The sequence below is a fragment of the Perca fluviatilis genome, chromosome 8, assembly GCF_010015445.1.
Source record: "Perca fluviatilis chromosome 8, GENO_Pfluv_1.0, whole genome shotgun sequence".
Lineage (NCBI taxonomy): Eukaryota > Metazoa > Chordata > Actinopteri > Perciformes > Percidae > Perca > Perca fluviatilis.
Genome location: NC_053119.1, coordinates 9,243,993 through 9,388,171, shown reverse-complemented (window position 1 = coordinate 9,388,171; position 144,179 = coordinate 9,243,993). Strand labels below are relative to the sequence as shown.

At 39.5% G+C, this 144,179-nt stretch overlaps 5 protein-coding genes, 1 long non-coding RNA gene and 1 pseudogene across 8 annotated transcripts; 1 reads left to right on the top strand and 6 right to left on the bottom strand.

Annotated features, from left to right (window-relative positions):
• The first annotated feature begins 982 nt into the window (after positions 1 to 982).
• Positions 983 to 23,508, top strand: ampd3b (adenosine monophosphate deaminase 3b). Of its 2 annotated transcripts, XM_039807675.1 has the most exons (16): positions 983 to 1,217; positions 6,120 to 6,183; positions 8,975 to 9,197; positions 9,363 to 9,540; positions 10,394 to 10,559; positions 11,313 to 11,532; positions 11,762 to 11,891; positions 12,125 to 12,319; positions 12,719 to 12,850; positions 14,018 to 14,181; positions 14,629 to 14,755; positions 14,984 to 15,147; positions 16,731 to 16,851; positions 17,398 to 17,571; positions 20,449 to 20,559; positions 22,570 to 23,508. In XM_039807675.1, the coding sequence occupies exons 2-16, from the start codon at positions 6,126 to 6,128 to the stop codon at positions 22,744 to 22,746; spliced, it is 2,340 nt and encodes a 779-aa protein (XP_039663609.1). In that variant the 5' UTR covers positions 983 to 1,217; positions 6,120 to 6,125; the 3' UTR covers positions 22,747 to 23,508. The 2 variants fall into 2 exon arrangements, with proteins under 2 accessions (XP_039663609.1, XP_039663610.1); XM_039807676.1 differs by lacking the exons at positions 983 to 1,217; positions 6,120 to 6,183 and adding an exon at positions 6,391 to 6,709.
• On the bottom strand, positions 12,197 to 24,901 carry LOC120563494. Its single transcript, XR_005639968.1, has 2 exons — positions 24,787 to 24,901; positions 12,197 to 12,317 (listed from the first exon to the last, which is right to left on the bottom strand). It is a non-coding gene; the product is annotated as an uncharacterized LOC120563494 (long non-coding RNA).
• Positions 24,902 to 25,913: 1,012 nt separating this feature from the next.
• Positions 25,914 to 39,322, bottom strand: rnf141 (ring finger protein 141). Its single transcript, XM_039809284.1, has 6 exons — positions 39,211 to 39,322; positions 32,494 to 32,697; positions 30,522 to 30,630; positions 29,375 to 29,556; positions 28,535 to 28,642; positions 25,914 to 28,385 (listed from the first exon to the last, which is right to left on the bottom strand). Exons 2-6 carry the CDS (start codon positions 32,628 to 32,630, stop codon positions 28,235 to 28,237), a joined length of 687 nt encoding a protein of 228 aa, XP_039665218.1. The 5' UTR covers positions 32,631 to 32,697; positions 39,211 to 39,322; the 3' UTR covers positions 25,914 to 28,234.
• A 5,743-nt stretch (positions 39,323 to 45,065) lies between these two features.
• Positions 45,066 to 90,541, bottom strand: LOC120563406 (annotated as a pseudogene).
• An 8,523-nt stretch (positions 90,542 to 99,064) lies between these two features.
• Positions 99,065 to 104,581, bottom strand: borcs5 (BLOC-1 related complex subunit 5). Of its 2 annotated transcripts, none has more exons than XM_039807566.1 (4): positions 104,067 to 104,581; positions 103,453 to 103,665; positions 102,434 to 102,591; positions 99,065 to 101,979 (listed from the first exon to the last, which is right to left on the bottom strand). In XM_039807566.1, exons 1-4 carry the CDS (start codon positions 104,122 to 104,124, stop codon positions 101,746 to 101,748), a joined length of 663 nt encoding a protein of 220 aa, XP_039663500.1. In that variant the 5' UTR covers positions 104,125 to 104,581; the 3' UTR covers positions 99,065 to 101,745. The 2 variants fall into 2 exon arrangements, with proteins under 2 accessions (XP_039663500.1, XP_039663501.1); XM_039807567.1 differs by having other exon boundaries at positions 103,522 to 103,665; positions 104,067 to 104,578.
• Positions 104,582 to 105,284: 703 nt separating this feature from the next.
• smc1b (structural maintenance of chromosomes 1B) lies at positions 105,285 to 124,980 on the bottom strand. The gene is made up of 25 exons (XM_039807565.1): positions 124,640 to 124,980; positions 124,067 to 124,255; positions 123,482 to 123,594; positions 122,969 to 123,172; positions 120,550 to 120,788; positions 120,025 to 120,283; positions 119,293 to 119,433; positions 119,067 to 119,149; positions 118,673 to 118,880; positions 116,797 to 116,982; positions 116,463 to 116,654; positions 115,973 to 116,119; positions 115,576 to 115,713; positions 115,230 to 115,346; positions 114,787 to 114,893; positions 114,029 to 114,170; positions 113,715 to 113,860; positions 112,191 to 112,344; positions 109,725 to 109,823; positions 108,941 to 109,097; positions 108,581 to 108,735; positions 108,196 to 108,347; positions 107,366 to 107,435; positions 105,778 to 105,888; positions 105,285 to 105,694 (listed from the first exon to the last, which is right to left on the bottom strand). Exons 1-25 carry the CDS (start codon positions 124,746 to 124,748, stop codon positions 105,602 to 105,604), a joined length of 3,711 nt encoding a protein of 1,236 aa, XP_039663499.1. The 5' UTR covers positions 124,749 to 124,980; the 3' UTR covers positions 105,285 to 105,601.
• Positions 124,981 to 127,344: 2,364 nt separating this feature from the next.
• Positions 127,345 to 134,666, bottom strand: cpa4 (carboxypeptidase A4). The gene is made up of 11 exons (XM_039807564.1): positions 134,522 to 134,666; positions 133,318 to 133,399; positions 132,351 to 132,485; positions 132,112 to 132,210; positions 131,105 to 131,206; positions 130,898 to 130,999; positions 130,101 to 130,211; positions 129,779 to 129,869; positions 129,090 to 129,289; positions 128,316 to 128,400; positions 127,345 to 127,672 (listed from the first exon to the last, which is right to left on the bottom strand). The coding sequence occupies exons 1-11, from the start codon at positions 134,584 to 134,586 to the stop codon at positions 127,485 to 127,487; spliced, it is 1,260 nt and encodes a 419-aa protein (XP_039663498.1). The 5' UTR covers positions 134,587 to 134,666; the 3' UTR covers positions 127,345 to 127,484.
• Between the last annotated feature and the right edge of the window lie 9,513 nt (positions 134,667 to 144,179).

The following is a 144,179-nucleotide window of genomic DNA, read 5'->3' as shown; positions in this document are numbered from 1 at the left end:
TGATCTATCCAAACACATGAAGCGCATTTTCAGTAATATTTTCCTTTGTAATTATGTATGGTTTTCAAAAATGGGAACTGCTGTAGATGAGAGAAGTGTATGCGCGTTGTGCACACGCTACATTATGGCCAAGCATGCGCCCCTAAAATAGCATCTGAATAACGCGCTACTGACTTTAGACTAGCGCCACTGACTTTAGACCAGGTTTTTCCTGGTCAGTGGCGGAATTGTTTTCTGAAACTGCAGAATAGCACAAAGTAACGTTTGCGCCGGAACACGCCTCCTCTTTTCGCTGAACCGCCCCCGGGAGCGCAAATACATTCCCTAATTTACCGACGTGCGTCTGTGGAGGGAAAAGTCCGCTGTGCGTCGGGTGCAAAATAGGAATGATACATGCGTCGGTGTACAAAGGCAATTGCGCTGAGTGCAAGATAGGGCCCTAAGTAGATGAGAATTCAAAAGGTAATTGAGAGTGAGGTCGGATTTACCTTCTCAACACTGCTGTACAGTTTTGATAAGGTAAGGTAACTAGACAATGAAGTAGATATGACAGTTAATCACAAGTTGTTTATCATCAGTGATGTAACTAGGCACCACTGGGTCTTTCAGCATCAGATATCTTTGCGCAGGCAACCATGTCAGGGTGAAACGGACCCTGACCTGTGTCACAAGAGCACTAAAGTTAAGGCAAACTTTAATGAATTCAACTTCCTCTCCTGTGATTGGCAACACTTACTTCTCTTTTTACGTGTGTAGGGAAAACCCTGACCATTAGCTCAGCCTAAAATTGAGATAAAAATTACTATTATTATATCTGTAAATAGTATCAGACACAGGTCCTTTATGCACATTATTGTGCAATCTAGAGATTTTGCCTGCACAAAGAACATCCTGAATAGACAAAGAGGGGTGTGGCCTGTAGAGTACATAGTTTCAATGCGTTTGAAAAAAGTGGTGCAAATACAAGCTTCCTCCAGCACTTCCTCTACTGCACTGAGCAACATCGATATAGATCATTTCCTGAAACTCCTTTTGAGCGCTGGAACTTGATGCATTTAAATTGTGTTTTTAAATTGTTCAGACTGGCAGTAAAAGAGTCAACCGACTGTGTCTGCATGCTAGAAGAGGCTGCTCTGAAAAGACTTTGATCCTGTAAAGCCTAATAAGGGTCTCTACAGTCCCAAGAGGTGCCAACATTGTGCACAACCCTCCAAACAGTAAGTACAATGCTGCCAAGACTATTATCTGAGCTCTCCTATCTATAGTCGCATCTCATAATTTCTTATCACTCTCTTGCCCTACTTTGTATGGTGGCATCTTGTTCCTGAAATAGCTTTGTTGTACTTTGCCTTGGCAAATTTTCTAAGTAAATAACTAAGTAAATATGCACATTTACACAGTTATATCACTTGTTTTCCAGATCAGAATAGGGGTGCTAATTTAGAGCTTTTTTGCACGATATAACCTAAAATCAAAATCACAATTAATTGCAGATTTTACCTTACGATAAATCAACATTAATTAAATTTTTTTGTGATTCGATGACAGACACTGCGTTTTTTATTTTTTTTTGTGTAAAGTTTAAAAAAATGTCTTTTGCATGATAAAAATGTAAATAGGCTATACAATCTATTTCCTAACTGCTTATTAACTTATTAGTCCTAACTTTAAACCAGCAAGTTGCGTTTTAAGCTGCTCATTTTTCTGCTTGTGGAGAGCTACATGACACATGAAAATTGATGAGGACCGGCGAGTTAAATCGGCCGTCCGAGAGAATACCAGGCAGACACACAGCTGACAACCTGCAGGTGGAGGCGCTGGAGACAGGCTCGGACATGCACGCCGCGGGCGTGGGTTTCAGTAAAGTGGCTGCATGTGTCCGACACGGAGTGCGGAAAGTGTGTCAGAGCCTCCCGGACAGGTGAACTGAGACTCAGTCTCCTGCTTCGGTCAACGGTTAATGATCGGTTAACATTTAATTTCATTGTGCTTTCTTTTGGAAGGTTGTTTGTGACAACTCTTCAACTTCAACTCTGTTTATAATATACAATACAATTGTTAATAAAACAAATACACTCAGTCATGATTCAGGTATCCGTATACTATGTTTAGTTATTTGTCACATTTTACAGTATATTGTGTATGGCCAAGATGCCACACAGCAACATTCCATTATCAGAACAGAACGTGCTATGTAGGTAGTTCCCATGAAATATAAAACCCCTCATCACACATTTTTAGAGGTAGATTAGTCTGCATTACTGGGGGAAGAAGTCATCATAGAAACTGCTCGCAGTCGTGTTGCCTGCATGTTTTTTTGTGGCTCAGAATGGGCTTTTGGGCAGACACATTAAGCGTGGGGTCTGGGGGAATTCAAGCAGTAGGTGACAGTTCAAAATATAATGCAGTCAGGCTCTCATGCATTCTGTAATGCTTTAAAATATTCTTATCTCTGCTGAGTCAACACACGTAGGCATTATTTACTTCTCCCTCTTCTTTTGTGTCTTGTTTGGGGAAGTAACCTCTTTAAATGTTCAAATGTTACCTGTTCACATCAATTAATTTACCTTTAATAAAAATGATTATTAATGCTCTGCTGATAAGGTAGTATCCCCTTCATAACGTCTGACCAACACAGAACCCTGTTTGAGACTCTCTCTGGATGAGACTAAGTTTAAGCGACTGTACGTTGCTCTTCTTCGGAGGTTAAACACTGAAACTAACTAAAAAGACTTTTTATCAGGCATACATCCTACCATTGTGTGGCTTATTGTCAGCACAAAAGTTAGTTTCACCAACTCCGATAAAGTGCAGCTTACAGCCACTTCCACAAGCTTATCAATGGAAAGCACATGCAGCGACACAGCGCTGAAGGTCAGAGGAAAGATGCCACACTGCAGTGCAAACATTTTACAAGTCAAAATAACTGAAGGCGCAAATGCAATTAATATCAAATCAGTGGTAGGGACAAATTTAAGGGAAATCTAAAAAGTGGTAGGGACATATCCCCACTGTTTCTACCATAACTTACGCAGTGTACTACTGTTCCACTAGCTACAGCTGAAGCTGTGTAAAATACAGTGGCTGTGGATAAGAGAGGAGTTGACTGCTGGAAGACATTTTGGCACTGGCAATTTTCCTTTGTGGGGAGGCAAGGAATTCCTCTATGCAGGAAAAACCTGTTCATGTTTACATTTCATGTCTGACAGAAGTGACATGAAAATCCCCACATAAGGGAGGAAAGCTGCTCAGACTACCTCAGCTGCCAATGTAGCAAGTACATTTTAGGAACATTTAAATATCTAAAATACACAAAGCTGTTCACATTGATGTAGTTAGTACAGTTACTGCATGTCACTACCTCAGCTGCCACTGTAGCATGTACATTTTAGGAACATTTAAATATCTAAAATACACAAAGCTGTTCACATTGATGTAGTTAGTACAGTTACTGCATGTCACTGCAGAGCCTTCAGATAGCAAAACTGTAACAGTGTTGTGGCTCAATGTTGGCCCAATGTGGCTCAAAATTAGCCCTCAGACAGAAAAGAAAACAGGAAGTTCCAAAATCAACAGAGCATCTAATGTGAAACCAACTGCCACCCTGGATTTCTCTTTTGTACTTCTTTTACACAAATGTTGGTCACCTCAAAATGGTACACTTCAGACAACTTACAACCGCCAATGTTTAGTCATAATTTAAAGTTTAAAAAAAGTTAAATGCAAAGCTTAAATTACATATGTAGGTCAACCCATTTGCGTGTTTAGCAGAACACTGGTTCCTTGTCCTATAAAGGCGTAACTGTGTTGTTTTTTGTGGCTGTTGTTCAGAAAGTGGGTACCTATAATGCTATTCTCCATATTCCAGTTTTTTTTTTACATTACAGTATTAAAACAATGGGGGGAATATTGGGTAATTTCCTGAAGCAAAATCTGCAGCAACAAGAGAGATATGACAGTGGGACAGCCCTGATCCATCGGGGTCTTAATAGGAATGGGCTTCAAAAGTCTATAGGTGGACAATGCGAGTGGGTCAAACTTAAAAGTTTTTTGAAAAGTCCAAATTAGTTTCTTAAAATCACAAAACAAGAGAAACCATTGTATTTCAAACAAAGAGTCATTAGTTCAAAACTCACTTCATAAACTGTTATTGTGTTAGTCTTTTACAGTGTAGAAGCCTGAACATATTAACATTTTATAAAATGGACACAAGATGTACATTGGTTGCAGTTTTGGTACTATATTTTCACCTTGTGTCCTAAGATAAAATAAAATTCACCTTGAGTCTTAATTTCCTTAATTTTTACATTAAAAGGATTTGCCCAACACTAAGATCATTTTCTGTTTCCAGTGAAAAAAAACTGCTTTCTTGGTTTAAATAGATTTTTCTTGATACAATAAAAATTACATTTTTATTATCTAATTGTCTTCTGCTCAAAAATTCTTTAGACAAAAGCCATTATATAATTACATTATTGTATAAAATTGTAAAAAAAATCCAAGTTCCAATATGAATCAAAATGTTCAAACTCAATATGAGTAGATGGATAAATGATTTGGTAAAATAAACACCTTTGTGTGTAATGTGTGTAATATAGATGCAGTAATTTCATGCAAAAAAAAGTATTTCTGCTCCTGATTTTGATTTACTGAGAATGGCGTGTGTCGTGAGGAGACCTGAACTGCACTTTATTCTCCTTTAACTCCACTGATCCCCACCTAGCAGGTCTATCATTACAAACACATGTTGCATGTGCAAGTGCTGTGTAAAGCCTCAGAATCGTGGCAGTTAAGTTAGTATTTTGGCAACTTAACACCACTGCAACACCAACATTTCTCACTTGCACTTAAGACCTGCACGGAATAAATCTGTTCTTACAACACTTGGCTCATTCTGCTCCCGTTTTATTTATTTTATTTTTACTTCTCACGACTTCAGCACCAGCCAAACTTGACCTACATAAGGAGCGGAGGACTCAACACCTTTTTGAAGTTCAAACCTCGGAGAGACCATGTCTTGTTCCATTGGTGGTTTCTTTTAGTGCATTTCCTGAGAAGCTAAAATATAGAACTGCAGTTTTCTGTGAATATTCTTTGTTTAGTGTTTAATATTGCAAAAGGTAATATAATCTGACAACCTCATAATTGTAGCAAAGATGATGCAAATATTATTTTATTAGCATTCAACAACTAACAGCTAACATCAATCTTGGCCATAGGCACACTATCAAAACATAAATGGAGCAGCAGCTGTTTGATGCTAACAAAATAATTGTCTTGACTATGAGGTTCTAAGATTTTATCCAGTATTATGTTTTAGTTTTTCAGAAAAGGTGAATACATTGACAAACAACAGGGAAATGGAAGTTAACCCTGAAGTGGTGCAGGAATGTCAAGTCGACATAGGGTGTTTTTCCATTACATGGTACCTGCTCGACTCGCCTCTACTTGCCTTTTTTTGTTTTTCCATTATGAAAAAAAGTACCCGGCACTAGCTAACAGGTACTTTTTTTTAGTATGACCTCAAATACCAAAAGGTGACGTGAAAACCTGCAGACTGCTGATTGGTCGGAGAGAATCATCCCTAATCACTGCGTCATCATTGCTAGCGACAGACGGGGGTGTCCTGAACAAACCCGCCATTTTTAAATAGTTTAGCCAGCGGTGTTTTTTTTGCTGCCTCCAGCTTCTTTTGAAACAAACAAAATAATAATTGGTCTTCTGGCTGTGGCAACTAGCCACATGCCGAGAATCAAAAACACACCTTCGACGTTCTGTGTGTGTGTCGCGTTAGGTCATGGCAGTTTTCTGCGGCGTCGCTATGACGACCAGCCACGCTCGCAACACGCATGAGGCGGTACTAAATCTGCAATGGAAAATGGAGGACGGGGCACAGCGGCCGAGTCGAGTCGAGTCGGGCCGAGCCGAGCAGAGCTGGTACTAACAGTGGGTAAGCGCCAATACTCTACCCCTTTTGAGCCACTTATGTACTACATTACTTTGAGCTGGTAGAGATTGAAATCTACGTAACCAGCCAGCATTTACCTCCAAGTTACTACTCCACCACTAAACTGTGGATTACTCCAATGTTAATTCAAGCTTGCTTTCTCTCAATACAGATCAAAATGAGGAGAAGGGATACACCCCTTTGCAAACAGCAGTCTACACCCTGCTTTGGGAAAGGTGAGTAAATACTACAGTGTATGTGGGCTTTCAAATCTACTTTCCCAGGGCTGTATTATCATCTTTGAGCCATAGCATTACATTCCCTCCTCATTGCCCCATCTCACATGTTAGCAGCCAGTTGTGACATATCAGCTTGGATTAGCAGCCCCTGTTGACATGACGTTCTCGACACCCTAAAATAGAGATAGAGAGGGACACGCAACTCAACGAGCAGCTGCATAATATATGCACAGGCACTGGACCACATAAACAGCCGAGCAAAGCCTAACTGTGGCAGTCGGAGTGAAACCTCAGAAGGGAAGAATTGTAGATCTGGGAAACATACAGACAAAAGACCTGAGGAGATACTTGACAGTGTCCAGAGTGCTGAGACTAAACAACGAGTGGCATTTGAAAAATAGTGGAGCTAAAAGGTAAGAGCTAGGGAGTCTAAAAGAGACAGAAGCAGACACATGAAAGCTGAAATACTTGACTCAACAGACAGAGGCTGAACAGCCAAACATGGCCATAAACACAGCAGAAGGTAAGAGACAGATGGAGCGTCCTCTACTGATAATTGAGCTGTCATGACACTGAGATGCAATGTGATGTAATTACCGGTTATTAAGAGGTTAATTCATTGTCTACGGTCTGAGATTTGATGGACGATTCACTTTCTGTAGACAAGTACAGCAGCTGTTAGAAAAGTGCCAGCTGAAACAAAGGGGTAAATACACTATAAAAATTGAGTATGGCGAATTACTAAAGCATTTTATTGAGGTAAGCATTTTATATTTTAAAAACACAGATCAGCATATTAATGGAAATTTTACTACGCATGTTAAAAGACCGACATATCCAGACTGCTTTTGTGGATCAGGTTTCTAGAATAAGTGGATGAAGGTCAAGGAAGCAGCAGCTGTTCCAGTAGAGCGTACACATGCTGAAAGGCTCGTCAGGAATGCAGCTAGGAACAGGCAGAAGAAGTTGTGCCAATGTGAGGCCAACTGTTAATGGTGTCATCTGTGAAGGCGCCAAGATCGCTCAAAGTTTTCAAGACAGATAGAGTTGCATGTGAACCACTTAGGACGGTGAGTATGCTGCAGAGAAGTTTGGTATTTGATACAATAGTACAGCATATCCTGTCATGCACTTGTTGATTCAAATACCTCCACGGTGTGACTGATGCTGCAACTGGTCAAGTGATCTACTTTGGCTGCAACTTTAATATTAATAGCAACAGTGATGACATGGTGATCAGAATAGCAAAACATCTCCACTACAGATGGGATGTTGGATAGCAACAGCAGTTTTCACACCAGAGGGAAGCAGGCAAAGCCAAACAACTCTGCTGTCCTGATGAAAATATGAATTCACAGGGTCTCAGGTTTAAAAATAGGATTCTAGTCCCTGCATTTGGTATGTAAGAGAACCAGGTCAATATAAGTAAATATTGCCTTTTCCCAACCAAAAGGTCAAGAGAACCAAAATGCTGGTATGCTAATAACTGCCGCTCTAACAACAAAGGGCCAGACATTCCATTTCCATTTACAGATTCTTTTCTGCAGATTCTTTGGGAATGTTTACTAAGTTTGCTGTTCCAAAGCTGATCTGGTTTAGATTTTCTGCAAACACACAACCTTATAAACTGAGATGTAGATAAATAATTTTTACTGACTTACTATGAATATGGCAAAATGCAGCAACAACGAAAAGCATGAAAACTTAATGAAACTTAATATAAACTGGCAATCAATTGTGAACCAAACTTGCGGCCCCAAATATAGCAATCATCAGTGCAGATACATTACAAACTCATAACCTTATATAGCACCTAAACTGCATGACAATGACATGCTATTGGATTCAAAGCAACTAGACTGACTTAACAATCGATGCACTGTTTCATTTCAAACAAACTAAAAGCAGTGATGCATAAGCAGACAAATAACACAGAATGTGTAATCAAGATCTTTTCATGCTTTTACTTTTCTTTATCTGTAAAGTGTCCTGAGATAACTTCTGTTGTGGTTTGACACTATAAATAAAATGGAATTATTTCCAAGCAAGGGTGACCCGTAGTCGGGGTTGCGAGGTCACACTGCCAGACTAAGACACCTGGGACAGTGATTAACTGTGTTTACTGTAACTTACCTGACACGTTGGCAGAACATGTAGCTACTCAAGACGTGTTTACTGTTGAGTTATGATGAGGCATTGCAAAACGTGCCAAGTTTATTTCTTAACCCCCCGCCAACCCCAACCTCAGATTCATATCCGTAGGTATCATGTTTATCTTGCTGGTATTTGTATTTACTGTCATCACTAAGTTAATGTTATTTCACCCTCAAGTGCCATATTTCATCAAATTTATGAGATGAAATATAACATGTTAGCAAGTTGCTCGGATTCATGTTATGGGAAGAGTAATCTCAGTTTCATGTACACAAACTGTAACATAAAACTACTTAAGTAACTACCGCATGAGTTATGATTCCTTACCAAGCTCAGGCTCAGGGACAGCTTCATCTGGTAGGCTTAAGACTTTTGAACTCTTAAGCTCATCACACTGTCACTTTATATAGCTTTACTATATATATATATATATATATACACACACACACATATATATATATTCTGTAATTGTTGACTTGCATGAACTATGCAGTGTTTTATGTACTGTTTTATGCAGTTCTCAACATTGCAAAAAATGAATTAATATTAACTTTCTTCAGAGATACATTTTTAAGCCTAACCTTTATTGACAAGAAAAAAAGCCTTCACTTAGTATTTTTCTCGACTCCCTCAGAAATGCCACGGCTTTTCAAAAAAATGTCAATGAGTGATGTGGATGAGAAGGTACGCCTGCGAGCAGAGAAGGTCTATGCCTCCGCCCTGCAAGAGGAAGACACCAAGGATGCTCTGGCACTGTTCAACGTGCCAGAGGACTGTCCCATCGGTCTGCATGAGGACAGAGAGAGGTCGATGCAGAAGGAACTGGCTGCGCAGCAGTCTCAGGAGTCTGCTAAGAAGTAGGAAATGGAAATGTTTGATAAAATATGCCTCTCATTCTGCACAGCCCTTGAGTCCTAAATTTCCGGGCAACAACAGAAAATATTCCCAATGTTTTGCCATGGACCTTAGGCAGATGTAAGCTTTTAGTTAGAGAGTAATCTAGTCCTCCTGTGTGTTACTAGGAAGAAGATGTTCATGTTGAAGCGTTCGCAATCAGTATCTTTGCAGATACCTGTCGGTGGTGACTGGGCCCGGTCTGTGGTTTCCCCAATGCTCTCCGAAACCACACCAGAACCTTTTCCCCAAGAGGACTTTCCAGACTTCCAGAGAGTAACCATCAGTGGAGATTACTGTGCAGGGGTAAACAGGATTAACACTCCAGCCCGTTGACGCAAACAAACACATTAAACACGTAACTGTAGCTACACACATCTCACTACACTCAAAAAATGGGTACCATCAAAAAAAAAAAGTACTTAAAAAACATTTAGACATGCAGCAACCAGACAAGAGAGACCAAGACTAGTGCAGTGCCCCTTTGTGCCTGCTTTCTTAAGGACCAATCATCCAAACAACCTCGCACTTGACACTGCACTTCCTTGGGTCCTGAGCAAAACACCTGCCATGACATGGACTATGTCAAACTGCAGGCAAAAGTGGCCCAAATCTGAGTCCATATGTTAACACTAGAAAGAGCATGCATTTAGCTGTGTACCATAGTTGTAATGAATTATCAGTTGTCTTAAAGGTCCCATGACATGGTGCTCTTTGGAAGCTTTTATATAGACCTTAGTGGTCCCCTAATACTGTATCTGAAGTCTCTTTTATATAGACCTTAGTGGTCCCCTAATACTATATCTGAAGTCTCTTTTATATAGACCTTAGTGGTCCCCTAATACTGTATCTGAAGTCTCTTTTATATAGACCTTAGTGGTCCCCTAATACTGTATCTGAAGTCTCTTTCCCGAAATTCAGCCTTGGTGCAGAATTACAGCCACTAGAGCCAGTCCCACAAAGAGTTTTCCTTAGTATGTGCCATTTCTGTGTCTGTAGCTATTGAGGAGGAGAAAAGGGGACTCATATTAATGTTAAAAAAAAATGTCATGCCATGGGACATTTAAAGGAAATTAAAAGACAGATTTTGTCTTTCAAATTATTTCTTGGTGAATAAAAATACCAAACTTTAACTGAAACTTTTCCATGACCTTCACAGATCACAGTAGAGGATTATGAGCAGGCAGCCAAAAGTCTGCTTGGGGCACTGTTCATAAGAGAGAAATACAGCAGGCTGGCCTACCATCACTTTCCCAGGACCACTGCCCGATTCCTCCGCAACGCCCAAAATGAGAAGTGGAGGGAGGATGATGAGATTATGCCAGGTAGGGGTATTTATAGAACCAATTTTCCTCATTGGAAAAACATAATTAAGTTAATACTCCTGCTTTTTGTCCCGTATTTTACTCTTGCACACTTAATACAGTTACGAGAGGGGATAATCTATTTTGGGAGCCCGATTCCAGAAGCTAAGAGTCCCATTCATTTTCCCCATTGACAATGTTACGTGACTAACAGTTGAAGCACTTCTATGGCTTTCAATCATTCAGCAACAGCCAAAATCTGTAAGATTAGTGGTAAAATCTTGGTTGGATTAGGCTAAAGATTGTGATGTCTTAAAATGTAATAACTAAATGTAGCAAGTTTATTAAGCTCAAAAGAGGAAAAAAATAGTTTTCAAGAATATTATTTTAGAGTTGGGATTTACAGACAAAGTGATACTAAACACTCTGGAAAGCCAACTGCATTTTGAACAGAGAATATAGAGGAACTGCTTTGTTCCTCAATTCTTACCATGACTTGTAAATAGTGTAGTTTGTTTAGAATAAACAGATGACCGAATAGTTATCATAAGCAACAGAGAAGAAACTTCAACAACTAAATGAACAAAGCCTACGGATACTCAACGTGGTATTTTACTGGCAGGAGATCTCAGGAACACCACCATAACCTTGTCTCAGTGGCAAAGATGTCAACAAGAATGAGTTAAAATTGGCAAAACTAGTTTCATGTAATAATGATATGACTATGATTATTCCTCATTTGCCATTTTGTTTATTCCCTCCCATCGTCTGTAGACATATGGCCTTTCCCCCATGAAGGGGAGGACCCATACTCCATGGAGTGTATTCCAGAGAACCTGAATTACGAGCTGCAGATGAAGGATGGCATAGTTCATGTTTACGACAATACCGAGGCCCTGAAACAACAGCAGCCTCACAGCCTCCCTTATCCCGACCTCGAGACCTTTGCTATAGACCTGAGCCATGTCCTTGCAATGATATGCGACGGCCCAACGTGAGTACACAAACATTTTAAATATTCTTAACATCAATAGGTCTACACAGATTGTAATTGATATTTCACAAAATAGTGTGAATAGTTTTCCCTTCCTGAACTGTGGGGGCAGCATGCCTGGAGCAGAGGATTAGTAAGCAGCGTGGTGCTAAAGATACATTATTATTTAAATCACTAATTTAACATTTTCCAACATGAAATGTTTCGCTGATATTATGTTGCTTTACAGGAAAACCTACTGTCACAGACGCTTGAACTTCTTGGCTTCTAAATTCTACCTTCATGAAATGATGAATGAAATGGCAGAGCTAAAAGAGCTAAAATGTGTTCCACACAGAGACTTCTACAATGTCAGAAAGGTTGGTTACAATTAATAACTTACTAGAAACTCTGTACTAAAAGTGGTGTAATACAATTCATCTGGCCAACATTGCTTCGGCGTGTTGTGCTTTTACTCTGAAGGGCTGTCTTACCACTGCAGAATTTATTTCTAACTTTAGTGCCATCAGTCTAAATAAGCAAGTTTATAGATCCACTGTAACATGTCCAATAGTTATGCACATTGTCACTGTCTGCTCTATGTCAAACACAGGTGGACACACATATACACGCTGCTGCTTGCATGAACCAGAAGCATCTGCTGAAATTTATAAAGACCACATACCAGACAGAGGCAGATCGCGTCATCTTGGAGAAGGGCAGCCAACAGCTCACACTCAAGGAAGTCTTCAACAAGCTTAAAATGGACCCCTACGACCTCACCGTAGACTCTCTGGATGTGCACGCTGTAAGAACAAATTATACATAACTGTCAAAGATCTTATAAACAAACAATTCCAGTAACATTTCCGCTATACAGTCATAAATCAGGTTTGCCTTTTATAATTTATCTAAAAAGACGTGTCCTCGAGGCAAATAGAACAGGTAATCACTCCATGTGCCTGCCAAGAATTAATTTGTTCTTTTCAAACAACTACAGAAGATTGCACTAACCTGTGCTTACTGACACAAGGATGCAATTATGGGTGTTCATGCATTTCATATGGTGTTATGCAATAATTTTTATGTTCCATGCAAGGTCCTCTTAATGTGTAATCTGAAAATAATCAATATAGTCACTTTGTTGGAATGAGAATGTGATCATCAGTGCATAAGATTAACCCTCTCTCACGAATTACTCTCCTAGGGAAGACAAACATTTCATCGTTTTGACAAGTTCAACTCCAAATACAACCCTGTTGGAGCCAGCGAACTGCGAGAGATTTACTTGAAATCAGACAACTACATCAAAGGAGAATACTTTGCACGTCTCATCAAGGTGTAGTATGAGTTTAAGTACTAACATCACTTAAAGGCCCTGTATAACAGTGTTTTCATTTATCTGGTCTTAGATTACTGCTCAGGTTGAAGTGGGACAAAGCTAAACTGTAATTATGAAAAGTCAACGAAGAACAATAATGAGGGTCAGTGAGATATCAATTAAGTACCGTCTGGCATGCCATGGCTTACTGGGACAGAGCTATTGTGCTTTTCCTTTCAAAATGTCTGCAGTGAAAAAGGCCTATTGGACAAAATATGTAAAAATACCTCTATGGGTGAACCAAGTTGAAGTTCCACTTTAATTCAACTGTTATTTAACCATTTTAAAAAAACGTACAGCTGAGATTAAATATTTTTACAGGATGAGAGCACACAAAGAAACATCAAGAAAATCAAAATCAAAAGGGCATGGGTGCATAATACATTTTGTGGTTTATTTAAGGTAGAATTTCTCTTTCTCCTCCAAACATATGTGTATGCTAGTGTAAATGTGGTTCATATTTAGTATATTTTGTAGAGATATACCAAGGAATTGAACCATCTGTCATAATTGCTTTGGGATAGGTTGTAGTTATCTTTCACCCACTGGTGGCGAACTACTAGCCTGGGAAAACCCTGACGAACTCCCGGCAAATTTGTGACAAGAGCCCATTTAAGCCCATTTCTAATTTTTCCAAATCGAGGCACCAATCACAACCGCTGAGGCGGGCTTTACACCAATCACAACTGTTGAGGCGGGCTTTACACGAAGACGATAGCGCAGCGACGGCGAGCAGCTTTTTGTTTACATTCAACATGGCGGCTACCGAAGCGCAGCAACCCATTGATCTGATTGGTTGAAGGACTATCCAATTGCGTCCAGAGGCATTTGAGCGGTGTCCTTTGGAAATGAGCTGCAAATGAACCTTGCTCAGACCCACTCTCAGTTACAACTGAGAAGGGTCTGGTGTCAACCAGGCTAGGGAACTACTGAAAAGTTACTGGAGTACATCACGTTTCTATAATGTTTCTTTGGAGCATTAAGTACACTTCCTCTGTTGGTATTTCGAAATAACCCTGATGGGACAGAATTAACTTGTTATCTGTCCATTGTGCCATTACCAGTTGTTACTTCTGCTTTATCAAGAAACATTTCCAAAGACCTGTGGTTTGATGTCTGTTTCAGGAAGTGGCCAGAGAGCTGGAGGAGAGCAAGTACCAGCATGCTGAGCCTCGTCTGTCGATTTACGGCCGCTCTGCCAGCGAGTGGGAGAGCCTGGCAACCTGGTTCATCCAGCATAAGGTCCACTCACCAAACATGAGATGGATGATCCAAATCCCCAGGATCTAGTAAGTCCTCAATGAAAACTAAGAGATAGCAGGCACATTCCTTACAATAAAACAAACATGGTTCTAAAAACACAAAAGGGTCTAGGTCCACTTACATTTGACAATAAGCCATATATAAAGGTTACTAATAAAACCAATGTTTCATCTTCCCGATTGTTATATTGTTTCCTCTTTAAAATGAGTGATGAAGCTCAGATAGTTACATAGTTAGTAACATTTTTTAATTTAAACCAAAATATCTGTGTTCATTTAGCATTTTTCCAAGTCATAGTTTAAGAAATCCGGAGTAGATCAATTCTAATGTCACGGTTGCCAAAATGTTGGCTCTAAACTTGTAAACTCACAAGTAAGGAATAATCACATTACTCAATAGGCTGTTCTGCATTTAACAAATGATAACATGTTTATATGGGAAGATAAGTTGATAAGATTCCTTTTGTCTTGCAGTGACATTTTTAAGTCAAAGAAATTGATACCACACTACGCCAAGATGCTGGAGAATGTTTTCCTCCCCCTCTTTGAGGCTACAGTCAATCCGCAAAAGCACAAAGTACTATATGTATTCTTGAAATACGTAAGTACTTTCATGAAGCGTGAAATCTGTGACAAACATAAAATTTTGAAAGTGAAATAGCAGCCATATCTGTTAGTTTTGCCCTGATGATTCAGTGATATTTAGTGACACTTCTTTGGGAACAGCCTGAGCACACAAAAGTTAAACTACATCTTTTTTGCACTGATGAACAAACATGCATGGTTGTGTAATATCTGTTCCTCAAATGTGTTGACATTATCTATGCAGGTGACAGGATTTGACAGTGTGGATGACGAGTCCAAACACAGTGACCACATGTTCTCTTACAAAAGCCCAAAGCCTGAGGAATGGACCACAGACGACAATCCTCCCTACACCTACTACCTGTTCTACATGTATGCCAACATCATGGTGCTCAACAACCTGCGGAAGTAAGACCTGTTTGTGTATGCATCAATCGTGCAAAAGATTCCCAGAGTGGTTTTATGACATAAAATGCTAATCCATTTAACACATCAGAGTTGTGTTACTTGCCAGGGTACAAGAAAGTCTTCCTGGTAATGTACATGATTTTAATGGGCCAGAATTTAGCCATCTTATGCCTTTTCCAGTCACACATGGGCGGGGGAATAGGTCGTGTGGTGTAAGGCATGGATACCCGACCCGAGGCCGACGGGTGCCGACGGGTCCCGACGGTACCTGACGGGCCAAGCCGGGTTCGGACAGATATTTAGAAATTATGGTCGGGGTCGGGTCGGGCTCGGTCACATCAGTGCGATAAGGCATTTGTTGTTTAATGGTGCTGCGGCTCCTTTTAAGAGAGCTCAGTGCGTGCGTGCGTGCGTGCGTGCGTGACGTAAGTGGGCAGAAGAGAGATAGCCTAGAGAAAGAGGAAGCACGCGTGTTGTAGATCATGCAACCGGAGCAGAGTTAGTGGTTATTCATGTTATAACGTCGGCCCTGGAGGTAACCAGTCTCTCCTGGTTTTCTGATCACGGTCGGAAACGAAGCGATCAGGAAAGGTTAACCCATTGAACATTTTAACAGCTGATTAACGTGCGCTTGTTGCCCCGTGTGTGCTGATGCGCTCATCTGTTGACATTTCCGAATGCCTTCCTACAGTTGCTTAATAAAAGCTTTCCACAAACGTAGCCTACATGTGTCATTAGTATGAGGAAAAACAAATGAGATTTTAACTGTGTCGGGCTCGGACACAAATTTCTTAATGCATGTCGGGCTCGGGCCGGGTTCGGACACGGATCTGTCGGACATGGGCCGGCCTTGGACAGAAAAATTCAGCCCGATCCGGACTCTAGTGTGGTGACCTGGACAGGCTGCAAGTTAGGCGAAATTCAAACTAGATCAGGCGCTGCAGCGAAAACAGCAGTCGTCACATTAATTTGATTGTGGGTAATCCTTTTAGGCTGCGGCGGTGGGGGCCACAGCGGGTTCTAAAAAAAAACACAGCAGTCTGCGGCAAAAAGTTAAAGTAGGTTCACCTTGGAGAAACCGATGTCATGGTGCAGTGGCCAATCACGTAACCAGCGATAAGACCAGACACAACACAACGGACTGGAGTGTTAGCCATGTTTCACGTGTAGTCACCTAATTTGGTATGTGCAACAGTTTAAAATCGTTTTGATGGACCCCTGCATCCTGGTTAATTATTAAAAGTAAATTTGTTTTTTAATCTGACCGAAAAGACCGAAAGTAACTCATAAGACTAGAAGCATGGCTAAATGCTAGCACCATGGGGATCACAATGGAAACACAAACAGGCAACACACCAACGCACAACCCTGCGGCTAATCGCCCCGTCTGATCCTATGTGAATTCCACCTTTAGCAGAGGCCTGACAAAAATTCATAGTTTCCAGCCTGATCTGCATGTTTTGCATCTGTAATAAAGCAAGAATGTAAACACCAGTATTGTTAAAAACTGCTATTTATTGTTGAAAGGTTTTTGGCTCAGGTGACAAAAGTACACACTGCCAGTATCATTTGTCCCTCCCCAGGGAGCGAGGACTGAACACCTTCCAGTTTCGTCCCCATTGTGGTGAGGCCGGCTCCATCACCCACCTGGTTTCCGCCTTCCTTACGGCTGACAACATCTCTCATGGACTCAACCTCAAAAAGGTGCAGTCCTGAATTCATACAAGGGTTTAAACTCAAGGTCTCTTGAATGCTGGCAGCTCAACATGCTGAACATGTTTTAATCAATATGCCTACTATAATAGTAAGTATAATAATTAGAGTGCTATCTTAAGGGTTTGCTTGTTCAGAAGCAAGCATTGCTTCGGCATCTCACAAAGAATGCAGTCGCTGGCCGAAAATAATGATCACTCCATAGGAGAAGGGACCTCATCTTGAAATACTTTTGATGTTTTTATGAGAAAGACAATGTTCACTCAATTCTGATCTTGGAAAAAGTCACTTTGATTTATGAACACGCTTAAATGTGATCTGCATTTCTGTAGGTGGCACTCTTCTTTGTTCAGACATGGTGGCCAACACTGTTCATACTTGCAACAAAGTACTGCTGTTTATTATGTAATTATTATCCATGGAAAATTAGCATATTATTCCTTTAACGTCAGATAGTGAATTTTCTCCAGTAACCCAATTAGATGATGCATAGCATTACTCATTACTTTGTTGTCTTCACCCCATCCTCCTCCCCAGAGTCCAGTGTTGCAGTACCTGTACTACCTGGCCCAGGTCCCAATCGCCATGTCCCCACTGAGCAACAACAGCCTGTTCCTGCAGTACTCCAAAAACCCTCTACGAGAGTTCCTACAGAAGGGCCTGTGTGTTTCGCTGTCCACTGACGACCCCTTGCAGTTCCACTACACAAAGGTCAGAACCACTGAAACGACAATAGATCATTTAACTATTTTGCTCACCACCAGGATCCCTTTAATCACCAATTACAGCAGATAAAAGCATGTCTTGGTGACACTAGTCCAGAGACATCTGGGCAACTAAACAAGTAGTCAGTAGGGGTGGAAATTACCAGAGGCCCCACGATATACAGTGCCTTGCGAAAGTATTCGGCCCCCTTGAACTTTTCGACCTTTTGCCACATTTCAGGCCTCAAACATAAAGATATAAAACTGTAATTTTTTGTGAAGAATCAACAACAAGTGAGACACAATCATGAAGTGGAACGAAATTTATTGGATATTTCAAACCTTTTAAACAAATAAAACTGAAATATTGGGCATGCAAAATTATTCAGCCCCCTTAAGTTAATACTTTGTAGCGCCACCTTTTGCTGCGATTACAGCTCTATAAGTCGCGGTATGTGTCTCTATCAGTTTTGCACATCGAGAGACTGACATTTTTGCCCATTCCTCCTTGCAAAACAGCTCGAGCTCAGTGAGGTTGGATGGAGAGCGTTTGTGAACAGCAGTTTTCAGTTCTTTCCACAGATTCTCGATTGGATTCAGGTCTGGACTTTGACTTGGCCATTCTAACCCCCCGGTATTTTTTTTTTTTTTAAACATTTCAATTTTTTTTTTTGCTTTATGTTTTGGATCATTGTCTTGTTGGAAGACAAATCTCCGTCCCAGTCTCAGGTCTTTTGCGGACTCCATCAGGTTTTCTTCCAGAATGGTCCTGTATTTGGCTCCATCCATCTTCCCATCAATTTTAACCATCTTCCCTGTCCCTGCTGAAGAAAAGCAGGCCCAAACCATGATGCTGCCACCACCATGTTTGACAGTGGGGATGGTGTGTTCAGGGTGATGAGCTGTGTTGCTTTTACGCCAAACATAACGTTTTGCATTGTTGCCAAAAAGTTTGATTTTGGTTTCATCTGACCACAGCACCTTCTTCCACATGTTTGGTGTGTCTCCCAGGTGGCTTTTGGCAAACTTTAACGACACTTTTTATGGATATCTTTAAGAAATGGCTTTCTTCTTGCCACTCTTCCATAAAGGCCAGATTTGTGCAGTATACGACTGATTGTTGTCCTATGGACAGAGTCTCCCAGCTCAGCTGTAGATCTCTGCAGTTCATCCAGAGTGATCATGGGCCTCTTGGCTGCATCTCTGATCAGTCTTCTCCTTGTATGAGCTGAAAGTTTAGAGGGACGGCCGGGTCGTAGATTTGTAGTGGTCTGATACTCCTTCCATTTCAATATTATCGCTTGCACAGTGCTCCTTGGGATGTTTAAAGCTTGGGAAATCTTTTTGTATCCAAATCCGGCTTTAAACTTCTCCACAACAGTATCTCGGACCTGCCTGGTGTGTTCCTTGTTCTTCATGATGCTCTCTGCGCTTTACACGGACCTCTGAGACTATCACAGAGCAGGTGCATTTATACGGAGACTTGATTACACACAGCTGGATCCTATTTATCATCATTAGTCATTTAGGTCAACATTGGATCATTCAGAGATCCTCACTGAACTTCTGGAGAGAGTTCAGAGTAAAGGGGCTGAATAATTTTGCACGCCCACTTTTTCAGTTTTTTATTTGTTAAAAAAGTTTGAAATAGCCAATGAATTTCGTTCCACTTCATAATTGGGACCCACTTGTTGTTGATTCTTCACAAAGAATTACAGTTTTATATCTTTATGTTTGAGGCCTGAAATGTGGCAAAAGGTCGAAACGTTCAAGGGGGCCGAATACTTTCGCAAGGCACTGTATTATCACAATACTTATGTCATGATACGATATTATTGCGATTTTATACATATTGCGATCTTCTGCGATATATTGCAATTTATTACCTTTTTTCCTCAACTTCAAATTGTGTCCCTAAATGAAAACTTTGTCAACATCTGTTTAATCTGTGCACCATCTAGTGGACTGAAAAATCTATTGATTGTATTATTCTAGTACCAAAAAGTTAAATTCTCATCTGCAATTTATAAAATAAAAGATAAGTGTATCGATACAATATTGCCATGGAAAATATCACGATACTATGCTGCATGTATTCCCCCCGCCCCCCCACCACCCACCGCTGTAGTCAGTTTTTGTATTATGCACAATATGTGTTGCAGGGGTAATAGGACCTCACTTAATAAAACATGATTTAATATGTAGTACGTAGGGCTGCAACAATGATTATTTATCAATTAATCTGCCGATTTAGCAATTTATCGTTTTGTGTCGATGAAATGTCAAAAAAAGTGAACAAATAGCAATGACAATTTCCCACAACCCAGACAAGTCAGACAAAACTTCAAATGTAGTTTTGTCTGACCAAATATTCAAAACCCAATACAGACCACGACACAGAGAAGCAGCAAATTATCCCATTTGAGCAGCTTAAACCTGAGAAATCTTATAATTTGTTTTCACTATTTTTGCTTAAATAAATGACTAGGGGTGAATAGGGGTGTGTCGAGACACTCAGCTCACCAGACAAGGCGATACACGATATTCGGTTCACGAAAAGGGGACGAGATTTTAACATTATTTCAAAGAAAACGTATAGTCTTTTATTCAATCAAAGTCAGTCTCGTGGGACGAGATGTCGTCCCACCTCTAGAAATAAATAATCAATTATCAAAATAAGTGCTGGTTATTTTTCTGTCTGTCGATCGACTAATCATTTCAGCTCTAATAGTAGGGCATACACAAACAAATTACTCTCATACAAATGGCCATACATATCCACTTTTAAAAGTGAAACAAATGTTACACCAGATCCTCAAATATACTTTATCTGTAAATGTTCTTGGTAACAATTTATCACAAATGTTCCTTCTGACCCTTTCAGGAGGCCCTGATGGAGGAGTATGCCATTGCAGCCCAGCTGTGGAAGCTGAGCACCTGTGATTTGTGTGAGATAGCCAGAAACAGTGTGTTACAGAGCGGACTCTCACATGAGGTAAGGTCTAACTTTTTTTAGCTCAATCAGTTTTTGGGGGCATTTCTGTCTTTAATGGTTAGGAAAGCTGAGATAAGGGAGAGAGAGGTGGGGGGGGAAGACATGCAGGAAAGTGTCACATGTCGGACTCACCCTGGACCTTCTGCGTCGAGGAATAAACCTCTGCATATGTGCATCCGCTCCACCAACTGAGCTAACCCGGCCACAAACTGGACTAACTTTGGACTGGAGAAATTGTTAAACTCCTTTTCTACATTCCTCCTATTTTACAGTTTAAACATAAACTCATCAGTGCTCTCTGGTGGACAAACTACGTAATGACACTGTTTCTAAATAGCCTCAAATATATTTCTGCCATTGCCACAGTTTCTTCTCTTGTCAATATACACTCACCTAAAGGATTATTAAATTTCTTCTTAATGCAATTATCTAATCAACCAATCACATGGAAACTGCTTCAATGCATTTAGGGGTGTGGTCCAGGTCTAGACAATCTCCTGAACTCCAAACTTAATGTCAGAATGGGAAAGAAAGGTGATCTAAGCAACTCTGAGCCTGGCATGGTTGTTGGTGCCAGACGGGCTGGTCTGAGTATTTCACAATCTGCTCAGTTACTGAGATTTCCACGCACAACCATTTCTAGGGTTTACAAAGAATGGTCCCTGGGCCTTGTTGATGCTAGAGGTCAGAGGAGAATGGGCCGACTGATTCCAACTGATAGAAGATCAACTTTGACTCAAATAACCACTCGTTACAACCGAGGTATGCAGCAAAGCATTGAGGCGGATAGGCTACACCAGCAGAAGAACCCATCGAGTACCACTCATCTCCACTAAAAATAGGAAAATGAGGCTACAATTTGCACGAGCTCACCAAAATTGGACATTTGAAGACTGGAAAAATGTTGCCTGGTCTGATGAGTCTCGATTTCTGTTGAGACATTCAGATGGTAGAGTCAGAATTTGGCGTAAACATGGATCCGTCATGCCTTGTTACCACTGGGCTGGCTGCTGGTGGTGGTGTAATGGTGTGGGGAATGTTTTCTTGGCACACTTTAGGCCCCTTAGTACCAACTGGGCATCGTTTAAATGCCACAGCCTACCTGAGCATTGTTTCTGACCATGTCCATCCCTTTATGACCACCATGTACCCATCATCTCATGGCTACTTCCAGCAGGATAATGCACCATGTCACAAAGCTTGAATCATTTCAAATTGGTTTCTTGAACATGACAATGAGTTCACTGTACTAAAATGGCCCCCACAGTCACCTGATCTCAACCCAATAGAACATCTTTGGGATGTGGTGGAACGGGAGCTTCGTGCCCTGGATGTGCATCCCACAAATCTCCATCAACTGCAAGATGCTATCCTATCAATATGGGCCCACATTTCTAGAGAATGCTTCCAGCACCTTGTTGAATCAATGCCACGAAGAATTAAGGCAGTTCTGAAGGCGAAAGGGGGTCAAACATGGTCTTAGTAGGGTGTTCCTAATAATCCTTTAGGTGAGTGTAAATATATCGGTGATAAGCTAATATTGCTAATATTTTTTTTTACAAACCCAGCCTCGGTTATCCAACGGTCCATAAAATCTTTAAAAAGCTATGTCACTATAATAAATCTAACTGTTAATAGTATATAATATAATAACGGATAAAATGAAATCTTGTCCCCGAGCTCATGGAATAGAATAGAATACACTTTACTGTCCCCGAAGGAAAATTTGTCTTGGGCATAGTGCTACAATCTGTTGCTTTACACAACCATGTAGCAACGAAACCATTCTAAAATCGACATAAAAACAACATAAGATCAACAAAACATCTTAGGACACGAAGCAAGGACACATACTGTATGACTGTATAGACGATGCTACTGTGTCCTCCACCTACTGAAAACATTTTCACATTTGTGCAATATCGTCTCTCTCTCTCTCTCTCTCTCTCTCTCTCTCTCTCTATATATATATATATATTTTTTTTTTTTTTTTACATTTTCACCCTACAGGAGAAGAAACACTTCATTGGTGCCAACTACCTACAGGATGGACCAGAGGGCAACGACATTCGTCGGACAAACGTGGCACAAATCCGCATGGCCTACCGCCATGAGACACTGTGCAATGAGCTCAGTTTTCTAGTGGACGCAGTGAAGGCAGATGTTGGCAATAACCCACCTGAGTGATTTACCACGCCAGCACAAACTGTGCCGGAGTATGTCCTCAAGGATAAAGAGGCATAGGTTAGACGGCACATATATTTTTCATATTCTTCTAAAACTTTTTGACTCAGATTTAAAAAAAAGGGGGGTTCTTACTATTTTATGTTGGCCTTGGTGCAGAAATCAGCCGTGGCCTACTTGATTTTTATACCGTATTCAATGCTGTATGAACTTTGCCAATCCCTGTGTGTCTCGTTTTATTGAGATAAAGATTTATTTTCTCATGAAGGGTGTGAAGTGCACTTGTGCATATGGATTTATGAAAGAGCACTAGCCACAAAACCTGATTTGGAATTGACACATTCAGTCAGAAGCAGAATATAAAATGATTTTTACTGAAAAAGGAGTTCCTATAACCGCAAAGTTGGCACTGCTTGGTGAAAGTTTTCTGTCACTTGCATTTATGCATATTACAAAGGCCTTTATCTGGACTATAGGTCTGAAATGAAATGTACTGTAGAAAAAAGAAAAATACTAATTTAAGGGTACCGTCAGATTTGCCTTTTCACACTGAATTCAGTCAACTGTCAACTACATGATTTTGTCAGAAGTGAATGAGAGGCCAGGCAAATATTCAAAGACAGGAGAGCTTTGTGGTGAAATCAGTATCACAAACCCGTTTTACTTACAAATATGAAAAGACTACCTGATAGTTATTTTCTTTTATGTTTGCCATTTCTAACTTTACATATGTAAATAAAGGCTGCAAAACAGTCCGTAATGTTGCTGCATGGCTCTTTTCTTTTTTTAACTTGTGTATCTACATTCAATTGTTTCATTGTTTAATTGCATCACTGTTGGTATTCTATCAAAACTGAAAAAGATAACCGACCAATATTTAATTACACGCTGAGGGGTAATTTTCACATTCAGGTGAGAGCAGGAGAAACTGAAATAACTTACTGTATATTAAATAAGTATTTTACTGCTGGAGAGAGGGTATAAAACTGGGCTGTCTTTGCAGTAGAATGCCATTTTAAAAGATTGGTGCTGCATGACCAGAGAAAACAGAAAAGGAGAGGTGATATTCACTCGCTCATACAAACCTACAACTACCAGAATGCATTGGCCTGTGAGTTGGGAGGAGATCTGGGCACTGGTCAAATGGAGGGAAGTTTAACATTCATTTACACATACTACTAACATTATTATGGTACAAAATTGGTAGAATATCATATCCCTTTAAGTGTGCAACTTTACTTTGGTTCTAAAAGAACAAATTAATTAAATTAAATTAATTATGAATTTCTACCTAATGTCCACCTGTTGACAAACATTTGCAGACTGTATCTTCAGATTTATTTTGCTGTACAGTTTGTGGCGGTATATTACAAAAGTAGTAATCTGCCAAAACAAAAGAAGAAGAAGGAGATTTATTTTGGACGGGCAACCTGACACCAATTCAATATGGTTTTGAAGCTAACGCTAATGTTAACACAGCAAACAGGTAAATTAAATTGAAAACGTTAGCTTAGCTACATCAGTGTAAAAAGATATTGGAGTATATTCCATTTGTTTTACACATTGGGCAGGCAAATGTTAAGAGTAACGTTAGCTCCAGTAATATTGGTGGCTAAGCTAGCTACTAATCAATTAGCTAGGGAAATATACTTTTGAAAGAAGACACTGCCATTATGGTGTCAATCATCCACAGGTGCACCCTTGTGTTGACTTCAGGTCAAATTGACCCGTTTTAAATTTTTGTTTTATATCAGAAAATATGGTACATAGAAATAAGCGCTGAAAATGTGTAGAAGAAAAATTTAACAATTTAAAACGTTGGAAAAAGCAAAAACAAACTGAAAAAAAGGCGTCAAAAACATCGAAAAAGGTCAAGGTTGACGGGAAGACAACACAAGGGTCAACAATGCAAGCGGTTATACTGTCTGAGTTTTACGTTAGCAGTTAGCTTAGCCCTGGTAAGTTACTGCAGTTATACAGTAACATTAGTACATAGCTAGCTAGCTCGGTTTTATAGTGCTAACGTTACATACGTAAACTCACCCTTTTCACGTTGTTAATGTTAATAAACGTTGATACGTTATAATTACAAATCACCGGAGGGGAGGTTAACTTTTCAGCAACACATCAGGAGGTAAAAAAAAAAAGTCAATCGTCGGGGTGTACGGCATGGTTGTATTTTAAGAGAACGGTGTACAAGAATGTATTAAGCCGGTGAGGATGGCAAAGGAAAGTCCCGCCCTATTCTACCTTACTCTGCCTCTGATTGGCTTACGCTGACTTTTCTTACACTAACCGTAACCAATCGCACTCCTCTTGCCTAAACTTAACCAAAGCCGGTCTACGGATATATTAGAAGTTCTTTGACTTAACCAACCCAACCAAAGCAGGCAACAAGTCCTAGTCAATCAGATGGAGAGTAAGGCGGGAATGCCCCCACCAGAGTGATAGAGAAAGACATGGCTCTGGCCCCCGCCATCCTAGGAAAACATTTTTGGGCATACGTACACATATGTTTTTTTGTTTAAAAATTAAAAAAAACAAACCCACCACAAAAAAAAAAAAAGCAGGGGACTTTCATTACAGTCCATCAGGCACGTTCAAAATCAAATTTTATTTGAATAAAATGTTTGTTAATTTATAAGGTTATTTAATTCATCAATTTATTTGATATTCTTGTTTTTATTGCTTCATATGGTTTTCTTATTATGGTTTTATTTATATATAGTTATAACAATGCAAGTTTTGTATTTGAAAGCATTGAATAAAAAAACATGAAAGATGGCACATAATTTTTTTTCCTTCCACACCATCCATGTTCTCTTAATACATCCATGGTCCATGTTCCACACCGATCTCAGTCTTAATCAATTTACAGTCTGCGGTCATAATACATCCATGAGGTCAGTGCTGCTACTGGTGGTAGTAAACTCTATTACAACAATAGTATTAATGTTTCTTTTAAAAACACAGTTTAGACCATTTTAAAGTTGGGTCCAGCGGTGTTTTCTCACTCAGTTTCACCCAGTGTTGCCAGTATTGCTTAATATTTTATTTGCATGTTTTTTTTTTAATTAAATGAATACATTTCTTAATAATCAGTAATACAACTTGTTTTTAAATAAAATTCAGGAAATAAAAGGCATCCTTTCAATCAAACAGTAACAGTCTTAAAGTGCAAAAAGTGAGTATCTCTTTATTAGGGATAATACAGTATGAATCAATTCAATTTAAATACGGCTCCTTCCAGTCAGCAAACTGATGTGTGTATGTAGGATGAGATGCTTTATATTAATTGATTATGAAAAAAAACGTTTTCTCATTCTATTACAACTTTGTTCAATACATTTTGAATGGACCACGCAGTAATGAAGAGTCTCCTACGGCTGTACATTTTTGGTTGTACTGCTAAAAGGATTACAGTGTCAGATAGTTTTCACCACAGAGATAAAATCATCTGTTGTTGAGGTGCACAAACACCAAGACAGCTACAGTGAGTTTTCAAAGTGCGATTTGTCAGCATCCACAACCAAAAATTGCTTTTGTTCAAATTTAAAATGCAGGTTTGTGGTCCATTAAATGAAGAGAAATCAAATGTATATACAGAATGGCTATTCTGTAAAGTAAAAAAAAAAAAACTTCTATTACTTTAGTTTTGAATAATTGTGTACGTTACGGTCTCATAATTGGAAAAATCTGTTAGCATTCCATATCTTTACAACTTTAAATAATACATTGGATTTCAGTAAAATAGAAATGTATCACTCAAATTAAAATTATGCTCAATATATTTTCATATTTTTTTGAAATAGTTCAGCATAGATCCAGTCTTTATAAATCACAACCACAGTCCTCTTAAGCTAAAAATGTTTCATGTGATTTATGTGATCTGGAAATCAGTTTTTTTTTTTAAATAAAACTATTTTGTGGTTTTAAATTCTATGTTACTTTATTTGTACATAATATAAGAGTTTTTTTTTTTTTTAACTAAAAAGACCCCTATCTCAATAAATCAGTAAGTGTTAATCATAGGCATGACAAAGCAGAGCAAAACGACAAGACTTGTCCTTTTGGGAGTGTAAACTAAAGTACTTCTTCAGCAATCAGATTATAATAACCTTAATACAATTACTGTAAATTAAAAAAATATGTACAAAGTAAAAAGATGAGAACAGCATGACAAATAGTGGTAATTTCCATCAGTGAAGACACCACAGCAAGCCAAGTCATTTTAAATTATATAAAACTATTTAGTACTGTACACCCAAAAGACTATAATTTGTGTGTGTGTGTGTGTGTGTGTGTGTGTGTGTGTGTGTGTGTGTGTGTGTGTGTGTGTGTGTGTGTCTTCAGCTGCTCCCGTCAGGTTCTGAACTGGATCAGAACAGCAGTTTAGAACAGGTTCACATAACACGGCTCATAAGGCATGTGGGATATAAACATGCAGGGTTACATTGCACAGACAACAGAACAGCTTTACGAGTGAGAAGTAAATTTGGTTTTACAGTCTGACCAGAAAATCTGTGTCTTAGATTTGCACTCGAAGCACGGAATTTTTTTGGGGATAAAACACTTATTTAATTTCTGGCGTCATTAGATGACAAGATTGATACCACTCTCATGTCTATCGGTTAACTATAAAGCTAGAGCCAACAGCCTACAGGTTAGCTTATCTTAGCATACAGACTTGACACGCGGAAACGGCTAGCCTGGTTCTGTCCAACGGTAATAAATCCACCTACCGCCACCTCTAAAGCTCACTTCAATCAACACGCCATAAGCTTGTTTGAAACTTCGGTTCTGGTATGATTAAACAAATAAGATAGGCCTACATGTTAATTAGTGAGCTTTAGGGGTGCTGGTAGGAGAATTTGGTTACGTTTGGACAGAGCCAGGCTTGCCGTCCCCCCCATTTCCAGTCTTTATGCTGAAGGAGAATAAGCGTATTCTAGAACGTTGAACTATTCATTTCAATTTCAGGACTATGAATATATGAGCCATACTTATCAACCATCTCTGAATATGAGGTCTTACCTTAATTCACCTCCTTTGTCCCATTCATATCAACATGATATGAGGATCAGGATTCCTATAATAAAGTGCCTAGTTTATCCCAACACAAGTCTTCCCTACCCTCCCATGTTGGTTAAATTAACCCGAAGATTACTGTAGGACCTGTACTTTTGATTATTATGTGTTAAATTATTAGATTATAATTTATTATATAATTTTACAAATACTGCATTATAACTTCAGACAACGTTTTATCACACACAGTTCTCATTAAGTACCACATCTACAATATTTGGTTACAAAAAGCATCCTGGGACCTAATTTTCCGAACTGGTCAGTAAGAAGAAAATAAGTAGGAAACCCTGCTGGTTTCTTCTGCTTTTTAGGAAAAATCTCTTCCTCTGTGAATGTGACATTTTGTGTCTACTTGGTGCGGGTCGATTTCTCCTGTCATCTAATTGGCCCGTTGTGTTGTGTGTTAAGGCCTATGTGGATGACCCGCCTCATCAGCCAAGTTGAGTATGTAGCCAGCCATGTCGTCCTCTGTGGGGAAATCAGACATTACCCATGATTCATTGGCAGCAGTTACTTGCAAGCGACATATCGGACAGTTTCGGCTCTGCCCACTCCTGCAGAAACAGAAGAGAGTGTGTAATCATTACTGTTAGCGTTTGTTCATATCATGGATAACTAAATTGTCTCTATGACAACTTAACATGATTTACAAAGAAATAGAAGATTTATTGAAATGAGTTCAAGCTTTAATCCATCACCGTACCATTTATCAATGCACTTCTGACAGAAGCTGTGTGCACAGGGCAGAATAAGGTCAGCCTTTCCGTCCATGCAGATACAGCACTCCTCCTCATCAGTCAGCTGCTTCACTCTGCATGAGCACACAAAAAAAATGTATTTTCAATTATTTTCTAAAGGAGTAGGGAATCACTTTTTCCAAAAAATCTTATTTTAGAATGAAATGCCCGATGTTGGATGAATCTTGATGGCTTGCGATCAAAGAATTTGCCTGTGAAAAAATATCTTTCACTTTTATAAAATGACATGAAAATGCAAAAAAATCTCCCTTCAGCCCCCTCGCTCCTCCTATGGATGGGAATTCATCCAGGGGGATAAACATTCATTCTGCTGGAAAATAAGCTGTATAATCCATGATTTAAGCCGCTTTGGGACATTTAAGAACCCCTTTTTCTGTCGTCCAGCAGCACTGACCTCTGTGGTGAGTAGGTAAAAACTGCATTAATTGATTTCTTTGGCCACTTGGGGGCTGAAGCTGAAAACACAACATTGCATATTCTCAACCCTATGAAGTTGTTATGCTAAATGTGTCCAGCAGACTGATTGAGCAACATTAGCATTCATTTGGAGTTGCATTTCTGGTGCCCTGATGAAAGTCAGTCCAATATTCACTCATCTGTTTTTGGTATTCGACAACTCCTGATGGAAATGTGGTGGTCATTATTCAATACGTATGTGTGAAACATTGAATGTAAATTAAACGGTTAATTTCCAATGAAAACTCATTTAAAAGGAAAAAGATACATACAGACATGGAGTCTGTTTCTGACTGTTTCAGGGACCACTTAATGTGCACCTACAGTACCTGCCCATCCACATGCTGGCCTGGCAGGAGTCTGTGGAGGGGAGCTGGGCAGACGGGCCCTTGGTGGCGCCCTCTGCAGACATCACCTCAGCAGCCTGGCTGGTGATGTCACGGTACAGCTGGATGAACTGGTACAGGTTCATGATGCGTGATGCTTCCAGCATACCGTTCTCCTTGTTGATCTGGGGGAAGGCAAAGCCAATTACAGTATACTGTATGTACAGCCACATGCAGTCACAATCCTACACTGTTCTAAAATAGTTGGCTTTAACCAGTGTGGGCTTTTGACAGATAGTGGAACAAAACTAGTTCAGTTTTGGCTCTGTTTGGTACAGTTTGGTTATAGCTGGCATGCAAATTATCCCTCAAGTGCTCCATAAACTCAACAGTGTGTTCCATTAAAATGAAATTGCAGAATGACTCAACCACAATGAGTACAGGTGGAATACTGAGGGAAATATGTAATAGTTCTGCCTGCAATAACTTCACACCCCCACTTGTAATCCATGAAGAAAAATACTGGCTCATGTACAGAGAGAAAGTATTAGATAGTGCTGCTAATCCTGTGATACGAGATACCCTAAAGGCTTTGGGTATATATTTTTTTAGCAGCCACTGACACTCACATTTTTACAGGCAAATCCTACTAGGTTTCCCTTCACACCATTTCTTTTATAGATTCATTGTTTAAAACAAGTTTTCAGATTGAGCTACAACCTCTTAGATAATAGACAATAAGCAAGAGATAGGTCATGTAATAAAAAGATCAAACTATAGGAAACAAAAAAAGAAAATGCGGTCACTGAAACTGAAAAAAATGAACAAAGTCAATAGCCAAGCTCAAAACAAACACATTGCTATATTTAAAAATTCTAGATTAGGTTCTATACCTGTTTCCATATACTGTTTGATTCTAAAAAGACCAACATGCACGGTAAAGGTATATCTACAAACTAAACTGGTGTAACCATAATAAAGAGACACACATAAACTCAATAACATTCCTGACCACACTTTCTCCCACATATAATCACAATGTACAGGTTCAATTTCTTTCAGCCACGTAGGTCTTTCACAAAAAACAAATGTGTGGGAAGATGCTTTTGTTGGCATGTGATGCGTGTGCAAAAAGTAATTTTGGTCTCACCTTGGTACAGAGGACCCTGACAGCCACCTTCCACAAGGCCGTGGCATCGGATCCTGGCTCAACCTCAAACAGCAGGTGCTTCTGCTGTCCTGAAGCTAGCTTGGCCGTACTGAGAGAGATCCAGCAAAAGAGAGAGCGTACGTTCAACTCAATAAACCATTTTGCATAATGTTTACTGTGGTTAGCTATAAACACAGCTACACATGCAAACAAACACAAAGTAATGCCCAATTTTTTTTTTTAAACATTGCTACATTTAGCTTTTTCCTAAATTTAAACTATGTTTCTGACCACAAGTGCTTTATGTTGATTATTGTGTGCACTCTGCAGTTTCGGTGCTGTTCACACACTCTGAATTCTCTGTTGTGAACTGGGCTTTATAGAGTCAATACAGATCCAACATATGGATCGGTTCAGATCGCAAACCTGCAGATTGGAACTGGATATTCCTAGACGGGATGATAGACTTCTTAACCACTTACATTATGCTGCATAAATTATTTTATTCAATTTACCCAAATGATATGTACATTCTGAGTTTCTTTTGTCACACAACTGAGAACAACTCACTTTAATCATGTTTTCCTGCCTCTCAGTTACTATCTCTGAGAGCTAGTAAACAAAAATGAAATTGACAGAAGCAGGGATTGGTTTCTGGAGAATAAGATGAACCAAATCCTACTGTAGATGGTGGACTAGTACTGAAGCTAGCTGTGCAGAGTGTATCACTCAGTCAGAAAGGTTTACCTACAACGCCAAAAAGAAACGCACTTAAAAATCCAAAGCATTCATCCACCAGCCAAATTCTGGTAAATATGCAAGTGGCTGGTAGATTTGCTTCACTCACCAGCCAAAAAAAACCCAATGGTAATCTATTGAGTGGCTGGTACAATTTGAACATTCACTAGCCATTGACTGGTGGACCGGAAAGTTGATTTTGAACCCGTCATTCAGGTATTCTTCGTGAGATAACTCAAGTCAACATTCCTCACAGTCAGTGTTGTATAAAGTACTAGAAAGCAATACTTGAGTAGAAGTACAAGTATCGTACTAGAAAAAGACTTTGGTAGAAGTGAAAGTTACCTTTTAGAATATTACTTAAGTAAAAGTCTTAAAGTATCTGATATATACTGTACTTAAGTATCAAAAGTAATTTTCTGATATTTAATGTACTTAAGTATTTGAAGTAAAAGTAAAAGTTTTTTTGTTTTTTTTTTAAAGCAAGCGCTTAGAACTTTTATTGTGAACTTTATTGTGGCTTTCTTATAGTAAAGCATAAAGCATATTCAGGGATATCTTCTTAATCTCACTCATCAAATCAAAATCACATTCTGTTCTCGGACTTTTCTTAAAGTTCAAAGAACAAACAGCAGATTTTTAGAGCTGACATCAATGTACAGAAACATTTCTTGCAAATACGGCCACGGGTGTACGACGTTATCTTCACCACTATCCTGTTCACCGAGTTCACCGCTATCGTCGGGGTGGTCGTCTACGATAACGGGAGGTCCTCCAGTAGGTGCTCGTGCTTCCGTGGCGGTTTCAGTTGTGCGTCCTCCTCCTCCTTTAGCGACAAACAAGCGCTGAAATAGAGCGCGGAGCGTGCGTAATGCAATCTAGGAGCAGTGATTCGCCAAACCTCCCTTATTGCAGTCACACACATTTCTTCTAATTTTATTTTTTAGTAACGAGTAACGAAGATGCTTAGTGGAAATATAACGGAGTAAAAGTATACATTTTATCTAGGAAATGTAGTGGAGTAAAAGTGAAAGTTGGCATAAATTTAAATAGCGAAGTAAAGTACAGATACGTGAAATTTCTACTTAAGTACAGTAACGAAGTATTTGTACTCCGTTACATTACAACACTGCTCACAGTCATTTGCCTAGACCTGTTCATTCCACTGTCCCTAGAAAACCGCTGTATGTTTACATCTATTATTCCTATTTGTCTGGAACGGACTGTGACTTACACTTCGTTAAGTTCGGCCACTCTTGCCAGAAACTCCTCGTAGGTTAGGTAGCCGCTGTCACGTACCAGTCCGGCATGTTTCACCAGCTTCTCAGGCAGATGGTTCATCACCGCCTGACCTGAGAGCTGCTGGCCCATCCTGGCAGCAGCAGCACTTATGAAACGGCACTGGCAGAAAGCTGCACCTCATTCAGTTCTGCAGAGCCTGGTGGTAAATACATAGTTAAAAGGTCACTTGTTCTGTCAGTGTGTGGTAGTCTATATATTTATTTTCCTGGGTGATGTCAATCATTTAATATTTTATTTGAGTCACTGAAAACATAGATGTGATTGAAATGTCTGGAATCTGGCTAAAATTCTACAACAGAGTATCTTAAACCCGACTGCTCTCTCATCAGTCTGGTGCTGTGTGTAGAAATAACCTATATGCCACACAATTGTGAACCAAATTTCTCAGTCATTTTCAACTTTTAAAGCCCTGATAGATGGTTATAAAATCTGACAGAAGGTGCTAAAGTAAAGCAAGCATGAGATACAGTATTGTGTTAAAAAATATATAAAGCGTTAATATTTACTTATGAACTTAAAGGGGTGATAGAATGATTATATAGGGTATTTTACACTGTTCCTTAAGGTCTCCTTATAGGGTATGTAACATTGGTTGGGCTGAAAATTGCCCGAATGCTATTTTATTAGGTCCTTAACTACCCTGTGAAAATGGCTCTATTTGGAACAAGAGCTTTTCTTCCAAATATGGTATGCTCATTAATATTCCGAATGAGCTACGTGCTGATTGGTTTGAGCAAACTACATAGAAACACATGGGAGACTCTCATATTTCAGACACTGCAAAGTTATACATTGTTTATCGGGCTATTCCATTGCAAAATTCACTTCTGAAACTTTTTTATGCGAGAAATCAACTATGTAAAGCTCAAATATGGGCCGCTTTACGAAAATGGATGGCTAATTGCAAATTTTGTCCGACTGTGTGTCGAAGTTCAGGGCCGGTGCTGCCTGTGTTGCTGCCTCGCCGCCCGGCCTGCATTCCTTCACAGACCCCGGCCTGCTATGAGGTGAATTTTATAATGGAATAGCAGAGATCTGCGTGACCTAGCTAGATTCAGAAGACTACCTGATCTCAGGTCAGTTGTGTAGCCTATGTAAATGTTGGGGCGTGACCGTTCTCTTAATACACCCATGGGCTGACAAAGGTTCCGGTTTTTGGGAGGTTGACGTCAACTTCCAGCTTTGTTGAGATTCGCCCGTTTTCAGCGGCAGTTTCAAAATATGAAATTTTCATAGTAAAGGGGTGTCAATGGGATTTTGAGCTTCTATGTATGTCCTATTTACCCACCGAACTGTCGTTATTCAACTATGACAGGGTAAAATCGGTTTTGCATTCTATCACCCCTTTAAGATGTGTATTAAAGCGCCCATATTATGCTCATTTTCAGGTTCATAACTGTATTTTAAGGTTGTACCAGAATAGGTTTACATGGTTTCATTTCCAAAAAACACCATATTTTTGTTGTACTGCACAGCTCTCTCTCACTGCTGCAGATCCTCTTTTCACCTGGTTTCTGTTTTAGCTACAGAGTGAGACCTCTTTTCATCTTCTTCTTCTGTACTATCTTTGATTGCACTCGCACATGCTCAGTAGCTCAGATGTAGATTATGTCAGCTAGCTAACTCTAGAGACAGTAAAAGAAAGCCTGTTTCTCCAACTTTGGTCAGTTACAAGGCAGGATTAGCTGGGAGACTTCTAAATGAGGGCACACATGTAAGTAGTTCTTTTGTAGATTATGGTGAACTTGTGTGTGTTGTAGCAGATTTTGCTATTGAGAACGACGTAGCATGCTAGCGTTAGCGTTAGCATGCTAATGCTAACTGTTAGCATTCTAACGAGCTAACGGTTGTGGTTAGCCAGGTTATTTCGGACTGTGACAGTCCGAGCCGATTTTGAACAGCTCACTAGGAGACTGAAGGCAGGACACATTCAGAAACTGTATCTCACTCAAAACAGCATGGATGGATTTTTTTCAAAGTTTGTTTGTGTGTGGAAGCACCAGAGACACAAAAGAACACCCCAAATCCCAGAAAAAGTGATTTTTTCATAATATGGGCACTTTAACAGATTTGATTTGCTTACTTTAATTAGTATTTAAATGTCCTATGACATGCTGCTGGATGTTTTTATATAGACCTTAGTGGTCCCCTAATACTGTATCTGAAGTCTCTTTCCCGAAATTCAGCCTTGGTGCAGAATTACAGCCACTAGAGCCAGTCCCACAATGAGCTTTCCTTAGGATATGCCATTTCTGTGTCTGTAGCTATTGAAGAGGAGAGAGGAGGGGACAAGGTGGAGGATGGGGGTGTGGCCTTGACCAACTGTCATGCTTTGCTTGTTTGCAAGCCATGATGTCTCTCTCTCTCTCATGGGTGGGCCAAATTCTCTGGGCGGGCAAAGCAGAGAAAGGGGAGGTAACCTTTCCCCTTATGACATCATAAAGGGAAGATTCCAGATCGGCCCATCTGAGCTTTCATTTTCTCAAAAGGCAGAGCAGGATACTCAGGGCTCGGTTTACACCTATCGCCATTTCTAGCCACTGGGGGACCATAGGCAGCCTGGGAGAACGCATATTAATGTTAAAAAAAACTCATAAAAGTGAAATTGTCATGCCATGGGACCTTTAATTAGCATATTAAACAGGAAAACAAATTTGCAAAACCAAAATCAAATTATTTATTTCAACATTTTCTGATGGAAGTTAGGTCCGGTTATTGCTGGCATGCAAATTATCCCTTAAGTGCTCCATAAACTCAACAGTGTGTTCCCATTAAAATGTAATTGCAGAATGACTCAACCACAATGAGTACAGGTGGAATACTGAGGGAAATATGTAATGTTTCTGCCTGCAATAACTTCATACCCCCACTTGTCCTCCACGAAGAAAAATACTGACTCATGTACAGAGAGAAAGTATTAGATAGCTCATCTTGTGATGCCCTAAAGGCTTTGGTTTTATTTATTTTTTGCAGCCACGTACACTCACATCTTTTCAGGCAAAACCTACTAGGTTTATTGCTGTATTTCTCTTCACACAATTTCTTGATAGTTTCTTTCTTGTCTTTATTGTAGATTCCTACAACAGCTACAACCTCTCAGATACTAGATAATAGTCAAGAGATAGCCCATGTAATATAAAGATAAAACTACAGGAACTGCTGTCACTAAAACTAGATAAAATAAACAAAATTCAAAAGTCAATAGCCAAGCTCAAAACAAACAAATGAACGCATTAAAAAAAACACACACACCAGTGTTTCCTCTATGTTGATTGGCAAGTGGCGTCCCGCCACGGTATCAGAAATGTAGAAAATGAAAACAAAAAGCCGTCTATCAGCAGTGATTGTTACAGAACGCGGACACGCGATTCACAACGCGAGTGATCATTGTGCCACACTGTCCAGAGGACCCGTTTGAGATGGCATATGTGCATCCTTGAGAACTGTAAGTCGTATAACTTATGTTGTCAGTTCACTTAAGCCTGTATTAGTCTGTAGTTATTGCACATTATAAGTTTCACCTTCACCTGCTAGCTAAATTGCACGTGGCTGTTGATTCAATACAACGCCCCTGATATCATGGCATAGTAGGCTAAACCGTGATTATTTCAAACATTCATGTCCCGAAACATATTGGGGGAAATTCATTCAACATAATTCACAGCCAAATAACAATTAAAAGTAGGCCTATGTTATTTGAACATTTATAACCTAACCTGCACTCCCTCAGTTTTGGTGTCTGCGGTGCGCAGCGCCGTGCGCCGCTGCTCGGACCGTGCGCCGCTGCCATTTTTTTCCTCCATAAACTCCGCTCTCAGCTCCTCTGCCAGTTGCTGCATGAACTTCCTCCGGGACATTTTACAGCTGGTGCACTCCTTGGAGAGGATGTGTGCAATGATTCCAGCCAGTTGTAGCATGTATAAAGTTATATGAACGCGTAGACAGCTCCCGCCATCTACGTGTACTGCGCCTTTCACAGAGCGAGCGCCCGGTGCTTTTCTACTGATTCAGAACAGAGTCCATCCACGTCCTATCCTACGTTACCGACTCTGGCTTTGCCTTCAGCGCATCGGTGATGCCCACTAGAGTCCGGATCGGGCCGAATTTTTCTGTCCGAGCCCGGCCCGCGTCCGCCAGAGCCGTGACCGAACCCAGCCGGAGTCCGACAGGCATTAAGAAATTTGTGTCCAAGCCCGACAGTTAATATCAAATTATTTTGATATAAAAAAATGTTTGTCATACTAATGACACATGTAGGCTACGTTTGTTTGTGTGGAAAGCCATTTTTTATTAAGCAACTGTAGGAAGGCATTCGGAAATGTCAACAGATGAGGCACGTTAATAAGCTGTTAAAATCTTCAATGGGTTAACCTTTCCTGATCGTTTCCGACGGTGGTCAGAAAACCAGGGGAGACTGGTTACCTCCAGGGCCGACTGGTTACCTCCAGGGCCGACGTTATAACATGAATAACCACTAACTCTGCTCCGGTTGCATCTACAACACGTCTGCTTCCTCTTTCTCTATCTCTCTTCTGCCCACTTACCACCTTAATGCCCACATTGTTACTCGAGACTAGTTACTAGTTACGTTTCTCTGACAGATACTATGATTATTACTAAGCAATAGGTACAAGTGATTGTATTTTCTTTGCCTTTTTTGTAATGTATATAGCCTTTTTATGTATTTAAAAGAAAATACAGACTCTTTAAGGAAAAGTCCGGTACCAGCAGGATTGTATTTTTGTGTCAGTCAGTTCCGTTTAATACGTAAAACATTTCAAAATCCTAGAGGAAACACTGCACACACACATATGTCTTGGTCAGGGTTAACTTAAAAACTCAGGAGCAGCAAAATCATTTCACATACGGGAGACTCGGGAGACCTTGATTAATCACACAGGAGCGTTTGATGAATTCCCAATTGAGGATAATTTAGGATCACAGTACAGTGTCAGTGCCATCCCAACTTCTGAAGTCCCTGTCTTTATAAAACGTGTATTTAAACTCACAGGCAAAATCAGTCATGATCAAAAATCATGTGTTTACTTTCCCTGTGGCCTTGGCAGCGTGGGCAGCGCTGTCTATTACAGCTGCTACGTCTCCCGTCATCTATGGAGGCACAAAGTTGAAGTACTCCTCTGCCTGAAAAAGGTTATGAGCTTATGTTGGACACTGACCTCAATGACACCTGGGTACCACTGTCTCAACTTACACAGCATGAGTTCATAAGACAGAAATTCCACAACAGTCAGAGTTTGTAAACTGTAAATACTCTGATTTAGAACACATTACACAGACCAATTGATGTTGCCCAGTAACTTGATAACATACTGCATGACCAAAAGGTATGTAACTCATATTTGATTGTCCCATAAATATAGGCCTTAAAGGTCCCATGGCATGAAAATTTCACTTTATGAGGTTTTATAACATTAATATGAGTTCCCCCAGCCTGCCTATGGTCCCCCAGTGGCTAGAAATGGTGATAGGTGTAAACCGAGCCCTGGTTATCCTGCTCTGCCTTTGAGAAAATGAAAGCTCAGATGGGCCAATCAGGAATCTTCTCCTTATGAGGTCATAAGGAGCAAGGTTACCTCCCCTTTCTCTGCTTTGCCCGCCCAGAGAATTTGGCCCACCCATGAGAAAGAGAGAGAGACATCATGGCTTTCAAACGAGCAAAGTGGCAGTTGGTCAAGACCCCCCCCCCCCCCTTATAAGGGTACTCCTCAACAGCTACAGACACAGAAATGGCACATCCTAAGGAAAGATCATTGTAGGACTGTCTTTAGTGGCTGTAATTCTGCACCAAGGCTGAATTTCGGGAAAGAGACTTCAGATACAGTATTAGGGGACCACTGAGGCCTATATAAAAGAGACTTCAGATACAGTATTAGGGGACCATTAAGGTCTATATAAAAGAGACTTCAGATACTGTATTAGGGGATCACTAAGGTCTATATAAAAGCATCTAAAAAGCAGCATGTCATGGGACCTTTAACATGCTACTTTAACAGCCTCCAATCTTCAGCGAAGGCTTTTTCTTTGGGATTTTGGGACCTGACTGCAGGGATTTGCTCTAATTCAGCCACGACAGCATTAGTGCGATAGGAGGGTGACGTTGGGTGATAAGACATGGCTTAAAGACTTACGTTCCACTTCATTTTAAAGTTAACAAATCTCAGTAAAACAATTTAAGCTTTAATCGGTAATGGGAACTCAGATAAACAACCAAATACGCAAGGGAACGTCTTTCCATTTTCCTGGCAAATGCATGACGTACTCGCAGGAGCTGGACCTCAACTGTATTAGCTAGCTAAATTAGCATTGTGTCATAACGTCCATCTGACCAGTAAGATAACGTTAAATAATTTACCCGTCACTGTGAATTAGCAGCATTGTTTTCTTTTAAATACACGTTTAAAACACAGATCATTTTAGATACAATCCACCAACAAAACCTCAATTCAAACACGACTTGCTAATCTAGCTAAACAGCGTCATACTTGTCAACAGGAGCCGCACCACTTTTCACGTCACTAACCATTCAATAAAGCCATGGGTGAAAAAGCCAAAACCTCTCTAAAGAAAGATACAAAATGTAAATATGATCCTAGTCGTGAAATGAGAAAAAGGAAGGTTATTTTCTTACCAAACACTCAACATTAGAGGGAAGAGTTGGCGTTCAAACTTCCCCGATGGCTTCGCTGTTAGCTTGTTGACACAACACGGGCGCTGATTGATGACGTCGCAGTGCGTTTTTTTTGTATTGCAAATCAAGTACAATGACAAATTCCAAAATACATATTTACCAGGGGTTAGGATGTACATACAATATGAAAGAGTAAAAAAATAACGAAACATACATTAAATAATTTAGCAGTTCATGCAATTAAGACATTTACAAATAGTCTTTAAGGCTTTAGGGTTTGTAGAGTGCTGAATAGTTTGTACGTATTGTAGCATTTCATTCATAAAGATTTTAAATAGAGGTTTTCTGTTACAGAATTTACTTTTGTGAATGTGAAATTTTGCCGAGATAACAAAAATATTGATGATGTAATGTTGTTTTTGTTCTCATAAAAACCAAACAGCACGTCTTTTGAGAAAAGTCGACAGAAATATTTCAACAGATATATTGGGCAAAGTCTTTCCAAAAAGTGACAGTATAAGGACAGCTCCAAAATAAGTGTATGGTTGTTTCACGATCAACTCCACAGAAAGAGCAGTCAATGTCAATGTCATTTTTTAGTCTTTGCAAGTAATGTTTAGCTGTATAGCACTAATGAAGAAGTTTAAAACAGACAACTCAATGTTTGTTTGTGATTAAATATCTTGAAGGTAAGGTCCAAACTTTTTTTCCACCAGATATTTGAAACAAATCTTCCCCAGTAATGGGTAACATATGGGATGGTGATGATGTCCCTTTGAAAGAGGGATCTGATCCTTCTGTTTCGGGTTGAAGGGCTCGATAAAAGACATATTTTCCCTATTATTGTGTCATTCAATGACAACAGAAAGGGAGAAGGAAGTGGTTCAGTGTTACCTCTAAATAACGTCATCACACCTTTCGGAATGGCATCCATTAGAATAGCAAACTCTTTTGGGCTGACAGGGATGTTATAGAAGGACAAAACTCCAGAGTAATAATTAGAAGACCATCTGCATTGAATAACTGTTTGACAAATAGAATATTATTGTTAAACCAACTCTGGAAAAATAAGGACTTGTTTTTGAATAATATGTCCCTGTTATTCCATATCAGATACTTATGGGGAGAGAACCCGTGTTTGTAGATAAGAGACCAAACTAACAGCATTTGTTTGTGTAAATTTGCTACTTTAAGTGGTACATTTTCAATGTTGTAATTGGACAGAAGCAAAAAGGGAAGACACCCTAATTTAGAAAACATGTAATTTGGAATAATATTCCAAATGGATTCTGGGTTACAGAGACATTTTCTAATCCAGTTGACTTTAAAGGTATAGTTCGGGGGTAGTAAAATCTAAAAAGTTAAGGCCACCAGCTTCAGTTGTATTCCTCATAACTATTTTTTCATATAATGGTTTTTGTTTTTCCAGATAAACTTAGCTTAACTTAACTTTTATCAATAGACTTACAAAAAAAGGAATCAACATTTAAAGCAATTGCAGCGTATGTTAGCCTGGATATACCTTCAACTTTTGATAATAAAGTTCTACCTCTTAATGACAAGTCTCTCTGGAGTTGCAAAGAAGGCGAATTACTGTTAAGTAAAGTGTTTTAATTAAGTTACAAAAATAGTTACAAAAAACAAATTTGGAAAGTGATTGATAAATAAATTAGTATTCTAAGGAATCGAAGGCCTTAGAAAAATCTAAAAATAGAATAAAGGTATTATCATTATCATCAGTTCAGAATAAACTTATGAATCCAGAACCAGTCTAGCATTGTTTGCAATATGCCTGTTTGACTTAAAGCCAGATTGCGATTCGTCAATTATAGAGGTTAAGGTTCTTTTAATTCTATTGGCCAGAATAAGAGCAAGTATTTTGTAGTAATTATTTAGCAAACAGATGGGGCGCCAGTTGTCTATCAAAAGTATATCTTTTTGGGGTTTTGGAACGAGAGTGATAAGGCCTCTTGTTAATGTAGGCGGTAATACTGAGCAGCAACACAGCACATTCAGAAAGGACATTCAAAAGAAAAGGGCTCAGTTCATTAGAAAACTTCTTATAAAATTCTGTAGTTAGTCTGTCATTGCCTGGAGATTTGTTATTTTTAAGTTTCAAAATAGCATTCAAAACTTCATCTTGAGTTATTTTGCTGTCACTATTATTAAGACTATTATTAAGTTTCCAGCACAAGGCACCAGAATATAGTTTCTTTTTATGTTGATTGTCTGTTAGTCCACAAAGTTTGCTCTGCTGCTCATACTAACAAATACACACACTATAAGAATAAGAACACAGATCAATGCTTTTAAAAAATAATGGTTTTGTGATGGTTCTTTTTCTCCGTGCCATGATACTTTCTAACTGGAGAGCAGCAAGTTTACTGTTCTTTTTTTCTTCAAAGTGCAGGGTTTGATGGGAAATTGATTCAGATTACATGTGGCTGCAGGAGGTCGAGGAGGCAGCAGGTGGTAAAAAAACAAGAGGAGGTAGAGAATATAAAGAGTAGTGCAATAGGATGAGGGAAAATGCATTTGAAGGCAGGAGAGGAGATCAGGCCACCTAGGGACAGATATAGAGGATGATTTAAATTTCAAAGAAGAAAGACATCAGAGTAAAAGAAACATCTGATGCTTCCCAATGACGTGTTAGAGTCTTAGCAGAGTTACATAAGTTGGGTGTACTTAGTTATCTGGCAGAAAGTCTACTCTTCACCTGAAACCTCATTTGGGTTTGGCTCTCTCTGCAGCCAGGCCATCTGGTTTAAACTGGCGACCACAACGCCTGAAGGGGACACAAATAGAGAAGAGGCTGCAACACAAATGACGCCTTTAACTCTATGAGAACTGATGGGAACAGGGACACTATCTTAGATTGAATTTCTTCTGTTTATTCTGTATACACATCTGTTGCATGTCTGTTCATCCTGGACGATGAATATGTCCTCTGTTGCTCTTCCTCAGTTTTCTTTCTTTTTTAAATAAATGTTTTATTGTGGATAGATTTTATTATCCTAAAATAGGGTTGTAGCTGTACAGATTGTAACGCCCTTTGAGGCAAACTTGTGATTTTGAGTTATATAAAAATAAAAATTGGCTTGACACAAGGAGTGTCAAAATTTGAGCCATTTTAATACATTTAAACAAGAGCTTTTTTGGTTTAATTGTTGATTTATGAGCGTGTTTATGTGTCAACCTGTGAAAGTACCAGTAGGTGGCAGCAAAGGACACCAAACGAAATTAAGCTGAAGTCAGAGACACGGATGAATTAGGAGAGATTCTTTTAATAAATCAGTTGTCAGAGCCCATACTAATCATGTATATAATGCAAAATATAAAGTTTTTAAAAATGAAAAAATAAATAATGTGAAGCCGTCAACAATGTCAGCAGGATCCAGCACCTTTAATACCAATACTTTAATATCATAGTACTTACCTCTGTTCCTCGTTCTCTATTTCTGTGTATGTACATGAAGAGCAACACAAAGTCAGAGTCAAATTACTTGTATTTGTTCACACTTTCTTGGCATTTAATTCAACTGTTTGGCCACCCTGCAAACTCCAGGTTCCCTCAAGAAAATAAAGACATTAGTGGCCACTGGGCAGCAATTTTTTCAATCCAGGTTCAATTACCTTATGTTGCCAGTTGACTGTAGGAGTAAGAACTTACACGACACAGTTGACTCATATTAAAGGATTTCTTTTAGCATATTCTCACACTTTCGAATGGGAGATACTTTTTCTATATCATTTTCAGGTCCTCAGGCTCACTCTACCTCAGCTGCTCACAAGTCCTGACAGAAATATACATGAAGATAGTCTAATGATAGTCTATTACAACTTTTCCTCTTTGGTTCTTTCCTTTCATAACTTTTTTGTTAGATTGTGTATAATTTAAGATGTAGGAAACCATCCTCCCATCCGCTTTCATTTTCAAACTTAGAGACACTGTGTCAAAGGTAGCTATCAATTGAGTCTGGGTGAATGGCTTCGTAAAATTGTCCTGATAACAACTGAATCGGACTCAATCACCATTTGTTTCACTTTGTTACACAATTTTGATCACTGACAAAAAACTATAATTTAAAGGGGTGATATAATGATTATATGGGGGATTTCACACTGTTCTTTAAGGTCTCCTAATGGGGTATGTAACATTGGTTGGGCTGAAAATGGCCTGGTTGATATTTTATTGGCCCTTATGCATCCCTGTGTTTTGGCCCTATTTCTAACAAGAGCTTTTCTTCCAAATATGGTATGCTCATGAATATTTAGATGAGCTGCGCGCTGATTGGTTGAACGAATCCCCATACACACACATTGGAGACGAGACAGTAGGTCTTATATTTCAGACACTGCAACGTTTCATTACCAAATTCACTTCTGAGACTTTTGTATGCGAGAAATCAATTATATATATATATAGCTCAAATATGAGCCGTTTTACGAAAAATTGATGGCTAATTGCAAATTTGGTAAGATGTGTCAGACTTTAGGAGCTCCACACAGTCTGACAAGTAAGCGGTAGCCTGCTGGGCTCCATACCCAGGGCAAAGTCACCCTTTGTGGATTATTGCACTACCGGGGCTCCGCGGAGCTGGGCGGCTGCCAGCATAACTATAATATATTTACAGCTTGAATTTCGTCACAGCACTTATATCACAGCTACCCCAAGGTCTTACAAAGCTAACAGTTGTGTCCGATTTCAATTTAAGGCATTTTTGTGAACGTGAGGGGTCTTGTTAGGAGGAGCAGCTAGCTAGCTATGTGTCCCATTCAATACAATGGGAAAAGATCCCGGCTAGCTAGCTACACTTTTGGCATAACTATAGTATATTTACAATTTGAATTTCGTCAAGGCATGTACAGTATATCACAGCTACCAACAGGTCTTACAAAGCTTAGCTAACACTTGTCCGATTTCGGATTTCAATTTAATGCATTTTTGTGAATGTCAGAGGTCTCGTTAGGAGGAGGCTAGCTAGCTCTCATGGATGGACTCCAGCTCACCGCGGCTCTATCAATGAGACTCACGGACAAGAGGCGTTTATTTTCCCGATCGTTTGTTTAAATAACTCAACACACATATCCATTATAAGATTAACTGGAACCTGCGGTAAGAGATTGCGGGCGTAACAAGCTCGCTGACTGTACTCTCAGTCACACACCGGCCATTTAGCAGGAAGAGGGGAGGGAGAACATCGAGCTGCAGACCCTGGAGCTCTGTCAGGGCAGCGGTGTTTGGTAGTCCGATGTAGCAACCCAGGGAGCACCGGCCACTGAACTCCGACACACATTGCAATTAGCCATCAATTTTCATAAAACGACCCATATTTGAACTTTACATAGTTGATTTCTCACATAAAAAAGTTTCAGAAGTAATTTTTGTAATGGAATAGCAGAGATCTGCGCGACCTAGATTCATAAGACTACCTGATCTCAGGTCAGTTGTGTAGCCTATGTAAATGTTGGGGCGTGACAAAGAGAGAGACTAGAGCCAAATGAGGAGGTTGAGATTCGCCCGTTTTCAGAGGCAGTTTCAAATTGTGAGATTTGCAGAGGAAAGAGGCGTCATGGGATTTAGAGGTTCTATGTATGTCCCATTTACCCACGAAACTGTCATTTTTCAACTATGACAAGGTAAAATCAGTTTTGCATTCTATCACCCCTTTAAGTTTGTCTGTTACCAGGTTATAAAAATGTAAGAAAACAGAGTTAAGTTCAACGTTTTCAAGCTTGGATCCTTTGCAATGCCCCTTTAAGGTGCTAGGAAAAACATAAAAACAAGAAAGCAGCCATGTATGAGCAATTTTATATACAGATTTAGGAAAATGAACATACGTATAAAGGCTCCATACTGTACAGATTTGTCATTTTAATACATCACATTGAAAACATACAGCAGATCTCTGAACAACCCAAGAAAATATGGATTGCTTTGAATCCCTTTAACACCTATTTCCCAGAAGTAGTCCAAAAAGAACTTGCATCCCAAATCAAAACTGTACATAAGGATGATCATTTAAAAAGGTTCATCCGTTACTTTTTAAACTGACTCACAGGTTGTGTGGTCCATAAACTGATAGTTCTTATGATGAGCCATTCTTTCTGACTGGCAGTGACGACGACTCGTACACACTCAATGTCAAAGCCGATCTTGTGATCCACATTGCTAACCTCGATGCTTCCGCCTTTAAACTCTCCTAATGTGATGTAGGATGTACACTGCTTTCCCTGTTTAGTGTCCACAGACTTTTGTCCGACTTCCAGAGCTCCGTGGTGAAGAATATCATTTTGTCTGTCCTCTGTGCCCGTCAAAATTTTGATTCTGCTGATTTTAGTTGATTTATTAAAGATTATGACAAAGAAGTCTCCCGTGCATGGAGGCTTCCCCCAGAAATATTCATCAACAGTGCTGTAAGCCTTGGTGGCATCATAGTTTTCAAAGACGTTGATGTTTGTGAAGAGGCTGGCAGGAGGGTTGTCAGGGATGTCGATGGAGTCTTCCTCGAAGTCGTCGTCCTTCAGCTTGTTCTCTGCTCCTTTGTAAGAGGAGTAGTAGCCCATGTGCTGGAACAGCGAGGGCTTGAAGCGGATCACGTCCTTCTGGGCCAGCAGACCCCTGAAGTGGATGAGGAGCCAGTCGCAGGGCATTTCCTGGTAGAACATGAGGAGGAAATGAGCCAGACGGGGCAGGTCTCTGGAGTGGTACAGCTTCCCGATGTAGCCCAGCTTGGAGAACTCCAGCATCACCCAGTAGGAACCTTCTCTGGAGGTGATCACCTTCTTCAGCGCCATCAGGAAGTTCCTGGAGCAGCGCACGTCGTCCTCTAACATCATGTAGAAGTGAGAGAGGTTTGTGCAGAAGTTGAGGAGGAAAGCGAGTCCACGTTCTGCTTAGAGCGGAAACGGACCCGGCCTTCCGGGTCGTTGTAGTTCCTTTTTAGCCCGTCCCAGAGACGGATAGTACTCCTCTGGTGCCTGGATCACCAGGAGGCGTCCGGCTATGATGTGGTGGGCAAACTTCCTGGTGATTTCCTGCACCAGGTTCTCACACCAGACCAGGTCAAAGTCTGCCAGGTGGACCACAACCACAATCTCTTTGAGTTCCTCGTAACTGGACTGATCAAAGATGGATTTGATCGTCTCTAGTAGATAATTCCCCTTTTTCCTCTTGACAGACGACAAACCAATGGTGAGATACTCTGTGAACAGAAATCACTTTAGTCACTTCATTCTGGGACAAAAACTAACGTCGTAGTAGTATCACTTGGGTGGAAATACCTACTTTTGCGTGGCAAAGGAATTCCCGCAAGGTAGCGATACGTCACATTAATAGTCCCCGAGAAATTAGACAGATCTCTGAATGTGTGGATGTATCTCTCAGAGTTTGCAGGATGCATCAGTGTGTCTCCCAGTTGTCTTTTTTCAGCCTCCTAAAATTACAAAGAACAAGAACACACTGATTCATCGGTGGAGGTATTCAGATCCTGTACTTAAGTAAAAATACTAATTCCACACTGTAAAAATACTCTGTTAAAAGTAAAAGTCGTTCACTGGAAATGTGAATGAAGTAAAAGAATGTAACAATGTTTAAGAAAAATGCCAAGAGTAATGATAAGCATTCAAAGACCATCATCACAATGTTTTGGTAACCAAGTATCAACCTGACAAAGGGGAGAAATCTCACCAGCACATATCCATCATCCATGTAAAGGTTGAAGAAGAGGAGGAAGATGATGAGGAAGCCGAGGAAGGGGAACATGGATCGTTTCCTGAAAAACCTCATCTTGTCCATGGACTTCCACATGAGCCTCAAGATCACTGCAGGAAATCAGAGATAACACACAGAGTTGGTTATCAAAACATGCATGGAGATAAAAACACAACAATACAAAATGACCCAGGTTCATATCAAATATGTCAAATATCTGCCTCTTTAGCTGCTAAATGCTCCATTATGTTCACCAGCTAGTCGCCAACTGTGTCTATGATGGGCAGGTTGTGTACGGTGGGTTTATCAGAGTTTTTTTTTAGCTGGAAGCAGGGTTGTTAAAGGCCCTGAACACCCACACAGGGGTTTCAGTTAATTGTGTGGTAACTGTGTGGGTGTGTCTAGACTGATTGACTGACATCTTCATGAGTCTCTTGTTAGCTTTGTTGCACCTGTTAGGACATGACAAATGACACCTTCATCATTCTTATTGGCAGAAAAGATTTGTGATCTGATAAATACCCAGCAAAGCTTCGGCCCACCTTTAACCTGAACAGAGGTCTAATCAGCCAGAATAACTGAAAAAAAAAAAACACACGTGTTGGTGTTCAGAGGCTTTAAAGCCTGTTCTATGGTTCTGCGGAAGCTCAGCTCCACACAGCTCCGCCTTAGCCTACGTAAGTGGCCTGATGTTTATACTTGTGCGCTGGTGTGTGGGTCGAGCCGGCGTGTGTGTGTGTGTGTGTGTGTGTGGGTGGGGGATAGTGGCGCAGGGAGAAGTGAGAGTGACGGCATGGCTTCGAGCGAAGTACTGACTCTAGAGTCATAGTGAGAGAAACAAAGTGTCCCCCTGTGTTTTCTGACCAAGGTGGGAAATCTGTAGCAGACCACCTATGTTGGTGATAGACGGGCCAAATCAACCAATCACATCCTCCAGTCTCAAAGCCTCCAGTGCTGTTTTCTTCTTTCAATGAAGGAATACTTTCTAATTTGGATAAAACTTACGCAATAGCTACTCTCATCTCATCCGTGGAAGCTGCCATGTTGTTTAGACGCTTCTCGTTGCGTCACACCTAAACCCGCCTCAAAACCAACGCTGACTGGTCGGTCGTTTGGCGAACGGCTCCAAATTTTCTCGATCTCAAGATGCCAGACTGATCTGCGAGTCGAAAACTGGAGCTTGCGAGATCAGGAAGGTCTCACGCGGCTAACGGCCGAGCGACGTGTAGTTACAATTTTCGAGAGGTGCACATCAGGCTACGGCGTAGGGTCCGGCGTAGACGCAGAGGAATTTGCGACAGAGGGTGACACGGGAATCAATTGTCGCTCCCATCCCGAGCCCACGAAAATACTCCTGTCATATCCCAATCATGGGACTGCCCCCCCAAAAAAATCCTGTTCTGCAAAATCTCGAGAGAAAGACTCCCGAATTCCGTCCCGCTCCCGTTTCGTTCCCTATGTTGTCTAAAGTTATCAGACTCTGTTGCGGACTCTGTTGCGGACTCTGTTGCGGACTCTGTTGCGGACTCTGTTGCGGACTCTGTTGCGGACGTGTACTTCACACCGCGACCAGGCTTGCGCGCCACCCGGCGAGAAATAGAGAAAGAAAAAGAGACGTTTTCCGTCGCTGTCTGGAGGATAACTAGCCAGTTGATATTGCGTGTGTGCGTTTGGTTAATCGCGGTCAAATCACTGAGGTTGCCTTGGAAATTTAGGCTACACTATACAGGCATTACCTGCAGGCCTAGGCGATTTCATCATGTAATTCCTAACGGAGATCTTCTCACACTCAAAACACACATTTCTCCGTCCCGCTACCGCCCGCTCCCCTCCCGCCCGCTCCGGCCCGCTCCCGTTGATTTCTATGCTCTAGTCTATTCCGTCCCTATCACGTTACCAACAGTGAAATTGACTCGTGTACCGCGGGAGTCCTGTACCGCGGGAGTCCTGTACCGCGGGAGTCCTGTACCGCAGGAGTCCCGTGACCCACGGGAGCCCCGTGACCCGCAGGAGCCCCGGAAAATTGTCACTCTCCAGTCTGCGGGGGTACGCCGTCGATTCGACGCACAACCATAAAAAGGCCTTAAGAGCGGTAAGAGTGAACTAAAACAATAAAGTTGTGGGCCGTAAAACCAAAACAGTGAGCTAAAAGATGCAAAAACGTTCTGCAGAGCAGAAAGGTATTGCAGTCATGTGATAACTCTCACTATGAGCCATGCCTTTTACATTACACACACTCATTTGATCCGTTGTTAATACAAAAATATCAATTAGTGCAGCTTTAATTAAAAGGATCAGCCGCAGCCCTGAAGTATCAATCACAACGCTGGATGGATATTCATCTTTAATTGGGTTGTGATGAGGTGCTCAGCGTGAATGATTTGGCCATCAGCACTGACACAGAGATACAGAAGGCTGATTTTAAGGTTTATCATTGGATTAAGCAGACTGATGGCTAATCATGGATCATTTTGGTCGTTTTTCTAACCGCCCACAAGGGGAAACGTCAGTCGTCTGTTCAGTTTGTGCGCAGCAGCATGCTGTTTGAAAACTTAATAAACACCAGTGACATCTCTTGATAGAAAACAAATGTCTCCAGTCGTGTTCACTGGGATATTAACTCATAGTGTTGACAGTCTTTTAAGTAAAAAAAAAAGAATTACCCTGCTCACTCTCTGTCCTATTTGGCACCTCATCTAAGAAACTACTGATCCCACGACAGCCTCCCTAATTCTGATGTTGCGTAACACGAAAACGAAGCCTTCGATGTGAGAAACCGTGAGCTCCCCAGTGACAGGGACAATTATGGCAGAGGCCTGTGCGGTTGCCACTGGGCCCAATAACTCAATAAACAACTTATTATTCATTGTGTTATTCATTGCTCGAGTTCCATTTTAGGGACAAAAAAAAAAAAGAAATCTACCATCTGCCAGAGAAGAAAGCCATTTTGTGTTTCTGCCACGAAAAAGCTCCACCTGAGAGATGCAGCGGCAAGAGTAAGTGGAAACACAATGACAGCTGTGAGTCAATATTATGAAAGTTCTCACAAAAACTACCTCTAAACACACACCCACACCCGCACACCATTATTTGAGATAGCAGCCTGCAAAATCAGATGTCGAGACGACGAAAGAATATCTAACAAAAGCGATAAAATGGCCACATTCTTTGTCTGCGAGAGAAAATACTGCTAAGAAATTAGATTTTTGTTTGCTTTCTCCGAGTGAATCTAAACAACAAACAAGCCTCCCATAGGTCACGTACATTTATATGGAAATGAGGCTAGGTCTATGAATAAATAAGCACCATTTGTTTGGTCTGTTTGCTTTAGTTTAAAATGCTTCTCTACGCCAAGTTTATTTTTTTATTTATTTTTTGTCCTCCCAAATTATTAGCGTGTGTGCCCCCGTGAGCTCATTTCTACGACTGAAGTCATTTTAGATTAGAGCCAGTAAAGTAATAACAGGTAGAGAGGAATACCAATGAGTTTCAGCATGAAAGATTGTTATAAGTCCTGTAGGATGGTTTATCTTTACGAGTGCACATTAACAACAGTCTCTTCAGAGCAGAGAATGAGAGGAGATTTGTCCTGTCCACTAAGCTTTTGTCTTATAAATGAAAAAAGGAAATTACAGCAGTACTTAACATTATCACAAGCCTGGTTCTTTGGGGTTTACAGGTAAATCTCCTGGATGACAACTAAAGGAAATAAAATGAAGCGGAATTGGATGATTCAAATATTTCCAGGGTCTACATCGAAGCAGCTTCAACAACAACTTGCGGGCAAATTATGTTTATACGTACAGACTTGTTCTAAGACATTGGAGCGCTGCAGCAAATTTGATTAAATTAGGAGATTCTACTCTCTTAAATTCCACATTAAGGCTGCCAGCAGTCACACGCTCTGTTTATACCGCATCAGAAAGGATCAGTCTGAAGAGCAAAAAACTGCACAGCCTCGTTTCTTTTAACTAAAAATAGAATGAACCAAGTCCCTGTAGCCCTAACCATATCTTAAACAAAGTTCATTTACCATAACCACTTCTTTTATCCCCAGCTTTCCCTAACTGTAACTCTACTGTGGTTTCCATCCGCAGAGCCACAGATCAAAGAAAAGAATGGTCAAAAACGATGCAGCCAGGGCCGAGATGGCGACAGGATGCCATTTATTGCGAATTAAAACACAAAAAAACAAGTCTACAGTAATGCTAGCAGCTCTGTGAGGCTGCACTTGTGGTGCTTTGATGCTAACGCTAGCAAGGCAACATACTCACAATGAAAACGCTAACATGCTGATATTTGGTAGGTAGCCTAATGTTTACCATGTTCACAAGCCTTTTCCATGTTTGTCTTTGTTTATCATGTTAGCATGCTAACATTTGCTAATTTGCCCCAAAACAAAAGTACAGCTAAGTCTGATGGGAAGAGCCACAAAGGATATTATACAACTGTTTTCACAAGCTGAGTAGTAATACTTGTGATGAGTGAACTGATCTTCGTATATTTAATCAGTCGAGTTCCCCTTCAAAGGCTTTAGCATTAGATGTAATCAGGGGTTTTTGATTATCCAATATCAACATTTTTCGTCCATTAATAAACCTCACATTGAAAATTAATCTGTCAGGATGCAACAAAGACCGAACCACAGCTGAGAACAAAACAGGACAACCTCTTTTTGTTGTTGTAATTCTTCACATTCATAGATTTTCTTTCAACATCCCTGTCAGTTCGTATTGGAAACACATCCTTAAAATGAAGATTAACAGCCAAAAAGTATGATTTGAGCAGTAATTTGGAAAATTGACAGCCTGCAGTCTGAATGACAGTTAGAGGAGACAAGCTTGCTGCTGCAGGCTTTCAGAGTCAGTAACTAGAACTGTGAAAGTCTGATTGTAGAGAATGAACGAGTGATGCTTTAAATTCAACAACTTGCATCAAGGTGCCCTTCGGCAAGGCACTTAATTCCAATTTGCTTCAGTAGCAGCAGCAAAGTCTCCACCAGTAAAAGACTGGGGTGGTTGTACTGGGAGGTTCCCAAGTGTGTAACTGTATGAAATGCTGAAAATACTGAAATGCTTTCTCAGCAAAAAACCTTCCCTGAATGATGGATGGGATACTTGTCGCTGCAGCACCACGAGACTCCACAGTGATACATCTATATGACAGCTGGCACACATTATTGACTCAATGAACACACATGAACTTTAGGTTAAACATGTGGTGACTGTTTTAAATGCTTCTTCTGCTGTGAGCTCAGTACAGAAATTCATCAGAAATAGTTTTTAGCCATGTTTTTCATTCACACTCTTAAGGCAAAAGGCACTGGTGGGCATCATGGCATCCGGCAGAGCGGGGTTGGGCTACTTCCCAAAGACCCAGGTGGGCAAGGCCCAGGGCAAGGAGAGACACGTCTACTCCAGGAAGAGATCCAAGCAGGTGTGGAGGAAGAGCGAGTGAGTAGGGCAGTGGGTCTCTGGCAGCAGGGAGCTTGGACAAGGTGTGAGAGTACACTGCAGCGCAGGATCACCTGCGTCCGGTTCCTTGTGCAAGCGGTCTACGATGCCCTACCAAGCCCAGCTAACCTCCACACCTGGGGGAAAAGTGAAACCCCTTCCTGCCTACTTTGCTCTGGAAGAGGCTCTCTAGAACATCTCCTCAGTAGCTGCCCAAAGGCCCTTGCAGATGGCCGCTGTCGTTGGCGCCACGGCCAGGAGAGTCGTTGAGAGTGTAGCCGCAGCCATCAGCACCAGCAAACACCACCATGCTCCAAAGAAGGCAATCTCCTTTGTCAAAGCCGGAGAGAAAACCCGGCCAAGACCAAGCACTACATCAGCAGGTCTCCTCTACACGGCCTCTGACTGGCAGCTGCAGGCTGATCTGGGAAAGCAGCTGAAGTTTCAACAACACATCACAACAACATCACTCCGTCCAGATATGATCATCACCTCTGAGGCTTCAAAACAACTGATCATACTGGAACTCACAGTGCCCTGGGAAGAGCGTATAGACGAAGTCAACAAAAAAACGAAACGCGCAAGTACCAAGAGCTGGTGGAGAAGTGTAAAGAAAGCGGCTGGAAGACTTTTTTTATGAGCCTATAGCAGTCGGCCGTAGAGGCTTTGCAGGGCGCTCACTGTGCAAAGTCCTCAACAGGTTGGGCTTTACAGGAGCGGCCAAGAAAAGGGCCATTAAGTGCGCAAGTGATGCCGCAGAGACAGCCACAAGGTGGCTTCGGTTGAAAAGGGCTGATCCGTGGGTTGCTGCTGGGACGCAAGTCAGGGGTGATCAACCCTGGCTGGGTCGCATGGGAGAGGGTGTGTGATGTTGCGAGACCCGAAACACCTGATGACAGGGCTGGACTGGGACAAAAAATCGGCCCTGGCGTTTTTGGGCCAGGCGGCCCACACCCACCGTGATTGGTCAGACAAATTCCCTGCAGACAGTCCTCTTAAAATATGCGTGCATTCCATTAAATGAGTTGCCTAGTGTTCAGCGTTCATTTTGGATCCTTCAAGAGGGGACTCAAGACTTATCTGTTGATCTTACACTTAAATAATTCATTCATTCTTAGAGTTATGATTTGTATATTTATGGTATTTTTATAATTTTTTATTATTGATATTTGATATTGTATTGTCATTATTTTTATTATTACTATTTTGCTTAATATTGGCTTAGCAACTTTAAAAACAGTTTACTGTTAATTTTAACTATTGTAAGATTCATATTTTGTCGCTTTGGACACAAGTGTCTGCTAAATACAATAACCATAACTATAACCCTTCCTAAAAGCTACAATAAAGCTGAGAGTAGTATATGCCCTGGAAAAGAGCACCAATACAAGAGAAGCTAATTAAGCTATTCAAGGAACACTGATGCTTATATCATCATTGATTTTATAGATCCACAGACTTTTCAGCTACCCAACAGGCCAACCGCTAGCATTTTCAATGTAAGCTTAAGCTGTTAGGTTACCTGACAGCCACTAACTTTAATGTTACAGCCAAACTGCTTGTTGTCGTTATGACGTGACACACTCGCGCGCACGAACACACACACACACACAGCACACACACACAGCCTCCCTCCCTTCCTGAGAGTCTGTGTTAATTTGCCTACTCCTTACCACATCGTCATCTACTCTCTCTTCCATCTTTTCCTCACTCGCCTCCTCCTCGCCTTCTTCCCTGACATCGTTGTTTCTGCTTCTATAGCCAGCCACCTCTCCTCCTCTACTTCAGGTAATGCTGATGTTGAAGCAGCTACTACAGACCCAAACATGTCCGAAATTTTTGAGGAATCCGCCTGTAGATTCTTAATCTTTTTCTCCTCTAATTTCTCTGCACCTCCCTTGCACTTGGTGGTCGTTTGTCCATTATAACGTGAATGCTAAACTTCCAGCATAACTATTACAGCTCACGTCTCAGGGCCGGGAGGCGTGGCCATAGTGGGATTCGTAAATTTGCGGCCCGGAGTGGGGAAGGGGGTTCCTGGATTTCATTGGGTCAGGCCAGTGCCAATAAAGAAAATTAACCAATGGGCCGCTGTCAGTTCTTTATGGGCCGGCCCGGCCAAAAATTAAAAAAAGGCCTATTTATATCGGCGATTCGGCCCAAAAGTCCGTCGGCCCACCGGGAAAATGCCCGGTATGCCAGATGGCCAGTCCAGCCCTGCCTGATGACCCCATGTCACATCACTGAGGATGCACCCCGGTGCATCCAGGGGATGTTTCTTGCATAGTTTAGATAAGTGGTCGGCTCTGTCCTTGTGGACGCTTAAATCTGTGTGAGGGACAGGATTTATAAAAATGAGAACAATGGTGACAATGGTATATTTGAATTGCTACATTTCCTCAAATTCTCCAATTTAAAAAACAAACAAACACAAGATAAGAATTTATAATCCAATGTTTGCATTTTTGTAAGCATTTATCACTTAAAAGGAAAAGCCTGATGTTCTATATTTTCTTATTGTCAAAAAATCCCATAAAAAGACCAAAACTGACAATGTGTTAGTTCGTCCTTTAATACTTTCAGACATCTTAATCCTGTCTGTGGCTCTCAGCCCCAAGTCCATGTGTTTCTATTGAAGACACACATTTAACAGCTCATATATATATATATATATATATATATATATATATATATATATATATATATATATATATATATATATATATATTTTTTTTTTAAAGGCTCAGTAATTTCCTAAAACAGATTGACACTGTAGTCTTCAGAAAACTGTTTCTTAAACAGGAGTAAATAGTACATTTTTTGGGGACTATTTTCAGATGCAGATTAATACACATTTGGTACTCAACGAGTATCTTTTGACATTTCAAAGCAAATATATCACTTTATTTGTGCTTTCATCTACTTCTTTTTACAATTGTGACTTTCATTCCTCAAGATTCTGAACACTTCATTCATGGCTTTTTTTTTTGCTGCCGTTTTATCTTGTGCTTTGTAAATGACATCAAAATGAAGATTTTTTTTTTCTCTACCTTGTATAAATAAAAACAGACAGAATGAGTGTTTTTCCTTCACAGTTCTTGAATGTTCAGCGCCTACTGCATCCTGAACAGTAATAATGATTATGCCTCTACAGTAAGATGTTTTGGAGCAGATTGTATAAGGATCGCGGCGTTATGATGTGATGTGCTCGGGAATCTGTGCCAAGGGCTGTTAATGGCTTCTTCTTTTTTTAAATCCCCTCAAGTTTATGAACTTCACACAGCCTTGTGGAACTCTGTGAATATAATTTTACACATATAATGAATGTCTTGGACACTATATCCAGCTATTATTCTCCATCCTGCCTCAGAGGGCCTCAGGCAGAGAGCTAATGTGGGTCAAAGCACTGACTGCTGAGGAGAACCCATCCTCATTACAGTCCCCACCACTGGGGCTGAAAAAGCCTTTCATGTTCCTCTTTAACCTGAAAGGTAAATACACTCGAGATGCAATTTACATGTACTGCAGGCCTCCTGCACACAAGTGCCACGCTTCAGAAGCAGAGAGCTGAGTCTGCTTAGAGCTGAAGACTCCTTTAATCACAAGTAGGCTACTGTGCAGCTACAACCGTGATCATTGATGACTGAGATCTGAATATAAAAAAATATATAAAAAATGGTCATGATATTCTGAATAGGTTTAATGCAGCAGTAGTTTAAGGTGTGAGGTTAAAAATTCAATACAGCATAGTATTGCAATATTTTCCGTGGCAATACCGTATTGAAAAATAGATGGCAAGTATCGATCTTTTATTATATAATAAAGTGCACGTGAGAATTTTACTTTTTGGTACAAGAATAATAAAATCAATTGCCTTTTCAGTCCACTAGATGGTAAAGTTTATTTTTTTTCTGGTGCTGCACTAATCACTCCGCCCAAGTAGCAGTGCTTCGCCTTCCTAGAATATAGTTCCCAGTATGTATACGGTTAGAAGATGGCTGTGTCTCATGTGACATTGTTATTTGTACACCCTGTGACTATACAAATCACAACATGTAAATAGGAAAATGTTGGCATAATTTTGTCAGTTATTGGGAGCAGTAGGCACGATCTGTGCTGAGCTACGCTAGCAGTGGGTGCGTCAGACAGAGTTACGACACGCACGGAGATGAGAAGGGTATGTATGGATTTATCTAACTCTGGGGGATACGGTGAATAAGCTAAAGTCCCAATAAGTCGGCGTGTTCCTTTAAAGCTGACCCCTTCTGTTTGAGTTCACTTCTGCTCAAAATAACCAATGTTTGACGAAGCTTGGTCTCCATTCCTGCTACTGCCCTGCATGTTTTAGGTCTCTCTCTACTCTAACACACCTGATTCTAAATGATCTGTTCATTATCAAGCTCTTGACAATCTGCTTGAAAATGAGCAGATCAGTCAAATCAGGTGTGTAAGATATACCTAAAACATGCAGGGCAGTAGCTCTCCAGTCACCTCTTTATTCAGACACACATCCCATTGTCTATGTTTTCTTTTTTTCTTCCTTCTGTGCAGAAATCAGATACACGTTCCTCCACAGACACCATGTTTGTTTACTACTGTGGTCATGAAAACGCTCTGATTAGCTCTATATCACATGAGGAGCGGCGATGGTTACCATTTGTGCCAGCAGGGCCAGACGTTGTCATCTGTGTTTGCATACTTGCAGCAACCATGTTTCTGCCCGTAGTGTTGTTCCTGACCAACTACAGAGTGGTTGTATTTTATAAGCAGTATTGGATGTATTCTTATTTGAACATGATGCTAAACTTCAGCATTTTGTTTGAAGAACAAACTGGTTTTGGCGCAACATTGAATGAAGATGTTTCTTATTACATGAAGCCTGTGTGATATAATCAGGAGCCCCAGAACAGCTACTAAATGGACTTTGTGGTCTGGCTGTTTTCTGAACTACTGTTTCCAGGGCCAAGAATGAACTTTGGACATTTCATTAATTTAGCAGGAAACACTGAGCCTGTTTTTACATCACAGAGCAGAAAAGCTTGTGTTTAAAATTCAGCGTTAATCTGCACACTAACACAGCTCTGCCTTTGGCTCATTTCCCGACCGTTTCTAAGCTTCCTGTAACAAGAAACATGAATATGTAAGGCTGTTATGGTCACAGCGAATCCATATGCAACTCAGAATAATAATGAAGAGGAAATGCAATTAATCTCTTATAAAATGGCTACTCAATGCCTCTAATGAGATGCCATTTGAAAAAGCCTGTGTGTCGAACAACAGAGCCATTTGGTAAACACAACTGTTTATTTGCCTGCTGACATCCAGGCAGTGTATGAAGCGACACGGACCCTGCTGACACCCTGAGTGTTTGTTTGCATGTGTGGCAGAGTTTGTGGGTGTGGCAGGAAAACTATTGATGAAGTTTCACTAATGAGACTGTGTTGGTGTTTGTTCAAATGTTTTTCACTGAGTTTAATTGAATGAACTTTTAACACATATCATTTTGCTGAACTGAACGCATAAAATGTACAAATATTCACATCAACTACTGTGGCACATCTTACCCACACATCTTAACCTTGAGTCTTTATTTTCAGTGGAGAATGTTTACAATGTTTGATTATATTTGTCAATAAATGAGAAGACAATTAGACCGAACAAACGATTTATGGAACACTGAATAATGTAAGTTAGCAAAATGAAACAACATCATAGTTAAATGGCTTTAACTATGAGTAGTAATATACTGCACCTAAAATGGCGGACATAAGTGGGCGTGTCTATGAAACCGGAAACGGAAGTAGTGACCGGAAGTGGGTGTGTCCATAAATCCGGAAACGGAAATCAGAAACAGGAAATCAGAAAACCGTTATATCCCGAAATCAGAGAACCGTTATATCCGGAAAATGTAAATCAGAAACAGGAAATCTGAAAACCGTTAAATCCGGAAAATGGAAATAGTGGCCGGAAGCGGGTGTGTCCATGAAACCGTAAACGGGTTGGGTTGGGTTGGGTTAAAAAACTAGTTAAACTTGTCACACTCTACTACTGGGTGTGTCTTTTTCCTGCTATTAAAATTTCCCAACTATTTTCATCACCAAAAGAGCAACGCCATTACCAAAGAACCTTTTTTACTTGAACAACTCTCGGCCGCACCAAGTAATTGTGGTTGTAGTATAATTAATGTGATAAAGGGAAGTTGGAAACATCAGTGCAAAGGTTTTGGGAGTCCTAGCATTAGTTTTCAACCATCTGCGCTATTATAGCCTAATAATAATGTTGTTTGATGTAACTTTAGACCAAATACATAAAAAAGGTCTGTCCTCAGATATTTTTTAGTTTCTGACTCTGGGAAAAAATGGGGAGAAACAGTACTGTAGGAGCCAAAAAGTAGTTTTTGTTTATATTTTAAGAACAATAGTTATTATTTTAAGATTTACTTTAAGACTTTGTTTATAGTCCTGATCCACTGATTTTGATTGGTCAAGGCCACACCCCCACCCTCCACATTGCCCTCCTCTCTCCTCCTCAATAGCTACAGACACAGAAATGGCATATCCTAAGGAAAGCTCATTGTGGGACTGGTTCTAGTGGCTGTAATTCTGCACCAAGGTTGAATTTTGGGAAAGAGACTTCAGATACAGTATTAGGGGACCACTAAGGTCTATATAAAAGAGACTTCAGATACAGTATTAGGGGACCACTAAGGTCTATAGAAAAGCATCCAAAGAGCACCATGTCATGGGACATTTAATAAAAGTGGGCTTTCCACACAAACAAACGTATGTGTCATTAGTATGTGAAAAAAATTAGATTTTAACTGTGTCGAGCTCGGGTCGGGCTCGGACATAAATATCTTAATGCCTATCGGGCTCGGGTCGGGTTCGGTTACTGCTCTGTCGGATGCGGGCCGGGCTCGGACAGAAAAATGTGGCACGATCCGCACTCTAGTCTGAATGTCTGGCGTGTTTTCATTAAAGCACCTGAATGCAAGGTTTTCTCCACAATTTTGACCAGGTAGCCGCTAACTTCGTCTGTCTGCTGTTTGCTGCTGGTCAGGTTGCTTTTATCAGACTTTCCTGCTGTAGCTGGAAATGGCATTGGGCTGTGAAACCAAAACAATGAAATGAAAGATGCTATAAAGCTCTGTAGAGCTGAGGGAACTACAGAATCAGGGTAAGCACAAATACAGAAATCTCTCAAGCGAAATAGCCATTGTATTGATGTAACTTGGCATATAATACTTTGTTCCTCTGTTACTGAATAAGACAGCAGGTTTTCAGGGTTTTTAAACAAAAATGATTTAATGTAAAAAATCACTCTAAATAAAACCATATAACCACAATTTTACAGCCGTATATCAAGGCTGAGGCAAGATTCTATGTACCTTAATAACGGCTGTTGTGAGTTTGATTAAGGCACCAAAATGCAATCTCCCTGCAAGAATTAAAGTGGATGCACGGATCCAGACTCAGAGGAAAATGTTAATAGAGTTCAGAGGGAGCGGGCGGCAGAATCTTTAGCGAGTAAACAGCATTCCTTCCAGAAGAAAGCATATCTGTTTGCTTCAAGCTCAGAGTTTTACCGACTGCATCTCTGCCTGGTTCAATGTGTTTACTTATTCATCAAGGTGGAGGGGGCCAGCTAGTTTCTCAGACTCCAGCAGTTACCCTGTTCCTGCTGTTGGACAAGAGGGGCAGACCCCATTAAAAATGCATGGGAACAGGCACGGCCGCAAGAGCTCTGTCAAATATTCATGCACCCACGCTGCATGTTTGGTGGTGGGCATGCAGAGCTGATGCTACGCTCTCAGCAAAGAGGGGATTGAAGTTGATGCAGCATTTTGGATTTGTTGAGAAAAGTTCTTCAAAAAGAAGTGGTTTTGCAATTTTTAGCCAATTCACTACAAATCATTTACACTTTTGTATTGAGCATGAGCAGATAGGTTCAAAGGAACAAAAACAAAATAATTTTTCAAAAGTAATGACGAGCAAAGGGGTTCTTTCAGCAAAATGGAAGTACAAAGTACAAAAATAAACTTAGCAAAGTTTCACAAAAGAAAACAATTCTCCCTAAACATCCCACAGGTTAGGTTGGAAAGAAACCAGATTGAGGTGGTTTAAAAAATAGCAAAACTAGGTCTCATTTGAAGAAGTACGCAAGTCTCTAGGGGAATCTGATCTTTTCCAATGTAAAATGGTAAAGAATGTCTTTACGTTTTTTTGAAACAAAAAAGTTACATTCTTCTTATAAGGTAATACAATGCAGACCTTTCTGCAAATCAATTGTCACCTAATCACACAGCAATAATATAACACCGACAAAAATCAATGTAGATTGACGTTAGTTGCGACTACACAACTCTCGTTTTTTTTCTGCCATGGAAATGAATTGAAATCAATGAATAGAAACCAGTGGTGGTCAGAAAAATACAACAAAAATCAAAACCTGTTTGTGTGGAATCGAAAATGACAAAAAGACTACATGATTTATAGTTAAGGAGCTTAAAGTTGCAAACACATTGGTATGGTCCTTTAAGCAATCTGTGTGGTGTCTGAGTGTGACACTGGATGGCCAGCTGTCCTTCCTTGTCAACATCGCTGCAACAACCCAAGCCTGCAGATTCATGCTCCACATCCGGAGAATACGTCCATTTCTCAACCAGAAGGCAACACACTACAGGTTTTGGTCCAATCTCTTGTCATCTCGCATCTACACTACTGCAACTCCCTCCTGGTTGGTCTGCCTGCACGTGTCATCTGACCTCTGCAGTTCATCCAGAATGCAGCAGCCCGCTACCCAAGTTCTCCCACTCTACACCGCTACTCCGCACCCTGCAGGCTACAGGTGGCGGCTCGAAATCGACTCAAGTCACTGTGTTTAATTTAAAATTCACAGTCATTAAATATTTAAACAGTCCCTCCAGGATTTCGCGGCTTTTTTTAGATTGTTGCGGCCCAAAATGCCTGATTTTGCGGGACAAAAAATAATAATTTAAGACAAAAAAATAATAATTTATTGAATGAATCAAATTTGAACATATGAGTTTCTTGTTGATCTTTACATTGTTAGTTCATTTCCTATCTTGGCCGGGGACACACATTCATACGGTTTGATAAAGTACTTATTGGGCCCTATCTTGCACTCAGCGCAATTGCCTTTGTACACCGACGCATGTATCATTCCTATTTTGCACCCGACGCACAGCGGACTTTTCCCTCCACAGACGCACGTCGGTAAATTAGGGAATGTATTTGCTTCCCGGGGGCGGTTCAGCGAAAAGAGGAGGCGTGTTCCGGCGCAAACGTTACCTGGTGCTATTTTGCAGTTTCAGAAAACAATTCCGCCACTGACCAGGACAAACCTGGTCTAAAGTCAGTGGCGCTAGTCTAAAGTCAGTAGCGCGTTATTCAGATGCTATTTTAGGGGCGCATGCTTGGCCATAATGTAGAGTGCGCACAACGCGCATACACCTTGCTTCCCTCATCTACACGGACGCAGCAGTTCCCATTTTTGCAAACCATACATAATTACAAGAAAAAATATTACTGAAAATGCGCTTCAGGTGTTTGGATAGGTCAGGAGGCACTTTACAGTACAGTCCTCAAAAAGTCGCAGCATTCTTTGTGGCTTGTTGTGTTGTACACAACATTTCCATGAATCATGGATGTGTTGATGACATAAATGAGGAAATATCAGAGGACTTAAGGAGACGTGATGTTGAACTACGGTGGGATTGGACACTTGAGGGTCTGGGAGTGGCAATGTGCTCCTGGTGGAGCCGATGGACGGAGATGGAGTGGGGGGAGGAGGAAGGGGCACAACAGGTGCAGGTGGTGCGTTTGGAGGCCCACGCTGCATGGCTGCAGCAATCCTCTCCAGACTTGAGGAGATGCGCCCGAGAGGCCACAGCAACATCGCCACCTGGACAAGACGGGCATTTATTACTTTGCCGCATCCCGGACAGCTCCCGCTGGCGTGCGCCAGGCAAATCCACTATCATGGTTATTTTAATGTTACGCCCAAACCACACCTAGCTACTTGAGACCAACCCATTTTAGATTTGCATCAGGCGCAAGAGTCATTTATCCCGCACTTATAATAGCAACAGCGCCCGAGATCCGCCCACAAAGCTACTTGCGTTTTGTGTTTCATACTTGCGTTTCAGATGTGTGTGCGTGTGCGTCAGTCGCGGGGGGGAACCGTGCTGCAGCAGCCCTGCCCGCTGCAGAGAGCCGACAGGATTGAAACGGCAGCAGCTATCAGCAACTTTAGAAAGCTTTGAACAGTCTTTTGCTGTACGTTTTGTTGGTAAATGTGAGATGTTCGAGCCACACACGTCTTGTCTTCATATTATAAACAAGGAAATCGTGAAATCATGGAGGGACTGTTTAAATGCAGCTTGATTAGTATCATCATTTTAGTATTTTTAGATGCACTCCCATACAAATTTCAAATAAAATTTGAATTCAAGTTTATTTATATTGTCAAATTCTAACAGAACACTTTACAGATAGAGTAGGTCTAGACCACACTCTTTAATTTACAGACACCCAACAATTTCCACAAGAGCAGGCATTTGGTGCGACAGCGGCGAGGAAAAACTTCCTTTTAACAGGCAGAAACCTCAGACAGACCCTGGCTCTTGGTGGGCGGCCATCGGTTTTATGTTCAAGAGTTTGTTCTTTTATTAACATTCTATCTTACACTTTCACTGTTTTATGTATGGGCTCAGTGCTACTTGAAATATGTGCTCACATTTTTCTAATTTTTGTATTTTAACTCAGGCTAACCTACTTTACATCCAGGACATGTTCAAACCATACACCCCCGTCCACCACGCTCTGCACTCCCCACTGACATCAGGACACCAGAAACCCTACACATCTCTAAAAACAACAACAAACTAAGCCTGTTCAGACTGCATCTTGGCCCCATGACCCATGAAAAGATAAAAAAGCCTTTCTGTATCTCTTGTTTCTAAAATGTAGCACTTGAAGCAGTTTTGCTTATTTGATGATTTTACTCGCATGATTCTTCTTGCAATTTTTGGGTGGTATCTTCATGGTTTTATACACTTATATAGTAAGTCGTTTTGGAAAAAAGCGTCAGCTAAATGAATGTAATGCCATGTAATGAATGATGAAAGGAGTATTTCCTTTCTCATTAACACTGTTAATTCACAGCGATACAGAGTGAGAGATACAAAGAGACAGAAGCTATAACTAATTAATTAAAGTTTTTTTTCTTTGGCAGCAATGATTTCTATTGTAGTCGAGGGAAGACAATAAAATCACAGCGGGTAGGCAGTGATGCAAGTTTGAGATCTAACAATTTGATAGCAGTGAAAAACAGCGATCAAACAACTGACATGAAACAAACGATCAGCTGTAAAGACCTGATTTGTATAAGTGGGAAATTACATAATATTGGTGGCAAACTGCAGCAAGTTCTTAACATGTTCTTTTCACCACTATTTACAGCATAACTATTGCCAAAAGTGATGACCATGTTCCTCTGTTGGCAACTGAGCTTCTCCACCAAAACTGTGTTAAAGAGTTTTTAAAGCTATAATGCTTAGTTTGAGAATTTCTAAGTTATGACAACAGTGTTGGTGCATCCACATGACACAAGCACTCGGTGATCATGCACCACCCCCACCCCTCGCAGTTAGTAGCGTTTATCCCGTCAAATCAAGGAGGACACGGAGGATTAAAAAAGGTAAGGTAATTATCCTGTAATTTTTGTCCTCTTTGTCTCTAAAGCTAAATGCTGCTTTTGTCCTTTCTCAGCAGTGACGTAAAAACCAAGGCTGTAATCAAATCCACCTTTGTCGAGTCCAAGACCAGTCCAAGACCAGGACTAGTCGAGACTGAGTCAAGAACAAGGCCAAAAAGACCGAGTCCAAAATCGTTCTTTTTTTAAAGATTTTTTTGGGCATTTCAGCCTTTAATGGAAAGAACAACTAGATGTGAAATGGGAGAGAGAGGGGGAAGACATGCAGGAAATCGTCACAGGTCGGACTCAAACCCTGGACCTTCTGCATTGAGGCATGCACCTCCATATCTGTGTGTCTGCTCTACCGACTGAGCTAACCCGGCCACAAGTCCAAAAAAAGTTTGAGTCCAAGTCAAGACCGAGTCCACATGAGAGACAGTCAATACCGAGACAGAAATAAAAGAATCCTCTTTAAGACCACTTACTTACCTGTTTATAATGTATGTGATGTGAGAGACAGTATATCTTCTACTTTAAGATGATCATTTTGCTTTAATATTTGTAATAATCAATAAGACACACAAAATCAAATTCGCCTATATTATTAACTTAAATTGTAAAATGGAAATGTTCCCATTCTTAAACGTACTACTTGTCCTGAAGAATTCATAGTACAAAGTGTTCGCTGACATTGTTTCTGTGGCCAAAATGAAAATGACTGATACCTGATGATTGAGGTATGTGACGCAGCCGGGCGTATACCAGGCGACCACTCTCGATGCCTGTCCTAGATGGATTCTGAATTAAACGAATACCTGTCTTCTGAACGAGTGCGCTTCATCACTGGTTTTGTTTTGAAGGAGGAAGTTACTTTAGAACAAAAGCATATAGTTCTGGACTCGGTCAAGACCAACTAGAATATTTGGCGAGTCCGAGCCAAGTCCAAATACCAAGAGTCCAAGACGAGTCCAAGACAACAGAAAAGCATCTTGAATCCGGAATCGAGTACTACAGCCCTGGTTCAAGGTTGATCCAATGGAATGTAGCTGAACTGAATGTACTTACAGCTTGTTTATTTTCCTTCCAGGTTTATGATCGCTTACAAAAATCTAAATCTAAACACCAACATGTGTCTGCAATATCGTTTCTGGGAAAATGCCTTGCAGGTTATGATTCGGTGCAAACAGAAGAAGTGGTTAGCTTATTTATTTGTTATTGGAGGATTTTTTCACTACAGGAGCATTTTCTTCAAATGTGACTTAACTAATGGCTAAAACCGACAATCAAAGATCTCACCATGTTTCTCTCATTGATTTCCTTCTTTCATCTGTAACCACCCAAAATCATAGTGTAAAAGTTGCCTTGAGAAGTGAAGCATGCGGTCTGTGAAGTGGTTGGGTTGATGAAGCCATTCAGCCTCTTGTCAGTAACTCTGACAGATGCTTTACACTATTGATCAAATCATCCTAGAAATTAAATATTCATCATTCGTCTGGAAAGTGTTTACACCAGTGATTTGAAGTTACTGGAAGCGGAGGTTGTTAAGCTAAAAGAATAATTTTTACGTAATTATATAATATTTCAAAGATACAATTTGCAGCAACTTTGACTTGTTTTATTAAGTGCTAACGAACTGCAACAACATTAAAACATCTGCTCCTGAACTTGAAGCAAAACGCGCATAGTGTTTAGTCAGGAAGAGAAGTGTTTCAAGATAAATCATTTAATCTCCTGAAAAACATAACACTGATTGCAACGTTGTTTTTATGCTTCAAAAACACTCTTTCATCATTTATCAGTCAGCACAACACTGCTGACAATATATTAAACGTAAGTGATGCAGAGAGGGTCCAGGCTTCAACATTGGGGCAGAAATATGGTTTGTCTATCAAAATATGAGATTAAATAGTTTGAGGAATTTTTTCAGATCCTTTGTAAAGTACTACACTGTGAAAATACTCCAATAGTAAAAGTATGTAAGTATTATCAGCAAAATGTACTTAAATTTAAACTTATATACTAATAATATTATGTTTTTGGTTAATGTTAATGCTGCATTAATGTGTATGTTGCATTTTCCAGCTGACCCAAGAGGCTTTTTAAAGACTTTATTTAGCTTAAAAAGTAGGAGAATTTTCTCATCATATAAAGGAACACTTTATCCTTCAGTTTATCACAAACATTCAACATCAACACATGTGGAGATACATGGTTTACACTGGAAGGGAAGGGGATGGAAATTGTCACCTGAAATGCAACTAAAGCTGTCAGACAAATGTAGTGGAGTAAAAAGTACAATATTTCCCTCTGAGATGTAGTGGAGTACAAGTAGAAAGTAGCATGACTTCATGTGCCACTTCATGTGTCACTCTGTCTATTTGAGGCAAACAGCCTGTCTGATTATTATGTAGTGTTCAGGATCGGCGGTGGCCCATGATGACTAACTCACTCGGCTTTTTGTTTACCAGGTTTGTGTGACGTCAAAGCCCAACTGAATGGTGGAGAAATCACAGATTTGGGTGAGAAGCAGTTGAAAGGAGGTGGGTGGTGTGGTGTTTGATGAAGGGGGGTCATTTTGAGAAAACATGGTCACCTTGGAAACGTTAATAGTCTTTGATAACATTTGCTTCTTGGGTTGATTTATTGCAGGGAAACATACTCTGCGAGGTGCCCTAAACGACCAGCAACTAGAGGCAGGTGCTTTACTCAAAGGCATGTGAGAACATTTCAAAGCTGACAAAGAGACAGAGATAGAAAAAGAGTTGTTTCTGTGTTTCAGTTTGTCACAATTCTCTCTGCTGTTTCACACACAGGTTTCAGATCCATTAAGTTTTACTGATGCTGGCTTCACTTGGCGTGCTCTGACAGACAGTAAAAGGTAGTTTATATGTTGGACACACACTGTATGCGAGTGTTAGTCAGCGTGGACTGATGAGCCCAGCAGTGGAAGAACTACTCAAATCCTTTACTTAAAAGAAAGAAGTCCTGTATCTGTATTCCAATGTCAAAAATAAAAGTACTGATAGTGAAGTACCCTGTCACCATGTTAGATTAATGCCACATTAATAAAGTGTAAAGAAATACTGAAAATAAAATCTCTGATATTGCAGGCACGAGAGTGAAGAATGTTCTTTGTACAGCTCAGATTTTAATTTAAAAAGAAAAGAAAAGATGAGAAGGAAATAAAGAAGGAAAAAACATGGGCAGAGGGAAGAAAAGACAAAAACAACGAGGCAGGACATGAAAAGATAAAGGATGATAGAAGAGAAGGAAGAACATAAGGGAATCCAATTAAAAAGAAAAATGTTTAGGGATTTTTGCTCATCTCATGTCAAATCAAAGTTTAACTACAGCTAATATGGTTCACTTATAAAAATGACATGTATGCAAAAAATCTGTCTGTCAGATAAGCAAACATGTATTTGCACTTGGTGTATGTTGTGGCCTGTTGGTAGCTGGTACAACCGTAAGGCTAGGCAGTTATTAAATCCCCTAATCACAATCATTTTACTAGTACTACTTGTGCAGTGACAAAATGTATTTTCCCAGTTGGGCTGGATATTTAAATCAGCAACCTTCTACTTTCAGCTCTAATTCAGGGAACATAACTTCCTGCATTTTCGTTTGCGTTTGCAAAGGATTGGCATGGTGCTGATCTACCTGGGTGGAAATGTGTGTGTGAAGCACTCTGACTCATTAATCATTCATCGGGCAGAGGAGCATCTGCTGAGAGCTGATTCTTGGCATTTAAACGGGAGGGAGACTACAGTAAACACATTTTCTGAGTGCTGCTCTGTGGTCCACATATAATCAATTCTCCTGTTATTGCGTTTCACTTGCTATGGGGCAATAGGGTGAAGGGATATGATATCATCCACTGCCAATAATAAAATTCTATCAGCGAGAAAGCAACAGGGGGGGTGGGGGGGTACCGGGAAGTGTCAACCTAGTCTGAACCACATTTGCAATAACAAACAGCCCTCCTGTGAGAAGTCAACAATGCCCCAAGGTGAGACGCTTGCTATTTGTCACTCTGGACGCATGACAATGTGTGTTGGATAAATGCAAAATATGTGCTATCTGCCCGCATGTTGAACTGAGATTTCACAACTGAAATGAAACCGCCTGAGAGGGAAATACAGAAGTCATTACATATTCTCAAAGCACATCACTTTCTCTCAGCTCTGCAGGAACAGGGGAAATCCATGTCGAAGGAGACAGCAGTAAAAAGGGTGCAGTCTCTTTGCCACTAGTTTGGGAGGTGCGTGTGTGGTAAACAAAGAGATTTACTGTAGAGATGTAATGGAATATGGGGGAGAGGATGTTGGTCTCCATGGCGACAAGTGTGCAATGGAAACATCAGTGGCATTGAGACGCCCAGAATCTTTGTGACTCGAAACGAACCCGCTCGCTGTAAAATCATCCCACAGCTCAGCTCTGCAACAAGAGCTGAGAGGAGGAAGGAGAGGTGTCACAAAGCTCTGACGCCAAAATTCTCCCAATTTTCTTTTTCTTCCACGAGACGATGGTCCAGATATATGATAATTAAGGAACGCAGAGCACAATTCACACTACAGCTGGACGTGACCCAATTCAGATTTCCTTTCCCCACTTATGAGGGTGTTAGAGAAAGGGATGATTTGAGACAACATGTGAACAGCATGACGATAAAGAAAGCCGCACCGTCGTCTACATGTGACATGTAGTTGAACATTTGGATGAAAACATTTTACAAGTCCAGTCAAAAGAAAATGTCTCTCTCTTGATGTACAGTATGTGCAAACAATTAAAGCTTCACATAGAAGAAACAGTACTTTCATTAAAACTGAGTGGCTTTGGCCATCACTTCTATTGGGATAACGTACTCACCATAGTAACTACTAAGATCTGAGAAATAGAAATTGGACTGCATTTATAAAGTGCTTTTCTAGTCTTAGCGACCACTCAAAGCGCTTCACACACTACAGGCACCATTCACACACTGGTGGCCGAGACTGCCATACAAGGTGCCACCTGCTCATCAAATAAACATTCATGCACATTCACACGCCGATAGAAACAGCCAACGGGAGCAATTCGGGGTTCAGTACCTTGCCCAAGGGCAATCTATCTTCAACATGTAGACTGCAGGGGAAGCGATCAAACCGCCGATCTTCCAATTGGTAGCCAAAGTACTTGGTGTTAAGGTTCATGGTTAAAAGAAACCAACGTTGACTGATTGACACTGTTACAGACAGGTTGTAAGCGAGCCAACAGTTCAGCTGGATGATCTAAATCATCTAAACCAAACTTAATGGTTAGCAAGATAAACTTTACATAAAACGTTAGATAAAACTTAAACGTACAATATGTAACTTTCTGCCACTAGGGGTCTCTCAATCAAAACAATGGATAGTGAACATGGACTTTTGATGATGTTGGGAAGTTGCATGGAATTATGTGAGTTGTAGTTTTTATTGTTAAATACCATCGCAATAAATCTGCTCAGGGACGAGTTTACCCATTCAAGTTATTCATGTCATTCTAATAAAATAGCTGCAGTTTCCCCAACATAATTATATTTTTCTTGATTTGATATGTATTGTTCAGGGTTCATACGCATTTTAACCAATACTTTTCCATTACTTTTTCATGACTTTTCCATGACTTTTTGGCAAACTTCCATGACTATGTGTTCCTGAAAATGTCAGTCGACATACAATAAGAATAAAAATATGTGTTAAAGTTTACCCTCAGAGGTTTAACTATAAAATGAATGACAATTTATGTGGTTCATAGTGGTCTTTTTATGATTCCAAAACCTTTCCAGGCCTGGAATTCGCATTTTTCAAATTCCATAACTTTTCCAGGTTTTTTCAAAACGTATGAACCCTATTCATACGTATGAACGTATGAAAGATTTTCGGCACGAACACCGGTAGCGCTAACGGAGACGTAGCTAACGTTATGGATGGACGCTGTTCTGAGTTGGGTGCCTGGGTCTGATATGGTCTGTTTCCCGACGCTTCATTAAACTACCGTTAGCGTCGTTAGCACCCGGCACTGGAGTTAAGTGGTGGCCAGCTTCAGATCGCTGTAGCTAATGACAGTGGCTTGCTGCTAGCTGGCTGGGGGTTAACGGTAACTATTTGTCCCGGGGCCGTTGTCAGCTGTCATCCTGACTGATGTCTCTTTGCGCTGAGGGGAGTGAGGCAGACCGACCGGGATGTGCTAGATGGCTAAATTAGCATTAGATTAATTGTCGATCTATACAGCTATTGTTAACGTTACTGGTGAACTTATTCATGTGTTGTTGCTGTTATCTGTGGTCAAAACAATCTTTCAAACTTTATGAGTGTGTTCATAACCTCATTATGTTAACATTACCCACCAAGCATTAGCATTAACATTAGCTACTTGTCAACCAGCACATTGTAGTAACGTTAAGATAGATTGATATTGAAATGTATCAATAAATAGTGTGAAAAAAGCAGTATTATGGTTACGAGTATTTCTTTCTGTGACATTGTATGGTTTACAATTACTCTCAAACGTATCATCATTTAAATATGTCTAGAAAAAGACTAAGCATAGTTTAAATCAAAATTAAAAACTATGTAATAAGTGAAAGTAACAACTTCAGACAACTACAAAATCAGACCAATGAAGAATTTCAAACAGAATAGACAAAATAAAATTCAGACGAGAAACTAATACAATCCAGTTAAGTTTCATACCCTGTCAGACGTCTTTTTAGTGATATCTGCATGTTCCTAGATTTTGGCAATTATCTTGTTGAGCACAACATTATTATTACCTAAGGTACTTAAGTTTACCTTAATAATCTATGTTGTGTTATATTTGTCCACAATACTGTCGTCTGCACTTCAAAGATCATTTGTTTCACTCTGTTATTCTCCATCTTCCGCTCGACATGCAGTCACAATTTTGGTTATCACCAACTTTGGTGTAAATTTGGAAGCAGTGGAAGCATGGAGGCTTTTCTTACCCTCTGAACGCTTCATGACATTTCTGTCAGCTCATATTGATGTCAGATATTTATTACATACAAGCAGAGATGTAAACAGTGATCCAAAAAATCAGATAGGAGTCAGAAATTTGGAGCCAAGCCCAAAAGCCCATGTTGTGAATGTAGCCCAAGAGTGCAGAGCAACAAAATCATCATTACTCAGGTGCCTGCCAAGAGTGTACCAGAGAAGCTGCTACTATAAGATGAACATAATAGGATGCTAATAAATCCCCTGGAGATCACCGGGAGTTCAAAATGATGTTTCCCAGAATGCTCATCAATCAGACGAGCGAGAGGCTGACTTGCTCTTGGAAGGCGTTCTGTTTCAGCACAGCTTCTATTTATCTCGTGAACAACCCACACGTGTTTTTCTCTAATATTTTAGTTTGATGTAAATAACCGTCATTTGATGACTAATGCTACCTTCTTTTAGAGCTTCACTGTTACTCAAACTGGCAGCACTTCCTGTCTTGTGCTGGTGTGGATGAGAAGTTTAGGTTTCTATATTCATTGTTGTACTTCTTTAGTGGGTTACTTTAATGCAGTTTAATGCAGTTTTTAACCATACGAGCACCGTGGCCGGATGGCAATGTGGGTTGATCAGTTAGGCCACCACTCGGGTCCAGACTGAAATATCTCAACAACAATGAGAGGGATTGATATGAAACTTTGTGCAGACATTTATGTCCCCCAGAAGATGAATCCAAATGACTCGGGTGATCCCCTGACTTCCCCATGAGGTTGACATTTTTGGTTTTGAGTGAAATTTCTTGACAACTGTTGGATGGATTGTCATGACATTTGGTACACATATGAATGTCCCCCTCAGGAGGAATGGTAATAACTTTAATGATCCCTTAACCTTTCCTCTAGCGCCACCATCAGGTCAAAATTGCAGTCTGGCCCAAACTAATGACATTCCCATCAGCCTCAGTTTGTTTTACTATACTATATTTTGTTTGCACATTCCGTACTCAATCCATTCAGCCACTTTTTTCTTATGTTAAACAGCTATTTTGAATATATTTGTTTCTGTATTTATTGTTTATTCCATATTAATGTTCAATATGTTTGTTTGTTTGTTTGTTTGTTTATGTATGCCCCAACCAACAAAGGCAAATTCATTGTAATTACTTCCTTGGCAATACACCTTTTTCTGATTCTGATTTTTGTGCTAATTAGAAAATGTTAGCATGCTAACACACTCATCTAAGATGGTGAACATGGTAAACATTATTCCTGCTGAACTTTATCTTTTTAGCATTGTCTTTGTGAGCATGTTAGCATGCAGACGTTAGCTTTGAGCTAGCAAAGCAAAGCACCGCTGTGCCTTAGTTTTATCCTTATTTATTTTATAAAATAAGGATATTTTATCAAGTTTATTCACAGAAAATCTTAATTTAATGTCCACTTACTGGCTTTGTCTGGGGCTTTCAAACACATCTTGCCGTTTCCTCAGCAGGTAGAGTTTTCTCACTTGTCAGTCAGTTGACTTAAACCTAAAAAAAAGAAAAGAAAAAGGAATATCTGTTTTTATCCAAGAGGATAAAATAAACTTTGATTGTTTCCACTTTGGTCCTCAAAGACAAAAATAACTTGACATGATAAACTAAGCACATTTAATAGCTGGATAATGTAAAACGTCAGCAATTAATTGATAAAGTATCAGCATTGAGGTGGTATTCAATTATCCGGATTGTACTGTATTAACACTGCACCAACCTATTAAGCGGAGCTCTTTGATTTGTACAACGTTCCATTATCTGTGAGTTAATACATGATTAGCTGCTGTAAGCCTTCCTGCTGCAGAAACCAAATGTCATTTCTGCCATTAAAAAAATGTAATCTATATTAAAAAAGGCACTTTTCTGGATGGGACTTTGTTTTTTGTGGGGGATTAGCTGAGGACGGTGCTCAGTCTCACAGTTTCATCCTTCTAAGTGGAGATGTGGTTTTGTTTGTTTAACTTCTCTCTCGGCTGAGAGCAGCGGCAGCTCTCTCCGTGACTGTTTTTATTTAACTAAAAGAAGCTGTTTTGATGAGAAGAGAATAGGAGACCGAAAAAAAAAAAACTCCACACAAACCGCAGCTTCATCAATTAAGATTTTTAAGCCATCTGAAGTCATTCATTTCCAATCTTAGGACGGCATGCCTGCCTGGAAGAATAATGAGAGGCTGATTCTGCCAGAGGTTTACTCCAACTACCAGCACAACAATTCACTGCAGGAAGTGTAAACAATCTTTCCCTCTGCTCTTCAGATCAATTCTAATTTTGTTCCTGAAGTCAACATGCTTCTCATATCCCTCTTTTTCCTCAGCCACCGTATTTATCGAATCTTTGCGTGCATGCAGAAGTTTAAATTAAATCTCATTTTCTGACTGAGATCATACCATATGATGTACATTGTTTCATAAAAGTGTTTTTTTCCACTTATATTGTCAGATTGGAGCAGACACCTTTTTTGTTGTGATAACCTTGTCTGGTCCGCTGGGCGGCTGTGGCCCAGCACGTAGAGCAGCACTATTCAGCAGGTCAGTGGTTTGATCCCTGGCTGTAGAGCGCCTTTCCATCCACCTGTTTTTATGCACATTTTCAATTTGTGCATATAAAAAACCTTAGTAGCAACGGCAGAAATTCAAAAAGAATCCCTCAAAATATCGCAAAAACATTTTTACACTTGGCTGAGGTGAAAAAGTCATTATTTCGACAACACAAAATATGCAACAAAGTGCAACGTAAACCGACTTAGTAAATAAATCATGACGTACAGGAAGCATGTGACATAGAAGAGAACACACTTCTCCACAGAAGAGATAAAACCATCAGGCATTATCACAATATATTATGCAGTAATGTCAATTACATTTTAAACACATTTCACAAACACAATTTAGAATTAAGTTATGTTTTGTTTGGTGTATATTAAATACAATCTATTTATAATTATACATCATACATCCCATCTACTGTATCATCTGGTTATGGTGTTAAAATATTGTTTGGATGCTCATGTAAACATTTTCTTTGTTCTGTTCTCTGGGGACCAAAGACAACCGGATCCCCACCAACAGATAGAAGAATAGTTTTAAAGTACAATTCCTATCTCAATCTCTTTAGATTTTCATTTATTCCACATTTAAGTTGTTCCAAGAATGAGGTGAGCTGCAGAGACTCTGTTCTGTTAGAAAATTACACAAATAACAGTCCTTTCAGTCACCGCCACCCACGATGATCAAAAGGTTTCTGTCAGGAACATCTGACCAGCCTGCCACCTTCAAAGAACACAAGACTTGCTCATACTTTGCATCATTTTACACACGAGATGTTGAACAAAGCTTAAAAAAATAAATAAAAAGCTATTACCAAACCTACAGTTCCTGTCAATTTAATATGTAATCTACTTAGTAATAGTATGCAGTCCTGCTGAAGCGGACAAAGGAAAACTGTCTGCTGCTCTAATGTGTTTATTTGAAACTACAGTTTTAGCTTTTTTTTTTTTGTTTAGTTAGGCACTGGAGTGGTAGGAAATCTCAGCATATTCAGTCCACTTTCAAAGGCTGCTGGGAGGAATGCCATCACTACAATGAAACTGTAAAGATTCTGTCTATTCAGTCTGAATACCAAGGTGAATCTTAAATAACGCAGATTGTCCCACCTACTCACAGAAACAATAGTTTGCCAAAATGAAACTATGGTGTCAGGTAAAGTCACTGACAGAAAATTGTCTCCTAAATCTGCTTGAAACTCTGGAGTGGAAACCAAATTATCTCCAAAAAGTGAGCACTCAATCTACAGAAAGCTGTGTCCTCCCTCATCTCTTTGGTATAAAAAACTGTCTGGGAAGCTAAACGTGAATGACGCTGTGTGCAGTTTACTGACAGCTATAGCTGTGAACCAATTCAAAGACTGTATCAAGGACGCTCCTCTTGAAGAACAGTTTTCTTCATGGAACTTGAAGGCTGAGGGAAACTGAAGGTGCATTCAGGCACAACTCATACACTTGTAAGGTCAAACATTTCCAAATCTATCAGCAGGAAGTGGCCCTGAATGTGTTTAGTTTTGAATGCAATGTGTTTAGGTTGAAGTGCTCGCTATTGGCTTTAGTAATTTAGGACAGGAGCAAAGAGTATAACAGAATACCTCTGTTAGTTTCCCTTTTCTAAACAAAAGTGGACATTGTTTTTTTTCTGTAACCACAATCGTTTCCTAACTTTAAACATGTGTTTATTACTGTAACTCCTCTAACATTAAAGTAATTTTAACCCAAACCATGACATTTCCCGAAAAACAGTGGTGTAGTCTAATGTATTTTAGCGGGTATACTGTACTATATAAATATATGGAACAGAATGGACATATCAAAGTGGGGTGTCTGGTTGTCCTCCCACAGGGAAATTTTGAGCGTCAAAGACTTCATTTCCTGCATTCTGATACACTTTAATGCACCAGTTTACGGTGGAAAATACCTTTATTTAGCCTATGCGAAGGAAAACAGATGACAATTCAAAATATATCATGTCATTTGGCATTTTAAAGTGGGTGTATGGAAATCCTGGAGCTTTCTTAGTGGGTATACTGTGTATACCTGCGTATCATGTAGACTACACCACTGCCCTAAACCTAACCAAACCTTAACCATAGCATTGTCACACCATAAAGAGGATTTATGTTTCAGCGGTTAGAAAATGCTTCTATGTGTCATTCTAGATTGAAGGCATGGACAAACAATGCATTTTGTCATTTCATTTGGAGGATTTGGATAAACATGTCCAAGATGGAAATAATCTCAAAGATTTTCCTTTAAATAAATGTCTGTTAAGTCACTATCTATCGCCGAATGAGGTAACACAATGGTGATTGAGTCTATGGCGTACTGTTGAAAATGGTATTCTGGCTTGCATTTGGTTGTCTGTGGCGACATTACTGGGAAAAATCACAAGCAGCGATAGCAGAGATGAGAGAAAATAGAGAGCTGGCTACCAAGTTAGCAATTAGCTAACCAGCTACAGTAGCTCACCAACTAGACCTATGAGGAGCCACTATGTCACCAAGCTTTTAGAACTTACATTTTTTCGCATGGACGAGCAACTGTCACTAGGTGGACAGTTGGAGGCTCATCACACTGCAGCTACAGCTACATCACAAATGAAGAGCAAGCATGGACATCACACCCATGTTTTACTGAACAGTATTCCAGTGGAAAACAAAAGGATGGCGACATTGTACCATAACCACAGTAGGACCAACACTGCTGAAGCACAGAAGAACTGCAAGGTAAAAATGGAAAAGAATAAAACTAAAGTTGAGAGCTCACTAGCAGGCGGGCAGCAGTCTGTGATGAAATCCTCTCTGGGATTTGCAAAACAAGGTAAAAGCGAGCTCTGAATGTCAAACGCTTATCTGATCCAATCACTGACGGGCTTCAGTTTGTGTCAAAGTAGAGGAGCATATCCCCGCTAATTAGTAAAATAATCCCTGATCTGAATCGCTGTCGTAAAAGCAGCACAGAGCATGTGTTGGGAATTTAACTTGTGTGCTCTTCACAGTTCACCAGGTTGCTGATATAAATGCAGGATTGATAAACTCCCATCTGATCGTCCTTATGGCTCCACATTGATGACACACTTAGTGATTACTGAACTGTTAAGTGGCTGATTGGGTTACTGCTCATTATGTACTGTAATATTATTCATTATTTATTTAGATGAATTTGTGTTGACTCTTACATTGTTTTGTGGCGATTCTTTCTGGCAGCTATGTGCGTCTTCTTGAAATAGATTAAGATTACAATGATTATGATTAATATTAATATTATTATTATTATTAGTAGTATTACTGATAATTATTAGCAGTAGCAGTGATGCAACGCAAGCACTTTTTTCAATTAATTGTATGTTACTTTAATATTTTCCTACTACTTACTACTTCCATAATTCTACTTGACTTGATGATTTCATAGCAAAATATTGTACTTTTTACTGCAGCTACTTCTTTATTTGACAGCTATAGTCACTAATTATATTACAGATTTAGATTTGACATACAAAATATTAAATATGATGCATTGTTATTGATTAAATTTCCCATTAACTTTATAATGACCAGCTTCAACATTAAGATGCTGCTTCAACAGTAATGCAACATTAATAATAATCCAATATTGTAATATAATACTGACAGGAGCTATTCGGCATGCATGAGTACTTTTACTTTTGTAGCTAATACTTCTGTACTAGTATCATTTTAATACAGTATTAATGAAAATGTTTTTACATTTTTATTTTGTAATTTAACCCGTTTGTCAGCCGCCTAAAATTAAAACAAAAAGACTGTATTTTCTAACCCTGTGCAATAATTTATATTAGTGTTGGACTGCTATGTTTAGCTTTCAAGTGTAATGAGACATCATATTTTTAAGGTTTCCATTGCACACTCTGCAACCAACGTGTATTGCCTTAATTAAAAAATAAATAAATTGAAGACCTAATCTTGATATAGCAATTGTCAAAAAAAGTCAAAACAAAGTCATAATTATGAGATCCAGATGTCATTATTACAAGGTAAGGTCTCCAAATTTGTTAACTTTGGTCAATGCAATGTGATTCCATACTCTGCCGTGTATTGTAACTGAATTAATTTTACAACAATTTGTTATTTTGGGGAATCACCAAAAATACATTAGCCCAATATATCTATACAATTATTACATCACATGCTCATATTCATGTAACTTTTCCAATCAAGTTTTACAAAGTGCAAGTGTCTGAAGGTGAACAGTGGGTGGTAAAAGGTTTAATTAAACACTGAATATTTCTTCTACAACTGACTAACAAGTATTACTGTGGTATTAGTAGATTGCAAGTTGTTTTAAAGTGATACTAAGTTCCTGACTACAACACACCATTTAGACAATATGGGCCTGAAAATGATAACAATGACAAATATATTTTTATGCCTATATCAGGAGCTCAGTAGGTTTTTTTTCTGGGATTTCATAAAAATCCAATAATTAATAAAAAAAAAAGTCTCTCTAACCCCTCTGCTACTACTTAAAACATAAAACAGCTTTTCCCTGTCTAAACCAATATTCCATTAGTTATGCTATTAAAGCTCCGACATCCTGTTTCAACAGCTCCACAGTCTGGAAGCAAGATGCTCTAAACCACCATTTAACTCTGACTTTAAACATAGCAAATTTTCAGAATAATAATAAAGAAAATCTCTTCAACAGTCACTTGAGCTTGAGCTGCTGAACATTTGATTGTCTCCTCCTCAGTCAGCTGGATGGTACGTTTCTCTGATGTTGGTACTGGTCCACTCTTCCTATTCCAGCACCACATGACTTTGTCATAATTACTTTTGCCAACAGAGGTGAGAGCGGACATTTAAATCATTAGACATGGACACCCACCTCTTCTCATATCTGATGTTATCATATATCATCGTTTGATATCGTCTAAAAGTTTAACCTTCAGTGTGGAGGAGGATCACACCACGGGAATGAATCCATTCAACATTTTTCCAAACATCAGTAATATCAATTATGATACTATAATAACTGAAGATTATCATTTTTTTCATAATATTCCAAAATTATAAGTAGATTTATTTTCGGGACCAGATTAGTGCTGTCAAGTGCAAACCCAAATAGCTTTTTCTGTCTGTTAAGCAGCTTTATGACAGCTCTGTTAAAGGATACAGTTGCTGTTTTGTAGAAATGAAGTTTTTCTCCTAAAGTTATAAATCTGCACAAAACATCACAGACAGTTTAAACCACTCTGCTGTAGCTCCTCACTGGGTTTAAACAGTCAAATATGTTTTAGGCCTTTAAAAAACAGGGAACTATATTCTCAGAAGGCGAAGCACTGCTACCCACTACTTGGGCGGAGTGATTTGCTCGCAGCCCTGTGGTGAGGAGCAGAGAGTAACAACGGTGCTTTTAAGGTGTTGCGCTAATCACTCCTCCCAAGTAGCAGTGCTTCATATAGTTCATATAGAATATAGTTCTCATTTGTTTAGTATGAACAGGTTGTGACTTTGTTCATTTAAAAAGTTTTCTTACAGTGTTGATATAACATTATTAAGTTTCTCTCGAACGGCAAATATTGCACATTAATTATATTATATTATATTTCGAGTAACATTAGGACAGAGATATCTGTGGTGCCATAAAATGAGTTGGGAGGCCACTGTGACTGAATTTCTGTAACTGACAGCAGAAACATTTAATTGTGTAATGTGCATTGGTCATGTCATGTCCGATACCCGATCCCATTTATTAAGGTCAGTATTAGTGCCAGTATCGATCCGTCATATCAGATCTGTGCAGCCTTTGTAGTAATAAACATCATTTCTAGGATGTCACGGTTTGAAAACACACAGGGACAGATCTAAAAACACAAAGCAAATCTTGAGACTCCTGTTTGCATTTCAGATGTTGCACCCACAAGAGGATTTGCGCACCCAAATTTGAGCGAGTAACATGGCTTCTTTTACTCACAATCAATGGTCTATAGAGAGAAAACAGTGAAAACAGATTTTAGGATTGCATGCCCCAGTTTATTTTTTTTGTCCCTGCATGCTGTGCTTGCTCGATAGTTTTGATATTAACAAGATGACACTGATTTGTAAGCATACATGCTGCACACAAGTTGTTAAGTGGGTTTAATAGCTGTATTGCTTTGCCCTCACATTGTTTCTGCCTGTTTATTGATCCTTCAGTGTGAGCTATTTCACCCAGCTGCAGTACTGAAACTTGAATATAATGTCTTGCATTTAAAGATGGGTGATTATGATTGTTGAGTCCAAGGCAGCTTAGCAAGAAAAGAATCTAAAAACACATCAAGGACACTTTCTCTTCCCACAAAGCACATAAATGAGGTAAATCCAGGTAAAAGCTATTTTCCTTTATTGATTCCCCATGTCTAATCTATAGCAATCACGACAGAGGGGATGCAAGTCAAATCAATGACAAGGATTTCGAACAGGGATGTGGAGAAAGGGGCTAAAGACTGATATGAGGGAGAAGACCCTGATATTTTGTAAATTCAACCAACTCAACTCAAACTGGGTTGAGGACCTGTTGTGGGCCAGCCAACAAAGACAAAACTATCCTCTAAAGTTGTCCTTTACGGAGAGAGAGAGAGTGATGGAGGTGCTCGGTGACGGTAAATCCAGCCCAAGATAAATGTAATTTCTAATTTTAAAGGGTCCATTAATTCTTGTCCAGCATCTCTGCCAGTAGTAGTTTTGATGGGGGTCATGAGGAGAGCTAGCATTAATAACAGCTGCCATATTACAACTGGATGTGGCTGGCGACAGTGTCCCGTTTGACAGTGTCCTCTTAGAAATGACATATGATGCCATTAGGTGCCATTATAGGTCAAACCCCACACAAACACAGTCACTCTGACGGGGAGCGACAGTAAATCACTCTAATCCAGCCGTGAGATGAAGGCAGGTTATTCCCAAATCTCTGAGAGGACGGGGATTTGGGTTACAAGCTGAGCTGAGTTTACCAGCTTGAGTCATGATGAAAGCTGTGATAGAGCTCAGCTGTCACTCAGGAGGGCTGAGCCACAAATCTCTGATCACCTGCCTTCTACACCTCCGAAAAAACCCCGGACTCAGTCAGCGTGGACGTAAAGGGATGCCCAGGGAAAAGATCCAGCTCTTGTGCCAATGTGGGTTTTCCAGATGCACACATTTTAGCTCCACTGTGTTACAAAACCAGAAAAAAATAAAAATACTGAGTAAAATCTGACAAGCAGCCAAGCCTTATTTGTGCAGGATTATCTTTTCCTTTTTCTCTGCTCTCGTACAGATTGGGATCATCATCAGCTGACGCTCTTACCCTCATGGTCCCTCAAGCAGAGATTTCGCTCTTCTCCCTTCTCATCCTCTTCCAACCCTCAGCTCCACTGAGCCCAGCTGTCAATACTGAGACACTAAATGCTGCTCAGACTGTCAGAGAGAAGCCACAGCACGCCTTTCACGTTTCACACAGTCCCACTATACAGCTTGCATCAGCACAAACTAGAATTGAGTGTATTAAAGGGGTGTATTGGTGAGAGGAGAGACAAATTAAACAAGACACAAACTCTGCAGAAGTTTTTTGCTTCTCCTCACAGGAGACAGGAAGATACAACAGTGAAATTTACACCCAGAGAGAGATGCTGAGCGAGCTTACCTGCCCACGTCGCAGACACACAAACAGATCTGTGGCTTTCTGCTGCCGCTCCGCGACACTCCACTCCACTCACCTAAATCACTTCCATGACTCACACAGATGGAAGATAACCGGCTCCCAGGAAAAGTGGAGTAAACACTCGTCGCAAAGGCAGGCAGGGTGCTCACTGCAGCGCTGCTATCTCTCATCCTCATCCCTCCTCCTCTGTCTCTTCCTTTCCTTTGATCTCTCTCTCTCTCTCTCTCTCTTTCTTTTTTCTCTATCCAGTGGTGCCCCCCTTTCTCTCCATCTCTGCCACCCCCTCACTCTCAACCACAAGGTGTCACAAACAGAGTGTATCTGCAGCCTCTTACCTCTCTATTCCTCTCTTTAACCCCCCCTACTCTTCCCACAATCTCACTCTCACACACACACAGCTTCTGAAACATTTTTCTCCACAGCGATTGGTAATGCGTGCATATGTTAGAATGTAGTTGGGATTTGAACTTTTCTCTCAATAGTAAAAAAAAAATGTAAAGTCTGACCCTCTCTATCTCAAATATATTTTTTGGCTATTATTTCTATAACATAAATACCTGCTGTTTTTTATGTATTTATAGTTAAAGACATTTATTTAAAAAAATTTAAAATTATATTACACTGTTACTACACTATATGATACAGATATAAAGAAATATATACCAAACAGCCCTCTCTGAGAAGATCTGAGAATTGTAAATATTGAGTGTAGCCTTTAATGATCTGTTCAAACTGGGTCTGTGCCGAAATAGGGCCAGGAGTCAAGTTGCCAATTTGCAATTATAATTAGCCTTCAAGCCCCTTAAAATGTAGATTACATATATTCTCCAAGCTGCCATTTCCTCATGTGATATTCGTTTTAATTCGGCATGAAAAATGGAGATGTGCTCGAGTTGAAGGCGTGAAATGCTCTCGTGTTGTCATGTTTGGGTAGCTGAAAATGTGCTGCAGCTGTTTTAGAATGTAAGGTCCTAAATCATTCAGATCACACCGTGTAACACCACGCATCAACACAGAGTCCCTGCTGTTACAATACTCCTGTAAGCATTAGCCAAATTCAAGTGCAGCAGCTTTGATATGGACAGGAAGGCTGGAACATCTGTCCTGCTCTTATTGGGAACTACAGTGTGTTGTAATCAGGAATCATCTTAGAGCTGGGAAATATATCGATATTAGTTCGATATCGTAATATGAGACTAGATATCGTCTTAGATTTTGGATATCATAATATGGCATAAGTGTTGTCTTTTCCTGGTTTTAAAAGCTGCATTACAGTAAAGTGATGTCATTTTCTGAACTTACCAGACTGTTGTAACTGTTCTGTTATTTGCCTTACCCACTTAGTCATTATATCCACATTACTAATGATTATTTATCAAAAATCTCATTGTGTAAATATTTTGTGAAAGCACCAATAGTCAACACTACAATATCGTTGCGGTATCGATATCGAGGTATTTGGTCAAAAATATTGTGGTATTTGATTTACCATTTTCATGGTTCTTTATTATGTATGTACTGTATGTAATGTACTATTTATATTGAAAATAAAACATGGAGGGCAGATATCAAACAAACATTTTCAGTCTCGGCGGAAGCTGGACCTTTATAAATATTTTAATAAAACTGTTATTGTACAATTCTTTTTTACTTCTAGCAGCTTTCATATATATTTTAAAGATTCATATTTATCATTTCCCTTAAAGCACAGTTAGCTCCAGGTATTGAATGAGGTATTTTAACTTTCATGTTTACTACATGTTTTTCTAAAGAATACCCTTTTCTTTAATTTATTTCCAAACTTCTAAACAGCCACTTGTTTCTATTAATTTCCAGTATTTAGAACAGTCACCTAAAGACACTGGCCAATTGCTGCATGTCTTCCATCCTATGTGTCTCTCTCCCCACTTACCCGTTTCTCTAGCTGCCAAAAAGGTGATAAAAGCCCAAAATAATCTTAAATAAAAAAGAGCTTGACATTATAGATTTTTCAGGACTCACTTTAAGTTAAGCTGTTTTCTTGCTGCTAGCTCAAACTATTTGAACATTGCCTTTGGTGATGCACTCAAGGATACCCTGCCAGCTAATATTTGATTCACCTGCAGCAATGCATCACGTTAATGGGCTGTAGTGTGAGAAAATCAAACCTAGAAGATACAACAAAATTGTAAAAGCTGTAAAATATCAACTCAGAGTGTTCTTGAAGAAAAAACATCCCACCCTGCAACCACAACACAATTACCATGCAATAATGTGCAGCTGCGACAAACTGAGATGGATTATGTATCTAAAGCACATTTAGGTCACTGCTAGTTGATTATCATAATGAGCTGAAACCCGGCAGTGATAACAACAATGAACAAAGGTATGGTATAGAAAAATGTCAGCAGTAATGTATTCAATTGTAGTGAATTTAATATGCAGTTAATGTGCAAAACCACTTTATGGCCTGTTAACACATTATTAAACTGTAATTCATAACTGTGATTTGACATTAGTCATAAACTTTAGATTGTCACTTTACTTAAGTTAAGTAACAATGCCGAGCATTTTTGTATTGTTGTTTTTGTTTTCATTATATTACAATATGTTTCATATGAGCATTAATGCTCCGGTATGCTTCTGAAGTGAAATAAAAATGTTAAAGTGCTATAACTCTTATGACCCCCTTAATGCACAAAATGTGCAAAATGTCCAATGTCCTATGCCTGTTGATGGTCTGCTTTGTGTATATAAGGGTGTATCTGCATTTCTATTAACAATGTGGTATTATCATATTTATATTATATACAGTATGTCCTATGAATTTGTGCTTCATGGTTTACGTGTTTAGTGTGTGATTTTACCATTTTACTCAATAGCTACTAACTATTTCTATAAAGAGTTTAAGATTAAAAGTACTGGTTGTTGACATTTAATGCTAATAGTATACTCAATACTCAATTGCATGGCTACTAAACGGTGGATGTTGTTATTATATTCACTGTTTAACTGCTTCCTGTTATTCTGCATATGTACACTATCAGGAGCATAATCTTTGTGTTGCTATTGTTGTCATTTGAGCATCTTACTGTTTTGTGTTTATATTTCTTTACTTGTCACTTCATTGGTTGAAAATGTGTGGCACACTGGCACATTTATGGATATGTTAATTAAATTGTGTTGTCCTCGTGAATAAAAAAAATTAAATGACTTAAATGAGCAAAATAACGGTGCAATACTTAGGGGCAAGTTACAGAGTAAAAAATATCTAAAAACTATTACCAGTACTAAGTAAGCTGTATCGTTGAGGTTCATAATAAATAAAAAATATTACAGGGATGGTTTCTAGGCTCAGAAACTCTTCCAGGTAACACAACAGTAGATAACAGAAAAGGAAGAGTCGGATAAATCATTAGGATTCATCTTCTGTGGACACATGATAAATATCCACAGCAGATTTATGACTGAATCTCCTGTCCAAAGCTGGATGAGGGGGGAAAGTAAACGTATTTACGAGCACTGAATCTCAGTGGGTCTGAGGTTCACTGCTCGTAAATACGTTTTTGGTAAACGTATTTTAGCCACCTAAAAAAAGTTCACTTTAAGTGTACACTATATTTAGAATAAATAATTCAAAGCCTGTGGTTGCATGCCAGCCTTTTTTTTTTTTTACAAATGTGTAGAAAAAAAACTTAAGTAGTAGTAAGAAAAAAATTAAAGAAAGTTAAAGGTATTGTGGAGGATTTTCTTTTTCCGGGTGGATCATCAAGACTATTGGTCCTCCTAGTTGTCAATCATTCTGGCGCTATGTTTACGTAAGGCCGTTGTACGTGCTCGTCCCTAGGGTAGTTTTCGCTTTCTGCGCATGAATACTTTCAGGTGTATATGTGTGGTGAGCTACAAGTGTCTACGAAAGGTATGACAAGAAGAGAAAGGCCTCTGAAGAAAGAAACAAGACCGGAGTGTTTTTGGGAGAATGTTTCACACGCTGGCGTGCGCTAAAAGCACAGGTTGGGCTCTCCACTGATGCCTCAGTCGCGAAGTTTCTACTCGACAGGTAAAGTTTGGCATGCTATTTGGAGAAATCCATTTAAAATCACTGCTAGTGAAAGTTGATGTAAGCTATGATTAGCGATGCTAGCCCTGGCACAAGTCACGCACCGCGCAGACACTGTAAACATCTCAATTTGTGAAAAAGTGCAAATCTTCTTTTGGAAAGTAGGCTTGTATGAACCATGCCGACAGCAACTTGTAAACAGTGCACTCTCGTGCACACGTTTAATAGGCGTTACGTCTCGGGAGCAGGTAGAGTGTTGCGCATGTGCATTTTTTCAAAAAGTGGAGAGGGCGGATCTTTTCTAAAATTCGGGAAAATCCTCCACTATACCTTTAAAATATCTGCAAAAATTATATCAACAGAGGTTACACAAAGATACAGAAGCTACTTTTTCTATAAAAGAAAAAATACTTTCTGTGCAAATTTTTCTTGTATTTATGTAGGCCTAAATAGTTTTGCTCCTCAGATCTTTGCAGGGTAAATCCAGGCAGCTAGCTAGACTATCTGAGTTTTCTCACACACAACTATTTTCCAGCGGCTCCGTGCGGAGCTTAGCGCCACCCATAACGATTGTGATTGGTTTAAAGAAATGCCAACAAACCAGAGAACGTTTTTCTCCCATCCCGGAATGCTGTGTGGACTAGCCAGACCCTCCTTCGCTCTACAGCGTGTAGATGGTCTGGCAAAGCGAGACTAGTGTAATGTTAACGTTAGTTCAATAGTGCGACACGTATAAATTGCACAAATCCACAATATCTTCCTCTCTTGGTTTTTGTTCTGAGATGTGATTTTGTAGAAACTCAACCCAGGCTTGTCTCTCTTCGGTTTGTGCATCCAATTGAACAACAACTATCTGATATTTTAGCTACAGTGTGGTAAAAGTAGAGCAGACTTGTTCACAGACAGTGGAGGGCAGCTTCTTTTTGCCCTTCAGGTGGGCGTTCTGATAGTGATGTGACGTCACATGAAAACTATGAATAGCAGCACACTGAACTTTTATTGAGAGAGCACTGCTGGGTACCAAGAACTACAGTATTACCGATGTAGGGGAAATAATGCAGCGAGAGTTAACACAGTGATTATATCAGCACCAATGCCTCGATATTCTCCACACGCCTGAGTTAAGCCATTATTTACTGTATTTTGTCTTGGGAACTTAGGTGTTGATTCTAATTTCAAACAACTTCTCTTGGGAACGACTTCATTAAGCAAAAAGTTCCCTTCAGCTTCTCTGAGCAGCAAATAACGTGGAACCATTATCAGCCATGATGATGAGTGACAGTAAGCTGACTATTGATACACCAAGGAAATACAATTATACATCAGGGGACTGGTGTGTACTTTAGATATGCAGGTGTGCTTTGGAGACAAGCTAAGCTAATTCATGAATAGATGAATAAATCAATTAAAAATTGATGAGGCGACGCAAAGTCCTGCTCAAAGACATCCACGGGTGACTGGTCTCTTGGCGTTGCGCTGCATGACCTTCTTCTCTCTGAAATATGAATATGGATTTCCTGCCTGAGAAATCAGCGGTAAATGTGTCAGAACAAATCTTAATGAACTGTTTTAAAAGTTCAAGTTGCTCTGAGAGCATTTTGAGGTCGACAGATGACACTTTGACAACCGCAAATACAGGAGATGGGAAGGAGGGTCAGGAGCGAGAAAGAGATTGAATTTCTTTTGCAGTTCCACAGCCTCGTCTTATCCAGCTGATAACTGATGCAAATTACTATTTCCTCCATCTGGAACTCATTAAAAATAAGATCCTATCATATTTAGCTGCCAAAAAAAGTTTAGAGCATGACTATAACTTGGTGCATGGCAAGCCTTGCCGACAGATATAGAATGAGTAACAGCCACAGCTACAAACACACATGACAAAGTCCAATCGAATGTTTTCGTCTGATTTATGACATTGCTGAGTGATTTTGAGTTTTCAAAGACATTTTGTTCACAGTTTGCTCTCTTTCTTTCATATACCAAATAGCCAGTGATGGAAAATAACTGAGTACATTTATAAATGTCTCATATTATGCTCATTTTCAGGTTCCAATGGCACTGCAGCGGCACTTTCTACCTAAATATAGTAAAGTTATGACATCACAACTGTACGGAAGTCCTGACGGCTCATTTAAAGGTACAGTTTCTGAATACGGGCTGGGTGCATTTTTTTTAGCACCCCGACCTACCTAATAAGGACAAGGAAATCTCACTTTTACTTTTCCATAAAGTACTTTTACTTGAGCATTTCCATGTTATGCTACTTTGTACTTTTTACTCCACTACATTTATCTGACAGCTTTTCAGTTAAGCATATACGATTAAACGAATGGTTCCCAAACAGTTTGGCTTGTATCTGGTTGTAGTTCCTTGTCATATTTCAGATGTCTACAGTTTAAATCGTTAGCAGCTCCACCAAAGAGATATTTCCCATTTAAATGTCTGGTTTCATTTTAATAAACTGTTTGAGGCACCCGAGAGGTACAACTCTCCAAAAATTAAATTTAAAAAAATCAAAGATTAGAGAATGTTTAAAAAAATGAATAAAGATTTGCGTAGCAGAACTTCTCTTCAGTCCAACCACTCAGACTTATCTTGTGATCTTTGTAGGGGGCCCAACCTGGGAACCACTGACCAAACTATAAAATAGTTCAAGTTAGCTCAACCTTGACTAGCTACAACAGTAAATGTGCTGCTTACACATTATTGCATCAGTATTAACAATCTACTAATGTAAGATAAAGTAATATATCAGTTACAAGGGCCTATTTTGTATACTTTTAATATTTAAGTACATTTAGCAGATAATACTTATGTACTTAAGTAGATTTTAAATGCAGGACTTTTACTTTGTGGCGTTGGTTAAGTAAAGACCTCTGAAAATAGCATTAATTCCAGATGCAATGAATGATTAATACGAAACCTTGAGGTATGCAATGAGAGCGATGATTGTACGAGGTGAAAAAAAGTCAATACTTTCCCTCATCTCCTCAATACATCATGAGATTTCCAATCAGAGAGGGAACATAGTGGAGCAGAGCAGCAGTTGAGATTTTGCCTTTCCGGCGGCCAGCAGCACTTTACATCCCCACCATGGCCGAACCTGAGCTCAATCCATTAGCTTGTCAGAAACTTTGAATTGGAATTGATTCCCCTCGCCGTAATTTTTCATCTGTCACGATTATTTATTGTTGTGAAAATAGAGTGGGAGCTTTTGTGCGTTTGGTTTGATTTTTGGGTGCAGAATTAGAATTCAGACAACGGTGTGAATGGCCCCTGAAACACTGGATACAGATCCGTCTAGAGCAACAGCTGGGGGGGAAGTCAGCCAATTAAAATTCATTATATCAGTGATTCACAGTGTTATTACATTTATTTGGTCATTTTTCATTGTTGTAGTTGTTCAAGCTAACAAAGGATGTGACAACTGAGTTTTTAAGGCAACATGTTTTTGAGACATATTATATACACTACCGGTCAAAAGTTTGGGGTCACTTAGAAATTTCCATTCCACTCCATTATAAACAGAATACCAGCTGAGATCAGTTGCATTGTTTTTTTAACCAGGGCAGCAGTTTTCAGATTACATTATGTTCTTACATAATTGCAAAAGGGTTCGCCAATGTTTTCTCAGTTAGCCTTTTAAAATTATATCAGATTAGTAAACAGAATGGGCCTTTGGAACATTGGATGAATGGTTGCTGATAATGGCCAATGTAGATATTGCATTAAAGATCAGACACTTCTTTCTACAACAGTCGAGAACCCTTTTGCAATTATGCAAACACATAATGTAATCTGAAAACTGCTGCCCTGATTAAAAAAAACAATGCAATTTATCTCAGCTGCTATTCTGTCTGTAATGGAGTGGAATGGAAATTTCTAAGTGACCCCAAACTTTTGACAGGTATTGTATATGGAGGAGACCTTTGGTTCTTTATGTGGGTGACAGGTGAATGACAAGGAATATAATGCAGCACTGATTATGAAATCAACAAAAATACATCCAGCTAAACCAAAACAGTAGTTATATGTTTACTACCATGGATTATGTCACTTGGGGTAAGTATGAGTGGCAGCAAATGGAGGACAATTAGCTTTAATATCTCATGCTAAGAATGTAAAACAGTGGTGTGATCCAAAAGACTGGCACAAAAGCAAACAAGGACATGCTGTCATGGAGTTAAATCAGCACCGCAAAGGAGGAGGAGAAGGAGAAGTGAATGGTCCTGGATGAATGATGTCTGCAGACAATGCCGCAGCAGGTATCCTGGATGGATGGATGGATGGATGGATAAGTGAATTACTGAGAAAAATATATTCTGGTGATAATGGGTTACAAATAGACACTGTATTAAGGGACAAAAGTTAGGGAACCATTGGTTTATACTATGATTATTTCATATTTTTCACTTTAAATGATTTGATGTTTTGAAAAGGGTTTGACTGAATTTGAAATTCCGACAGCAGTTTCAAGGCTGTAGTTCTGAGATGTTGGGCATCTTACATTTGCTTATCAGCTGGGAAAGTGGTTACTCCTGTGTACTACTGTGTACTTTATCTATGTTTTTGAAATATTTAATCTGCAATAGTTGCTTTTAAAACAAATGTATAACAGCATGATATATATATCATATATATCATTAACTGATATTCAAAAATCATGAAGAATTCCATTTTGATTAAAAGGTCCGATACAGCCCTGTACCGTATTTTCAAGCTCCCAATTGTTTCAGTGTTATTTTTATCACCGGTAATGGATAACTGTCCTCCCAGTTACAATGCTCCCCCTCTCTATACTGCCAATTGCTGTATTTTCTAACTGCCTGCACCATAATTACATGCTTGAAAGGCGTGAAGGGTAGCCATTAATGTCAGCTTTGTCAGTGTAAAAGGTGAATGCAGTCATAACACGAGCTAAAGGGAAACTCAGTCACCCAATCAGCTGTCGAAGCTCCTGCTGCGTTTCTGCTACGTCCCCACAGAGATGAGGGCTGAATATTTCATAACTGACCATTTGAAGGGTTGCAGGAGCTCCCAGTGTAACTAAATATTCAGTGAACTGCAACTCACATTTTAACCCGGTGGAGCGGGATGAAAGGCAGCAATGTGGACAAGACGTGAGCCGCTTCACCTGAAACACCGGCCAGAATTCCCTCGGTGCTGATTCTCAGGGTCTGGTTTTCTGAAATTAGATAAATTATTCAGCAATGTATTTAAAACATCTTTAATTGATGGTAATAGTAGTGGTCAACATTTTACCAGTTTCTAAATCTTCATGGAGGGACTTCAAGGTCCACTTGATATGCAGAAGGATTTGCAGAAGATTCGAGACTGATTTATTGGTTTTAATGCTAGTAGTTTTATATCACGTAAATTGTATGTCTTTGGGTTTTGGGGTTGTGTTCACACAGATCAAGCAATAAGAAGACGTCACCCTGGGCTCAGAGAAACTGTGAAGAGCATTTTCACGTTTGGACGTTGTTCAAATTTTTCAGGGGAACATTTTATGCCATTATTAGAGCTTTGACAGAAATGACATGACAGGAAACAATGCAGAGACAAATGGGGAACGACATTCACCATGGTCCCTAGCCGGACTCAAACCAGTGATGTTGTAATTAATGGTTGGGACCTTAACCCCTTGTCCACCAGGGTGCCTCATGTATTAAACCCTAATCAATATTTGTTTGCTATATAGTATATTCAATTTAATAAGAAAAAAATGATATAATTGGTTTGATATATTACATTTAGAGATCCTGACATGTTTTGAAAACAGGATACAAACTGATTAAAATACAGACTAGTCGAACACATATAACTTGATACTTCTTAATGGTTTTATTTACATACAATTATATACATTTAAATCAATCAAGCAAATAACAAACTATGATAAAATTGGTTATTGTGTTTTCCATAATAATGGTAGTATAACAAAAAATTTAAATAAACCTCTGTATTGTAATCTTACTTAAAATCATTTTTAGTTTCCTGATACTTTTATGATGCTGTATTTGCATCTTTACTTCAAAGAGCAGTGCTTTTCTGTTTTTATCTTCGACTGATGTTCAGTTCAATTCCAGCATTGCTTTAGAAAAATATTAACTGTTACTGGAAATTACGCCTCATGACTCTGGTGTAAAGGTGAAAAAAACTGAAAGGCCAGAAAAGGTGGGGAAGCCCTGCTTTAAACCTGCATTAAATTAACACACAGCTAGAACGTAAACTTCTGATGTATCCTTGAGCAAGTCACTTGGTTGCTCCGTTTGTTGTTGACCTCCCTAGAGACAGGCGGCTAGCAGATATCAATAAAGTCTCACATTATCATAATACTGGAACAGCAGCCAAGTCATTAGTGTATATATATATATATATATATATATATATATATATATATATATATACTGTATAGAATGTCACCAGACATATGTGAAGAAAAACTCCGTTATGGTCCTTAAAAGTGTCTTCGACAGATAAACTCTCTGATCCACTTTCAAATGGAGGCAACAGGAATCCTTTTACTCTCCAGTGACATTTGGCATAAACAACTGCAACAGAAAACCAGAAGCTGCAGATAATGTGGTGTTGGGGAGAAGATAATAACGATTTTTTTAAATGATTTGGGTATTTGTCCATGTTTAGGAAACAAACACAGACGATGTTTCACTGTAGGCCAACACTTTCACTGAGTTCTGTTCTGATCAAACCCTGAGGGTCCTCCACAGCCTTTTCACCGACATACACCTACTCATCTGCCTACAGTATGTTTCTGGAACAAAGCATTTGGCTCAACCTCTTATCTGGTAATCAATGTGAAGAGACCACTCAACATAATTGATATAGGATGTGATGATGTATTTTTTTTCCAAGACTCAAGCACACACGCATGCAAAAAGCTGGAGCACCCGGTGAAGTGGAGATTGAAGAGGAAGGCCTTCTTGTAGAGGATAAGTTTGAATTTGCACATGAATAACAGCAAATAATGAATTCCTCCTACCTGTTATTGTTTGAAGTGAAGCAGTACACGTGTTCCCTCTTAAATGGAGCCCCACAATCAGACAGTGTGGTGCTTATGTCATTGTTTGAGATGCATCACCATTGTGGTACATCACAAGCTGTTTAACTATGTCTGAGTAAATCCATTGTGAATCATTTAGGAGTTGCATTACTTCTAAAACTATATATGATAGCATTTCATACAACTTAAGTAACATTATGTTTTATTTACATTTGGATAGTTTTCTACTTTTGTATAGGACTAGTGACAATCGATAGTTCATGTATTTTTTATTTAAAGCACCGAGTAAGAAGAGAAACAGAGATGCTGTAACTGACAGTTGTACGTCAATAAGCAAAACATCAGAGCTTGGGGACCTGAATGTGTAAATGTCCTACAATAAGTAACATTAAGCTTTTGCACTGAGAGAGAGCAGAACTCCCAGCGGCTTGTCTGACTCACTCATCTGAGCGAGTAAAATATAACAGAGCAGTGATGGACATGGCTCCTGTCTCACCGGGTTCCCTCCACTTACGCTTCTATGAATTATGGATTAAATATGTAGTCTTCACCGAAAAACTGCTGTTCGGAGAAAAACAACCAAGTGTCTTTTTAACCACATTACCATAGTGTAAAGGCCTCAGTGTGGCCCAAACAAAGCGATCTGTCTAATACTTTCACAATATCTGAAACCACCTTTCCAACAGGGGAATTCAAGGAGCTGCGTCTGGCAATTTTTGTAACTTTGCAGAACATACAATCCAACCATCATGCTGACTTTATGTAGAGATTGGCCAAGTGTGTGGAGGTGAGAGAGTAGGCGGGATTTATACTCCTCTCTCAAGCTATCTTTTTTCATCCTTCACACAACTACAGACCTTTTTCACGTCAAACATTTTGACCTGTCACAGCAGGAAAAGCACAGGTAAAAGGAAATTGTGTGTCCCAGTAAGCCATGACAGTGAGCCAGTATGCACAGTACCAGTTCCCTAGAACTAGCTCACCTAAATGGAATGCAGTTGTTTTTAATGTTTTTAATGTTATTAATTATAGCTGTGCTTTTCTTGCTATGACAATCCAAAATGGCTGCTGTGAAAAAGGTATCTTTCCATCACTTTTGTGTCTACAACCAAGCGCAACACTATGAATGCCTTCAATGTGTCGCCCCAACATCAAACCTTACCATGATCTTTGACTAACCCTAACCAGGGGGAGAGCCAGATGTTGTAAACATTCGGGGCTCAGCCCAGACCAATTTTTCAAGCCATTTGCCAATGCCTAAGAATCTGTGCATCAACGTGGTGTTGCCTGAGCACATTACTATACATGAGGGCTGGGTAAAGGATGCTGATAGCCAGGCTCTCATTGGCTAGCTTTTAGCCAATCAGAGTCAAACAGCTTAGCTCGTTGAATATTAATGAGAACTGGCACAAATCAAGCTGAGTCTTCCTGCAGGCTTTCTATACCACGCTAGAAGGGCTTGAAACAAGGTAACCAAGGTATTTTTTTCAACAAAAAATGTTTCAGTCCATGGTAGAACTTCAGACATTACCACAAAGTAATGAAATGAAATACGTGTGGCAGGGCACCTTTAAGTCCAGTTCAGACCAAAGATTCGAGACGAGACAAGCTGAAACTTGCAACTACTTGCATTGCACCGGTCTGCAGCGTTCTAAAACATGCCAGTTCACACCAATGCGACGAGACGGTGTATCATCTCCATAGCAACGACTCTTTGTACATTCTGACTTCCAGGCTTTTTGTGGCTGAATATATCATTTATCTGACTATATCATCTAAATTTGAATGTGGATAACGTTAGTGATAGTGAGATGCTTGCTACAGTTACATTTCTAAAGATGAATCGGCATTTTATTTCTTTGATTCATGGCTTTGTCCTAGGCGCTCCCTCTCTTCAGTCACGCTCTAGCTGGCTCGACCACATACTGTGCTTGCGGGCACATGTTGAGCCTCCGTCTAAAACTCTGCCTTTTCGACCAGTTAACAGTTTATAACATAGAAATAAAATGGATTATGGATAATTTTATTTTTATAGTTTGTAGCTGACTTTACAAGATGACTTTGCTACTGGCTGTTGAAACAGGTGACCTCCCTTTCGTTCCACAACCAGCCTGTGGCGAGTGGACAAGCTGAGTCGCAGCGACACCATCAGCTGGCTTGAGTTGAGCTGAGACAGGCCGGTCCAGACCACTTCAACTTTTCTCAGAAAAAAAAAAGGATTTGCTGGTAAATTGAATATCTTTTATATTGAGTTCTGACTTTGCTTAGCCTGCTGCCACTGTGACTTGGATAAGAGTCTGAAAATGGATAGATGAAAGGATGAAAGCTGGAAATGCTTTAACAATTACAGTTCACAAGTGGAGAAACCGCACACACCTAGGCCACTACGATGATATCAAGCAACCACTTTGGTCCCCTCACTTGCCGGCTGAGTGCTTGCTGTGGTAATGTCACATCTCAAACCAAACAGATTGCTTGACTGCAGCTTATCACACGTGGTTGACATGCTCTACTTAAAACCCAGTGCATCCAAAGTTCAACTACCTTTGGTTTGACACTGTGACCACTGAGTGTAAAGAAACAAACAATTTATGGCAGCACACTTTCCCCTTCCCTCATACGTTATGAGCCGGTGTCACCTCTTTTATTCAGGGCAGGCAATCCAAACTGATGCTGTAATGAGCTGATGTTTGTTATGCTACAGGCTGCATCAGATGAGACATGATGCTGTCACCCATGGTACTGAATCACCATCTGAGCCTTTGATCAAACTGTCCCTCGTTTGATCAAAGAAAAGTTCTCAAACTATTTCAATGCTATATCTGGTGTAAAATGTCCTCATCCTGGCTTTGTTTCTTCTTTTTTTTACGGTTATTAAACCAGAACATGACCTTATTTACACAAACGACTTGGGAAGTTAACTGTGGGGGAGGATGTGTTACACATTATTAATTTGCCAATAACCGCATGCAATGATTATGTGCTGCCAGCTACTTTGCTGGAGCAGTTGGGGGCAAAGTGCCATGCTCAGGGGCACATCAATTATATTTTTGACACTGAACCAGACTGACGTAAGTTGTACAATGGCCTGAAAGTTTAATGTGTTAAATCAATTGTTAAAATACTCACATTTAGGCTTTTAACTAGTAGAAATGCCAGCAAAATAATTAATACTTTTCTAAATCAACGCAACCTGAATACCTCTGGTTTTGAGTCGTGAAGTGTAAACATGTTTTGTGTTTTCTATATATTTAAACAGTTTATTTGTGTTATTATTTTAACAGTTCTACAAAAATGATTAGATTTCCATTCGGCTGCCCACACAAGTTTGCCCTAATTCATGATAACAGAGTACATCTGTGCAGGCACTTAACCGTACCTGTCATCCCATAAACACTTTTCTTAAAGCTTAGATGTACTTGGTTGAGTATTTACACTGAGTAACTTAGTAGATGAAAAATTACAGAAATAGTTGTGTAAAGGATGGAAAAACAACTAGAGAACTAGGTGTTAATATTGGAGTGTTGGTTTCTGAAAATCACAGAAACAGTCGGACCATGGGTTAGACACAGCCTCCCAAATCTGATGTGGTAAAGGTGTGGTGGGAGGGGGTTTCTGAAGCTATTCAACCGTCCGACAAGAAGTTCTGATAAAGTATACTGGTCCCTTCCATATTGAGACATACTAACAAACAAGTCTGCCTTGTTTAAGATGTTTGCTGCTTGACCAATCTTTTGAATCTAACTGTTTTAAATGTTTGTTGCACTCGCAGCCCACTCTTTTTATTTACTGTATGTATTTTTTCTTGCAACCCATCGTTACATTCATGCAGCCCACTCGCAGAGTGCAGTCTGGTTATGATGATGTAATTAAGTTTGGACTCCTCCGACGGCAGCAGCTTGCTTAAAAAAACAAACAAACCATCACCTCCTACAGTTCAGTCAATGGTGCTTGGTAGAGGATGCGATCCACGAGCAAAAATAAGCTATAAAAATAAGATATAAGCTCAGATGAGATAATAACTGCAAAACTGTGCTGAAAACGCGACAATTAAAAAAAGAAAAGATCTAGAAAGTGACGCAGCCAGATGATCTTAACTGAGCAACTATTTTATTAAAGCCAGCTTGCAGTTTGAGTGTAAACGCCAAATGAAGACAATAAGACGCGTAAGCTAAGCTACTTACGAGCAGTGCAGCATGCTAGCGGTTGTGCAAAACATAAGACAAAGTTGCCTGCAAACCATGTTTATGAATCATAATGAACTCTTTCTCACTGCTAACAGTGACAATAAAGAGCCAGTACCAAGCCGCAGCCATGAGCTCATAACTCCAGAGTGGACACTAGGATTGCTCATTGATTAAATATTATAAGAACTAGAATTAATATGAATGAAGAGTATGGTGTAGTCCTGCTCTATATGAAAAATGCCCTGAGATAATCAATGATGCCAGGTGATTCGGCACTACATTGATCAAAAAGCTTTGTAAAAAGCAGAGATTTATTTATAAAATGTGATTTAATGTCAGAAGCAGAGCCAGGACCCAGTAGTGTGCAAGGGATAGCGGCTATCAGTGTGGAAGCCACATCTACTGTAAGCTGTTGTAAACAAGCAAACATGATCAGATTAGTTACAATAAAACCCCTTTCTATGCCCAAATGTTACTAGTGCCCCATTATGCCTTTTATCCTTGAAAGTTGGATCCAATCCAATCCAATCCACTTTATTTATATAGCACGATTTTAACAAACACAAGGATAGTAAATATACAAAGCCCACAATTGTAAGGGAATAGGATCAAAGTAATATGAAATATTATCCAAAGAAAAAATAGAAGATGGTGTCATTAGAAAGTGCAATACATTTTATTTTATTCTTTTATATTTTTCTTTTTATTTATTCTTTTATTTCATTTTAATGTTTGGATATATGTGAAAAAAATTTTGCACAGAAAATAGATTCTGGTATTGTGTTACTGTAAAGATGTCTTTGTAATACTCTATGACATGAGGGTCACCCCTCAACGATCTCTCGAGGATAAATAAAGGTTGAATTGTGAAGCTACACTTACTGTATTTGCACTAAATTGAAAATGGTGATATTTTACAAAAATACACCGAATTACAAGGCTGTAGAGAACAGTGCGCTATTGCAGACTTTTATACTTAAGTTTTAAATACATTATTTTAATATAGTCAGTTGTCAAGTAAAGTGGGCCGGTCTAAGGCATGAAACTCCAGAACTGAAAATTAATTTGTTGGTTACAGATGTTGTAACAGGCAGGCAGCTGATATACTGTTGCCCTCCTAAACTCTACTACAGCAGCGGTATTTCAGTGGAAGGACACGTCACTCCTAGTCTGCTGTAGCAGCTCTGTGTCCTTGAGAGCACGACTGTGCAATGAAGCAACAAAGTGCTTTATTAGATGTCCCCTGACAGATCTGGTCTGAGGTAGAATCCATGTCTCCAGTAAGAGAGATGATGTTTGGCTGCAGCTCAAGAGGGAGGTTCCACTGGGTATCTATCACTGGAGGTGACTGGGTGTCAAATAAAAAAGCAGTGCTGTGTAATTTTACAGGATGAAAGTCAATACAGTCAATACAGGCAATCATCTAAGGGGACGCCTCTGGCCTTTCCTTAAGATACTCACTGGTACAGTATTCACAACTGTCCTGGGCCTGGGTGAGGGAAATCACTTTTTTTTTTTAAATCCTCCAAATCACTTGTATTCAAGTATTGTATTTTATTGATTATATGATATATGATCAGAAAATAGCTTTTATAGTTTCCAAGAGGCCAAGTTTTTGAATTTTAATTAAATTTTAAAACCTAAAGACAGTCAGTTTACAATCATAAAAACAAAAAAAGGAGCAAATTCTCATTTTAGAAAAGCTGGAACCTGTCAATTTTCCTTCAATATTTGTTCGATTATAATACGGATTGCTAATTAATGATCTGTTTAGTGACTAATCAATCAATTGACTAATTGTTTCAGCTCAAATCACATACTGTAAGATAAAAAAAATCCTCACAAATTAGAAGCTGTAACTAGGGAATGTTAAGACATTTTTAATTTAAAAAATTACAATGAATTAAGTTGTTGATAAATTGTCAATCGACTAACTGATTGTTTCAGCTAAAGCAACTATCAAAGCAAATTATAAATCCTATTAATTATTTCCGCTTATGTACGACCTCAGACAGACTGAAAAGTACTGTGAAGTGCTTTGAATTATGTGACTAAAATGTAATGATATTGTATGTTTTTCACATTTCACTGATGGGTTGTGTCTGGAAACTCAAAATTCGACTCTTATTGAAGCAAAAAAACAAACAGCGTAGGTTTGAGTTTCACCCTAAAAGATGATGAGGATAAGAAGCCCAGACTTACTTTCATGATTCCAATTTTGAGTGGGAAAAACAGGAAGGAAAAAGAGAGCAAACCAGCCTTTGATTTATATTCAAATGAGAAGTATACAGGGGAAATTGGATTTTTCTTTCATTTCAGAGAATGAATTTCCTGGTGGCAGATTGTATTGTATCATCTCGTGGCGTTAATATCCAGCTCTGAGCGTCAGGGGCTATTCTATATTACAAAGACTCGGAGGAACTTTTACACCTCCTCGCCACAGAATGCAATGACAATTTCCATTTCTGTTCCAATGTTCAAACAATACCCCCAAGGCCATTTAAGAAATGTTTCACTGGTTTTAATTTACACATGAAAAGCAATAACATATCAAAGGAGTCCTGCTTTAAATTCAGAAGAAAACTTGTTTCTGTCTTATGTCCCTTTTGTCAACGAACGGGCTAATTCTGTACCTCAAAGCAAGCCAGCCGGAGGAGGATTCTTTTGTAGGTGTAATTGAGTTCAACGTGTTTATACACCGATGAAAAATTCAACAACGTACACAACAATTCTAATCAGACCTCATGGCTCATGGGAAAATAACACCACCCACCACTGACTCCAGAGAGGAACCACTCACCATTAGCAGTAAGCTTTCTGGCCAAAATCCTTTAATGCCCAATTCTGATTTGGTCTTTGGGTTTGATGCATACATGGTGTAATCCTCAAAGGATACATATAACCGGCTTCGAGACTTGTGACGTTGCTAGCATCACAAACACAAGATTTCTCTGTCTTTTCTGTGTCTTTTATCACACTGATCAGAATTAGCACTCCTAATTAATAATAATTGTATTAAAAACCCTGTTAAATATGCATATGTGCCACAGCTTATAACTTGACAGCTCACGGTGAGTTTTCCAGGTGCACAGCAGTTAGAGATAACAAATATAACAGCAGGCAATGTAGGGCTGCAACTAATGCTCGTTTTCATTAGCAACTGATCTCGCAATTATTATCTTGGTTAATCGTGTAGTCTAGGAAATTTAAAAGAAAAAAGTTCTCAAGAACCTCAAGATCTTTAATCCTCACTGAAACAGCTGTTTAGGGACTTTTAACCTTCAAATATGAAGCCACAGACTCCAGTTATCTCTGGCACCATCTGGTGGATTTACACAAGCCCATACAGACACACTGCTGCAATAATAAAACTTTTCTTTGGAGTCTTATTTTATATTACCACACAAACTGACCAATGGTAATGTAGTTTAAGTGTTTGTTCACCCAAATTAGGGAAGAAAAAAAAATTCTTATTTAGCTTCAGTGGTATTTAGCCATGCAAATAGTTATGATTTTATTTGGCCAGGTTTTTAGATTGCTGCCACCAAATACTACAAATGTTAATGACATTTTCTCTTGTCTTTCAGAAACAATGTCCTGGTTACTTTTCTACCTAAAAAATAGCATATATTAAAACTGTTGGCCATGTGTTTTTTAGATTATCCCAAATAACACACTTTTTCTCCAAATATGTTGATTAAGGTCTTGATCTTTATTGCTCTGTGCTCCAGAAATAAGATGTCAGTCACCTACACTGAATTGTGGTGGTGATATAAATCTTGGAAAATACCTGGACAACTGGAAAAAAAACGTATCTGCATCAATAGATACCTCTAGAGGTAAGAGAGAAAATGTCCTTTACACTTAACAAGCAAAATGTTTGATACAGAAACAAATAATCAACAGATAAAGCAGTCACTTTCCTCAAAGAGACCAAATATATGACCAATTCTAAAGTACCACTTACAGCTTTAAGGATTTGGGAATCTTTGGCATGTGTGATGACAGAGCTAACAAACATGCAAAGTTAATGCTGAAATCGCACTGCAGGAAACTCTGTGATGGGTAACTTGCTAGAATGGTTTCTGTCCACCTCTGTATCGATCTTCTGTACGAATCTGCTGAAAAACCTAAAGCGTCAGGGTCTGTGTTCGGTCCTTTGTGTCATGTTCTTCATTGTTTTGCAGGAAAACAGCAAAATAGCAAGTCTCCAAATAAATTAAAGTCAAGTTTTCTTATCACAAAACTGTTCATGAGAATATTTGAACTACCCTCTGTCCAAGAAGAGGTTTCTCATTTTATTTCCAATGTGCAGTACATCCATGCTCCTTGTGTAATCCAATGGCAATAATCCGTTTTGGTTCTCTCCATGAGTCTCTTCTTCATAATATTCCAAAATGATGCAACGATATTGTTCAGAAAATTAAAAGCAGTCAATCTGCATGCAAGCAGTTCGTGTAAGGCATTTCCAAACAGTGAGCCAGGCATATGGCGTGAAAGCGATAAGAAGAGCACGATCACAAACAACAAATATTTGTAATGTTAAGTGCAAGTTCTTGACCAGCTTTGACGTTTTGGGAGGTTTGTGCAAATCTCCAAAGCAGCAGGAAAAATTTTGAGATACTTTAATGTCACTCACACTGACTTGAGTCTCTAAAGCCTGCAACACGTCTGCAAGTTTTTGAGCATATGGAGTTAGTTCTGACTCAATTAAAAGTGTTCCTCCCCTGCCTTTAGATCACTAAAAATGTGTGTGCCTGGAAGATTACCAGTTTGATTCCCTGCAAGGAGGGGATAAGAAATAATGTCAAGGCCCTCTGCATTTGATCGCAGCACTCCATAAATTGCTCTAGTAGCGCTGCTCAGTGGCCAGTAGCAGAAGGTTGTGGTTAAACTCAGGTATGAACGTGTGTGTGCTGAGTAAAAGTGTTATAGCAAGTATGATGTTGCTGATTGGGAGCATGTGTTGCTCAGCAAAACTTCCTGCATTAAATAAAAGAATAAATAGAACTGACCTGGAGAGCTGACTATAGCAGTCTAACACATTTACACCTAAGCTCTACCTCTAATATGATAATAAAAAAATGTAATCCCTACAGCTGGACAGACCTGCACTTCTTCCTGGCCACAGGATTGGATGAAGATTCAGGAAAGAAACCGCTGTGTTGGCTTTAAGGAGGCTACTTTGTGGCAGAATCCCCATCTGGCCTCATACTGAAGGGCTCCAGGCGCTCACTCTCAGGCAGCATGTTGTTGAGGCGCTCCATCAGCGGCACCGTCTGGTCAATGCCCATCTGGATGCGTCTCAGGATCATGGACATCTCGTTAACCTTCTGGATCTGCTCGGCGTACTTGGCGTAGCGTTTCTGGCGCTCCTGCATTATGCTGAACAAGGTTTCCACTGACAAGTCCATCTGGAAAGAAACAGTCGGGAGACAGAAAGAGAGATAATCTTTGACATTTGATGAGACTTGATGAATCATCTTAAAACATCTAATACGATACTACATCAGCAACATCTAATGCATGAATATGATTAACATAATACAAAAATGTACAAGGTAAGCATCTTTCAGGTAAGCATCTTTCAGTAATATAATTTAAATTCAAATATAAAAAATAAGGTGTTTAAGATTATATGAAATCCTGACAATAAAAGAATCTAATAAATGTGTAGAGTTTCAACATAACCATTCCTAGAACACAAAAATGAAAAATATCTTCACATGTAATAAATTGTTAGTCACTGCAGACTTGAGACTGTGTTAATATAAAGTAATCACTTACGGTAATCATTTAGTAATTATAAAATGTCCATGTATATGTGCGCCTGCTCTACCCACTGAGCCAACCCGGCCACAGCCTTACCTCTTTGATCCTCTTGACCAGGGCGTTCTGGTCAAAGGCCACGGCCTCGGCACACTGGTGTAGGTGGTCCTGGTAGCGAATGCAGAGCTGCATAACCTGCGCAGTATCCAGCCTTTCCAGACACACACTGCTGGGTGACGTCTGGCCACTCAGCACTCCTGTGGAAAGCGAAAAAGCAAAGGACTTACACAGACATGTTGGAACAGAGTAACACATGACAACAGCGTTAACACATTGTAAATACTATAATTAGCTATGCACAGGATCTAACCAAATTACCCCTTTGGTATTTCAGAAGTGCGCCGACACAGGAAACTTGGCTCATTATCCAACTTCTAATACAGTGCTAATGTGTTGCAGTGACAATTAGCTTTGAGAATAGACTGGAGGGAACTTGTTGAAAATTACATGAAACTCTCAATATCTTTTATATTAAAACCGAAATGACAGAAGTCAGATAAAAGATCTGCACACTCTATTAGTTTCCAATAAAAATAATTTAATAGAGCAACACTTTGATCTCAAATAATTTTTAGACATAAAAGTTGCAGAGATCAAAACGTGATATATTTAATTTATTGGAGACTATCCGTGCAGTGTGCATATCTGTTGTCTGACATCTACCTTCAGTTTGTTTTTTAATCTAGCACCTGTAAGTTATTTAGATGTGTTTGTTTAAAACTGAAATGGTGCCTATTCTGTATAGTCAAGTCAATTTGATTTATATAGCACTAAATCACAACTGAAGTTAGTAGTACTTGGTGACGGCGGCAAGGATAAACTCCCCTTTAACGGGAAGAAACCTTAAACAGAGCTTGAACAGAAGTGGATTCTAGGTGGGCGGCAATCTACCTTGACTGGTTGGGTGGTTTTATGATTTATAAATATGCATTTCTGGGGCTTCATAAATTCACATAATTAAAATAATATTTGCTATATGGATTTCTGCTGTGTGTAAGTACTTGTTGACTCAAGAGTGCAAACTTGTATAAGACTGCATTTGTTTTAGCAAGGTGTACCTAATGAACTGTCGGTCTGAAAGATGACACTATAATTCATGTCAGCAGGTGGAAGACTTAAAAAGTTGCCTTTTAAAAGTGGCTGAAAGGTTGGTATCTCCTGAAGCTTGATGACATCTGGGTCGTTGTGGATATTTCGCATTGACTGGGTCCCCTGAGCCACGACGACGATATCGTCCATCTTTGCTTTCTGCTTTGCTGGGGAGGGCACCACTGCAATGACAATATTCCTGTTAATATCAAAAGGAAGTAGTTCTTTCACATCACCTCACCTTGTTTCAATCACATTACTAGCACGTAAATCTGAGAATCAGATTCAGAGATATTTTATGTACAAGAACGTAACTGGAATCTGTAAGTAAATGCAGTGTAAGAAATCCAACATATCAATTTGGGATGGGGTGGAGTGGAGTAAAAGTATCAAATGGGAATACTCAAGTAAATAAATACCTAGCTACAGTACTTTAGTAAACTTTACTTCACATTAACTTACTTTCGATAAATTATAGCACGCTTATATACCACTATACCTTGGCTGTCCTATACAAACCGATGACAATTTTTTAAAATGATATAATATTCTTTTATGTTAAGGTTACAGAACGTTATCTTACCCGATGAGCTGTAATCGGAGTGTTTGTGCTCCGCATCTCCACTCTGTTCGGCTCCCATGGTGCTAACGTCTGGCTAGCAAGCTAGCGCTTAGCTAGCTTTCGTCAACGTTTCCAGAAACGGCCACGAGAAAACCCCAAATATCTAATTTATAACTAACCGTCTGCAATGACTTCACATGACCCCCAAACACACCCGGACTAACAAGACAACCATGTCCCGCAGGAGAGCAACTGAAAGGCCGGGCAGTTGTTGCCTCTGCGATTTTCAAGCTAGCTAGTTAGCTATGTTAGCTAATGTCAGTTGTTCCTGCTACCATTTACTACCTAGCTAACAGGTAAGCATATGTTCCTTTGAAGCTAACATTAAGTGAGCTAAGCAGACACTGCTTTCTTGGTGGTCCGTGATAGTGTTACCCCACGTATCTTAAAGAATTAACAACAGAAATGACAGAGTTCAGGAGGCATCACTTCCGTAAATACTGATCACGGGATCCTCTTCATTGTATCTAGAGTCTAATACTACCGCCCCCTACTGCTGGTGAAACCTTAAAATAAACAGCACATGTCTAACTTTACCCCCCATTTAGTGTCGGTGGTGGAGCAAGTATGCTGTGAAAGCCCATTTTCGCCAATGTGATAAATAAAGAAAACACCACAATGTCAAAGTACTCCATTACATGTAAAAGTCCTGCATTTAAAATGTCACTTAAGTAAAAGTATGTTATCAGCAAAACGATCACAAGTAAAAGTACTCAATGCAAAGAAATCTAAAGAACCAAAACCACAAACAAAAAAAATTCAAATGTATGCATGAAAAATTACTATTATCAAAATAGTTGCCTATTAATTTCTGTCGACTGATCAGCTGTACTTGTATAAACTGTTGGGTAGTTTAATTTAAAACAAGACATGTTTTATAAGCTTTTTGTTCTGTATGTTTTGTGTGCAACAATCTTAATTTGTAAAGTAACTAAAGCTGTCAGATAAATGTAATGCCATAAAAAAAGATACATTTTTAACTGTAGATTTAATGAACGGGACAGAAGTAACACTTAAAAGCACAACTGAAATACAAAACACTTTTAAGTAAAATGAACAAGTATAAAAACAAAGGCGTAATATGCCAATATTTCTCACTGTGGAATTAACATGAAACATCACAGAGACAAACAAGATTTAGAAACATGAACAGTTCTCTTTTCATGCTGTTGTATTTTTTAAATGTTATACTTCGTAGAACACTGCTGTCTTTGTGGATCTTGTTATTGACCAAATTTGCAAGATTTTTCACAGGTAAGTAGCTATAAACAGAACTGGCTCCAAAACTGTCTTTTAAGTAAAATCAATTCAGTAAAACAGCTTAAAATGGAACATAGAAATCACCATTTGGTGTTTAAGATAATTATCTTTCCTGTTCATATAGTCTAAAGATGAAAACACTGAGAACCACTCATATGGCCAAAGAACAAAAATGCAAGGGACATACATGCAGGGTGCATTATAGCAGGTGATTCCAGGCTACACAGTCCTGTCTTCTACTTGTCCGCCTGTTTCCCGTTGTCTTCTTCAACCAGAGGGTAGGGTCGCAGGTCCAGGGACAGAATGCGGCTGAACATGCATTCATCAAACTATGAAGAAGAGAAGACCATAGTGACTGACTGCATTATCTTGACATAGAAATTAAAGAGTTCTTCAACTCCAAGTTTCTTACATCTGAGTAGACTCCCAGCAAAGCGTCGGCCTTGGAGAAAAACTCCTCCTTCAGGGAGATGACAATGATCTGCATGTTCTCCCTGGACTCCTCTCTGATGAAACTAGTCACCTAGACATAAACAGAACACCCACACAAGGTAATGCACAAATATAATCCATAAAAAATATAATGGTGTACAGTTGAAGACAAACACACACCGTATAAAATAAAAACCTTAATAATGACATTACTCTGGTTGTTTTTTTATAATCTTAGTGCTGTTTCAATTGCAAACTATGTTGCTGAAAATCCAAAAACTACACAATTTAACACATGCCCAAGTAGACAATAGCATACATGGATGTGATTACAATAGATTAGGGCTGCTGGAAATTAATCTTTTAATAATTATATTATATTATTATATTATATATATTATAAGGTAGAAAAAAAGTGAAAAAAGCCCATCTCAATTTCCCTTAACTCAAATGTCCTGTTTTGTCCGACCAACAGTCCAAAACCTAAACATATTGTAATAGGCAACATAATAGGCAAAAGCAGCAAATCCTCACATTGGAGAGCATGGAATCAATTACCTCATTGGTCCGAATATAAGACGTGATTATAAGACGACATCTTTCAAGACTCTTTTTGGAAAAATACTTTGAAGACCATCTCTTGTTTTTATAAAGAAAATTATTTTATTTGAAAATAATTCTAATAAAAACACATTGAATAAAACAAGGTAGGCTGTTGTTTTTAACATCTTTTAAATAAAATAATATTTTAATATATTTAATATTTTCTCTGGCTGTTTGCATGTTTAGACGGTGTATCATCTCCACGACAATGCCTCGTTGTACTTCCGTTCTAACTTCTGACTTTTAGGCTTTTTTGTAGCTGGATATATCATTTGTTGCGTCTAAATATGAATGTGGATAACGTTAGTGATAGTGAGATGCTTGCTACAGTTACACTTCTAGTTATGAATCGGCGAAAACACGTTTTATTTCTCTAAGTCACGGCTTTGTTCTCATGCCGCTGGGCGCTCTCTCTCTCTCTTCAGTCTCTCTCTTATCTGGCTGGACCACATAACGTTACCGTGCTTTCGGGGGGTCGTTGAGGCTCCATGTAAAACTCCATTTCGACCAGCTGTTTGTAACATTAAAATAAAATGGATTATGGTCAATTTAATTTCTATAGTTTATAGCTGACTTTACCAGCTGACTTCTCTATTGGCTGTTAAAAGAGGTGACCCTTACATTCTAAAACCAGCCTCTGCAACTTGAACAGCTGAGTCGTAGCGCGACCATCATATAGCTTGAGTCCAGCTGAGACTTTGTTTGAGACGATCGCTGTGTCTCTCCATGTTTCAGGCCCTGGCACTTGCTAGCTGTGACGGACGGTGACTCACTTCAGTTAGGAGAGCAACACGCATCTGTTGTTGTGGGTGTATTAACATAAAAAAACTAAACCCCAAATATAAGACGACCCCACTTTTTCAGATGTATTTCCAGGGGGAAAAAAAGTCTTATATTCGGACCAATACGCTAATTATATTAATAATTGTATTAATTGTAAACTCTGGACACAGCTGGAATCTTACCTTGCCAATGTTAGTGTTGTCCAGGGCTGCATCCACCTCATCCAAGATGAAGAAGGGAGCAGGGCGGAAGCTGAGAGACATGACACCAGTGTGCCAAACAGCACAGACACAGTGAACCAACAACATGGGTCAATTGTCAGAGCTACCGCCATCAAAGACAGATGCAAGTATTTGATAATGTGGGATAAAGTGCTTCAGAAAGAAAAAAAAACGATCAAAAGAGGTGAAACAATCTTTAATTTACAAAGGAACAATAGTTTCAGTATAAGAGAAAATAAGAAGCAGCGACAATGGATTCAGGGAGATGTCAAGTGTCTCTTTAGAAGAGAGTTCTTTGCATAAAGTTAATGATGAGAGGATCAACAGCTCTCCAAAATTATATAGCCTTTACTTTATTAGTCCATTCATCAGTTTAATAACTCATTGTCATTACAAGTTAAGCACACCAAGCCAACGGTTTTCTTTTCCCCAAGAAGAGATTGTAGTTTGTGTGTCAACAGCTGTGCTAATTCCCTTTTTATTTTTTATTTTCATAGCTGTGGGGGATAATTATCCAGCTATCCAACTAAATTAATATCAAGTAAACAAAGATTTTGGGAAATATGATGGTTGTATGTCAATCGGTCATTACATACTTATTATTAACGTTTAGTCTTGTTATGTGGTCCTTTTATGTGCAATTTTTAGTATCTTGAGTTATTTGGTGATCTAAGTCAGTTATCTCTGCTATACACTAACCACACATTTCCAGTTTCCCCTATTATGATCTAATATACTGTAATATAATGTAATGTAGTCTGTTTCAGGTTTGATTGTGAGCCCAGTGTTACCTGTGGATGGCAAACAACAGGGCGAGGGCAGCGATGGCCTTTTCTCCACCAGACAGATTGTCCATGGACATGAAGCGTTTTCCCGGCGCCACGCAGTTGTAGTTGATGCCACCGAGGTACGGCTCGTCAGGGTTATCTGCACTCAGAATGGCCTGGAGCACATAAAGCAGGATCTTGTCATTTAAGGCATGTTGTTCTTGTTTGTAACACCTTCTGCAATGCCCAGTGCAAACGAGAATTATGTACAGTTTACACTGTTTAGAATTACAGTAGCTGAAGTGCTCTTCATGAGGGTCAGTGGGTTAGGAACATTTGGTATACACAATACAGATAAACACAATCAAAACAGAAACTTGAGGGTGAGTTTAAGGTTTTGTTGCTTCACCTGGGCGCTGCTGTTCCTGCATATTCTTTTATAGATCTGATCGATTACGACAGACACATGTTCAAAGCACTGGTTGAAGAGTTGTAAGCGACGGGCTTTGACTTGCTCAAACTTCTGACTGCATTTTCTTGCTGCTCTGGTGCTGGCATCAAACGCTGAGTGAGGGACAGGAAACTATGTTGAAAAAGCAGTCCAGAGACTTCATGATCATATTACAACTCAGTATATCTTGTAAATAGGATGTTAAATATATAAACTATGTGGTCTTGATTAGTAAAACATTTTTTGTTGTTGCAGATTACAGTAGGTACATTTCAACAATTAAGGGTCTCATTTTGAAATGAATAACTTCATAGATACCATCTGTTACTCCCTGTAACCTCTCCTTCACCTCCCTCATTTTTTCCAAAGCTTTCAGGTTGGGGGTAGTGGTGCGATGCAACACTCCCTCAATGGACGACACGGACTCCTTCAGCCGCCCCATGTAGGCCTCCACCTCCTCGTCTGACTGCAGACTCTGTACGCACACAAATTCAGTGCATGTTGTACTGTACAAAGGCTTTGTGAAACATTTCTGGTCATATGAATAAACAGAAAAGTGCACAATGATAACATTAATAATAATAATGATAATAATATTAATATCCATCCAGCCATCTTCATATCCGGGTCGGGTCGCAGGGGCAGCAGCTTCAGCAGGGGATCCCAAAACGTCTCTTTCCCAAGCTACATTAACCAGCTCTGACTTTGGGATCCCGAGGTGTTCCAAGGCCAGTGTAGAGATATAATCTCTCCACGTAGTCCTTGGTCTTCCCCGAGGCCTCCTCCCAGCATAATAATAATAATAATATTAATAACTTTATATAATACAGGTACCTTTAAAAACAGGGTTTACAAAGTGCTTTGACAGACAACGCAAAGCAAAAGCAGGATACCCCAGAGGTCAATATAACAACAGTAGGGCCAAAGAAAAGCAAGACAAACATTTGGTAAATAAAAATAAGAAGACAACAGATGCTGAACATAAAAGAGACAAGACAAATAAAAAAAACTATAAAAAATTATGACAAATAAAAAAATGCAAATAAAAAGGATAAAAGCAATAAAAAATTAAATAAATAAAAAAAGCTGTGATTAGACTCACTCTGAGTTCTGCATCAAGGCCAGAGTAGTCAATGACTAGTTGTGCCTCTCTCTCATAGAAGCTCATGGTGGCTGAAGTACTTTCAGATTCTGTGTCCAGCTGCACAGAAGAGAATAATCAGTCATCAGGTAAGACTGACACCACAAGTGCTTTAAGTAGTTTCATGACTTTCATGACTCGTTTAGTTTCTTAAAAATCAGTCGGGTTTCCCAGTCTCTAATGTAAGGGCTCCTTTTATTACATTCTCCCTCTTTTTTTTCAAAATATGACCATGTGAGCTCAATTTGATAGCCATTACTTTTCCAAAATAAAAAGTACAAGGGTCTCATTTATATACGTGGCGTACGCACAAAACGGGGCTGAAAATGGGCGTACGCCGCTTCCCACGCAAAGGTTGTGATTTATAAAAAACAAACTTGACGGGAGAATGCGCAAACTCTGAGCCATGCATACGCACACTTTGGAGACAAAATAGGAATTGGTGACGCAGATGGTGAACTGAAGTCAGACTGCAGAGAGTAAATGTGGGAATAATGATTACTCTCAATTAGGGTTGGGTACCGAACCCGGTACTTTTACCGGTACCGACCGAATCACGTCGGTACTACTGAGTATTGGTTCACGTAAAATCAAACGGTGCCAAATTTCAGAACCTGAGAGCGCGTAAGCACAAGCTTATCTGTTCTCTGCAGACAGAGCAAACTATGTCGGCTCTGCAGTTTTGTTGAAGTCACAGTGAGTGACGGCAGTGCCGATAAAGTGGTTTCAAGTGTGGTTACAGTTTTTAAAAACTTCACGCAGACAGCATTTGCCGCAATATGATATTAATGGCGAGCCGAAAGCGGTCACGGTGTTGTTGACGTTAAACTTCCTGTGAGACAAGCAGGCACAACAGTGGTTTTGGTGCCCTGGGGACTTAGCCTGGGTAAACCCTGACGACCTTCCGGCAAATTTGAGATTTGCTCTGCAGGTCAGTCTGGCGAAGAGCCCATTCAAACCCATTTCCAATGTCCTCAAAATTGAGGCACCAATCACAACCGCTGAGGCGGGCTTAACACCAATCACAACCGTTGAGGCGGGCTTTACGCGACGAGGATAGCCCAGTGACGGCGAGCAGCTTTTTGTTTACATTCAACATGACGGCTACCGAAGCCGTGCTTCACCATGACCAGGGACCGGTAGGTCAGTCTGACATATGCCGATTTTATACCGGTCAATGCTATAATTAATTGACAACATAAGTTATACGAGTTACAGTTCTCAAGGACGCACGCACACACGGACAGAGACACAGTCTCTTTTTCCTTTCTCTCAACTTCTCCGGCCGTTTTGGTGTGTACCGCTTGCGGTTATTGAGCCCGATGTCCGCGCTATTCTGCCTTATGTAGGGAGCCTCGTGAATTAACCTGCAACATATCAGCTGTTTGGAAATTTTTCAGCGTGTGTACAGAAGATAACAAGTTAGCAATATGCAACACCTGCAGGGAGAAAGTATGGTGTGGAGGGATGACACCAAAAACCAGAATCACATTTTTTGTTGGATGTGAAAAGCATCACCCGGATCGTTGGTCTGATTGGTTGAAGGACTATCCAATGCGCCCAGAGGCATTTGAGTGGCGTCCGTTGGTGACGCCCCTCTGGAAATGAACTGTCAATGAACCTTTCCCAGACCCACTCTCAGTTACAGCTGAGAAGGGTCTGGTGTCAACCAGGCTACTGGGGACTGACTGACAGACTGAGGTTGTAAGGCAAGGGAACTTTACTTCTGCAGCAACTTTCAGCAACAAGGCAATTCAAAGTGCTTTACATGAAACATTAAAGTGCAATTAAAAACAGTCATGATGAAAATGAACCAGGCTAAAAAAGAATAATATACAAATACAAGAATACAAGTTTAATAATTATTCAATTTAATAGGTTGTAGGGACAGGTTTTATTTTTATTTAATTTCTGTCAGTGTAAAATATTCTGAATAAATAACAGAATGTTCTAAGTAAATAGGATAAATAGGTTTGCAATTATTTTTACAACTGAAATATCGAAAAAAGTAGTAGGGAAAGTATCGAAAAAAGTACCATTGGGTACTGGAACCAAATTTGAGGTACCGGTTTCGATACTGGTATTGGTTCAGATGCGAAAGGTACCCAACCCTACTCTTAATATTTTCAAGTATTGATGCCAGGGTCATTAACATACTTATCAGCATTCATGAGGTGCTTTGCATTGACTATTCATGGTTAAAAATGGGCGTATACAGGGCAGGACAAGAGGCTGATCCACGTACAGGTGTGCGTACACACGGTTTTATAAATCTGACCTTTTTTTGGCGAACGCCATTTTGGGCTTTTGGGCGTATGTACACTTATAGTAAGGATCCTACGCACAGTTTTATAAATGAGACCCCAGGTCTGGTATTGAAATGGTCATTCACAAAAGACAAAGAACAGTCAATTCTCTCTGTCTTACCTGCACCTCACTGATTTCATTGAGGCTCCCTGACAGCAGAGTGATGGGCAGACCCTGGATCTTGCAGGCCAACAGTAAGTTGTGTCTGGCTATGCGTTTTTGCTCCAAGGCCGTCTCTACAGACAAAGCCTCCTGCTGAAGCTTCACCAATTCTCTGAGAGAAAGAGAGATAGGAAAAAATACCTATCCAAAATGTTGATTTCTTGTAGGATTTTATCATTTTGGTCATAAAAAATCTAGTCATTTTTTTTATGGTTAGTTCATAAAATACCAGAAAAAAAAAGATCTACCATGCAATAAATGAACACCAATATCCTTTTTAAACTAGAAATGAATCACATTGCAGAGGCAAGATTCTACAAAATGTTTGCAGTAATAGCATGTTGAAGATATAGTTGTAATGTTTTTATTTATGTTGTTAGGGTTACCCTATTGTTTACATTTACATCACAGATTATATCTTTGAAACGTTTTTTAGCAACTAATAGGACACCTTTTCTAGCAAATCCTCTTTAACAACAGCAGCTGCAGCATTGACAGGAGCAGTAAGTAGCGTATTGGTCCAAATATAAGACAGGGTTTTTTTCCTAGAAAAAAATCTGAAAAAGTGGGGTCGTCTTATAATCGGGGTCTAGACTTTCAGCTGTTCAAATCGCAGAACATAAGGGACATCACCTGTTTCAACAGCCAATAGAGAAGTCAGCTATAAACTAGAGAAATAAAATGATCCATAATCCATTTTATTTTAATGTTACAAACAGCTGGTCAAAAAAAAGCAGAGTTTCAGACGGAGCCTCAACGAGCGCCCAAAAGCATGGTTACGTTATATGGTGGAGAGAGAGAGCGTGACTGAAGAGAGAGAGCGCCCAGCGGCATTAAAACAAAGCCGTGACTCAGAGAAATAAAACGTGTTTTCGCGGATTCATCACTAGAAGTGTAACTGTAGCAAGCATCTCACTATCACTGACATTATACACATTCATATTTAGACGCAACAAAAGATATATCCAGCTACAAAAGCCTGGAAGTCGGAAGTAGAACAGAATTACAACGAGGCATTGTCATGGAGATGTTACACCGTCTAAACATGCAAACAGCCAGAGAAAATCTTACCATGGTCCTCAAAGCGGCCGCTTCCCAGAGATTGACAGGAGAGTGTGTGATTACGTGACTGAAAAACGGAATGATGGGATGCCCATTCAGCTGAAGGCCTTGTAAATATTTACCGTTAATTTAAATGTGACACTTTCATCCAAAAAGATATTGAAACTATTATTTTATTTAAAAGATGTAAAAAAAAAAACAGCCTACCTTGTTTTATTCAATGTGTTTTTATTAGAATTATTTTCAAATAAAATTATTTTCTTTATGAAAACAATATTTGGCTTTTATAAAGTATTTTTCCAAAAATGAGTCTTGAAAAGAGGGGGGGGGTCGTCTTATATTCGGAACAATGCGGTAGTAGCAGTGGTGGCGGTAATCATAGCACAACAACAAAGTAAGTGGTATTGGTGGTAGTGTTACCTGTTGATCTCTTGGAGGCTCTGGGTTTTCTTGTCCAGCTCAGCTTTGGAAGCGGCCACCTGGCTCTTCTTAGACAGCATCTGGTTCTTTAGCTCCACCAGCTTGCTCTGACCCTCTTCCACCGCCACCAGCATCTTCTCCTCATCCTAAAACATCAGGCCAAAAACGTCTGCAAAATCTAATTTGGAGGATTAAATGGGTAATAACTGTTTGCCATGTTCGTTAGTAACTAAACCTGTCATTCTGGACATCTTTTACCCATATTACAGGAGGCAGTTTGACAATAACACAGAATGAATGCCTGAGATGACTACCTTCCTCTGTTCAGCCATGGTTCTGTCCTCCTTGTCGATGATTTCCTCCATTTTGTGGAGCTTCTTCTTCTGCTGCGCCAGTTGGTCTTGTTTGTACTCCAGCTGTGCATTTAAGCGAGTGCACTGAGTCTCAAACTCCAGCCTGAAAGGAGAGACAAATCAAGGTGTTCATGTTGTAAAACACCTTACACCGTGTCATGCATACAAATACCATCATTTTAGTAGCAACACAAGTCATGTAATTACCACCACAAATTTATTCAGAACCTACAGTTACATAAACGTTTGCCAATTTGCTAAACAAGCAAAAAGAAATTCATGTTTATTTTAATTACATTATATTAGTATAGCTAATGGTATAATTGAATTACATTAATAAAACTCAGAATACTTATAAAGATCCTTTAAGAAGGAAACAATAAACTTACAAGGAATTTTATAAGATAAAAATTGTCATTGTATCAAAAAAAGCCAATCCAAATTTCAAAGCATCTGAACAAGTGAGATCGTAGGCCATTTCAAGTGAAACTGACGGGGTCCTTCTTCTTCACAGTATGGACTCGCACCTCAAAGCTTCAGCGGGCCCTATTGCAGCCTCCTGGCTTCCAAAAATACTTCTTGATCTTCTTGATCTAAAGTCATACATATTTCCTCACGTCACGTTCCTATCATTCAGTGTATCCGCACCGTTTTAGCTGGTTAAGTTTAGCACATTTGGTGCTTAAGATACTACTGTGTGGTTGCCGCTGTGCCGTTACCGTTTCTTGTCAAGCTCTGTCTGCTGTTTTAGGTGCTCCTGCTCGTACTCTCTGATGTTGTCCACACCGATCTCAGCACAGAAGTCAGAAAACACCAAGTCCTCCATCTGAATACACAGAGCATACAGTTTTCACTGTTTAGCCAAGTCAATTGCAAAAAACAACTTAACAGGGAAAACAGAACAAACTGCAGAAAGAGCAACAGCAGAGGTATTCCTCTCACAGGACCAACAGCCATTAAATAGCTGTTGTGTGTACTAAATAGACCAACATAGTATAATTACAGGATGACAAAAATATAGACAGATGAGACAATATCGACATTGAGCCGATAGATTTAGCTGTTTCGGGTGAAAAACTTTATTTAGCACTTGAAAAATTGCCACTTTATGATATAAAAAATGGCACACAATAGGTTGAAGACAGTGCTCAGACAGCGTTACCTGGTTGATCTGGTCTCTGATTTTCCTCATCTCTGAATCCTTTGCCTCCACACTCTCCTGCTGCATCTGGATCTGAGAGTCCAAGTTTGCTAATTCACTCTCCATACGAGAAATATCCTGAACAAAAATCAGCAGGAGATGACAAGACAGAGTAAGTACTGTGATACTTTGAATTTGTCTCTGCTTCCTGTATCCTGTAGCCTTGTAAATATATTATGCTTTGGGATTTCAAGTGTAAGTGATTCACCAGGGGCTCTGATTTACACACATACTATAGAGCCATGTCAAAGAACACAGCCTATATTATGATATTACATTTGAGAAAGACAAATTTCTGTGGCCCTACCGCTTGGTATTTATGGATGGCTTTCTTCCGAAGATTTTCCAGGTCAGTTTTGGAGTATTTGAGGCGGGTTTGAAGGCCCTGAGCCTCAGCAATGATCTGTTTCAGGTCTGAGTCCTTCCGCCTCAGCTTCATCAAATCCTGTCACAGGACCAAAAAGTTAATTATGCACTCTTAAATAGAAGTTTCAGCCTCATTCTTGACAAAATATTCAGCAATTAATACACAGTATACATATGACAGGACATAATTTATGGCAAAAGCACAAACAACAAAACAATTGCAGCATTTTTTTAATCATGTGTAGACAGGGCAGGAAATAAACTTAATTCATTTAAGAGTTAAAAAACTCTGAAGTTAACATTATACTAAATATTCAACATTTTATGCGTCGACTCACGCGCATCTCTGCTGTCAGCTGGTCCTTGCGTTCCTTCAGCCGCATCATGTCCTTCTCATCCCAGCAACGGGCTTTGGTTCGAAGGTAACTGGAGCCTCCAGAGACAGTCCCTGACTTTGAAAACAGCGTCCCATCCAGAGATACCGCCTAGAGAAAACACACATGATTGCATGTCTGCTGACAGTAAACGGAACATGTCAGTCAGTAAGCAAGTTCAAGAGTGTAGGCAGTGGTTACCACCTTACACCAAATGATTGAGACGACGGGAGCGCGCCCCAACTCTAGCAAGACTCTAATAATTTCATTCCGATATTAGAAAATAGTCTGCGACAGTGGAATCATTTGGTGTAAGGTCGGCATAAGATGAAAAGAAAACTGTTCTACAATGCAGCAGTATGACAGAACCAAACTAAATGCAAAGTGTTATTGTTGTACTTATTGGATTGAACTGATCCTAAGTCCCCTGTCTGTGGCCGAGGGCCAAGCCTACCTTATTGCGCTCCTGCCTGTCAAAGGCCACATTCCTTGCTTCTTTGATGGTCTCACACACCAACGCATTGCCACAGACAAACTGCACCACTTTCCTCAGCTGGGCGGCACCTGAGGCAGTGTTAAACTGTACAACATCGACCACCATCTTGGCACCAGGCACCTCCCTCAGTCGCTCATTCAGAGGACTTACCTGGTCATACAGTAGTGATGGTTATCATTGACACTACAAATGCGTGTGCTACTGTGATTGGCAAAAAAAAAACAATTCTGCATAAAACTGACAACTCCTCTTCTTTATTTAGCATTTTCAACCATCCAAATAAAGTACTTACTTCCAAGTAGTCGATAGGCAGGAAGGTCTCAGGTTCGGCTCGCTCCTCCTTGATGAAATGGATACAGTCACGGGCCACTTTCTCTGAGGCCACTACAATGGCGTTCATGTAGCGGCCAAACACCTTGATGACAGCCAGCTGGTACTTTTTATGGATGGGGCTGCACAAGTCAGAAAGACGACCAAACTGGGACAGGAAAGAAAAAGAAATGAATAAAGAAAAATGGGTCAGAATTACTCACCTCACGAGACGAGACACGAGATTGGGTTCACAAGAACGAGACTAGATGAGATTTTGACACTATTTTAAAGAAAACTTAAATGATGAAATATGACTGGAAAAATCGTCTTTTATTCAATCGAAAGTCACAAAATTAAAAATTAGCACTGTGAAAGGTATTGCCAGAAACTCAAATGGCTTCTCTCATGTACAGTATAACTAACCTTTTCAGACCTAATAACTGTGTCGCCCCTCTCTTCTCCCAAACCCATCCCTACAACCTATTAAATCAAATAATTAAAAATTTCTTACACAGCACTATAACTTTTATTCTTGTATTTGTATCTTATTCTTTTTTAGCCTGTTTAGTTTTAATGACCGTTTTTAATTACTCTTTAATGTTTTATGTAAAGCACATTAAATTGCCTTGTTGCTAAAAGGTGCTATAGAAATAAAGTTCCCTTGGCTTGCCCTACAACCTCAGCCTGTCAGTCAGTCACCAGGGCAATAATAAATTGGCGTAAACAGAATGAGAACATGGATCCGTCATGCCTTGTTACCACTGGGCAGGCTGCTGGTGGTGGTGTAATGGTGTGGGGGATGTTTTCTTGGCACACTTTAGACCGCTTAGTACCAATTGGGCATTGTTTAAATGCCACAGCCTACCTGAGCATTGTTTCTGACCATGTCCATCCCTTTATGACCACCATGTACCTATCCTCTGATGTCTACTTCCAGCAGGATAATGCACCATGTCACAAAGCTCCAATCATTTCAAATTGGTTTCTTGAACATGACAATGAGTTCAATGTACTAAAATGGCCCCCACAGTCACCAGATTTCAACCCAATAGAACATCTTTGGGATGTGATGGAACGGGAGCTTCGTGCCCTGGATGTGCATCCCACAAATCTCCATCAACTGCAAGATGCTATCCTATCAATATGGGCCCACATTTCTAGAGAATGCTTCCAGCACCTTGTTGAATCAATGCCACAAAGAATTAAGGCAGTTCTGAAGGCGAAAGGGTCAAACACAGTCTTAGTAGGGTGTTCCTAATAATCTTTAAGGTGAGTGTATATATACAGCAAACGGTGTCTGCGTTACACCTCTAGTCAGAATAGTTTCATATTTACAAATAATTATCTGGTTCACAAGGTTTCGCCTTCTAAAATAAATATCATGTCTCTCTAAAGATTAAGCCAGCCATTATGCGTAGCATTAAAATAAAGCACTCGTGGCTGGGTTGGCCCAGTGGGTAGAGCAGGCGCACATATACTTCGAGGTTTATGCCTCGACGCAGGGGTCCAGAGTTTGAAGCCGACCTGTGATGATTTCCTGTATGTCTTCTTTCTCTCTCCCCTTTCTCACCTAGCTATCCTATCAATTAAAGGTGGAAAAGCCCAAAAAATAATCTTAAAAAAAAAAATACAAGTCTTAAGAAAGACTAGGGACATGAATTGATTAATTCTAAATGACAAATAACCCAATGCTAAATTTGTTTTCAGCGCAGTAGATTGATGGTTGCCAAGTAAGATTAGTTATATAACTTTGTTCGGTGTGGTGATTTTTGTTTTGCTAAGACAATAAACTTAAAAATCCATGTCTTCAGTCTCCTGCTCCCTACTCCCTACTCTTACGCCTCTCTGTATCTTACCACAGTGTCAGGGTAAAGTCTGCAGAGCCTCTCAAGCAGCTCTTTGCGCTGCAGCTGCCGTCTGCTTTCCTGACTGTCCAGACGAGCGTTACCCAGCTCCTCTAGCACCTGGCCCAGCTCCTGGTTCACCTCCTCGCTTCGCTGGCGGCCTTGTTGCAGCTCTGCACTCAGGCTCTCTTCCCGCTGGAGGTACTCTTCAAGGGACAACCTGAAACATGCATTAACTCTATAAAGTATTCTCAGTTTCCTTCTGTGATGTTGCATCCTGATTTTAAAGTATATAATGTGTCACTGATAAATAACCATGGAGTTTATTCAACACCTCCCTGACTGTCAGGGACAGACAGGCTTTTTATTGTACGGCCATGTGATGTAAGGTGTGCACATGACATACTTGCAGGAGGTGGTGTACTCCTCTAGCTTCTCTGCTCTGCGTGTCAAATCTTCCAGCTGAGTCTGGTTGTTCCTTATGGCCACCTACAACAGATGATGTTCCAAGAGTGGTACAATTAAAGTGGCTATAAAACATATTGGATACATGTGTTTTTCAGCAGCTGTTCATCCATAACCAATAACTTCAAAGATGTGTAGTGGCAGCACAATTGTGCCAATAACAGTACCTCCACTTCCTTCTTACGGCGCTGGTCGAAAGCCATCTTCTCGTAGTCAGCTTTCACCTCCCAGTGCAGTTTCTCTGCCTGCTGGTTGAGGACAGCCCCTTGCTTTCGGGCCAGCTCCTTCAGCTCTTTGTATCGCTCTAACTGTGGCAGAAATGCAAAAACCCGCTGACGGTGTTACTGTATGACAATGTCAATTTTTTTTGTCCCTTATGATATCAGTTAGGTAATGCAGTTGTTAATGGTTACTAACAAAAAAAATAGGACAAACACTGAATTATAATGTCTGATTCAATTAGATCTACCAAGTGAAAATTCAAGTTTATATTTAATATAAGTATACAGTTACATCAGAAAAAACAAAAACAAAATCTCTAATATATATTAAGACTGAATAATCTGAACTAAAGTGTGACCTAAAAATATGACCTATAAGTGCAGCTCTGCCAAAGAGTTGAATGTTGTTAACTCATTATGTGTCAGTCACCACCAAAGAAAGCCAGCAAAAATGTTTGGTTGGGTAAAATCTTGTCTTGTAGACAGTGTATGTGAGTAACATATTGTAAACCTTCACATACAGTCCACTGGGTTTATTATTATGTTTAGAATATGTGCTGCACAAAACAAAAACAATATAACCCTAGCATTCAATCTCCCAGCGGCTATATTTTACATCATGTCAACCGACTTCTGTTTTGACTAAACAGGAAAGTTGCCATTGTTTGACACACTCACCTGATCCTCATCCAGCTCGACGTCTCTCCCCAGGGAGGCTCCCTTCTCCTGTATCTGCTTCTCATAGTTCTTCCAGGTCCTTTCCAGTTCAGAGATCTCCTGCCGTCCCTCTGTTAGCTCCCGCTCTTTACTAGCTATCAGCTTCTGGCTCTTCCTCAGGGCATCGCGGGCCTCCTCAGCCTTCTTCATGTGATGGGAGGTGTTTACCTTGGCTTTGATGTACTGGGATCGACAATGGGACAGGATATGCTCCTGGGCACTGAGTGAGAGGAGACCTAAGTTACTCCTAGTTAATGGCACAGAACGCCAACTTATTTATATTATATGCCATTTCCATTAGTGCTAAACAGATGCTATCATGGGAGGCTTGCCTTTTAAATATCCCTACATGGAGAAACAAAACAGGTGATAAGGGACAAATTAAATATATCCATTAGCTATACTTCTGGTATTTTATGATACTGGTAAATACTTTTTTTTTACCAGTTATTATTTTCAAATCCACACACACACACACACACACACCGGATCTCCTTCTCTATGTGCTGCTGCTCTCTGCTGAAACGTCCATGTTCTTTCTTGTAGGTTTTGACCGTTTGCTCCGCGTTCACCAGTTTATTGTTCTTAGCAGCTGCAGCCTGCTGTTTCTCCCTCAGGGTGTCGCTGAGAGTGTTGGTGCCCTTCTCATTATGGCAGAGCTCAAGCAGGCTCAGCTGCAGGCGGTTGTGGTGAAGTTCGTCCAACAGTGCCTGGTACTTCTGGGCCTGGAAAAGTGGGAGGTGGTAGGACCAGTTAATCGATGGACAGGAAAGCTGAAGAGAAACTAAGGCAGTCCAAGTCCAGTTAATGCCAGTGTTTCCTCTAGAATTGTTTTCAGCTAGTTTATATGTTAGCTGCAATCGTTACCTTGAAACCATCCAGCAAATAGACAGTACCGTAGGGTGATTTAACGTCACCGCGGCACTCATTTTACACACACAGTTTAACAACAAAACTAAACGCTGAGTGAACATTACTACCTACGTTTTTCATGTTGGTTTTGAGCAGTATGCACCCCCCACTAACCTGGAAAACGGTTTTAAAACAGTAACGTTAATACAGCGTGTCGGAGGAATACAGCGTTCTCCTGCAACAGGAGTCAGAGACAGAGGGGCCGTCACAGCAGCGTTAGCTAACATTAGCTTCTTGTCTCATCTGGGGTCTGATAAACAGTAAATTCATCAAAGTCAGTTTGCCCAACACTATTTTCAAATAAACTGTAGCTGTCAAATTAACGGGACCCGCGTGAGTGCGGATTTCATGTCCCGGCTTTCGTCGCTGTTTATCACTTATTGAGTGAAGTAGTACTCGCCCTGTTGTTTATTTGGCTGCCATGACTTCGCGAGTGATGACGTTCTGTCACTGTTCCAGTTGCTCTGCTCACCCTAGGGGGAGAGAGAGCGAATGACAGTTCGCTTGAGTTCAGTAGAGCAGACGGCTCTACGACTTTATGACTTGTCATAAACAGCCGAAGGAACGGTGGAGCGTGGTGTACATAGCGGAAACCCTGTTGTGCATCTGCCCTATTTCTGATACCGTGGCGCTGGAAATTTTACTGTGGCGCACTCAATTCCTGTGAACACACACACATTAATTTAGGGCACCATACACTGTGCTGGGCGATATGGAGAAAATCAAATATCACCATATTTTTGACCAAATACCTCGATAACGATATTGCGACGATATGTAGGGTTGACAATTAATGCTTTCACAAAATATTTACACAATGAGATTTGTGATAAATAATCATCAGTAATGAACCATACACTTATTTCTGCTGATACAACAACAGAGACAGCATGGGCCACACCCCAGAATGAAGGCCAGCATTAAATTCCATTAGAGGAAGAAAATTCAAATAAATCAAAAGAGCAAAGTATCAAAGAAATTTCAGGTGGATTTCCAGAGTATTACAACACTGGATAATCTATGATTCTGTGGCTTTAGCTGACCTCTGGCATAACATGAGGTTCATAAAGGGGTAAATATGCATTACGTGCTACTTATGACCATTATAGCTGTATTTTAATGTATTTTACTTTACTTATTTTACTTACTTATTTTATTAATACTAGCCTGAGAAATACAGCCATCAATTCAGGACAGGGGGATTTCAATATCCATTATAATCTGCTACTTTACAGTCACTTTGCATCACAATTTGAACATCTATGCCTAGGGTGCAGTCCAAACTTCCCCAGCATTTTATCACAATGCAGGCAGCACAGTTACATCGGAAATTGTGGCTTGGCTCATTGAGCTCAAGATCCAATCTGAGAGCAGTTAAAGTGTTAGTATGCATCAACCAAAATGCTTATTTGATGGTCCAACAGCCCCCTCGGGCGGGGGGCTGGTCCAGCAATTTTTGTAGCCTTTCAATCTGACAATCACATCCACTTCACACTATTAATGCCTTTAAGGAAAGATTGCCCAAAAGTGTGTGCCTAACAATTATCCTCCTATATGACAGAAGGTTTTTCCACCCCACCTTAGTATGTCAGAACAGCTATGTACACTTTTGCCTTCATTCGTGGTCTGACAAACTACCTTGTTTCGTGAGTACCTCTAAACCGGACCAAAATGAAAAAAAAGAAGATTTTATGTTTGTGGATGTCCTTGTTGTTGCTTTTATGTTTTTCAAGGGAAACAGTTAAAGCCCTTCATTCTGAAAGCAGCAACAGAGGCATAAGTGATAGTACTGTAGTAGCATTGTGTCCTCCAGATTCCTCAGCAACAAAAACCAGCCACCTGCTCTCAGCCAGACATTTGACTGTGAGTGGTTATGAATGTAGCTGGCAGGAAAAATAACTGCAAGTGTGTGGTGACTTTAGGGACTGCAGTGAACAAGTCACAGATGCTGGATGTACAGAAAGATTACATTCATAATGTTGTGTGAATTTACCTCCATTTTTTCCTGGGACACCTGTTTCCTCTCGACAGTAGCAGATTTCTTCTTGTTGAAGTGAAACTGTGTGTCCTCTTTGGCCTTCAGCAGGGCCCGTTTCTTCTGATCATACTCTGCAGCATACTCTTTCGACTGACTGATGCACTCAAACATCTTGGTCCTCTCCTTTGGGTCCTTCAGAGCTATGGACTCCACTGCGCCCTGGTGAGGAGCATAATGAATAACAAATTGTTTGTAAAGCATTATTACTACCAACCATTATATTGCACTGTATATTGTATGTGTGTCATGCTGTCTTGAATCTTGTTAATTCTCTTCAATGAAATATGTTGAAATATGTTCTAGTGCCATATCAGGTGTGTGATTTTGTATTACATATTGAGTCACAGCACTTTAAATTTTTTCAGCTAGAGTCCCCACAGAATGAAAATGGGCTCGGCAGAAATGCATTAATATAATGGCTATAGACACATCTGATCTTACCATCTGTATGTTTATGACAGTGTTTACCTGGAACACCAGACAGTTTCGAGCTTTGGTCACAATGCCGACCTTCTCCAGCTCCTCCATGTATTTGGCCAAAGAGACATGTACACTATTGATGCGATACTCAGAGGATTCACCTAAAAGGTATACAATGAATGGCAGTTATGCCAGCAGCTGTGTTACTGTACTTGTTTCGACTTGATACTAATGAGGGGACTATGCTTTCTTTCTTTTGCAACTCTTTAAGATCATTTTAATGCCAAGTACAACACAAACTAAAAACAATTTAATTGAAATGTGGAGCCCTTTAACCTAAATAACATAAGTTTTATATTTGTATTCTTTCCAGGACTCTGGCACTTCATCTCTTCATGAACCTAAACACACCAAACGGACCACTGCAAAGAGAAGCAAGCACCTGTGTAATTTAGGTTAGTTAATATGACTAACGTTAACCTATATAAGTTACCTTTAGAAGGCTTTTCTTGATTCTGTATTTCCCTTAGCCTGTCCTGTTTTGAAACACTGAGGCTCCCTTAACACTTAGCTAACAACAACATGTTATTAATATGTAGCTAGAGACTCATAAGCTAAAATTAGTAAACGTACCTATGATGCTCCTACAGAAGACGGTCTCCTGGTCGTCGTCATCGCAGTATCGCATCGCCACGCGGGCGGTGTCGAGCACCGGCCGCCCGATGTGGGCTCCATGTATCAGATCTTTAAGGTGCTTTACCCGGAGAGAGGCAGCCCGCTCCCCCATGGCAAAGCTCAGGGCGTCCATCACATTGGACTTGCCTGGTGTGATTTTACATCTTGAGCATATCTCTGACTAGTTAAAGGCAACTAGTCGTTGCCTTTAACGTTTAACTGCTATAGCTTAGTTTGCTATGCTAACCCAGCTAACAGTTCAATTTAAGAAGCATAATGTTGACATGACACAAAAATGTATGCCCTAGTTTTTAATTCACTCTATTATATCCAGTAATTTATAAGTTTGTTAATTTTCTAAAAGAAAGAGGGCTATGTAAAACTTTGTCCGAGAAGTTCAAGTAGCTAGCTAGCTAGAGTAACCTTAACGTTAGCCAACTGTTATTAATTAAAATGCTAAAGCTAGCTAGTAGCATTGCCGGCTAACCTTAGCTCTAGAGAGCTAGCTAGCATTGACAAAAGTTCACTTACCGGAGCCGTTTGTGCCAATTATACAATTAAATCGCATGAACGGACCGATGACTTTCTTCCCTCGCCATGACTTGAAGTTTTCAATATCAATTTGTTTTAAGTAGCCCATTTTAATCTCACTTTGCTGCTGTGAATCAAGTGCTAATTTGTTAGAGTCACCTATTCAAAGCCGCGGGGTAGTGAGAGGCGGGAATCGCGGGAAGCACTACTTGCTTTCAACCCTGGTAGGGTTCCACACAACGAAATACCTCGCGAATTTCGGCCAACGAAAGTTTGCCTCGGGGGCGTGGTTGCAAAAACAACACGCAAGTCCGCAACATTTTTTTAAATGTCCCGGGCTGTCAGAAGACAGGGCGGTAAAAATGCACAGCAGCAAATCATCGGTAAAATGTTAGCTCATAAATGCTCTGGTAACCTGGCTATATAGCCTAGCTGCCTTGCTATGCTTAAAATGAAATGCAATGTCCGAAAATGCAAGCGGTTGACCTGTCGGCTAGCTGAATCATTTTGAGTGTTTAAACTATCTACAGTGGTCTATTTTGGTGGTGTGTTTGCCCTGTTTAAGTTTGTGTGACATATAAACAACAATCCGTATTGCTACAAGTGTCAATGTTCGCCAACAAAACATGTAATCAAACAAATGCACAAGTAGCCTAGCTAGCTAGCTGCCTGGCTAGGCTACAATGAAATCCAATGTCTGAACATGCTAGCGATTAGCCTGTCGGCTAGCTGAAAAGTTCGAGTGTTTAAACTAACATATACAGTGATCTATTTAGTGGTGTATGTGCCCTAACTAAGTTCGTGTGTCATATAAAACACAATTTGTGTTGATAGAAGTACCAATGTTCGTGTAGAAACATTTTAATCACATCAAAATTTTCATGATATGGCGCTGATAACCTCCGCCATCTTTGTCAGACTTTTTTTGTAACTCCCGTCTCCAAACACAAACACACGGACCTGATTGGTTCTCGAGTGGTCCTCATTTGAATAAAGTTAAACTTTCGTCAACTTTATTTCGCTCCCCTCGGCGATTCGCTCTCATCTCGCTCAATCAGGGCGAATTTCGTCTTCAGTCAACCTCAATGAGAGCAAAGCGAAATTCCGCTGTGTGGAAACCTAACATATTTCGCTTGTATTCTTTTGCATATCAGTCAGTCATGCAGTTAGTATGGAAGCCCATTTCAGCCAATGTGATGAAAAAAGATCCTCTGAGTCATTATTATGAGTTACTATCTCAAAATAAGAATTAGTATCTCAAAATAATAAGAAACCCTCTTTAAATAAGTTAGTATCTAAAAATAATGACTTTGTATCTCAGAATAATGAGAATTTTTTTTATAATAATGACTTAGTTTCTCAAAATACTGAGAAACTTTCTCAAAAATGAGTCAGTATCTCAAACTATGAGAAACCTTCTCAAAATAATGACTTAGAGTGACTATATGTAACTTTCAGTTTGTGTTGATTTCAGCGGCCCCTTTGGACAAAACTGGTAGGGTTTTTACCACACTTGCTGTTGTAAAGGTCTATGAATTAGGGTTACGGGGAGGTCATAAAGTTGCGATGAATGTTTTGCTCAGACAGATAATAATTCATTTGCAATAAAGAGTACCTTAAAGATGCATCGTTTTTGAATCATTTACAATCCTGTAATTGTCTCCATCTGTTGAAAGCCCAACCGAGTGTGACTCGGATTTTCAATTTCCCTTTTAGCTTTTAGTTGTTCTTCGTTTAATTTCCTTCTTTTCTGTGATGGCCCTGTCCCAGTATCAGCAATAACTACAACAGATAACTTTTAAAATAAAATAAAAATACATTTAGGCTTACATAAAGACATCTCCTGCTACCTACCTGCATACTCACTAACACAGGCTTTTCCGGTGTTCAGCCAAAATCTGTGACCCTTCAGAATGTGTGCTCTCATTTTGCGACTTCCCAGGAAAAATCGGACTCGGGCAGAGGCATTAATAAAAACTATATAAAAATAGCATTATTTTCACTGTTAGTGTAGTTTGCTGTTACTGGTCATTTATGATCATCAGATGGAACATTACACAGTTTCAGAAACATTTAAGTTATATATAGTCACTTCAATATGTCAAAATAATTATTAATTATAATAATAGTTTATAATATAATGATTATACTTATTATATAAGTATCTCAGTGTGTGACTAAGTAATTATTTTGACTATTCTTTATATATATATATATATATATATGTACTTTTATTTAAGTAAGATTTTGAATGCGAGACTACAATACTTGTAACAGAGTATTTTTACACTGTGGTATTGCTACTTTTTACTTAAATAAAAGATTGGAGTACTTCTTCCACCACAGATAATAATACTGTACGTACATAATTTCATTTAAATATAGTAATATACTGAGAGGTTTATGCCTCGACGCAGAGGTCCATGGTTTGAATCCGACCTGTGATGATTTCCTGCATGTCTTCCCCCTCTCTCTTCCCTTTCTCACCTAGCTGTCCTATCAAATAAAGGCGGAAAAGCCCAAAAAATAATCTTAAAAAAAAAAATATATATAGGCCTAGTAATAATTTAGAAATAAAAAAAAGGTCTCAAGTAATTACAACCTAAGTCAAGTTGGTATTGCTTGTCAAGTCTCAAGTAAAAAATCCCTTTACACACAGTTTGACCTTATGTGTAAAACAATAGAACACAAAAAGATGAAAGGAGTGACGGAAACATAAACCAAACGTTCATGACTTTATTGTTCAATACTGAATTCAGATGTCATACGTCAGCAAAGAAATATGAGAAATGTATTCTGTGTCAATTGATTTTCAAGTTCATCCTCTTTCCACAGGTTATAGCGATCAATAAGGATGGTCACGGACGTGCTCCATGATGTGTTTCAGAGCCAGCCAGGTCTCTGTGGCAGTGGGGATGATCTGATTGGCTGGCAGGATGAAACCATAGCGACCAGTGTCTCTCAGCTCGAAGGCAAAGGAGTACTTGATGCCCAAGTTATAAGACCAGTCAATGCTGCCGCCGCTAGCTGGATCTGAGAGGAAGAGGTGAGCTGATGACATGATAGCAGCTCTACTAACCAGGGCTTTTGAGGCTTTTTGACACGGATAACATATTACAAATTCAATGACAATATATCGATTTGAATTCAATGTTTTACATCAAATGAAAATAAACAATTTTTCTATTGATTGCTTGAACTTGTTAAAGAACTATGATCAAAAATATATTGGTGTGGGACATTTTATATATTAGAAAATGAACTCGTCAGTGCTCTCTGGTGGACATTTTAGTGTATGTAATGGTGACATTGTTTTCTAAATTATGTCTTTGGTATATTTGTCCTTTCAAATTCTTGTTACTTATTGGCCCACGTATACGTTTAGAATAAGCCACTATTCTCTAATATATCAGTACTAGTAGCTAGTATCAGTACTATTATCTATATTAGTACTAATCGTATGTTTTAGAGGAATTGCAATTAATAATTAGTTTTTAAAGTTTAGGCCTATATTTATTTATTGTACCCACTACATTTACTAACTAAAGGTAAGTAAGCCGTATCACTTCATTCTTTTTTTTTAATCATAATTACAACTACACATTTCAGCAGTTTGTCATCTGCTTAACTTTGAGGTGAATTTAAATTTGGACATAAAGGGAAAAATGTTACTCACAGATGATGTTGCAGATGCTTCCAACCTTGTATTTGGTACCATAAAGGGAAGTGAGTTTCTGCACTGCTGCTTTGCCAACAGAGTCCTGTATAGGGAACAAAATCAGAACAAAACACTGTAGTTAGATACACTGCAGAGATAATACTGGTGCAGAAGGGGACATGCAGGAAAAAAACGCCATAGAGCAGTGCTTTTTAGAGTTTCCACTTTTAAAATACCCAGAAAGAAATAGAAAGGTTATTACGTTATTATGTTTATTTATATAGCCCAACACCACAAATTCTCTTCTCAAAGTCTCAGAGGGCTTTGTTACCATTTCTCAGCGTAAATATGCACAAAAACTTGAAGCAGTTTTGCTGAAAAAGACGATTCTTATCTGAGTTAAGGGAGATCATTTGGTATAGTAGTGATGAGTTTATAAATGGTCAATTTATCAATCCTGGAGCAAATAATTAGAATTTTTAGCAATAAAACTTTAATTAGATAAGAAATTATAACCCCAAGTTGTACAGCTAAAGTAGTCTGCAGTCAAAAGGCAGGATATTGCTTTTTTTAAATCATTAAAATAATTTTTTTTTTAAATCAGGTTATAATACCAGAGTCTCTTGTCTTCCTGAGAGCACAGACATTTATAAGGAGACAATTTAGCTGCCTCTCTGTTTTGCAACTCTCCTGTTTGAGAACTACTTTCTTTCATGAGACCAATGTGTCAGATTTAATTTGCCATGTGCCGCCTCACAATTTACACTTTACTGTATGTTTCTCCTTCCTTACCAGCTCAGGCTGATGGGGCACACTCCCGCAGGAGTAGCCATAGGGGTACATGAGCAGCTGGGAGTAGGCGTGGACGGAGATGAAGGACTTGAAGTTTCCGTGACTCTTGATCAGGTTTACCACGTTCTTTACCTCAATCTCAGAGTGAGCCGAGGGGCCGTGGTAGGACTCAGAGCAGGGGTTATTACTGGCACCGGGGCCTGGAGGGAGAAAACAAAATTTAAAGGTCCAATATGTAATATATTTACTGTAATAAATCCCCAAATGACCCCAAAGTGTCATCAAATATTAAGGAAACATGCTAAGTGTAAATACTATCTTTTCTGACAACAATGCTAATGCCAGTATTTTCTCCTTTTGAAATTTCCGTTCCGTGACGGAATTTCTGTTTGTGTTTTGGGCTGTGTTGTTATCAACTACCCAGTTTGCCAGGCCGGGTTGCCAGATATACCTGTAAAAACGTAAACCCAGCCAGAGTTGGCTAACAGGTAAACATTAGCTTCAGGCTAATTTATCACGGCTACAAGAGACGGGCATTTTATGTCATTTCAACATTTGTGTACTTACTTTGAATTACTGTATATATGTTTTCAGACAAAGTTGTTCCCCCCCTAGTACACAATATAGTACGACAACGTTATACAACACAAAGTACATGAGAAGCATTAACTGTCTTTTTCTATACTGACCACCAAAGCCCGCATCCCAGTTCCTGTTGGGATCAACTCCAATGCACACGGAGCCTGGGTTCTTGGAGCGGGTCTTACGCCACATACGGTCCTGTGCATCACACAGTTTCAAGTCAGTCAAGCACATAACTGCAAGTATGGACAGTTGTCATGTTTTTTTTCTTAAAAAACTGGTTTATATCAACCATGTTTTCCCTCTCAAATATACACATCAAAATAATGTGTTTTGGTAAACACAACATGAAAAAAACAAGAAAATAAGAGTAAAGATGTAGCAGGTTTTACAAGTCCAAAATGTGTCCATTGAATGATAGTAACATACATTGGAGTGGGTGTAAGAGTAGCCGTCAGGGTTGGCCAGGAGCAGCATGTAAATGTCCATGGTGTTCAGAAGGGAGGTCAGGGAGGCGTCGGTACCGTAATCAGTGGCAATCTAAGCAACACAAGGCTTTTATTTTGTAGAAATTACATTCTCAAAAAGCAATCTTTCATATCATGTGCAGTATAGTTGACAGTTTTATCCACAGTTAACAATGTAGAAAACGGATAAACGGTTATTTACTAGAAAATAAGGAATCCATTTAACACATTTTGTTGAGTCTAGAAACAATATCAGACGTATCATTAAACAGTGTGCATCTTTTGTGGGGAAAATGTAGATGTTGATTTCTTGTTAACGTTATTATTATTACGTTGGTAATTATTTTCATTATCTATTTATCCGCTGATTCGTTTTTGGAATCAATATTTTGACTGTAAAAAGATAATGGAGTGAAAAAAACTGTGACGTCTTTGGATTTCTTATTTGTCCGACTGACCGTTAAAAACCCAAAGATGGTTTATTTACAATGAATGTGACCAAGAAACGCACATTCAAGAGTTTAAAAGTTTGCAATTTTTGCTTGGAAATTGACTGAAATTATGAATCAACTGATAAAGAAGTGAATTACTGTTAATCAACTAGTCATTTCAGCTCTAGTTATAGTAATACGACTTCTTTTAAATACATCACTAAGATCTTTTTCTTCTGGCAGTTTCTTTTTACAGCCTCTGGATGAGATCTAACACATTTGAGTTAAATCACTCAATCTATCGCTCAAACTCGTCGAGATGTTGTACCTTGTTGGCTGTCCACACTCCGGTAGCCTGAGACACCCATTCTCTGGAGTGGATACCTGTATCGATCCAGATGGCAGGACGCTTGTTTCCCCCAGTGCTGAACTTTAACACAATGTCAACAGAATCAAAACTTCTGCTGTTATAAAAATGGATGAAACGATATAGAGTATAGGTGTGGTGTGTGTGTGTGTGTGAGGTATGTCCTACCTTGAGAACATACATGGGCCTGTTCTCGTACGATCTCCCGATGTCCTGCTTGGTGACGAGTTTAGGGTACTGAGCCACCAGAGTGTCCATCCAGCTGTAGATCTGTATGGGAGACAAGTTATGTCATTTCAATACAAATGAGGAATGTATGATACTAAAGAGAAATACTTTAGGTGTGCTGTGGTTGACAAATTAACAATAAATTGATTAGTTCATGAAACGTCTGTATTTACATTAGACTACTGCATTAGACCACTATTGCCCAAAAGAAAAAAATCCAATTTCTGATGACAATAATTATTAAAAAGTAAATCTTTCTGGTTTATTTTATCATTTGTCATCCTCATGTTTAGTTTACCCCTGTACTTGACAAATTTCCAAGATGTATTCTTTTCTTTTTTTTATCCATGTGCCACACTGGTTACCCTGATGATCTGACATTAATCTCAGCACTGAACGATAACATATTCAAATACTATTCAAATACTTGGCTGTTAACTGACTAGTCAACTAACTGACATAATAAATAAATGTGTGTGTGTCTGTGTGAAAAAAGACCATCAACAATGGTTTCTTTACATGTGTGGCTCTGATAGTGCATATACTGAAGTAAACACATTTCATATTCAAATTCTACACTTTACTCAAGTACAGTAAATGTACACTATAGGTACATATATACAATATATAAGTACATTTTTGAGGTACTTGTACTTGACTGTTTCCATTTTATGGTACTTCATACTGTACTTATACGCCACACTACACACGTACTATTGTATTTTTACTTAAGTAAGAGAGTATTTCTACACTGTGGTTTTGCCACTTTTATTCAAGTAAATAATCCGAGTGCCCCACTGTCTATCAATCAACATTTTGAAAACCAATGTTTGGTATGAAGCGGAGATGAGTTACGTGTGTGGTGGGTCTTAAAGATGGATTTCTCTTATCTGGAGAGTCATGAGTAACTTGTGTGTTTGTAAAAAAAAAAAAAAAAAAGAACCTACAGTCTCCAGACGATGATAAGCTCCAAAGTTGAAGCTCCTGGTGCTGAACTCGTTCATCTGGTTCTCCTCCATCTCAGCTTTCTCCTCATCGAGAAGCTCCTGAATGTGACACGCAAGAGACCTCAAATTCAGTGTTGTCATAGTTTTTGTTCTCAAAATATATATATAAAAAAAACAAAAAACAAAACAGGACACATAATCAGAGACACTTTTTAGATTATATTTGGAGGATTTTATACCTGAAGGTTGTTTATAATGACAGAATAGTGGATGTTGTGGGCAATAAGGTACTCCGTCACAGAGCTCACACTGGAGCGGGACACTCGGATGTCTACAGGGAGCTCAGTGGAGACCGGGTGGAGCCAGAAGTCCAGCTGGGATCAGACAGGTAATGATAAGAAATCACAGATTGGACTTTAATACTTTATCAGTGTCGTATCTCATATCCTCACATAGATTCAGTAAGCATGAACACTCCAGTTTCAAGTGCCCTTCATTAGAACTGATCTTAAAGTTGATTGTTCACTTATAAAGCCATTGAGCCACAGTGCATTACTGACCTCTTAACCATTTCTGAATCTGTGAACTTGTTCATCCTATTGCATTATCTATCATGGATCTCCAAAATCCACATTGAGATATTGCAGAAGTTTGGAGACATATACACAAGTATCAAAGTATCAAATCACTAGAAAACTTCCCAGAATGAATCTAAATAATTATTTTAATTAGAACCTGTTGGTTTAAAATCTATCAACATTTATTTATTGTACTTGCTTGCTTCTAAATCTGCATTAATTTACGTCTTGGAGGAGCAGCAAATATTTAATAATTTGAATAAAATGAGAGGAAAGGTTAACCTCTGGATTTTTGTTGTGGTTGCAGCACAAAACAGAAGAGCCTCTGAGAGTTTCTGACTTTCTGACTCAGTTAACCTTCAATCCACATAAAGTCTCAAGTGGATTATTTTAATTTGAACTGGATTTGCCATTTGTACTTCTGGGAGGTTCAACACAAACTGTTTGGCACAAACAGCTGCCAAAACTTGAGCTACATAGTGTGTACTGTTTACATGCAGCGCAGAGAGATAGAGAGAGAGAGAGAGAGTGAGAGTGTGTGTGTGTGTGTGTGTGTGTGTGTGTGTGTGTGTGTGTGTGGGTGCGTGTGTGTGTGTGTGTGTGTGTGTGTGTGTGTGTGCGTGCGTACCTCCCACTCCTGTTGATTCTCCAGAGCCTGCAGGAGTTGGATCTGTTCCTCAGACTGCACATTGACCCTGATGACCTGATCTCTGGAAGAAGAAATTAATTTCAGAGTCTGAGCATCATTATTTATATTTTAGGTTTTTAGTTGATGCTCTTATTCAAGGCAAGGCAACAGTGAGTTCAGCAGCAGAGGAAGATTTAATTCACTGCTTACCAATGTAAAAAGCAATTAATCATGCAGAACACTTAGTACCCAGACCCATGATTCCCGCTCCGATCCCTTTGATACGACTCTTATTATGATTTAATCTTTCTCTAAACAAAACACCTAGTCATTTTCTGCCCGTTGAATACAAATGTACTTGGGTAGTTATTTGACATGCTCGTTGAAAGGCATCGAAGGGAGGGAAAAACACCTAATCAAGTCTCTAAATACTTTTATTTAATGACTAAGACTGCATGTTCTCCTAAACTAAATGGCACACTGAGGTTCATGGACTCCAAATTAAGTTTATTCTGGTATAACAGTTATTTATTTGTGTGAGCAAATGCACTTTATAATTCCAAAAACACCCTTTCATGTTTTACTGTGTTAACTGCATTAAACATTTTCTCATAAAATTTCTAGAGCAGCAGCAAAGTTTACACTCTGCATCAAAGCAAGTTTGGGTTTATTTCTATCTTTCCTGACTATTGGAGATGGTTGTCAGATGCCACAAATGTCGATTGGAGTGCCCCTTTTCATATAAAAAAGATTGTGGTATTCTTGAATAAGAATCAAAATCAGAAACGGGTGTATTGTCACATGTTTTCAGGTATTTTGCTAGAAAGAAATGCAACAAAACAAGTAATGCAAAAGTCAAGACTCATCATGAAATGTTATAATGCAAAACATAAAATACATAAATAAAAAACATGACATATATCCGGTAAAAGAAGAGGATGGAATCTGCAAGATATAAGTAAGAAGAAAAAAAAAGATGAACTGTTACAAAAACATTCTGCAGAGTAAAGTATTGAAACCCCCTGGCTGGCTTTAAAAAAAAATTCTATATATTCTTTATAAAATAAGAATCTTAACGACGTCTGTGTCAGTTACACCAAACACAAAAGCTATGAATTTCAACATGAGAGGCAAGCTTAAAAACAAACAAACAGATAAAACCAAAGTGCATGTGTGTTTTTGCACTGTGCACAGATTAACTTACCCAATGAAGACCCTCTCAGCTGTGGCCGCAGCCACAACCACCAGCAGCAGCCAGAGGCCTCTCATCTTGTCTGTATCTCCAGACTGTTGAGTCTGGCCTCTGTTTTTCTAGTCTCTTAATACCCTCAGGTGACAGGTGGTCTGTTCCCATACTCTGCTGATAATCACGCAGCACTCCTGTCTGGAAAAAGAGTTATTTTGAGTGACGAAGTTGCTGATTAAGCTTTGTTTTATTTGTCCAGCTGCAGATGGTGGAAGTTTCCAACGATTCTTTCCTTACTTAAGTCAATTAGTTACAAGTGGTAGAAGAAGTATTCAAATCCTTTACTTCAGTAAATGTACTAATATCACTCTGTGAAAATACCGCACTAAAAGTAAAAGTACTGCATTCAAAACTTTACTTAGGTAAAAATATGTAAGCCTTATCAGCAAAATGTACCCATAGTATGAAAAGTAAAAGTAGGCATTGTGCAGTAAAATGATCTGGGTCATTCTTTTACTATTATATTTGATGTTTCTGGATTCATATTACTGCTGCATTAATAATATTTAATGTGTATGTTGCATTTTGCTGCTGTACAGTAGTTTAAGGTTGTGCTAATTTTAACTCCTTTCGGTATCCTTAAATCATCATATGTTTGTAGTGTCGCTGTCCTGTGAGAACCACTTATCTCTTAAAAGTCAGCTTTTCATGGTGTCAGAAAATCAGCCCTGTTTTCAACTTTGCGACGATGAATTTTCCAGCTGATCCAAGAGGCTTTTTAAAGAGACTTTAGCTTAAGAAGTAGGAAAATATGTGCATATAGCTGCTGTAAATGGGAAATAACCCCCCCCCCCAGGGGAGCATGCCCCTGGATCCCTCTAGGTTTGGGCTGAGCCTGACTGTTGACAACGTCTGGCTCCGCCCCTCTTTTAAGGAATATTTACTTGGATGAAACAGGTCGACAATATGTTAGGTGGAAAACTCCATGGTTCTCCAGTAGTTGACTAATTACTAACAACTTTTAGACAATTCTAGATATAGCAACATAACACAGGAATACATTCATTTAGCAAGATTTAAAACTGTCTGATAAGCAGACCTGTATGGTTCAGATTTGATGGGTGGGTCAGGCTATAGAGGTCTGAACTCCAGCAACACTTTTAGTATATAAAACAACTTTATTTTATGACCAACATTATTCAGCTTGTGGCCTTCATCAGGGTCTTACAACAATAATGTTCTATATACTACAAGTGTTGTTGGAGTTTTGTTTAGGGGAAGTTGTGCCAGAAACCTCCACTCAGGGTTAGGCTATAGGCCCCTTAGTTTCAATAAAGGGAAATCTTTTTTTGTTATGTTACAAGATAAGTGTACTTGCAAATTTTGCGCCAACAGTTTTGCGGAAGAGTCTTTTCTGTTTTGACATGACAAAGTCCGCTCCATAAAGAAATACTTTGGTGTAGAAGAACTTGACTGGCCTGCAAAGAGCCCTGACCTCAAACCGATCCAGCACATTTTGGAATGATCTGGAAATCCGACCGCGAGCCAGAACTTATCACCAAATCAGATTTTGACTTCACTAATGCTTTGTGGCTGAATGGGGGCAAATCCCTGCAGCCATGTTCCAACATCTCGAGGAAAGCCTGAAACCAGAAGAGTAGAAGCCGGTATAACAGCAATTAATGAAGGTGCATGTGGACACAGTAGCCAGTAGATGGCAGTGCACTACCAAACTTCTACAGTATACAGGGTACCACGCAGTAATAATACACACCATTTATGGCTACAGTGAGTGACATCATATTCCAGCAGGCTGGAATTACCCCAAATCTTAAATTATTGATCACCCAGTGAGGTTTTTTTTGTGTTATTATTAGAGTTGGCGAGTACGAGTGAGTGGGGAACTACTTACAAAACTATACATCATGAAGACTGCTGCAAGGGTTGGTCAATTAACTAATTTGATAATTGATTAATTGTTTGAATTGTTAATTGTGAGTCGATTTTCAAGCAGAAATACCAAACATGCTTGCTGGTACCAGTTTCTTATATATATTTTTGCTTTTCACTGTTTCATATCATTGTAAAATGAATATATTTGGGTTTTGGATTGTTGGTCGGACAAAACAATACGTTTGAAAACAGCACCTCGGGAAATTGTGATGGACATTTCGAAGACAAACGAGTAATCAAGAAAATAATAGGCAGATTCATCTTTAATGAAAATACTCGCTAGTTGCAGCCCTATATATGATATTATTAAATTTAATTACAGCTTAAAGGTATACGTATGTTTCTTATTATAGACTTGAGAAATTAGCTACAGATCATTGACTACATTTTCAAACACAGCATACTACAATCAAACACCCAGTCAACCACATATACGTAGTGAATGGATAGTATATATCACATGGTTCTTGTAATATATGTTAACCATTACACCAACTTTTCGTACTTGATAATGTAGTAAAAGGGAGAGTGATAAGGACACAGTCTACCGTTCATCCCCAGTGGTGCAAAAACAATCATATTTTATGACTTGTTAGGATTTTAGGTTTTGTGTTTATTTATCCTGATATCCGCTGGCTAATATCAGAATGTGCATCACACAGCCTCAGCTCCCACCAGCTGCTGTGACACCCTATTCTCTGCCCTCAGAATTAATAAAAAGAGGGTTTTAACATGTCACTTCAATTTCTTTTCACTTCCAAACAATCCCATGAGACAAAGTGGGAAGGGAGGGAGGGGTTTAATAGGAGTGGGAGGCTGCAGGTGACGTGGGAGTTGAGCTGGGGCTTTCCATCTTTCTCAATGTGGAAATTATTTATCACTTTTCCTGCTGTGTGTGTCTAAAAGTTTAATGTCGCGATGGAAAGTGGCTTTACATGCAAATGTGGGTGTAAAGTGTGTTTTTTTCCCTCCCCTGTCATTTGCCTCTAAAAGCTATATGAACAAGGCACCCCCTACTAGCTTGTTCCACATGACTTCCTCTGCTACACTATAAATAGATCCATTTACATTGCATTTCATGGCTGAGCTCTCTCTCAATATTTCAGAGGCCCACCAGTAAATTGACCATTAATCATTTATTGCTCACTTGTTCATCTCATTTTGCACATAGCTTAGACATTACAGAGCGTGTGCCAAAACACAATCAGTTGTTTTGATCTGTATTTTAGATTTTGTTCTGTCAATAAAAACTGCTGTACGAGAGAGAAAAGATGATTTGGTGGTCAAATGACAGAAGCAAGGAGAAGTCAGTCAACAGTGACTTCCTTTTGTAAGGCAAAAATCTTTCCCATTTAGATATCAGCGTTCTCAATTTGATCCTTTCATGACTGAGCACTGAAGTTTAACTGATGCATCAACTTTTCTTCATCCTGAGAATAACTTTCAACATTGGGTGTGAACAATTGACATAATGAGAGCAGAGAGAGAGCCAGGAGGTGACATTTTCTCTCACTGGTGAAAAAGTAAGAGTAACCTCTGATTTAAAATGCATCGTGACATGCGGCTGAACTTCCTAAACTATTAGCTTATCATCTGCCTCTTGTATTGAATAATGAATGTTGGCTGACACTGTTGAGGCTACCAAAATTATCAGGATGTTGATATTTTAGATTGCCATTATCATAGTTTACACATATCAGTGCTGATCATATCTTCACAATTATGTTTAGCAAGTTATCAACACAAATCATTTTTTAGCTCTGTGAGAAAGACATTTCAAAGCAACCATTTCACTTTCTGTTTGAAGAAGAAATAACAAAAGAAGCTGGAGTTCAAATTCGGCAGTACCAGGCGGGTTTAGTCGGGTCAGGTCTGAAAGGAGCGGCTATAGGGTTCGGGTTTGGGTCTTAGTTTAAGCCCCATGCAGAACTCTACTAGTGACTCCTTTTACAACAGCCTACTAAGTCATTCAATTCATTGTTAATATATATATATATATATATATATATATATATATATATATATATATATATATATATAATGCTTTAATATTATTAAATTTAAGCAGTTAAAATACTTATACCAAGTGCTTAAAAGGCAGCTCAATTTGTAATTGTAAATTTGTTAACACTGGCAAACCTTTGTCTAATATACAAAACAAACAATCTAAACTCAAAATCCCCCCTTTTCATTATGCTGCTTTGTTGACAGTATTTCGCGTTCACATTGGCTTTGTTAAAAATATGCATTCAGGCGTTTACACTGATCTGAATAAAGATTATATAAGCTCCGAAACAGAGCCACGTCTCAAGAAAATCCTCCATGGCACTGTCACATTTGCATTTTCTATTTCTGCCAATTGAATCTTGATGGAGCTGTACATCTGTGCGACATCACAGACGCAGAGACCGGGCAGGCTTGTTTCTAAACTATATGATACGAGCAGTGAATGTTAACCGTCCCAAGGCGCATATTTTAATGCTGAAAATAAGCGTTTTACCTCTTTAATATTGTTACTTCTGCATACTTAAGTTGACATGTCTCCCCGAAGCGTTATTATGGAACCCACGCATAGACAGTATATAAACTGGACCAACAGATCTCGTGTCTCTGGACGGAGACCAGTGAAGGATATTAGAAGCACTTTTCCGGTGAGCGCTGAGCGTTACTGCACAGCCTCCAAATGAGAGAGACGACGTAAATGTGACGTGAGCAACCTGTCTGTAAGTGTGAAGTCTTCTGGTAGCTGTGCCAAGAGAAATCTCAATCATTCCCAATCTAGAGACAGAGAGCGTAGGTATATGTAAGGAGATAACATGGGCACAGGCTAATTATTGCTAACTAAAATGCTAGTTAACGTTAGTAATTAAACTTAAACAGCTAATGTAAGTCGAAACTGCCTGAGAGCTTCTCCTGTACTATACGGTAATTCCTCTACTATGCGACAGTAAGTACAGTGGTTATGACACAATCGTTAGCCTATTTTTACAAAAACGTCTGCTACGGAGCCATAACGTGAGATACAAGGTAATGGAGCATTTTATACATTGTTGTGTTTCTTTAGAAATAAACAATGGACAAATAAAGTCTTTAACAATTCAGATGTAAAGCTATACACTGTCGAAGTGACGTCAAAATGAATGGCAGTCAATGGAATGCTAACCCGCGGGTGAGTGCTTGTTAGCATCAAAATGGCGCCATAGGAGCTATGCTTGCCAGACGTTCGCTTACCCCCTTGAACCCACGCAAGGCCCGCCCTTCCATAGCATTCACACGCTACTATTGGCCAGGCGTCCATGCTTACGCAAGGTAACGTAACCCGATTTGTTCAGGTCCTATCCCCTGACTAATCGACTATCCTAACCTTAACCACTCAATGCCTAACCCCAACCAATCAAGCTGCGTCGTAGGGCGCACCTACCGCCCTACCTGACAAACTGTCCTTTGGGCTGTTTAATCCTGTCAAGATTCCAGCACACATTAGTCTGTTTTTATTTTTGCAAAAACAGCCAAACTGCTTCACAGAAATTCTTACAACACACCGTGCATCAAAACCCTCTAAATCTGTCTCATCCTTTTTTTAATCATCATTACACATGATTGGATGATGGAATACTTAATTCTGGGTCTAACTCTCAATTATTGCATCATGCCTTAAAATGTATTTATTATGTAATAGTCTAAGAAAAGACCAGAACAGCCCAGGAAGGCCTCGGCGTGTGTAAAAATAGAATGGCAGGCACAAAACGATCTGGCTATATTTAGCAACACCCTCCCCATCCACTTCTAAGAATAGCAGGAGATATTTCATATTCATACTAAGAAGACCATGCCTTGTACTTGCCAGAATGTTTCTATCCCTGTACTCTCTGACTGGAGTGGACAGATGCTGCCTTCTGCAGGGTTGGTGAATGTTTGTGCTGCTGGCTGCAGGCTTTTTGAGGTGCATGTCATCAAAATTGTACACACTATTCCTTATTCCATTACTCATTGCCGCCTTTTTCAGTGTGCAGGCATCTCGCAGCTTGTAAGAGGGAGCGAGGGAAATAAAACTGGCAATAACGGCAGCTCGGAGACTCAAGTAGCTCCCCGTATCGGCTCAAGTGATATTAGATTCATGCTGAGCTTGTTCAAGTCTGCTTTATTGCTTTAGATTCTCAGTGCCCAAGGCAGGTGGATCTTGTGTTGAAAAAAAAGCTGGGACGTGTTATTCCCTGAGAGCTGCATATTAGAAAGTACATTTTTTTAGGCTGGATAAGATAATCTAATTTGAGCTGTTATAAAATGATTAATAAATTGCAAATGTGTTTACGGGAAGATACAACTTTTATTTTTTTTTTTTTTTTATTTTTTGCCATTTTCAGTTTGATTAGTCATTGTATGATATATGTATATGCATTGTTCTGTTTTTAGATGTTTTGCCTTTCTTGCTATTGTTTATCGCTGCTTGTTGCCAACTGAAGTGTTTTCGATAATCACACGATTCTTATTAAAGGAATAGTTGGGCGTTTGGGAAATATGCTTCTTCCATCTCCTGCTGAGAGGTAGATGAGGTCTGTTAATGATAATGCTAGAGATGATTTGATTAGATGAGAGGTTATATATCATAAAAATGACAGGTTAGGTACTTGATTATTTTTTGTCAATGTTGGTTGCCTGGCAACCTCACGGTGATGACAAGAGGTGCTGGATTTTGTTACTACCAAAGCTAAGCGCCGGCTGGCTCTAGCTTCATATTTAGTGTACAGGCATGAGAGTCGAATCAATCTTCTCATCTAAATCTCTGCAAGAAGTTGATAAGTGTATTTTCCAAATTGTTGAACTATTCCTTTAACAGACGACAGTAGTGGGCTTCTTCGCACTATTCCTTTAACAAACGACAGTAGTGGGCTTCTTCGCGGTACTGCTCTAGATTGGTTTTCTTCATATTTAACCTACATGAAATACTTTTTGTTGGCGAATTTACTTGCCAAACTGCTCAAACATGGAGTACCACAAGGAACAATTCTGGGACCTGTTGTATTTACTCTCTACATGCTACACGTACCTATTATCCACTACCACAACATCTCTTTCCATACCTTAGTATGGAAAGTCAACTGACATTAACAAGTAGGCTTCACTCCTTAGCTGCTTAGATGATATAAAAGACTGGATGTGCCATAACATTTAAAAATCAAATCCTGACAAGACAGAGGTCCTGATTATCGTCCATGAACACATTAGTTCAGTCACGTTTTATCCACTTAGAATACCGATAATTAGAAGAAAATGTGATAAAATTGTGTTATTTAGTACCACAGAGAGAATGATGTGCTTTTATACCCTCATGCCTCGATTATTGTGAGGATTTGCTTACAGTCGAGCTACTGAACAGCACCAAATTGTACAAAATTCAGCAGCCAGACTACTGACCAGAAAAAAAGACGTTTTTCACACATCATCTAATTTTGGCTTCATTACACTGGCTGCCAAAGTCATTTTAAGCTACAATTAATCACATACAAGGCCTTGCATGGCCTAGTGCCAGTGTATATAACTCATCTTCTGATCCCTTAGTGTCCTAAAAGGCCTCTTAAACTTTGAACTGTTCCCGAGGGTAGGTGACGTGATCAAGGAGCTACACAAGCAAAGATTATTAGTATATGTTTATATAAGGGTGTTTATTGCAATAGCTATTAATTACAGTGACAATACAAGAGTGAAAGCAGAGGCAACCCAATAGACATTTAAATTATTTATTATTGTTCTATTCATTTCTGGCCCTGTATTTTGATGGGGAAAGTGATAGGAGGGTGGACTCCAAACTCTCCAGGGGGATCCTTTAACGGTACATCCTCGGCACGGCGTGTGACCCGTCATCGAGGCCCTAGTCTTCCTCTTCTGGCTCGCCAGCGGTACATCTGATCGTGGTTTAGCCAGAGCCTTTGCTCTGCCCCGGGCCACTGTGCACCGTGCTGTCCACAAGACCAGCAGGGAAATCCTCTCTCTCCTCCCCACGTCCGAGTCCCTAACGATTATATAAGTCAGATCAGGACAGAAACAGCACTGTTAATATGATATAACATAGCATACATTAACGTACTGTAACATTACTACTAACGCTCGCAGATTAATGTATATTTACAAGATCACACATCTAACGCTAAAATCGTCTACAGTGAGGATGATAGTTTAAAACAAACAAATGTATACCACAACACATGTAATGTTAGCTAGGTTATAACATATTTGCCAGTGGTTAAACCAAAGAGTATAACGCTAAAAGTACCGGTAACTTCGCCGCTGTTAGCTAGCTAAGGTTAGCTAAAGCTAGCTTGATAGCACGTCAAATTACGGTACAAATAAATGTTATAATTCGCGGTACAAAAATCATCACCGACTGCAAAATTAACCAAATATACATAAACAGGTGGCTTATATGTTAAACAAGTATAACAAAAAGACTAATGTTGAACTTACATTTGGGTCTCGCTGTCGCTTATTCGGCCGCCATTATCGAAAGTTTTTCACCTTTTGTTAGCTCCGCTACGTAGCCAAGATGGCGACCGTTGAGTGTGGAAAGTGTCCATCGATCCACACTCAACTTTTGACCGTTGTGAGTGCACCATCCGGGTACTTGTAGTGCACTGCATTGACCACACTTTGACGAGTGACATTTTGAGTGTACTCAAATAGCTAGTATAAGTACAGAAGTGCGCGATTTGAGACACACCATATGACTATTTTTTGTGTTATATTGCTCCAATTTTGCTAAAATAACTCAAAATGGCCATTTTTCGGTTATTTTTTTTAACAATGAATTATGTTTACGGTTGCATAAAACAGGGCAAAAACAAGCAACAATGTAAACAATCACATTCATTTTGATGAACAAAGTAGAAATGTATTTTTCACGAGTGACAACAGGTGGTGGGAATGCTCTGCCCTGGGTACAATCAAAGCCGGTCTACCGTTCCACTCCCTATTCAGCCCCATTGTACCGGATTTTGGTTGCAGTTCCACCAGAGTTCCACTGGGGGTGATCGCGGTCCAGTGCAAAATGAATGGGACTCTATGGAGCTAGACGGCTAAATTTGTCTCTTTCGCCTGATTGTCGTTGAGAAACCTCAGATTTTATTGTAGTTTTTGCAAGTTCAACATGGGTTATAGGTCGAAAGTTGAATGAACGAGTACTTATGTCCTTTTGATTTCTTACAGGGTGAGTCGTTGTGGCCCATAACACGCTAGCATTCTGCTAATGAATGCTGATTGGTCAGTGAAGGAGTGATTACGATCGGAGATCCCGCTTGACGGCATCCGAAGCAGAGCCTGAATATCAGAGTGAATATTTCGGTGTGGTCTTTAAAACATCAGCAAACCTCTTTCTAGCACATGTATTAACAGGGAGAGCCAAACCTGTTAGCTGTGTTGTCGATGCCTCGAGAGAACCAAGGAAGCGACTCAGAGCTTGCCGTAAAGCAGTATCTCTGGCCGTATATGTGTATGACGTCATTGACATTTTAAAAGGCTTTTTTAAGAAAAAAGCAAAAGGAGTGACTTTAAAAAATCTAACACACAACAGTGTGTATTTTTTTAGCCTCCCCTTTCGAATGCAAAATTCAAATTACTAGACAAAAAATTATATCCTGAGAAAAGTGGATTTTGAGGGGTATAGCTCCATAGAGCCCCATTCATTCTGCACTGGCCTGTGAGCGCCCCCTATATGGAGCTCTGGTGGAAC

Bases quoted from the DNA above. Each gene is read 5' to 3' on its own strand.
- rnf141 (XM_039809284.1), bottom strand. From the start codon at position 32,630: ATGGGCCAGCAGCTCTCAGGTCAGGCGGTGATGAACCATCTGCCTGAG. The intron at 30,631-32,493 runs GTAAGTCACAGT...GATCTCTCTCAG, and splicing joins GTGGCCGAACTTAACGAAGT to TACGGCCAAGCTAGCTTCAG. The intron at 28,643-29,374 runs GTACTGTAGGTG...GTGCTCATGCAG, and splicing joins GCCAGCATGTGGATGGGCAG to AGTGAAGCAGCTGACTGATG.
- smc1b (XM_039807565.1), bottom strand. From the start codon at position 124,748: ATGGGCTACTTAAAACAAATTGATATTGAAAACTTCAAGTCATGGCGA. The intron at 116,983-118,672 runs GTAAGATACAGA...TTCCTGTCCCAG, and splicing joins GACTTTACCCTGACACTGTG to TTTGGTCGTCTTTCTGACTT. The intron at 116,655-116,796 runs GTAAGTACTTTA...CTGTATGACCAG, and splicing joins TGCCTATCGACTACTTGGAA to GTAAGTCCTCTGAATGAGCG.
- cpa4 (XM_039807564.1), bottom strand. From the start codon at position 134,586: ATGAGAGGCCTCTGGCTGCTGCTGGTGGTTGTGGCTGCGGCCACAGCT. The intron at 130,212-130,897 runs GTACAACATCTC...TGTGTTGCTTAG, and splicing joins GAGTGTGGACAGCCAACAAG to ATTGCCACTGATTACGGTAC. The intron at 128,401-129,089 runs GTAAGGAAGGAG...TTCCCTATACAG, and splicing joins TGCCCCATCAGCCTGAGCTG to GACTCTGTTGGCAAAGCAGC.
- borcs5 (XM_039807566.1), bottom strand. From the start codon at position 104,124: ATGGGAGCCGAACAGAGTGGAGATGCGGAGCACAAACACTCCGATTAC. The intron at 102,592-103,452 runs GTACACCTTGCT...CGCTTTCCACAG, and splicing joins TCAGACCGACAGTTCATTAG to GAGTGCTGAGTGGCCAGACG. The intron at 101,980-102,433 runs GTAAGGCTGTGG...GTTTCTTTCCAG, and splicing joins TGGTCAAGAGGATCAAAGAG to ATGGACTTGTCAGTGGAAAC.
- ampd3b (XM_039807675.1), top strand. From the start codon at position 6,126: ATGAGGAGAAGGGATACACCCCTTTGCAAACAGCAGTCTACACCCTGC. The intron at 9,198-9,362 runs GTAGGAAATGGA...GTGTGTTACTAG, and splicing joins TCTCAGGAGTCTGCTAAGAA to GAAGAAGATGTTCATGTTGA. The intron at 9,541-10,393 runs GTAAACAGGATT...TGACCTTCACAG, and splicing joins GTGGAGATTACTGTGCAGGG to ATCACAGTAGAGGATTATGA.